The following is a 144,179-nucleotide window of genomic DNA, read 5'->3' as shown; positions in this document are numbered from 1 at the left end:
ATGATGATGTATATTGTACAGCCTGTAGCAACAGCAGTCAGAGCACAGGAGTGACTCAGAGATAGGCCTTTATATAGAACTCTGTCTGTCTGTCAGTACATGCATTACCACTGCTCTCTGCTCTCTCTGCTCTGTCTACTCTCTGCCTTAAGCTTTATTGTGTAAGTTTGACAATTTAACACTGTGGTTATGGTAAGCTCTCTCTTTCCATCCCTCTCTCTCTCGTCATCCCTTTCTCTCTCTCTCTCTCTCTCTCTCTCTCTCTCTCTCTCTCTCTCTCTCTCTTTCCATCCCTCTCTCTCTCTCCCTCTCTCTCTCTCTCTCTCTCTCTCTCTCTCTCTCTCTCTCTCTCTCTCTCTGCTTCTGTCCTTCTCGCCCTCACTCTGTCTCCTACCACTTCCCCTCTCCATCTATCTTCCCCCTCTTCCCTCTTACTTTCTATCTCACTCTCCTTCTCTCTGTCTCCCCTCCCCCATTCGCTTCTCTCTCTCTCAACAGGCGTCAGAGTTGGGGATGACATCAGCGTTTTACAAGTACATCCTCACCACCATGGTAAGAACTCACCAACGCCTCACCAACGCCTCAGCATTCCTGCCATCCTTCCACCTTTCCTCTCCTCTGTGTCCTTCCTTCCGCCTCCTTCCCAATCCCTCTCTTTGTCCCTGGGTGTGTGTGAGGGACGGGGCTCAGGGGCGTGCCAGGTGGGTGAAACACATTACAACACTCAGAGAGAAATACACTACATGACCAAAAGTATGTGGACACCTGCTCCCTGAACATCTCATTCCAAAATCATGGGCATTAATATCGAGTTGGTCCCCCTTTGCTGCTATAACAGCCTCCACTCTTCTGGGAAGGCTTTCCACTAGATGTTGGAACATTGCTGTGGGGATTTGCCTCCATTCAGCCACAAGAGTATTAGTGAAGTCGGGCTCTGATGTTGGACAATTAGGCCTGGCTCGCAGTTGGTGTTCCAATTCATCCCAAAGGTGTTCGATGGGGTTGAGGTCAGGGCTCTTTGCAGGCCAGTCAAGTTCTTCCACACCGATCTCGACAAACCAGTTCTATATGGACCTCGCTTTGTGCACAGAGGCAATGTCAGGCTGAAACAGGAAAGGGCCTTCCCAGACTGTTGCAACAAAGTTGGATGCACAGAATTATCTAGAATGTCATTGAATGCTGTAGCATTAAGATTTCCCTCCACTGGAACTAAGGGGCCTAACCCGAACCATTAAAACTGGGCCAGCTCTAGCAGGGCAGAAAGTTGACGAACTGACTTGTTGGAAAGGTGCCACATTGAAAGTCACTGAAAAAAGCTCTTCAGTAAGGCCGTTCTACTGCCAATGTTTTTCTATGGAGATTGCATGGCTGTGTGCCCGATTTTATACACCTGTCAGCAACGGGTGTGGCTGAAATATATATAGTATATATAATGTATGAAAAAATAGGAGTTTACATGTTTTTATATAATTGAGGTTAAAGGTAACATCTTTTTTTGTTTTACTAAGTCTGTCAATCATATCGAATGTATAATTTAAGTCAGCTGCTAAAATAATAGTTCCTTTCTGGATTTAATCTAATATCGCTTAAATTCTGTCAAAAAACACCCTACTTGCCCCTGGTGGGATATCCAGTACAATGAAATCAATGTGTATTTTTCACCATGTAAGGTACAAGGGAAAATGGTGTATTCTTATTTATCAGGATGCCTACATCCCTGCTGTTACTACAGTAGGTGTCAGCATAAGCTTCTCCAACTCTTCTTTAAATGTTCAATTTCTCCTTTTAACATGTTTTACTCTTTCAAGAAAACCACATCCGCTGACAATATTTTTAGGTGTTCGAGAACCATATGCTTTAACCCTCATCATTCCATGTAATAAGTTGGATTTTGTTGGCCATGTTTAGACTCAAAGTTCACCTTAACTGTTTCGTCTATCATTGATGAACCAAGTAAAACATTTTAGCAGTCATGACATATGATGGCGGTAGGCATTCCATAGAATGGGAGGATCATAGTATAAATACAGTACATAGTTATTGTATACATTACATATATAGAGTGTGTGGGCTGAGCAGACATATAACAAAACACACACAAAAAAACATGAAGCTCAGTACTCATAGTACTTGAGGCTCTATGCCTTTTTACATTTTTCTTTTTAGCTCTGACACCTCTCCTAATGTACCAAAAAAGCTGTGGATAATACATTGTACATACATTTGAAGAAAGACTGACACTTAAGTACTGTGTTTGGTTTGTATTACCTTATAAATTAAATTTAAGTATAGTGGCTAGGGTGAGTTGGTCCTCTGAGAGACTGAAATCGGATGAGTGGAGGCCCCAAGCACAAGTCTGATGCCCTCCCAGTCACCCCTCCCAATCCCCTGGATATAGCCCCTCTCCATTCTCACTAACAACCACCATTACATCTTAAAACAAGGACTAATAATGATTCAATATCCTTTTCGAATCTGTCCAGAACTCATAGAAATTTTACAACGAGTTTACAAGTCAGAAAAAAAGGAATACATTGTATTATAATAAGTCCTTCTTTCTCTCTCCCAAACCAAATCCATCCCTCTCCACTTCCCCCTCCCTGTTCTCAGCCCTTTACCACACCCAAGCCAAGCTTATCGCCACCTCCCATCTTTACTCCTCCTTAAACCCCCCACCTCCCCTCCTTGTCCTCCCTCCCCACCCAGGCCAAGTTTATCCCAACCTCTGTCTTTAGCCCCCCTCCCTTCTTCTCAAACACATTTACACCCCCCATTTACACGTGTAACTATTCATCCATTCTCCTTCATTCACACACAACGTATACCCTATGCTTCCGCACACTCATGCTCTCCCGCCCTCCTACACATATTCATATTCACCCTCCTTCACTCTCCCATTCATATGCATAGACACATACCCACACATACACCCACTCACACCCTCTCGCCCACACAAACACACATCCATTATTATTTACAATTGTTGACTTACATGCTATATTTCCTCTTTTATATTGTATTTTCAGTGTCCATGTTTCTCATTGGCATTGGCTAATTCTATTGTTACTTCCTAGAGAAGAACAGTTACTTGAGGACAATAGAGTCTAGATTGTATTGGGGGGGAGGGGGAAGGAATATTGTCTCAATTTACGATAAGTTGGTCTGGGGCATCACTGTATGTAGCCTAGTGTACTTGTCGTTTTTTCCTGCTTCTGCCTCTCCTCAGGGCACTGGGCTCTCTTTCAACTGGAAAGGTTTCTTGCAGCCTTTTCAGGGCTTCATCCGTGCTTGTGAACTCATTCTCTGTGTTCCCTTCCATAACTACAGTACTGCCTGGAATCAGAGTTGAGACTTGATTCCTTTTATCTCCAGTGACTGTCTGATCAGAATGAATTGCTTGCGTTTGTTTCTCAGTCTAGAAGACAGGTCCTGGACGAATCAAAAGGACTGGCCGTGGACCTTGATCTCTTTATAACCCTGTGCCCTCGGAATGTTGAATTTGGTCTGATAGTTCCACAGATTAAAGATTACCAAGCGAGGGTATTTAGCGTTCTTCTGCTTCACGCCAATCTGATGTCTTCGCCCCCAGATCCTCTGGTAATACATCCACACTAAGATCCTCCAATATCAGCTTGATCACATAGCTGGAAAGGTGTGCTTTTTTCTTGTATTCTGGTAGGGACAATATTCTCGTATTATTTTGTCTCGATTTGTTTTCTAGCTGATCCAGTTCATCTTCTAAAGTTTGCATCTTTGTTTCCAGAAGGCCAATTGTATTGTTTCATCCACGTGCCCGCCCTGTATATGCATAGCTTACATGATAGAATCTACTTTTTTAACAACAGATTGTAACTGTTGTTTGTTTTGGTGAGAACTGGTTGTCCTTCCGCTGTTCGTTGCTCTCATTTGCATCTCCAAGTTGATCTTTGTCTTTTCATCTAAGGGAAGATATGGCTTGTTGGGTTTGAGTCTCAGCTTCGTTTTACTCACAGATTGGTTCGCTGCTCACTCTGCTCACAGATTGGTTTGCTGCTCACTCTGCTCACAGATTGGTTTGCTGCTCACTCTCTCCCGGCTGCTTGGGGATATATTGATCTATTGATTTTAAAGGCTTAATGGAAACTATGTTGTCTGGCCTCTACATATATTCACCGTTTTGAAGGTACAAAACAGAGCTACTATCTCCCCATGCGTTGAAGGGGATACGCGCATGCGCCTCTCTCTCTCTTAATTCAACTCAAATGGGCTTTATTGGCATGGGAAACATATGTTTACATTGCCAAAGCAAGTGAAATACACAGAAATTAACAGTAAACTCTGTCTCGCGCTCTGTTTCTGTTTCTGAGATTTCATAGACATGTCACTCACCCAACATATCATCTCCTCATCTTCTCCCAGGACTTCCCCCTGCTGAGGCTGGATGACATAGTCGATGACCAGTCCAACATCATAGGGTTCTCCATGTTCAACACCACCCATCCGTTCTACCTGGAGTTCATCAGGAGTCTCAACCTGTCCTGGAGGGAGGGCTGTGATCTCATCTACCCCGGGCCTGCGGTATGTTCTACCAGGGTGTTACATTCACACATACCTGTGTCAGCTGGTGCATACCTTGTTTTAACTGAGAAATTGTATGGTAACAAGTGTTACTTCCTGGTGTGTAGGTATCAAATGGTCCATATGGACGCTTGTCTCATTGAATCACCAAATACAGACACCAAAATGGAATAAGGTTATTACTATATTATGAACAATGTTACCCCTTCCTCCCTCCTGCAATTCCTTACCTACCACCCCTCTTCGCCCTCCTGCAACTCTCTTCTCCTCCTTCTGCCCATTTCTCCTTTCTTTCCCTCGTGCACCTCTTCTCCCCCTCCAGTTGTCGTCAGCGTTGATGTTTGACGCGGTGCACGTTGTGGTGGGGGCGGTGAGGGAGCTCAACAGGAGTCAGGAGATTGGAGTCAAACCTCTTAGCTGCACCTCTCCTCAGATCTGGCAACACGGCACCAGCCTCATGAACTACCTACGCATGGTCAGTACACACACACACACACACACACACACACACACACACACACACACACACACACACACACACACACACACACACACACACACACACACATACACACACAGGCACACACGCAGCCACATGAACACACACAAGAACACACACAGTTCACTTTCAATTTGAGTCTTCATTTGACAAAGAAGATAGATAGTTTCTTCTCATACCAATATATCTGCTATTTAGATACCATTGGCAGCCACATTGTTAAACAAGTCACCAGCAACTACAGCATATCAGTCCGTCACACTCCTGTCCTGCCCACCATGTCGTTGTGTTGGGTCACACTCTTGTCCTGCCCACCATGTCATTGTGTTGGGTCACACTCCTGTCCTGCCCACCATGTCGTTGTGTTGGGTCACACTCCTGTCCTGCCCACCATGTCGTTGTGTTGGGTCACACTCTTGTCCTGCCCACCATGTCGTTGTGTTGGGTCACACTCCTGTCCTGCCCACCATGTCGTTGTGTTGGGTCACACTCCTGTCCTGCCCACCATGTCGTTGTGTTGGGTCACACTCCTGTCCTGCCCACCATGTCGTTGTGTTGGGTCACACTCCTGTCCTGCCCACCATGTCGTTGTGTTGGGTCACACTCCTGTCCTGCCCACCATGTCGTTGTGTTGGGTCACACTCCTGTCCTGCCCACCATGTCGTTGTGTTGGGTCACACTCCTGTCCTGCCCACCATGTCGTTGTGTTGGGTCACACTCCTGTCCTGCCCACCATGTCGTTGTGTTGGGTCACACTCCTGTCCTGCCCACCATGTCGTTGTGTTGGGTCACACTCCTGTCCTGCCCACCATGTCGTTGTGTTGGGTCACACTCCTGTCCTGCCCACCATGTCGTTGTGTTGGGTCACACTCCTGTCCTGCCCACCATGTCGTTGTGTTGGGTCACACTCCTGTCCTGCCCACCATGTCGTTGTGTTGGGGTCCAGTGTTGTTGGTAATAGGTGGTTGTGTCACTCTGTCTGTCTGTCTGTCTGTCTTCCATCTGGCACTCCTCCTCCCTTGTTATTCTTTGTTATTTGACATGGCTGGTTGTCTGTGTGTCTCATTGACGAGCTGTCTTCATGGCTGCCTGTGTTCCATCTCTCTTTGTCTCCTCAGTACAGGCCTGTTATCTGTCTCTGTTATCAAACCACTGCCTGTGCTCCATCTCTCTTTGTCTCCTCGGTACAGGCCTGTTATCTGTCTCTGTTATCAAACCACTGCCTGTGCTCCATCTCTCTTTGTCTCCTCGGTAGAGGCCTGTTATCTGTCTCTGTTATCAAACCACTGCCTGTGCTCCATCTCTCTTTGTCTCCTCGGTACAGGCCTGTTATCTGTCTCTGTTATCAAACCACTGCCTGTGCTCCATCTCTCTTTGTCTCCTCAGTACAGGCCTGTTATCTGTCTCTGTTATCAAACCACTGCCTGTGCTCCATCTCTCTTTGTCTCCTCAGTACAGGCCTGTTATCTGTCTCTGTTATCAAACCACTGCCTGTGCTCCATCTCTCTTTGTCTCCTCAGTACAGGCCTGTTATCTGTCTCTGTTATCAAACCACTGGGTGTGTTCCATCTTCACCACCACTCCATTCATCTTAGCTCTATCAAGCTCTGTTAGCTCTGTCACACTGTGTACTAGATATGTGTAGTGTAAGTATAGTGTTCTCTCTCTTTGTCTCTCTCTCTCTCTCTCTCTCTCTCTCTCTCTCTCTCTCTCTCTCTCTCTCTCTCTCTGTGTCTTTCTCTCTCGTACCTCTTTCTTTCTCAATTCATTAAATTCCATTAAATTCAAATTAGCTTTATTGGCATCATAATAATATTTCTCCATCCCTCCATCTCTTTCCCTCCCTCTCTCTCTGTCAGGTGGAGTATGACGGTCTGACAGGCCATGTGGAGTTCAACAGTAAAGGACAGAGGACCAACTACACCCTGAGGATTCTGGAGAAACACCGCAGGGGTCACAGAGAGGTCAGAGGGCACTGGGGATATAGAGAAACAGTGTTTGACACAAAATGGCTTCCGTGTTGACAGTAATCCTCCATAACAGTGACATTCTAGCCATATAATTAGAATTGGTTATGCTATGGAAGTGCTTTGTGATTCGCTACAGTATGGACTTAGCTATAACACCAGCTGAGGACTAAAGGCTAAATAGAACAGCAAAATCAATGGTTGTTTTTGGGTCGACATTTGCGATATGAGACTCCAAGGGGGATCTCCAAAAATGTAGCACTCGTATTCTAATTAGATGGTTTTCCCTCTGAACGTGAAGGTCTTTAACGTTCTACATTTCAAACACAGTGAGGGTGCTGACATACAGTATATCTACAACGCTCCTAGAAACTGTTCTCTTAGAAATGCAGCACGAGAAGAGAAAATATAGGGCTTTAGAAAGAAATGATCATTCTATCTTTAGAGCCATTACCTATCTGACCCATAGAGAGATGTATGTGAACATATAGTTTATTTTCCAAAGTGCCTTTGGGCTTGTACTCTGGATTCTAGCTCCTTCTTGTTTTACACTGTCACATGGATTTACTCTACCTCCTGTATAATCACACACATCCTGCAATTATTATCCTCTCTCTCTCCCTCTTTCTCTCTCTCTCAGATTGGTATCTGGTACTCCAACAACACACTGGCTATGAACGCCACCAGTCTGGACATCAACGTCTCGGAAACACTGGCCAACAAGACCCTCGTCGTCACCACCATACTGGTGAGGTCAAACCCTTTATTATGGCCACCATATTGGTGAGGTCAAACCCTTTATTATGACCACCATATTAGTGAGGTCAAACATTTTATTATAACCACCATACTGGTGAGGTCAAAACCTTTATCATGACCACCATACTGATGTGGTCAAAATCTTTATTATGACCACCATACTGGTGAGGTCAAACCCGTTATCATGACCACCACACTGGTGAGGTCGAAATTGTTATCATGACCACCATACTGGTGAGGTCAAACCTTTATCATGACCACCATACTGGTGAGGTCAAACCTTTATTATGACCATCATACTGGTGAGGTCAAAACCTTTATTATGACCACTATACTGGTGAGGTCAAACCTTTATTATGACCACTATACTGGTGAGGTCAAACCTTTATTATGACCACCATACTGGTGAGGTCAAAACCTTTATTATGACCACCATACTGGTGAGGTCAAAACCTTTATTATGACCACCATACTGGTGAGGTCAAAACCTTTATTATGACCATCATACTGGTGAGGTCAAAACCTTTATTATGACCACCATACTGGTGAGGTCAAAACCTTTATTATGACCACCATACTGGTGAGGTCAAAACCTTTATTATGACCACCACACTGGTGAGGTCAAAACCTTTATTATGACCACCACACTGGTGAGGTCAAAACCTTTATTATGACCACCATACTGGTGAGGTCAAAACCTTTATTATGACCACCATACTGGTGAGGTCAAAACCTTTATTATGACCATCATACTGGTGAGGTCAAAACCTTTATTATGACCACCATACTGGTGAGGTCAAACCTTTATTATGACCACCATACTGGTGAGGTCAAACCTTTATTATGACCACCATACTGGTGAGGTCAAGACCTTTATTATGACCACCATACTGGTGAGGTCAAAACCTTTATTATGACCACCATACTGGTGAGGTCAAACCTTTATTATGACCACCATACTGGTGAGGTCAAACCTTTATTATGCCACCATACTGGTGAGGTCAAAACCTTTATTATGACCACCATACTGGTGAGGTCAAGACCTTTATTATGACCATAATACAGGTGAGGTCAAAACCTTTATTATGACCACTATATACTGAGGTCATCACCATATACACTGAGTGTACAAAACATTATGAATGCTCTTTCCATGACATTGACTGACCAGGTAAATCCACTTCAGTCAGTGTAGATGAAGGGGAGGAGACAAATAATGATTTTTAAGCCTTGAGACAATTGAGAAATGGATTGTGTAAGTGTGCCATTCAGAGGTGAATGGGCAAGACAAACGATTTAAGTGCCTTTGAATGGGGTATGACAGTAGGAGCCAGGCACACCAGTATGAGTTTGTCAAGAACTGCAACGTTGCTGGTTTTTCACGTTCAACAGTTTCCCGTTTGTATCAAGAATGGTCCACCACCCAAAGGACATCAACCCACAGTTGTGTCAAGTTGGCAAGCATTGGAGTCAACATGGCCAGAATCCCTGTGGAACGCTTTCGACACCTTGTAGAGTCCAAGCCCCGACAAATAGAGGCGGTTCGGAAGGCAAAAGGGGGTGTAAGTTAATATTAGAAAGGTGTTCTTAATGTTTTGTTCACTCAGTGTATAACCTAAGGTCATTTTAGTAAATCACATCAGTCTCCTACACATAGTAATGCCAGAGTTGACATGCATCCCTCTGTCCCCTCCCTTTCCCCTTCCTCTCTGTGCAGGAGAGCCCCTATGTGATGCGTAAGGGTAACTACCAGGAGTACCAGGGGAATGACCAGTACGAAGGCTTCTGTGTGGACATGTTGAGAGAGCTGGCAGACATCTTGAAGTGCTCCTTCAGGATTAAACTGGTGGATGATGGGCTGTATGGAGCGCCTGAACCCAACGGGTCCTGGACCGGCATGGTGGGAGAGCTCATCAACAGGGTGAGCACACACACACACACACACACACACACACACACACACACACACACACACACACACACACACACACACACACACACACACACACACACACACACACACACACACACACACACACACGAACACACACACACACACACACGATAATAAGGGACTGTGTGCTTAATTAGATCACAGCATACTTCAATTACCACAGTGTGGTCCCCATGTGCCTCTTGCCATGGTGCTGCCCTGCTCCCCACTCTCTCTTCCCTCTCTGCTCTCCTGACTGATTAAACCAGACTAATCCCATGTTCATCAATTAGGCTTTAATTTGACTGTCTGACAGGAGGTTCCATAGATGGAACAGCCAGCCAACAGTTCTGCTGCAGTAAATCTCTGACTCTATTGTCTCTCTGAAAACACATTTTTTCTCTCCGTGTATGTGTCACTCTGTCTTTCTCCCTCTGAGAGGTGGAGGGAACGCCATTGGCTCATAGGTGCATCTCCAAACCAGGGGTCTCTGACTCTGAGTGACCGGTTTGTTGTCATCTATTTCTGACCCTCCCCCCCCCTCTCTCTCTCTCTCTCTCTCTCTCTCCCACAGAAAGCAGACTTGGCAGTAGCAGGCTTCACCATCACGTCTGAGAGGGAGAAAGTCATAGACTTCTCCAAGCCCTTCATGACGCTAGGAATCAGCATCTTGTACAGAGTCCACCTGGTAAGACAGACAGACAAACCAGAGCAGTTGGGTGTATTGGATTTCCCTAACTGCTGTTTGTGCTATCCTGTTTAATTTATGGGCTGTGACAAAACATTTATTTGAGGCTATCGAGGATATCTGAATCTGATTCGGAAAGATAGAATGGATAGGTCTTATAGAGTTTATGGTTGTACATCGCACACGGTTACCGTTCAACTCTCTGAGGCTTACATTTGTTGCATTATGAACAGCTTCACATTGCGGAGATGATGTGCTCTACAGTTGCAGGGAAGAACACTGCCACTCTGTGGTTGAAAGAGGAACTACATGCCCGCTATCTAATGTAATGTAACAGAGCCACTCCAACCTGTCCTATCTCTCTCTCTGTCTCTGTTTTAGGGGAGGAAGCCGGGGTATTTCTCCTTCCTGGACCCCTTCTCTCCAGCCGTTTGGCTCTTCATGCTGCTCGCCTACCTGGCTGTCAGCTGTGTGCTCTTCCTGGCTGCAAGGTAAGTGCATGAAAGAGCACCACAGTAACCCAGGGCAACAGGAACAGGAAACTAGTGAGGAACTCTGGGATTGTTTGTGCATTTTGGTTGACACAATTGAATAATAATGAGTTACAGTAGCTTATATACACACCAAATTAAAATGCCTTGATTGAGATAGATAGATGTTGTGTACAGAGGTCCTTATGGTCCTTTCTCTCCTCTACACTCTTAGAAAAAAGGTGCTATCTAGAACCTAAAAGGGTTCTTCGGCTGTCCCCGTAGAAGAACCCTTTGAAGAACCCTTTTTGTTTCCAGGTAGAACCCTTTTGGGTTTCAGGCGTAACCCTTTCCACAGAGGGTTCTACATGGAACCCAAAAGGGTTCTACCTGAAACCAAAAAGGGTTCTCCTATAGGGACAGCCAAAGAACCCTTATGGAACCCTTTTTTCTAAGAGTGTTCTCCTCTCCTACTCTCCTACTCCCAGGTTGAGTCCCTATGAGTGGTACAACCCCCACCCGTGTCTGCAGGGGCACAAGGACATGCTGGAGAACCAGTACACCTTAGGGAACAGCCTGTGGTTCCCTGTTGGAGGCTTCATGCAGCAGGGCTCTGAGATCATGCCCCGTGCCCTGTCCACACGCTGCGTCTCAGGGGTCTGGTAAGTCTGTGTGTGTGTGTGTGTGTGTGTGTGTGTGTGTGTGTGTGTGTGTGTGTGTGTGTGTGTGTGTGTGTGTGTAGATGTGTGGGTAAGTATGTTTCAGTCTGTATTTCTGAGTTAATGTCTCTCTGTCACCCTCTCCTCTCTCATTTCTCTCCATGTCTGTGATTCTGTCAAACTCTATTTTCTCGGACTCTCTCTCTCTCTCCGCCCCTGCCTCTGTCTCTGTCTCTCTCTTTCTTTCTCGCTCTCTCTCTGTCTCTCTCTGCGTCTCTCTCTCTCCCTGTCTCTCTCTCTGTCTCTCTCTCTCTGTCTCTTTGTCTCTGTCTCTGTCTCCCTCTCTGTCTCTCTCAGACAGTCTCACTTCTCCCTTTCTTTCCCCTTAGTCCTACCTCCCTTTCCCTCTCTCTATCCCCCCTCTCCTTCTCTTACTCTCTCTAACTCCGTCTCTCTCTTCTCCCAGGTGGATGTTTACGCTGATCATCATCTCCTCCTACACGGCCAACCTGGCAGCCTTCCTGACCGTCCAGAGGATGGAGGTGCCCATCGAGTCTCCTGACGACCTGGCTGACCAGACCAACATCGAGTATGGCACTATCCACGGGGGGAGCACCATGACTTTCTTCATGGTACGGCCCGACACTGGCCCTGGGGGGCGTATGTAGAGCTTTGAATGGAGAACGACTGGTAGGGAGGTGTGTGTGTGGGTGTGTGTGCTGTTGTTCTAGTATTTGCCGACCTGTCTCAGATCGCTCCTATTTGTATGTGTGTGTATGGTGAAGTGTGTATGTGTTTGAGCACAGTGTGTGAGTGTAGTTGTTTCCCTATTTGCTGGCATGTCTCTGAGCTCCTGTTGTGTTCTTTATGGCTGTTAGTGTTAAGTGGCTGAGTGTCAGTGTTTGCTTATGTAAGAGCTGCTGGCATCTGTGTTGGCATCTGTGTTTGTCAGTGTGTTTGGACTGTATGTTTGAGTGTGCATGTGTGTTGGTGAGTAAATCTTTAGGTGTGTGTGTGTTCATTGTGCTTACCCAGACCTCCCTTGATGCTGCATCATCCCTCTCTCCACCTCTTAACTGTACACACTACCAAAGAGTCCTTCACATCCAACCCATTTTACATCTCACCCGTTTTGTTGCATATCCAATACTGTATCTAACTAGTTGCTGTTACCTTGACTCTGTGTCTATGCTGTTCCTTAGCATGACATATTGTATGTACACTACCACCTGGCGTTTGATTCAGCTGCATCTGGATAAAGGATAATGCATCTGTTAATAACGAGGAAATATGAGGAAATGTATATATCTCTCTTTTCCTACCCATCCATCTCTATCCCTTCTCCTCCCTCCCCTTTCTATTTCCCACCCCTCCATCTCTATCCCTTCTCCCCCCTCCCTTCTCCTCCCTCCCCTCCATCTCTATCCCTTCTCCTCCCTCCCCTTTCCCTTTCCCACCCCTCCATCTCTATCCCTTCTCCTCCCTCCCCTTTCTATTTCCCACCCCTCCATCTCTATCCCTTCTCCTCCCACCCCTTTCCCTCCCCTCCATCTCTATCCCTTCTCCTCCCTCCCCTTTCCCACCCCTCCATCTCTATCCCTTCTCCTCCCTCCCCTTTCTATTTCCCACCCTTCCATCTCTATCCCTTCTCCCCCTCCCTTCTCCTCCCTCCCCTTTCCCTTTCCCACCTCCCCATCTCTTTCCTCCACCCCCCCACCTCACTCCCCCCCTCCAGAACTCGCGCTACCAGACATACCAGCGCATGTGGAACTACATGCACTCCAAGCAGCCCAGTGTGTTTGTGAAGAGCACGGAGGAGGGCATTGCCCGCGTGGTCAACTCTAAATATGCCTTCCTCCTGGAGAGCACCATGAATGAGTACTACCGCAAACTCAACTGTAACCTCACCCAGATAGGTGGTCTGCTGGACACCAAGGGTTACGGCATCGGCATGCCACTGGGTGAGAGAGGGATGGAGGTATGGGGGAGAGACGGATGGAGGGAGGTATGGGGAGAGAAAGGGATGGGGGAGGGAGGTATGGGGGAGGGAGGTATGGGGGAGAGAGGAATGGAGGGAGGGAGGTATGGGGTCAGAGGGATGATGGAGGGAGGTATGGGGGAGAGAGGGATGGAGGGAGGTATAGGAGGAGAGAGGGATGGAGGGGGGAGGTATGGGGGAGAGATGGATGGAGGGAGGGATGGAGGGAGGTATGTGGGGAGAAATGGGAGAGAGGGATGGAGGGAGGCAGGTATGGGGGAGAGATGGATGGGAAAGAGGAGAGATGGAGAGATGGGAAAGGGGAGAGATGGGAAAGAGGAGACATGAGAAGAGATGGCAAAGAGAGAAGAAGAGATTGGGTGAGAATGGCGGTGAAATGGAGGGAGGATGGGAGACAGGGAGAGACGGGGGAGTGGTACAACCCACAACATCTGGATGAGAAGGGGAGGAGACCACAAGCCTTTTAATTCCTCTTCCTCACCATCTTTCCCCTCTTTCTCCTCCTCCCTCTTTCCTTTCGTCCTCCCAGGCTCTCCGTTCAGAGAGGAGATCACTATGGCCATCCTGCACCTGCAGGAGAACAACAGGCTGGAGATCCTGAAGAGGAGGTGGTGGGAGGGAGGACAGTGCCCTAAAGAGGAGGACCACAGAGCCAAGGGTCAGTACACTACTCTGTTTCCAGTGTCTTTGCAGCGTTGTATCTCAACTAATGTCTGAATGTTCTGAATGTACGAATGTACTGTAAGATGGGAGATTACCAGGGTCTGTGGTTTTGTCTGTGTAACTGTTCTTGTGTCATATCAGGGGCATATTGGTGGTACTGTATGTGTGTGTGTATTAACCATCATGTCTCTCCTCCACAGGTCTGGGCATGGAGAACATCGGGGGTATCTTCGTGGTGTTGATCTGTGGCCTCATCATCGCTGTGTTCGTGGCCATCATGGAGTTTGTGTGGTCGACGCGCTGCTCTTCAGAGACAGACGAGGTACGCCCTCAATCCTGCCCTCGCCGACACCACAGACCCACCCCAGTAGGTCCCCATGGCAACACACCAACCCTGACTCCCCATCCTCTGTCGTGCAGCGTGTGTGTGTTTGTTGGGCCGCCTCTGGAACTGTGTGTGTTTGAATATGTGTTCGTCGGGCTGCTTCTAGCACCATGTGTGTGTGTATGTTAATCAGTGTGTGTCTAGTCTATGTGTTTCACTGTTGGCTTTGCTATGTATTGTGCATGGGTGATGAGGGTGGCTAGTTTTACAACTGAACCTCAAATGAAGCAGGACAGATTTCTCCTGTAAGCAGATCAGGGTCCAGTCACATGTTGTGATGTTGTGTGAACGTACAGTGGGGCAAAAAAGTATTTAGTCAGCCACCAATTGTGCAAGTTCTCCCACTTAAAAAGATGAGAGAGGCCTGTAATTTTCATCATAGGTACACTTCAACTATGACAGACAAAATTAGATTTTTTTTTCCAGAAAATCACATTGTAGGATTTTTAATGAATTTATTTGCAAATTATGGTGGAAAATAAGTATTTGGTCACCTACAAACAAGCAAGATTTCTGGCTCTCACAGACCTGTAACTTCTTCTTTAAGAGGCTCCTCTGTCCTCCACTCGTTACCTGTATTAATGGCACCTGTTTGAACTGTTATCAGTATAAAAGACACCTGTCCACAACCTCAAACAGTCACACTCCAAACTCCACTATGGCCAAGACCAAAGAGCTGTCAAAGGACACCAGAAACAAAATTGTAGACCTGCACCAGGCTGGGAAGACTGAATCTGCAATAGGTAAGCAGCTTGGTTTGAAGAAATCAACTGTGGGAGCAATTATTAGGAAATGGAAGACATACAAGACCACTGATAATCTCCCTCGATCTGGGGCTCCACGCAAGATCTCACCCCGTGGGGTCAAAATGATCACAAGTGTGATCGCAAAAATCCCAGAACCACACGGGGGGACCTAGTGAATGACCTGCAGAGAGCTGGGACCAAAGTAACAAAGCCTACCATCAGTAACACACTACGCCGCCAGGGACTCAAATCCTGCAGTGCCAGATGTGTCCCCCTGCTTAAGCCAGTACATGTCCAGGCCTGTCTGAAGTTTGCTAGAGAGCATTTGGATGATCCAGAAGAAGATTGGGAGAATGTCATATGGTCAGATGAAACCAAAATAGAACTTTTTGGTAAAAACTCAACTCGTCGTGTTTGGAGGACAAAGAATGCTGAGTTGCATCCAAAGAACACCATACCTACTGTGAAGCATGGGGGTGGAAACATCATGCTTTGGGGCTGTTTTTCTGCAAAGGGACCAGGACGACTGATCCGTGTAAAGGAAAGAATGAATGGGGCCATGTATCGTGAGATTTTGAGTGAAAACCTCCTTCCATCAGCAAGAAGATGAAACGTGGCTGGGTCTTTCAGCATGACAATGATCCCAAACACACCGCCCGGGCAACGAAGGAGTGGCTTCGTAAGAAGCATTTCAAGGTCCTGGAGTGGCCTAGCCAGTCTCCAGATCTCAACCCCATAGAAAATCTTTGGAGGGAGTTGAAAGTCCGTGTTGCCCAGCAACAGTCCCAAAACATCACTGCTCTAGAGGACATCTGCATGGAGGAATGGGCCAAAATACCAGCAACAGTCTGTGAAAACCTTGTGAAGACTTACAGAAAACGTTTGACCTCTGTCATTGCCAACAAAGGGTATATAACAAAGTATTGAGATAAACTTTTGTTATTGACCAAATACTTATTTTCCACCATAATTTGCAAATAAATTCATTAAAAATCCTACAATGTGATTTTCTGGATTTTTTTTCTTTCTCATTTTGTCTGTCATAGTTGAAGTGTACCTATGATGAAAATTACAGGCCTTTCTCATCTTTTTAAGTGGGAGAACTTGCACAATTGGTGGCTGACTAAATACTTTTTTGCCCCACTGTACTTGTGTTGGCATGCTATAGTACTAGCGTTGGTATGTGATCGCGGGAGGGTATTTTGACTGTGATTAGAATGTGTTCATGTTTAGTACAGGGTATGGATAAGCCAATATTGTGATGCCAATATTTGCTTGCTTAAGAAGCAGTGTGTAATGATTTCCCTGGCATTAAATGTCACGATCTATCTTCTTTTACATGCCTCACATGCTGGTACTCTTCCTTTCCATTCTTGGATCACTCCTCGCTCTGTGTGTGTCTGCCACACCTGTCATTCTGTCAATCAGTGTCTGTTTTCTGATAATGAATACTGTTTCTGTTTGTGTAAGAGTATTATTCATCATTGTTATGATTTTGTAGATTAGAATATTCCATAATGTCCACGTCTATGTGTCCTTGTTGGTGCATTTTGTTGGAACTTTTTGTGCAAGTGTGTGATGCTGTTGGAATGTTAAGAGGTGTGTGTGTGTCTGTTTGTGTGTGTGTGTGTTTGTGTTGTTTGTTTACATGCACCTCAGTTTGCGGGCCTGCCTGTTTGTTCATAGTTCATTATGTACCATTATATATTATATATAATGTGTAATGAACACAATTTGTTCTGCTCAGTTGGTAATTTGTATGGATTGTATTAACTCTCTCTGCTCTTTGGATATTCTCCAACCTCTATCCATCTCTACATCTCCCCTCATTATCTCCAAATCATTTCTATTCATTAACACTTTCATTGCCATCCCCCCATTTCTACCTTTCTATACCCTCATTCGGTTCTCGTCTCCTCCTACCATCTCTTTTACTCCTCCTCCGCCATGTTTCTGCTTTCCTTCTCTTTTTTCCACCCTCTCCCCCCTCTATCTCTTTCCCTTTGCCTTCCCTCTTTCCCCCCCTGTCTGTCTACTTTGCTTTTGTGGCCCCCTATCTCTCCCTATGCTCCCCTTCCCGTCGTCCCTCTCTCTCTCCTCTGTCCTCTCAGGTGTCTGTCTGTCAGGAGATGCTCACCGAGTTCCGAAACGCCATATCCTGTAAGAAGAGTTCCCGTTCCCGTCGTCGCCGCCCCCTGGGCAACTCCGCGGCCCTCCGCCACCCCACCCGCATCGCCCTGGGGGCCCTGCGGCCACTCCGCCTCGTACGGGAGATGCGCCTCAGCAACGGCAAGCTCTACAGCGGCTCGGGACCCCTGACTGGGGGAGCAGGGGGGCCAGGAGGGGGTGTAGGGGCTGGGGGAGGTCCCTCAGACATGGGCCCCGGGCCTCAGCGACTCCTGGAGGACACTCTGGGGGCCAACACCACCCCTCCTCACCCGCCCCAGCCGCAGGCCGCCGTGGCACTCCCTCGCAGCTGCACACACGTCAGGATCTGCCACGAGTGCAGGAGGATCCAGAGCCTGAGGTCAGGGATGGGCTCCACGAGGATCCCCCCCTCATCTGCACCCTTGCCCCGCCTGCCCCCTCCTCCTCCCCCCTCCTCCTCCAACACAGACAGCGAGGGAGGAGGTGGGTCCAGCCCCCGGCGGCTCCCCCACAGCACCCCTGCACCCTGCCTACCCATACCACCCCCACAGAGCAGCACCGACACAGACCTTCTGGGGAAGCAGGACTAAGACTGACGAACTAGGAGGGGCTGGAGTGTATATGTGGGGGCAAGTTAACAGTGACTTAACTGATGTTTTGAGCTGCTCAGTGACACACTATTCTGTGACCCTCTGTACATTGGCCTCCAGGAGGGAACTACAGGAAGAGAAGGAGGGAGAGAGAGAGAATTAGAGGGCTCAAAGACGTTGTGAAATGTGTGATGAAGCAATGGAAATTATATATTTGCACAGATACCAAAAGACACACCCATACAGAAGGAGAAATAAGGAGAGACTTCCTTTGCTCTCCAGCGCGCTGCCCAGCTGGTTCTGATGTTAGCCCAGTCTGTTCACAGAACCATGCTCCACTATGTTCTGGCTTTGTGATTTACTTGAAGATGGCTGCTCGGTTCTTATCTTGACTTACCAGTGGATCAATCAGGACTGAGCTACACTTTAAAGCAGTCAGGTAACGCACATAATTTGATGCCAGACATACTGGTTTCTCTGTTGGTCTCTCTCTGTTCTCCCCGCTCTCTCTCTCCATCTCTCTCTCTCTTTCCCTTTCCATGGTACCACAGACTCTCATCTAGAGCGGCCAGCTCTTCCTCTCTGGACGGTGACCACTGGAGGAGGAGCCCACATCGATCCTGGAGGACCTTTAATCTATGTAACATACAACAACAGAAGACTTTAAAACTGACTCAGAGAATTATATGATTTTCTAGATTTTTTTGTTGTTGTCTTTGTCATTTGGTTACCATTGTTCTAAGTGGAAGTTACAGAAAAATAAAGACTATATATGTGACTAATGTGGTGGATCACGACACACTATGAAGAAAGGACTCCCCTGAGGTTTACTGTGAGGAGGAGGTGTTTTGTCCCTCCGGGGACCCCGTAGCTGCTTTTGAAACGACATTGAAGAAAGCAGATTTGGCTGGAAATGAGTTGCAACAAAGTCAGATATGCATAATAGAATTGCTGTGTGTGTGTGTGTGTGTGTGTGTGTGTGTGTGTGTGTGTGTGTGTGTGTGTGTGTGTGTGTGTGTGCCTGCGTGCACGTGTGTGTGTGCGCACACAGAGGTCTGTCCTTACAGTAAGTGAGAGAAACAAATTATCATACCATTTCAGTGTAAGTATATGATAATCAGAGGCTTTGCGATACGAAATGACTTGTTATCCTGGAGAATACTTGCCAAGCCTTTTCTCCTCTTTACCTCTGTTCATAGCACAGAGAGAGAGAAAGAGGAGAGAGCGAAAAAAGGAGAGAGCAATGGAGAGAGAAAGAAGAGAGAGATGAAGAGGAGTGAGAGAAAGAGAAAAAATAGGAACGCAACAGTGAGGAACAGAGAGATAAAGGAGGACTGTATCAGAATGACAAATCCCAAATTGAACTACTTCCATAATGAGATCTCTCCTGATCTGGTAATTCTGAGCAGCATCTTGCTGGGGGCTTGGCTCTGCTGCCGGGAGGCTGGGACTAAAGCTTCCCTGCTCTACATCACGTTGAACTGGCTGTCTGCAGCACAGACGCCTGCCAGAGCTCCACACCACCCTGAGCCCTCTCATTACAGCCTGTGGAGCTTTAGATCTGGTAATTATTCCCCTTTAATAACTAATAGCCACACAATGACTACGGAGGAGACTGAGGTCATGGTTTATTGTTATAAAAGTATGACTGGGAATAATGTTAGGGTTCAAGCCTTTCTGAGGATTTCTGCTGCCTCTCTCACATATACACCACAGATCGTCACACACACACACACACACACACACACACACACACACACACACACACATACACACACACACACACACACACACACACACACACACACACACACACACACACACACACACACACACACACACACACACACACACACACACACACACACACACACACACACACACACACACACACACACACACACACACACACAGACAGACAGACAGACAAAACCATGCAACCTAAGAAATACATAATTATCTCTGTGTTCTTCTATTGAACCAACAGTGCAGCAGTGAGCCAGACACACACAGCTGCATAGGTCGCCACATTGTCTGTGATCTCCCTCTAGTCTCAACTCAATGCTGTGAAACCACTGGATGGCTTTGTTCCAATTCACTTCATTGGCCACCTTTCCTCATCTCCTTTCCTGCACAACAATTGATCTTACAGGGATAGACAGGTGAAAGCACTGGTGCATCTCTAACCGGTCCTTTCACCTATCAGTGGTGAAGAAGGAAAGGAGATAAGAAAATGAAGACCTTTGAGTATTGGGACGCATAACAATGTCAGGGGGAGGGAAGGAGGGGTAGCCAAAGTGAATCAGAGGGGTGTCTGTGAGGGGAGAGAGTTTACTCAACAAAAAAACATTGTTTTTGTTTACTTTTCTGTTCTCTCTGTTATTTTTTCATATTTCTATACTAGTGCTAAATGGATTATTAAAAGAATGACGTTGAATATTATGAATACATTTGTATTATTATTATTGTTCCTATTGAAGAACGGATCTATAGGAGGTTGCTGCTGTTTTGGGGAGATGGGTGGGTGGGGGGAGGGTGTGGGGCAGGGTTGGGTTGATAGAGTTGACGGGTACGTCCTCTCCATAGCAACCACCTGGTGTTAAAGCCTATAGACACTGGAATAAAAAAATATTCAAACTGTCCAAGCTGGCATGATGTATCATCTCTTCCTGCAGCGTTACTTCTTATGGCTGCAATCCCGTTAACGGGATGATATGACAACAGCCAGTGAAAGTGCAGGGCACCAAATTCAAACATCAGAAATCTCATAATTAAAATTCCTCAAACATACATGTATCTTATACTATTTTAAAGGTAATCTTGTTGTTAACCCCACCAAAGTGTCCGATTTCAAATAGGCTTTACAGTGAAAGCACCACAAACAATTATGTTAGGTCACCGCAAAATCACAGAAAAACACAGCTATTTTTCCAGCCAAAGACAGGAGTCACAAAAAGCAGAAATAGAGATAAAATGAATCACTAACCTCAGATGACACTCATAGGACTTCATGTTACACAATACATACAGTGGGGAGAACAAGTATTAGATACACTGCCGATTTTGCAGGTTTTCCTACTTACAAAGTTTTCCTACTTTTCCTACTTACAAATGCAAATTAATTACTTAAAAATCATACAATGTGATTTTCTGGATTTTTGTTTTAGATTCCGTCTCTCACAGTTGAAGTGTACCTATGATAAAAATTACAGACCTCTACATGCTTTGTAAGTAGGAAAACCTGCAAAATCTGCAGTGTATCAAATACTTGTTCTCCCCACTGTATATGTTTTGTTCGATTAAGTTCATATTTATATCCAAAAACCTCAGTTTACATTGGCGCCATGTTCAGAAATGCCTCCAAAATATCTGGAGAAATTGCAGAGCCACTGTAACGAACGTCTACTTCGTCCTCCTCCTCAGACGAGGAGAGGCGAGAAGAATCAGAAGACCAATATGCAGCGTGGTAGTTTGAAGACATAATGATTTATTAACAGAACCGAAAAACACGAAGAACACTTGATAAATTACAAAACAACAAAACGACGTAGACAGACCTGTACTGGAGCACTTACATAAACACGAAGAACGCACGAACAGGAACAGACTACATAAACGAACGACAAAACGAAACAGTCCCGTGTGGTAAAACATACAGACACAGGAGACAACCACCCACAACAAACAATGTGAAACAACCTACCTTAATATGGTTCTCAATCAGAGGAAACGTAAACCACCTGCCTCTAATTGAGAACCATATCAGGTAACCCATTAACCAACATAGATACACATAACATAGAATGCCCACCCCAACTCACGCCCTGACCGACTAAACACATACAAAACAACAGAAAACAGGTCAGGAACGTGACATAACCCCCCCTCAAGGTGCGAACTCCGGACGCACCAGCATAAAGTCTAGGGGAGGGTCTGGGTGGGCATCTGTCCGCGGTGGCGGCTCAGGCTCTGGGCGTGATCCCCACCCCACCATAGTCAATTCCCACTTTTGTAACCCCCTCCCAATGACCACCCTCCAAATACACCCACCTAAAATAAGAGGTATCAGCGGGACAAGGGGCAGCACCAGGACAAGGGGCAGCACCGGGACAAGGGGCAGCACCGGGACAAGGGGCAGCACCGGGATAAGGGGCAGCACCGGGACAAGGGGCAGCACCGGGACAAGGGGCAGCACCGGACTGAGGAACGGCAGCTCCGGACTGAGGGGCAGCTCCGGGATAAGGGGCAGCACCGGACTGAAGGAAGGCAACTCCGGACTGAAGGACGACAGCTCCGGACTGGCTGAAGGCTCTGGCTGCTCATGGCTCGCTGACGGCTCTGTCTGCTCATGGCTCGCTGACAGCTCTGGCTGCTCCTGGCTCGCTGACGGCTCTGGCTGCTCATGGCTCGCTGGCGGCTCTGGCAGATCCTGGCTGACTGGCGGCTCTGGCAGATCCTGGCTGACTGGCGGCTCTGGCAGATCCTGGCTGGCTGGCGGCTCTGGCGGATCCTGGCTGGCTGACGGCTCTGGCGGATCCAGGCTGACTGGCTCTGGCTGATCCTGTCTGGCGGAAAGCTCTGGCTGATCCTGTCTGGCGGAAGGCTCTGGCTGATCCTGTCTGGCGGAAGGCTCTGGCTGATCCTGTCTGGCGGACGGCTCTAGCGGCTCCTGTCTGGCGGACGGCTCTAGCGGCTCCTGTCTGGCGGACGGCTCTAGCGGCTCCTGTCTGGCGGACGGCTCTGAAGGCTCAGTACAGACGGGCGGCTTTGCAGGCTCGGTACAGACGGGCGGCTTTGAAGGCTCGGTACAGACGGGCGGCTTTGAAGGCTCGGGACAGACGGGCGGCTTTGAAGGCTCGGGACAGACGGGCAGCTCTGACGGCTCGGGACAGACGGGCAGCTCTGACGGCGGAGGCGCACATTATGCCTGGTGCGTGGTGCCAGGCATAATGAATAACATAAAATAACATAAACAGCCACGTCAAATAACATAAATACTCATCATAAACTTTGATGAAAAATACATGTTTTACATAGAATTAAAGATACACTTGTTCTTAATGCAACCGCTGTGTCAGATTTCAAAAATCTTTACGGCTAAAGCACAATATTCAATAATCTGAGAACAGCGTTCAGCCACAAAAGGAAGCCATATAGTTACCCGCCAAATTGTGCAGTCAACAAAACTCATAAAAAGCATGATAAATCTTCACTTACCTTTGCTGATCTTCATCGGAATGCACTCCCAGGACTCCCACTTCCACAACAAATGTTTGTTTTGTTCGGTAATGTCCATCATTTATGTCCAAGTAGCTACTTTTGTTAGCGCATTTAGTACCCAAATCCAAACGCTCGTGCAGGTCCAGCCGAACGTCGGACGAAAACTTCAAAAAGTTATATTACAGGTCGAAGAAACTTGTCAAACTAAGTATAGAATCAATCTTTCATGTGGAATGCTATCATGTGGAATGCGCGTGACCAGGACCTGGCTCTCTGCCAGACCACTGACTCATTCCCCTCTCATTCAGCCCCACATCACAGTAGAAGCTTCATTCAAGGTTCTACAGACTTTTGACATCTAGTGGAAGCCGTAGGAAGTGCAAACAGATCCATATCCTACTGTGTTTTCAATAGGCGATGAGTTGAAAATCGACCAACCTCAGATTTCTCACTTCCTGGTTGGATTTCTTCTCAGGTTGTTGCCTGCCATATGAGTTCTGTTATACTCACAGACATAATTCAAACAGTTTTAGAGACGTCAGAGTGTTTTCTATCCAATACTAATATTAATATGCATATATTAGCAATTATGACTGAGGAGCAGGCCGTTTACTCTGGGCACCTCTGTGCACCTTTCATCCAAGCTACTCAATACTGCCCCTGCAGCCATAAGAAGTTAAAGTGTGTGTCTGTGCGCACGTGCATGTGTATGTGGGCACTTGTGTGTTTGTCTGTGTGTGCATGTGTGTGTCTGACAATTTGTCTTTATTGTATGTTTCTCAGTTTCAGGCTGAGCACCTAATTATTTTTGTGGTATCCATCTTAGCTGGGTCTTTCCAGTTATATGCATATCATATCTTCTGGGCCCGAGTAGCAGGCAGTTTAATTTGGGCATGCACCCTAACCCTAACCCTAACCCTAGAGAAGTTAAACAGTATAGTCATTACACAGGTGCACCTTATGCAGTTCTGTCACACAACACCATGACACAGATGTCTCAAGTTTTGAGGGAGCGTGAAATTGGAATGCTGACTGCAGGAATGTCCACCAGAGCTGTTGCCAGATAATTGAATGTTCATTTCTCTACCATAAGCCGCCTCCAATGTCGTTTTATAGAATTTGGCAGTACGTCCAACCGGCCTCACAACAGCAAACCACGTGTAACCACTCCAGCCCAGAACCACCACACCCAGATAAATATTGAATTTACCATTATAGCCCATAGAAACACACATTGAATAACATACAGTATTAATAATTGGCAAAAAGACAGTCAAAATACAAATAATGAGGAATAATGTTTTGAAGTGTCTGTCCTATATTCAGACCCCAGGACTTTTTCCACATTTTGTTACATTACAGCCTTATTCTAAACTCGATAAAATAACTTTTTCCCCTCCTCAATCTACATACGTATATAATGTATATATATATAAAAAAATATTTATATAAGTATTCAGAACCTTTGCTATGAGACTCGAAATTGAGCTAAGGACAGGTGCATCCTGTTTCCATTGATCATCCTTGAGATGTTTCTATAAGTAAATTCAATTGATTGGACTTGATTTGTTAAGGCACACACCTGTCTATATACAGTTGAAGTCTGAAGTTTACATACACTTATGTTGGAGTCATTAAAACTCGTTTTTCAACCACTCCACACATTTCTTGTTAACAAACTATAGTTTTTGCAAGTCGGTTAGGACATCTACTTTGTGAATGACACGTAATTTTTCCAACAATTGTTTACAGACAGATTATTTCACTTATAATTAACTGTATCACAATTCCCGTGGGCCAGAAGTTTACATACACTAAGTTGACTGTGCCTTTAAACAGCTTGGAAACTTCCAGAAAATGATGTCATTTGAGTGAATTGGAGGTGTACCTGTGGATGTATTTCAAGGTCTACCTTCAAACTCAGTGCGTCTTTGCTTGACATCATGGGAAAATCTAAAGAAATAAGTTAAGACCTCAGGAAAAAAAATAGTAGACCTCCAAAGTCTGGTTCATCCTTGGGAGAAATTTCCAAACGCCTGAAAGTACCACGTTCATCTGTACAAACAATAGTACGCAAGTATAAACACCATGGGACCACGCAGCCGTCATACCGCTCAGGAAGGAGACATGTTCTGTCTCCTAGATATGAACGTACTTTGGTGCGAAAAGTGCAAATCAATCCTAGAACAACAGCAAAGGACCTTGTGAAGATGCTGGAGGAAACAGGTACAAAAGTATCTATATCCACAGTAAAACGAGTCCTATATCGACATAACCTGAAAGGCCGCTCAGCAAGGAAGAAGCCACTGCTCCAAAACCGCCATTAAACAGCCAGACTACGGTTTGCAACTGCACATGGGAACAAAGATCGTACTTTTTGGAGAAATGTCCTCTGGTCTGATGAAACAAAAATTGAATTGTTTGGCCATAATGACCATCGTTATGTTTGGAGGAAAAAGCGGGAGGCTTGCAAGCCGAAGAACACCATCCCAACCGTGAAGCACGGTGGTGGCAGCATCATGTTGTGGGGGTGCTTTGCTGCAGGAGGGACTCGTGCACTTCACAAAATAGATGGCATCATGAGGAAGGAAAATTATGTGGATATACTGTATTGAAGCAACATCTAAAGACATCAGTCAGGAAGTTAAAGCTTGGTCGCAAATGGGTCTTCTAAATGGACAATGACCCCAAGCATACTTCCAAAGTTGTGGCAAAATGGCTTAAGGACAACAAAGCCAAGGTATTGGAGTGGCCATCACAAAGCCCTGACCTCAATCCTATAGAACATTTGTGGGCAGAACTGAAAAAGCGTGTGCGAGCAAGGAGGCCTACAAACCTGACTCAGTTACACCAGCTCTGTCAGGAGGAATGGGCCAAAATTCACCCAACTTATCGTGGGAAGCTTGTGGAAGGCTACCCGAAACGTTTGACCCAAGTTAAACAATTTAAAAGGCAATGGTACCAAATACTAGTTGAGTGTATGTAAACTTCTGACCCACTGGAAATGTGATGAAATAAATAAATGCTGAAATAAATCTTTCTCTCTGCTATTATTCTGATGTTTCACATTCTTGAAATAAAGTGGTGATCCTATCTGACCTAAGACAGGGAATTTTTACTAGGATTAAATGTTAGGAATGGTGAAAAACTGAGTTTAAATGTATTTGGCTAAGGTGTATGTAAACTTCCGACTTCAACTGTAAGTCCCCTACAGTTGACAGTGCATGTCAGAGCAAAAACCAAGCAATGAGCTTAAAGGAATTGTCCGTATAGCTCTGAGATAGGAATGTGTTGAGGTACAGATCTGGGGAAGGGTAGCAAAAAATATCTGCAGCATTGAAGGTCACCAAGAACACAGTGGCCTCCATCAATCTTAAATGGAAGAAGTTTGGAACCACCAAGACTCTTCCTAGAGCTGGCTGCCCGGCCAAACTGAGCAATCTGGGAAGAAGGGCCTTGGTCGGGGAGGTGACCAAGAACTCGATGGTCATTCTGACAGAGCTCCAGAGTTCCTCTGTGGAGATGGGAGAACCTTCCAGAAGGACAACCATCTCTGCAGCACTGCACCAATCAGGCCTTTATGGTAGAGGGGCCAGACAGAAGCCACTCCTCAGTAAAAGGCACATGAAAGCCCACTTGGAGTTTGCCAAAAGGCACCTAAAGGACTCTCAGACCATGAGAAACAAGATTCTCTGGTCTGATGAAACCAAGATTGAACTCTTTGGTCTGAATGCCAAGCGTCATGTCTGGAGGAAACCTGGCACCATCACTAAAGTGAAGAATGGCGGTGGCAGCATCATGCTGTGGGGATGTTTTTCAGCGATAGGGACTGGGAGACTAGTCAGAATCGAGGAAAAGATGAACGGAGAAAAGTACAGAGAGATCCTTGATGAAAACCTGCTCCAGAGTGCTCAGAACCTCAGACTGGGGTGAAGGTTCACCTTCCAACAGGACAAAGACCCTAAGCACACAGCCAAGGCAACGCAGGAGTGTCTTCGGGATAAGTCTCTGAATGTCCTTGATTGGCCTAGCCAGAGCTCGGACTTGAACCCGATCTAACATCTTTGGAGAGACCTGAAAATAGCTGTGCAACGACGCTCCCCATCCAACCTGACAGAGCTTAAGAGGATCTGCAGAGAAGAATGGGAGAAATTCCCCAAATACAGGTGTGCCAAGCTTGTAGGTTCATACCATAGAAGTCTAGAGGCTGTCAGCGCTGCCAAAGGTGCTTCAACAAAGTACATAGTAAAGGGTCTGAATACTTTTGCAAATGTGATATTTCCATTTTGCAAACATAAAAAAAACAACTGTTTTTGCTTTCTCATTATGGGGGATTGTGTGTAGATTGATGAGAAAAAACAAAACAATTTAATCAATTTTAGAAAAAGGACTTAACATAAAAGTCAAGGGGTCTGAACATTTTCCAAATGCAATGTATTAGAAAGCTCAGGATTGTTTTGTTTTTGTTGACACCCCTTATTTTTGGGGGGCACAAAACTACCTCCATACTTCCACTCATTCGTATGGGTCCTGTGACACGTGTGCTAGTCGTAGCAAAACAGACAACACCATCGTGTTTGTGAGAGTCTCCCTTTCCATAGAGTGGTCATAATAGTTTGTAAGCCAAACCGTTTGGACGCTACAGATGTTTCGCGAGAAGACCAATTTTCGGGATGTCTCATGGTCTGACAAACACCACTGTAACTCCAAATAACACTGTAACTAAGGCAGCTTCGATCGCAGATGCAGAAAGCCAAAATAGGCGGATGCAGTGGATTGAGACGCAGATGTTTTTATTATGTTACTTGGATTGACACACGGGTGCATCAACAGACTCTTAGGGATGAAGTAGTGAGACTACTTTCTGGAGGACAATGCCATGCTGACTCACATCCGTTTCCAATTTGTGGGTTGGGCTAAGGCTTAAGAGGGTGTGAACTATGCTGAATTGGTGTAAACAAAGAAGAGCTCTCTAGGAGGTGTGAAAATCTCATAAAAATCTTTCAAAGGGAATTTTCTCACACTTGTCTCCAAAGTGGGAGAACAAGTTTATCACCTTTTAAAGCAAAATAACTTTCCCATGTTTCCTCCAACTACAGTGTATGATATACTATTTTGAAGCTCAGTCTGTACTTTTATAAAACATTTAAAATAAGCAGATCACTTCCGTTCGATATACACTGAGTGTACAACACATTAAGGACAACTTCTTAATATTGAGTTGCACCCTCCCCTTTTGCCCTCAGAACAGCCTCAATTCGTCGGGGCATGACCTCTACAAGGTGTCGAAAGCATTCCACAGGGATGCTGGCCCGTGTTGACTCCAATGATTCCCACAGTTGTGTCAAGTTAGCTGGATGGCCTTTGGGTGGTGAACCATTCTTGATACACAAGGGAAACTGTTGAGCGTGCAAAAACCCAGCAGCATTGCAGTTCTTTATACCAACGGTGTGCACCTGGCACCTACAGCCATACTCCATTCAAAGGCACTTAAATCTTGTGTACTTACCATTCATCCTCTGAATGATAGACATACACAATCCATGTCTCAATTGTCTCATGGCTTAAACATCGTTATTTAACCTGTCTCCTCCCCATTATCCACACTGATTGAAGTCGATTTAACAAGTGACATCAATAAGGGATCATAGCTTTAACCTGGATTCACTTGGTCAGTCTATGTCATTGGAGGAGCGGTTGTCTTTAATGTTTTGTACACTCAGTGTAAGCCTCAATAGAGAAATCTGGACACAAACGTTCACAGACAAAATGTGCAGGCATTTTTTTACATTCCCACATTTTGAGAGTAACAATCATCATTCATTGTGATGTGACAACAGTAAAAACACATAATGCACATGTATGGTATGCAGAATTTGGTATTTCTAGGATTTTTTTGAATATTGCACACTGTAGGTGTTGAATGATAGAATTCTGACATAAATCATTCTTAATCTGCTAGCTCTACTCTGGGCAGACATGAGAGAGGATATTGTCTATCATGTTCTTGATGATGATAGGAGGTGGGTGGAGGGCATGGGGGAGGTGGTGGGCAAGGGTCATCTCCCAGGCGTCTATCAGCAAAACATCCAGACCCTTGAACATAGCCCTGAGCACCCCGTCCAGCTGCACTGAGAACCAGTCACTATTGTACAGGCTCACTTTCGGGTCCAGGGCCTGGAGGTTGGCCGAGCGCAACACCACCAGGGTCCCCGAAGCCCGGTCCAGAAGCCGCACCACCGCCCGCCGAATGTGGCGTAGTCGGCGAATGTAGACCTGCACAGGGAAGGTGCTGAAATGGGACCATATGCTGATGAACACCACAGTATTTGACCCACCAGTTAGGCCATCCAGCTCATTAGCTACATAGCGCATCTCACTGGCGATGACAGTGTTGAAGCGGATTGGAGGACCGTGACAACGGTATTTCAGCAGGATGTTGTGGGTGCTGTCCACTGCCATGAAGGGCCCCACATTCTTAGGACTGTAGAGGTTGAACTCCTTCAGGTCTGTCACAAAGAGGAAGGGAGAGTTGGGAGTTGGACAGACAGAAGAGAGCGTTAGAAAGCACAGTAGAGAGTGAAAGATGCCGCAGGACTCACCTGGTACTAAGGTGTTGAGGTACTCAAACCACTGTCTGACAGTAGAGTCTCCGTACATGTACACTACCTTGCCCTTCAGACACTGAGTGGCAGATGAGACGTTAAACTGGCGCATCACACCACCACCCAGCGCTCGCCATGACCCTTGGAAGTAATACCCGGAAGGAGTGATCCCGGTAGACTCTGTCTTCATGCTGCTTCTCTCCACGTCTGCTTTGTTTGAAAGAGAAAAGCAAACATCTTCCACCAGCTATCATCATCACTTTACAGGCAATAGAAGTGCTAGGAGTTTCCCACCTTACATTACTGTAGATGCAGTAGTTGGCTTGAATACTGTCCTGCACACCCAGAAACTCTCCAGGGTTGAAGTAAACAGCCACAAAGCAAAGCAGATCAGTTAGTAGGCTGGCTAGCTAGTGTTAAAAAGATAAACACACAGTTGTACTGTGGTATCTCCTTGCTCGCCTACCTTTTTTCTCAGGCAGCACAATGACACTGTCAGACCCTGAAGGATGAATGGAAACTTTGATGTTCACACCACTGAGAAAAAGTGGAGAAAGAATCATATTTGAATGTTAAATAAACTCAATGCAGCTTGCAATCTGATACATTGGAAACAAAGTCTGTGAATACATTTCACACACTTTCAAACTCATTCACTTGCATACTGTAAAACTCACTAACTTCTGAAAGAGCAATGCCTCCTTGTTCACTAGCAGATGGTTCACATAGGGTCCCCTGGCATGGTTGATCCGTGTGTCACAGCTCAGCAGCTTGGGCTTGTAGCAGTACCAGGGCTCCCCTGTGTGGGGGTCTGTGTAATTGCACAGCGGCCTCTGGTTTGTCGGCAGACACAGGTTACATACAGTTGTCTGGGACAGTTTTCCAGAGCGGAACAGACTCTGAAATGGAATCCGGTCGGGCCGTTCCTCTCGTATCCGTCGTAGAACATGAACTGCCTCACTAGGATGGACCAGTGTCACCTCCACCTGTGCAGACCCCTGCCATAGTAATGGGAAAATGGCAGAGTAGGTCCCATTCCTGTGGTCCAGCACCTGTCCTGCAACGCCTGCCCCCAATGTGGAGGAATGCAGCCGGGCCAGCAAGAAGTCTCCACCATAGCTCTTGGGACGCCCCTGGAAGTCATGTATATGGACCAGAACCTCCAACTGGTCCCCCACGTGCCATTCTCTCCTGCCCCCTGCTGGCAGGATCACAAAAAGGCTGTGTGCAGGGTCACTGGTCTGGTTCAGGGACACATTCACAGAATGGGTCTGAGGCTGTGGCCAGGCGATGGACTCCAGGAGGTCACGCTCCTCCAGAGCCTCCTCCGGTGAGGGCTCCTGGCTACAGTGGCTCTGGTTGCGGTCCAGAGGAGAAGGGCCCTCTGGGAGGAGGATGTTGCTTTGGTGCTGGTAGAACATTGACACTGCTTGGCAGTTGAGCTTCTGCTGAGTAAAGAGGAGAGGTCACTAACAGGCATGCTACACTGGACACTAACTTTTGCAGAGCGTGTGACGCTTCCATTAATTTCAATGAAACCTGGACATAAGCAGCACAGCTCTGTGAGAGGCTTGCGCTGTTCAGTGTAAAATGACTCTCTGGTACTATTTTCAAGAATTTGATGCATGACTCACACCCAAGAAAACTTGATGAAGTGGGTTGCATTCTGCTGATGCTGGCAAAATCTATGCATCAAGTGTAGCATCTAAAAACCTACTGTTTTTGTGACGCCCTAGCTGCTCTTAGCAACGTGGGTGTATTTACATACACTAGCTTTGCTTTCAATTGTATTGGTTTGTACAAAAACAGTCCACGGAAGCCAGAAGTTAAATACATTTCAATTTCAACTTACTGTGCCGATGGGCAGGACTGTTGGTCATTATGAAGGCTGACTTTGAGAAAAAATATCTAAAGGATCGTATTATTAAATAGATTTTCCAAATGTGGGTCTGTTGTCAACCGACTTCCTCTACTTACCTCATGTCAAAATAAAAGTCCTTCACATGTGCCATATGTGGACAGAGAGGAAGTGGGTCTACAACAGACCCACATTTGGAAAGTATGTTTCATAATACGATCCTTCAGATATTTTGTCTCAGATTCCAACCTTCATAATGACCAACATTCCTGCCACCCAGCACAGTAAGTTGAAATGGAATTGTATTTAACTTAAGGCTTCCTGTGGACTGTTTTTGTGCCACCCAATATAATTAAAAGCAACACTAGTGTATGTAAATACACCCACGTTGATAAGAGCAGCTAGTGACGCCCCAGTGTAGCTCCCCTGATGAGGGGGAGAGGGTGATAGAAACAATGTGAGATTGGTTCATATTAGGCCAGTTGGCTTTACCCTACCTCCAGAATGTTTATGTTGCTGAACAGGAAGAAGAGGCCTGACAGGGCCAGCAGGATGAAGATACATATATATTTGGACAGGCTCCTCCACATGGTGGCCATCCTCTGTCAGTCAGCCTGATGTTGACACAAAGAAGCTGGTAAGGGACAGATCACAATTGTATTTAATTCTGTTGAGCCATTTTCTTTGACCAAGTTAAATTGTAAAAATAAGTTAATTTTTTTTACATTTTCTTTCTTATACCTCTCAGATATAGGACAGAAACAAAGACCTTTCTTCTGAAACTCGTCAGTCTATTCTTGTTCTGAAAAATGTGTACTACTCCCTTCACAGAGCAGCGCAAACTGGCTCTAATCAGAATAGAAAGAGGAGTGGGAGGCCCCGGTGCACAACTGAGCAAGAGGACAAGTACATTAGAGTGTCTAGTTGTGTCTCCTCAACTGGCAGCTTCATGAAATAGTACCCGCAAAACACCAGTCTCAACGTCAACAGTGAAGAGGCGACTCCGGGATGCTGGCCTTCTAGGCAGAGTTGCAAAAAAAAGCCATATCTCAGACTGGCCAATAAAAATAAAAGATTAAGATGGGCAAAAGAACACAAACACTGGACAGAGGAACTCTGCCTAGAAGGCCAACTGTCACGCCCTGACCTTAGTTTTCTATGTTTTATGTATTATTTTGGTCAGGGTGTGACGAGGGTGGGTATGCTTGTTTGTCCTGTCTAGGGTTTTTGTATGTCATGGGGTGTTTGTTAGTCTAGGTCTTTTGTAGGTATATGGTGGCCTGAATTGGTTCCCAATCAGAGACAGCTGTTTATCGTTGTCTCTGATTGGGGATCCTATTTAGGTTGCCATTTTCCATTTGTGGGTTATTGTCTATGTATAGTTGCCTGTGTCAGCACTCTGTTTAATAGCTTCACGTTCGTTTTTGTTACTTTGTTTAGTGTTTTTCTTCATTAAAAGAAGAATGTATTCCTATCACGCTGCGCCTTGGTCTCCTCACTACGACGAACGTGACACCAGCATCCCGGAGTCGCCTCTTCACTGTTGACGTTGAGACTGATGTTTTGCGGTTACTAAAACAGTGGCCCATTTTAGTAAACTAAATGCCATTTATTTTTTGTCATATTGTAACGGAGACGCTGGGAGTCGAGGAGCAAGTGCAGGGGGTGAGTTTAATAACACAATAAACATGGACCGATACAAAACAAGCATAGCATCTGGATATGAAAAACAACTAATACTGCCTGGGGAATGAATCAAAGGGAGTGACAGATATAGGGGAGGTAATCAGTGAGGTGATGGAGTCCAGGTGAGTCTCATAATGAGGCGCAGGTGCACGTAACGATAGTGCCAGGTGTGCGTAATGATGGTGTTCAGAGCCAGTGATTAGTGAACCGGCGACGTCGAGCGCCGGAGTCGGTGAAGACGTGACACATATTTTAGTCACATCACATTTGTATTGCCTCATTAACATATAGTGAACATAAATCACTAACTTCCATGTGTACTAATATCATAGTGTCATTTATTTGGGGGCTTATTCACCACATGAGGAAGTAAAAACTCAAAACACATTAGCTAGATCGCTAACACTAAATATAACACCCACTGCTAGTAGTCATGTATTATTCTAACAGTGTAATGTCATAAAAAAACTTTGCAGTTGTAGCCTGCTACCCTATGCATTCGCAATGGCCGATGCACAATTGTGCATTTCGCACTCTTCGTATCTGAAAGCCATATAAAATATCTCAGTTGTAAAATAGTTGCTGTTGATCTCAATATTAAGAGATGACAAATAAAAAGAATACCCACAGAAAGCTGAGAACAACAGTTGCTTCCAAAAGGTATGTATTTCCTGCAATTGGATTTTGAAATGTTATACAATCAGAAGCCTTTTTTCTCTCTCCCGGAGCGCACATCAAGAGGCTCGCTTCTATAGAGGTCTGTAGTATTTTTCCCGTCAACTTATGGGTGCAAACGCTGTCTTCTCCCATGGAAAAGTTGCATCTGGTCTTGTTGGAATCATTCGGTCTCGTTTGAATCACTGGGAGGGAGCCGTGCCTTATTTGCATCAATGATTTGTTGTCACCAGATTGCAAATTACACTGAAAATAACTAAATCTCTCATTCTCTAACACGTAACTCAACACAAGGCATCCATATAAGGTCACGATTGGTTGTGTGCAAGAACGATGGTTAGCTAGCTCAATCACAGTCAAGGTTAGGGTTATGTCTAGGATAAGGCCCTAACCCTAGCTTCATGTCCACTCCGAGCTCGACCCTATTTTTTCTAATCAATTTTAGAATTAGGCTGTAATGTAACAAATGTGGAAAAAGTCAAAAGGGTCTGAATTCTTTCTGAATGCACTGTATATATGGAAGTAGTTTAGTACCAAAAAAAGGGGCTTACATATAATAAAAAATATATAGAATAATTTCCTGATCTTTCTTATATCTCTCAGATATAGCACAGACACCTCAAAACAATTTTAATTTTCATGAATTGTATGATTATTTTTTCTGCAGTGTATAAATGTGTTTCTATGGGCTAATAGCGGTAATGCCAAATGCAATGTTTAATAAAAATACATATAAAATGGTGATACCTACAGGGGTCCTGAAGTTATAAATCAAGTAGCAAAAATGATCCATGGTATGACCATTTTAAAACAATCCCATGTCAGTTTAGGATTAGGTACATGTGAATGTGAGGGCAGTTTCTTTCCTGTAGTTGAATGACAAAAGCGCCCTCTAGTGGCCTCATGAGTAGAACGTTATTAATATTCTTAATTTCAAATCCGGTGTTTCTACGTCAAACGGTTTTGTTATATTTCCGTCTTCTGTGATGTAAATAAAGTGTAATATTGGGATGCAAACTCAAAACGGAATACATTTCAACTCTACAGTATATCTGACATGGTGCAGGTGTCTTATTTCTTTTAAGTCCACAACCCTGTGTGAGGTGTATAATTTTGTTTCAAAGTAGGTTTGTATAAGATGACCAAGAAACCCTCTACATGACCCTGATTTAGCCCAGGTTTTAAGAGGGTCTCGAATAAGAGCCATAGTTTCCCCCTGTACATTAAACACACACACACAATATTGGATCTTTAGTTAGACATATCCTGGCTTTTTTGTAAAAGTTTTCTGGCCAGGCGAAATAATGCATCATCGTCATTATTATGGATCTAAGTAAATGCCAGTAGAAAAAAAGCTAGTGTAGGCCTACTGTCGTTCCATGTGGAATGTTTGACGTGACAGAGTTGAAATCACCAGGTAGGCCAAAACTCCATCCCACCAAAACAGGCTGAATTTTCATGCAGTCTTTTCTAACAGCTCTTACACTATAATGGGCATTATCATTATTTTCACAATTTCACAGTATTGTTACATCGTCATAGTGTGGGAATATATATAAAACACAGAAAAAATCACGTTTTTACTGCACTGGGCCAACCTGTTTTTTTTTACCCAGGTGTTAGGCTTTAAGGTAGTTACATCCCAAGGAATCCGGATAGCACTAACTCCAAAATACTATAATATGTTGGTAAATGCTATATAGTTTGTGAGTGCTTTTGGTGACAAGCCGAATTTCTTCAGCCTCCTGAGGTTGAAGAGGCGCTGCTGCGCCTTCTTCACAACGCTGTCTGTGTGGGTGGACCAATTCAGTTTGTCCGTGATGTGTACACCGAGGAACTTAAAACTTTCCACCTTCTCCACTACTGTCCCGTCGATGTGGATAGGGGGGGTGCTCCCTCTGCTGTTTCCTGAAGTCCACAATCATCTCCTTTGTTTTGCTGACGTTGAGTGTGAGGTTATTTTCCTGACACCACACTCCGAGGGCCCTCACCTCCTCCCTGTAGGCCGTCTCGTCGTTGTTGGTAATCAAGCCTACCACTGTAGTGTCGTCCGCAAACTTGATGATTGAGTTGGAGGCGTGCATGGCCACGCAGTCGTGGGTGAACAGGGAGTATAGGAGAGGGCTCAGAACGCACCCTTGTGGGGCCCCAGTGTTGAGGATCAGCGGGGTGGAGATGTTGTTACCTACCCTCACCACCTGGGGGCGGCCCTTCAGGAAGTCCAGGACCCAGTTGCACAGGGCGGGGTTGAGACCCAGGGTCTCGAGCTTGATGACGAGTTTGGAGGGTACTATGGTGTTAAATGCTGAGCTGTAGTCAATGAACAGCATTCTCACATAGGTATTCCTCTTGTCCAGATGGGTTAGGGCAGTGTGCAGTGTGGTTGCGATTGCGTCGTCTGTGGACCTATTGGGTCGGTAAGCAAATTGGAGTGGGTCTAGGGTGTCAGGTAGGGTGGAGGTGATATGGTCCTTGACTAGTCTCTCAAAGCACTTCATGATGACGGAAGTGAGTGCTACGGGGCGGTAGTCGTTTAGCTCAGTTACCTTAGCTTTCTTGGGAACAGGAACAATGGTGGCCCTCTTGAAGCATGTGGGAACAGCAGACTGGGATAAGGATTGATTGAATATGTCCTTAAACACACCAGCCAGCTGGTCTGCGCATGCTCTGAGGACGCGGCTGGGAATGCCGTCTGGGCCTGCAGCCTTGCGAGGGTTTACACGTTTAAATGTTTTACTCACCTCGGCTGCAGTGAAGGAGAGCCCGCAGGTTTTGGTAGCGGGCCGTGTCAGTGGCACTGTATTGTCCTCAAAGCGAGCAAAAAAGTTATTTAGCCTGTCTGGGAGCAAGACATCCTGGTCTGCGACGGGGCTGGTTTTCCTTTTGTAATCCGTGATTGACTGTAGACCCTGCCACATACCTCTTGTGTCTGAGCTGTTGAATTGCGACTCTACTTTGTCTCTATACTGGGACTTAGCTTGTTTGATTGCCTTGCGGAGAGAATAGCTACACTGTTTGTATTCGGTCATGTTTCCGGTCACCTTGCCCTGGTTAAAAGCAGTGGTTCGCGCTTTCAGTTTCACGCGAATGCTGCCATCAATCCACGGTTTCTGGTTTGGGAATGTTTTAATCGTTGCTGTGGGTACGACATCGTCAATGCACTTTCTAATGAACTCGCTCACCGAATCAGCGTATTCGTCAATGTTGTTGTTGGACGCAATGCGGAACATATCCCAATCCACGTGATCGAAGCAGTCTTGAAGCGTGGAATCAGATTGGTCGGACCAGCGTTGAACAGACCTGAGCGAGGGAGCTTGCTGTTTTAGTTTCTGTTTGTAGGCTGGAAGCAACAAAATGGAGTCGTGGTCAGCTTTTCCGAAAGGAGGGCCTTATATGCGTCGCGGAAGTTAGTATAACAATGATCCAAGGTTTTACCAGCCCTGGTAGCACAATCGATATGCTGATAGAATTTAGGGAGTTTTGTTTTCAGATTAGCCTTGTTAAAATCCCCAGCTACGATGAATGCAGCCTCAGGGTGTGTGGTTTCCAGTTTACAAAGAGTCAGATAAAGTTCGTTCAGGGCCATTGATGTGTCTGCTTGGGGGGGAATATATACGGCTGTGATTATAATCGAAGAGAATTCCCTTGGTAGATAATGCGGTCGACATTTGATTGTGAGGAATTCTAGATCAGGTGAACAGAATGACTTGAGTTCCTGTATGTTGTTATGATCACACCACGTCTCGTTATTCATAAGGCATACACCCCCGCCCCTCTTCTTACCAGAAAGATGTTTGTTTCTGTCGGCGCGATGCGTGAAGAAACCAGCTGGCTGCACCTACTCCGTTAGCGTCTCTCGAGTGAGCCATGTTTCCGTGAAGCAAAGAACGTTACAATCTCTGATGTCTCTCTGGAATGTTACCCTTGCTCGGATTTCATCAACCTTATTGTCAAGAGACTGGACATTGGCGAGTAGTATGCTAGGGAGTGGAGCGCGATGTGCCCGTCTCCGAAGCCTGACCAGGAGACCGCTTCGTTTGCCCCTTTTACGGCGTCGCTTAGGGTCGCCGGCTGGGATCAGATCCATTGTATTGGGTGGAAGGCAAAACACTGGATCCGCTTCGGGAAAGTCATATTCCTGGTTGTAACGATGGTGAGTTGACGTTGCTCTTATATTCAGTAGTTCCTCCCGACTGTATGTAATGAAACCTAAGATTACCTGGGGTACCAATGTAAGGAATAACACATAAAAAAAACTAATACTGCATATTTTCCTAGGAACGCGAAGCGAGGCGGCCATCTCGGTCGGCGCCGGAAGTTGCTGGATTATTATTATTATTATTATTGTTTGTTAGCATCTTTTTCTGTAAGGTTATTTTAAAATGCAAATTCCCTTGGGATCGTAAGGCCTAGGTGGGTGCAACTTGGCATGATGGTAAAGGCTCATGGGCCATACTCTTTCATGCAATGCCATGTGAATTGGCCACATGGTGGCGCTATAACAAGGGATTGAAGATGCAAACTTTGAAAGATCATGCCCCCTGTTTGAGCTAGAGTCCAGAAATTCAGTACAGGGATCCCTCCCCTCACAAGGAAAAAAAATTTCTCAAGGACACAAGGTCCTCCATGATGTATTTTACGTCATTTAAAAATAATAAAACATTTTTAAAAAACTACTCCTCTTAGTCCAGTAGATAAGCTGGAACATTTTTCGTTTTGGTATAGAAGCGTGAAAATAGGCGCGGAACAAAACCTGATAGAGTGCCATTTTAGCTAAGCCTTGGTCAGTGTGCTGAAAATGCATTTGCATTCTTTTACATTTTGTGTTATGGCTTCCCCTGTGTTGGGTCTACACGACCCCTAAATAGCTTAAAATGTTTGTATTGGTTTGGGGAACACATTTAATGAACAACTGAATCCATATTGTCTTTGTTTTTACCTTGATGATTGCAACAATGATAAAAATCTATTTTACAGTGCTGTACAAATTGGTATTTCCTTACTTTGAAAGTGATGTATTAAATACAAAGTTACCTTTTACACTGTAAAAAAGTTATGTTCCCTGAAGTCTACTGATTACAATGATATATAATACATGTAACTGGAGTTTCCAGCTGAACAAAAAGGAGAGCAGTCAGGGATAACTTCAATAAAAATATTTTCAGTTTAATTATCAGTTGCAACAGGGAGATAACTCCTGCATAGAAGCAGAGAAAATGTTGAATAGGCTCTTTTCTGAGAAGGCCCTAAAATATGAATTACACACTACCCGAGTTTTCAGTAAATACCAGCCCGAAAGGCTTGTAGGAAGTCACAACATCAGCGTCTACAGAACCACTCAGTGTCACAGATACATTATCAGTGTGTCCTCTGCGAAATCTGGCAGCAAACTTTAACCATAACATTCAACACTGGCAGACATTTGATACTGGCAGTTAAACAGGACAAAGGTAGGAAGATCAGTACTTAGTTATAACAGTATATACTCAAATGCAAGAAAATAATGAATCTAATAAATTCCCATTACAATATGATATTATAAAATGCCATTTAAGAAATGTGTCAGGAAACCTACCCTGTACACATCACTCTAAGTAAATGATGATCGTGGACTTCAGGAAACAGCATAGGGAGCACCCCCCTATCTATATCGACGGGACCACAGTGGAGAAGATGGAAAGCTTCAAGTTCCTCGGCATACACATCACTGACAAACTGAAATGGTCCACCCACACACACAGTGTCTAACGGCTCGGGACACACACCTCAGGAGGCTGAAGAAATTTGTCTTGGCACCTAAAACCCTCACAAACTATTACAGATGCACAATTGATAGCATCCTATCGGGCTGTATCATCGCTTGGTACGGCAACTGCACCGCCCGCAACAATAGGGCTCTCCAGAGGATGGTGCGGTCTGCCCAACGCATCACCGTGGGCAAACTACCTGCCCTCCAGGACACCTACAGCACCCGATGTCACAGGAAGGCCAAAAAGATAATCAAGGACAACAACCACTGCCTGTTCACCTCACTATCATCCAGAAGGCGAGGTCAGTACAGGTGCATCAAAGCTGGGACCGAGAGACGGAAAAACAGCTTTTAACTCAAGGCCATCAGACTGTTAAATAGCCATCACTAGCACATAGAGGCTGCTGCCTATATACATAGACATGGAATCACTGGCCACTTTAATAAATGGAACACTAGTCACTTTAATAATGTTTACATATCTTGCATTACTCATCTTATATGTATATATTGTATTCTATACTATTCTACTCTCTTAGTTTATGCTGCTCTTACATTGCTTGTCCATATATTTATATATTCTTAATTACATTCCTTTACTTAGATTTGTGTGTATTGGGTATATGTTGTAAAATTGTTAGATATTACTTGTTAGATATTACTGCAATGTCGGAGCTAGAACCACAAGCATTTCGCTAAACCCGCAATATCTGCTAAACACGTGTATGTGACCAATACAATTTTATTTTATTTTATTTGAAACCCATAGGAATGCATTATGTCCAGAAGGGAGATAGGTAACCCATTTTAACAATATGTGTTCATGACACCACAAAACTTGTACAAAAAGCCAGGATATGTCTAACTACAGATGCCCAATATTGTGTGTGTGTCATGTACAGGGGAACACTATGGCTCTTTAAGGGCTATTTGAGGGGAATTAGAGACCCTCGTAATCAGACTGACAGCAGGAACTGCCCTTACGTTCATATTACACATATTACACAGGCTAGGGTGTGTGTGTGTGTGTTTGTGTGTGCAGGCGCATAACTTACAGGTGGGATAAGGGGTCATGACCCCACCCCCCCAATATTAGAGACAGGTCAATTTGACCCCCTCAATAATATACCATGATGAATTTGATTGATTGGAAATAATTTTCCTACCATAAAGTGCCAGGCAGCTACTGGCTTTCTGTGGCTTTACATGAAGTTATACGACTGCTACTTTGATATTACACCATAATACCAAAATAACAGAACAGAAACTCAACCATCCCAAAGCACACTGCCGTCTAACTTCGCACCTTGACGAAAAACAAGTCTGTGTGAGTGTGTGCAATGGTGGTGGAATCCATGTATTCACATGTTGTGTGTGTGTGTCTGTTTTGTGCTTTGAGGATGTCTCTGCCCACATGTGGTCTAAGTACGCCAAGGCTGTTTGATACATTCTTTATATCCCCCCATGTTCCTGCCACTGTTTTTGAGTGTATGTGTGTGTGTGTGTGTGTGCATGTAAACAACAACACTGACCAATAAACATTCAATTGTAACATCAACTATTTAGTTATCTAGGTTTCTTTTTTAAGAGCTGCCATTGCTACTGTAGCCTGCACATCTACATTTCTTCACAGCTGTCACAAATCCTCTTGTGCCCTGGTAGAAACCTTATTTTGTTGTAAAATTCAATTTGCTTCCATTTTGTTTCAATATATTTATGTGTTTTGGTAAGTTATTATTAATACAACAAAATACATTTTGTGAAATATTAGCTTTTGTCTGAAGCTGAAAAAGACAGGAAATTGAAATGCTAATTTGACCTATGCACTAACAAGACTTTTCAGCGTACGAAGGTTTGACACATGCTGGAGTACTGTAGTTTTATTGCAACAAGATCTCATAGTTTCACTTACATATTCAACGTATTATGGAAGCATTAATTCCACATGGTTACAGGGTTAAAACAGAAACAACTCAAAGGGTTAAGTTAGGTGTTAATGCCGAGTGGTTTAGGTTAGGGATATGGTTTGGGATAAGCTTAACAAAATAATTAAAAACAATGCACTGTTTCCATCAAGTATCATCAAGTATTCTCACGGCTTGCAAAAGCATTATGAACTGTCGTAGCGCAGTGGTCAGAGCAGCACGCTTTATTCTGATCAGCGCCCTTTGCCTCTGATCATCATGAGTTTGCATGAGTGCTCGGCAAGAGTTAAAAAATGTGTGAGCGCCGAAGGCGGCATATATCGACATTCTCAGGTCCGTTTCAAATGTCCAAAGTCTATTTCTAGTGATCAGCCTGCTTTATTGGTCTAATGTACTTCAACAACAGAATGACTCACATTGGACAAAATGAACATGTTAACCATAATCAGAGACTAAAAAGTGTTGGTTTACAATTACATTGTTTATGTTCTATTCTTACACTAAAAGTGACTCAAATGACACAATAAATGATTCACAATTCAGTTCCTATTGGGCAAAATATAATCCAAAACACAACCAAAACAAACTGCAAATGCATCCAACAAGTTTGTACAGTCAAAAGCTTGATGTAACTTTGGACTATACTATAAGTGTCAAATTACTTCAAATGGGGGGACTAGATACATGAAGTGTTTTCGTTTCTAAATGGTAAAAGAGATGTATTAAAATACCCTCAAAACACAGGGGGAGGAAACAGAAAGAACAGAATTATCATTATTTTTGGCACAAAGTTCATTAGGCTGATTATGATGCCAGCAGGGTGTAGGCCACTGCAATCAATGAGAAATGGTACTTAATCAATAACCTGTTAAGGAACAGACCAAGCAAAAATTAAAGATTGGCTCTTTGCATGTCATTTCTTTTCTCTAATCCTTGATTCCACATTTACTGTGAAAAGATCAATACAATGCAGCCTGTACCAACAGATTAAATATGCTCATGTGGTTCCTGTTATAATTGATTAAGTTAGTTAGTTGTGCTGTAGTTGCTTACCGTTTATGTATTGTCCCTCTTTGTCTAGAATAAATTATTTACGAAGTTGATGTCCTGTCCACTGTTATTCAAGGCTGTCTGTCTGAAGAGCATTCTTATGTCCTTTACACCCATAGAAGTAGATAGAGGGCGCATTTAGGGCTGTGTCAGTAATACATTTTGTCCGGCAGTTATTGTCATGCAAATGTCTGCTGGTCTCACGGTAATTGACTGTTAATTAACAAACACGTTCAGCATCTCCAGGCCTCCATGCATACAAGCCGCTGATGTGCACCTAAGGAACATCTACATTTAAAAGTCTAATACAAATATACACCATCACAATACATCCATTATTTATTTTAGGCAGGTCTAAAGAAACATTATTATATGAAGAAAATGTATTTCAGAAGAACAGAATATGAGTCAGTCTACTCCTGTATGTTTTCTGTCTATGCATCCATACCATAGGCTGTCGGCTAGTTCAATTAGCAGACAAGATATGCTTATAAGTCCCGTGCCATTATTTTATACTATATGATTTTATAGTAACAATATAATTGAACTTAGCTTGATAAAATAGAAAGGAATTTTTTCCATTTTGGGGCGAGTGTGCATATGATGTGGCTATGTTGAGTGTAAAAGTTATAATTTGAAATATGTCCTATATGCTCGATTTTGTGTTATTTGTCTACTTTAGTTGTGAATGATACAAACCTTAGAATGTCTTAGAAATCAAAACATGTATGGGCTACATGATGCGACTATAGGATATTGATTTTAGAACGTTTCAAAAAAAGCTTGCGCTCTCTTCCTTGCCTCAGGCTGTTCTCTCATCAAGTGATCATATTATCACCCTGTCGTGGAAATTCTTACACAGGGACACTCGAAGTCTATCTTAAATGAATCATTGTTTATTCGTCAGCACGCTGGAGAGGTTCCAACCAACTCAATACACCATAATACACATGTCAATCAGGAGCTCTCTCTTGGCAGACCAGGCAGTTGTCTTATAAATGGCTATACACAGACAAATTATATTTGCATGATTTAGCATAATTAATTAATCATTACCGTTTTGTTTCATTCATGTGACCGACCAATACTGTTTCATAACATGTGACAGACCAACACTTCACGAGGCTTCTCCTCTCTAAACTGAGACCTTGAAACTGAGATATCTTTAGTTTGTTCTCAAAACAAGGTCTGGGTGTACTGCCAATTTGCAGCTACTGATAAGAGGATTTGTTCAGTCAACCAGTTGCATGAACACAGAAATTGGTTTATAGAACAGCACATGATTTGAACACAGCAATTAGTTACAAGAAAAGCACAAACCTTAAAATTCCCATTGTAACACTATTCTCAATTTAATCTTGTCTTTACTAATATGTAAAATTTGTTTAGACTTAGAATGGCTCATTCTCAGGAACAGGGGCAGTGGAAAAAAAGCACTGGAATAGGGAATGGAGGCCACTTTCCCCCGGATAGGCTACTGCGGTTTTATAGTGGATCATGTGTTTAATAGCAGCTGAGAAATAAATATAGTAGCTGTCACGTCCTGACCATAGTGCTTATGTGTTTTGCTTGTTTTAGTGTTGGTCAGGACGTGAGCTGGGTGGGCATTCTATGTTGTGTGTCTAGTTTGTCTGTTTCTGTGTTCAGCCTAATATGGTTCTCAATCAGAGGCAGCTGTCAATCGTTGTCCCTGATTGAGAATCATATATAGGTGGCTTGTTTTGTGTTGGGATTTTGTGGGTGGTTGTTTCCTGTGTCAGTGTTTTTGCCACACGGGACTGTGACGGTTAGTACGTTTGTTGTTTTGTATTTTGTCTAGTTTTCTTGTTATTAAATCATGGAAACTTACCACGCTGTACATTGGTCCTCTGATCCTTCTCGCCTCTCCTCGTCTGAGGAGGAGGACGACTTAGACTGCCGTTACAGTAGCAGCTGGGATCCTCCTCTTTTTAGTGACAACCATCAAAACTCTTTTCACACAGGACTGCATATATAAAAATGTCTGGGCTTATAAAGAAAGCACTTGGCCTACTTCACTCCAGGCATCAACCACTGTTTGAGGAGCATGCAGCCTCTTGCTGCGCAACAGGTGATATTCCACCCAAACTCTGTATGCCTTGGGCTCTCCAACCCTGTTCCTGCAGCTACCCAGTACTCTGTATGCCATGAGCTCTCCAACCCTGTTCCTGTAGCTACCCAGTACTCTGTATGCCTTGGGCTCTCCAACCCTGTTCCTGCAGCTACCCAGTACTCTGTATGCCATGGGTTCTCCAACCCTGTTCCTGCAGCTACCCAGTACTCTGTATGCCATGGGCTCTCCAACCCTGTTACTACAGCTACCCAGTGCTTAATTTGGGAAACCAAGTGAAATCTGTTCGGGAACATTGATACCAACATGGTTTCACAACGAAACATACTGTGTATTATTAAACTGTTGACTACCTCCCTCTCTCTCTCCTTTGTTCTGTTCTCGAGGGCGCAGAGGAGGAGATGAAAACGCTCTGTTGTGAGATTCTCAGATCAAATCAAACTTTATTTGCCACATGCGCTGAATACAACAAGTGTAGACTTTACCGTGAAATGCTTACTTACAAGCTCTTAACCAACAGCGCAGTTCAAGAAGAAGAAAATATTTACCAAGTAGACTAAAATAAAAAGTAATAAAAAGTAACACAATAAGAATAAAGAGGCTCTATACATGGGGCACCGGTACCGAGTCAGTGTGCAGGGGTACAGGCTAGTTGAGGTAATCTGTACATGTACAGTTGAAGGCAGAAGTTTACATACACCTTAGCCAAATACATTTAAACTCAGTTTTTCCCAATTCCTGAAATTTAATCCTAGTAAAAATTCCCTGTCTTAGGTCAGTTAGGATCACCACTTTATTTTAGGAATGTGAAATGTCAGAATAATAGTAGAGAGAATGATTTATTTCAGCTTTTATTTCTTTCATCACATTCCCAGTGGGTCAGAAGTTTACATACACTCAATTAGTATTTGGTAGCACTGCCTTTACATTGTTTAACTTGGGTCAAACGTTTCGGGTAGCCTTCCACAAGCTTCCCACAATAAGTTGGGTGAATTTTGGCCCATTCCTCCTGACAGAGCTGGTGCAACTGAATCAGGTTTGTAGGCCTCCTTGCTCGCATAAGCTTTTTCAGTTCTGCCCTCAAATTTTCTAGAGGATTGAGGTCAGGGCTTTGTGATGGCCACTCCAATACCTTGACTTTGTTGTCCTTAAGTCATTTTGCCACAACTTTGGAAGTATGCTTGGGGTCATTGTCCATTTGGAAGACCCATTTGCAACCAAGCTTTAACTTCCTGACTGATGTCTTGAGATGTTGCTTCAATGTATCCACATTGTCACAAGCCGGCTCATAGCCTGTGACAAAAATGAGGGGACACGAACAACAGGTATAGGCCAATTAAAAGTGTTCTTTATTATAAACAAAACTATTAACTTCAAACTAAGAAAAAGGAATGAGTGTGGAAGTATCATAATGTAAGGTGTATGTAAAGTGCATGGATGCGTGAATATGTGTGTGTGAACATGACTGAGTGAAAACTATGCAAAACTACAAAGGAACAAACAAAACATGATCATACCTGGAGGAGCAGAGAGAGAGAGAGAGGTGATTAGTGAAACAGTTTATAAATACCCTGAGCCCAGGTGACTCCAATCACTAACGACCCTCCTCTGCCTGGAGGAGGAACAGCCCCCTGCACTGCAGAGGAGGAGCCGTGACAACATAATTTTCCTTCCTCGTGAAGCCATCTATTTTGTGAAGTGCACCAGTCCCTCCTGCAGCAAAGCACCCCCACAACATGATGCTGCCACCTCCGTGCTTCATGGTTGGGATGGTGTTCTTCGGTTGCAAACCTCCCCATTTTTCCTCCAAACAAAATTATGGTCATTGAGGCCAAACAGTTCTATTTTTGTTTCATCAGCCCAGAGGACATTTCTCCAAAAAGTACGATCTTTGTCCCCATGTGCAGTTGCAAACCGTAGTCTGGCTTTTTTAATGGTGGTTTTGGAGCAGTGGCTTCTTCCTTGCTGAGCGGCCTTTCAGGTTATGTCGATATAGGACTCGTTTTACTGTGGATATAGATACTTTTGTACCTGTTTCCTCCAGCATCTTCACAAGGTCCTTTGCTGTTGTTCTGGGATTGATTTGCACTTTTCGCACCAAAATACGTTCATCTCTAGGAGACAGAACGCATCTTCTTCGTGAGTGGTGTGACGGCTGCGTGGTCCCATGGTGTTTATACTTGCGCACTATTGTTCATACAGATGAACGTCGTACCATCGGACGTTTGGAAATTGCTCCCAAGGATGAACCAGACTTGTGGAGGTCTACAATTTCTTTCTGAGGTCTTGGCTGATTTCTTTCGAATTTCCCATGATGTCAAGCAAAGAGGCACTGAGTTTGAAGTTAGGCCTTGAAATACATCCACAGGTACACCTCCAATTGACTCAAATGAGGTAAACTAGCCTATCAGAAGCTTCTAAAGCCATGACATTATTTTATGGAATTTTCCAAGCTGTTTCAAGGCACAGTCAACTTAGTGTATATAAACTTCTGACCCACTGAAATTGTGATACAGTGAAATAATCTGTCTGTAAACAATTGTTGGAAAAATTACTTGTGTCATGCACAAAGTAGATGTCCTAACCGACTTGCCAAAACTATAGTTTGTTAACAAGAAATGTGTGGAGTGGTTGAAAAACGAGTTTGAATGACTCCAACCTAAGTGTATGTAAACTTCTGACTTCAACTGTAGGTGGGGGCGAAGTGACTATGCATAGGTAACAAACAAACAGCGAGTAGCAGCAGTGTAAAAGTAGTGGGGGGGGGGGGGGTCAATGTAAATTGCTTGCTGATGATCTTCTCCACTTGTGTCCTTGGCAGTCTCTAGGGCTGGCATGGAGGTCAAAGGGTACACAGTGACAATGTCCTGAACCAGCTGCACGTGCCCTGGTTTCAACGGAAATGGTAATTTTGTGTTTGTGTGTCTGAAAGCATGTCTTGTATCTTATGTTATCTGTTTCAGACTGAGCACCTATTTGTTTATGTGTTATCCCTCTCCTATGGTAATTCTTTGGAGAGTTTAGTGCATATTTTACATGAGTAACATGATGATATAAAACAGAAAGATACTGACCGAGTACTTTCACACTTTCATTTGAGGCTTTTATTGAACAACAATAACCATGAACACAAACTCTTGCTCTAAAACATTAAAGATCCTATCTCTATCTATGTTTTCTAACATGCTAGTCTGCTATCCTTGGTACAATTATTTTTTTTGTGTTTTTTTTGTTTATTTTTTTGTTTGTTGGTATTTTACAAATGTTCCATCCCGAGAATAAATCACTTTTCTCCCTGGTAAAACGGTATTTCCAACCAAAACCGGAAGAATAATTCTAATGCATATAAAACCATCAGACAGAGCCGTGTCAGTTAAAAGGAGCAGGGCCCATAGCTGCGGGAAGTAGTGGTGCTGAGGGCACCACTATTGATTCTTTTCACAATCAATAGTGCATTTTTTTACGTCATCACTGCGAGCCGTGACAGCCGCAGTTGTCAATTCGACACAAACCTTCAAATAGGAATATAATGACACATTATATAAACTCTTTGAAGTGTAATTTAGAGGTGATAAGTTGGACAAAGCAGTTTCCCCACACAACATATCTTCCCTTTTCACGTTCACTCAGTAGCCTTCGCTTCCCCCTCTACCAAATTTTAAAAGACCCGGTTGGAGCTCCATTGCCTTATTCAATCATGGAGAGACGGGCAGCGTGAAGGTCTCGTCATTGATTTTGCTGGAACGGTGAGCAATTGTGCTTTACAATGGTATTAATATTACAGTTGACCTGGAAGTATAAAAAATGTTGGCCGCTAAAATAAGGTAAAATGTACGGAACACTGATATACAGAAGTTCGCTAGCTACCGTTACTTACGGGCCCTTCCCAACAATGCAGAGAGAAGGGAAATAGAGAAATAGCAGAAAAGTAAAACACGTAATAAAAGTCATAATAAATACAAAATGAGCCACGATAACTTGGCTATATACACGGGGTACAACTACCGAGTCGATGTGCAGTTGTACGATGTAGTTGAGGTAGCTACAGTTTGTACATAGAACTAGTATTAAAGTGACAGATAATAAACAGTAGCAGCAGCGTATGAGTCAACAAAGTTAGTGCAAAAAGGGTTAATTTAGATTGTTAATTTGTCTGTGTTGCTATTTGGTTTACTAACTATTTAGCAGTCTTACAGCTTGGGGGTAAAAGCTGTTCATGGTCCCCTTGGTTTCAGACTTGGTGCATCGGTACCGCTTGCCGTGCGGTAGCAGAGAGAACAGTCTATGACTAGGGTGGCTGGAGTCTTTGGCAATTATTAGGGCCTTCCTCTGACACTGCCTGGTATAGATGTCCCGGATGGCAGGAAACTTGGCTCCAGTGATGTACTGGGCTGTACGCACTACCCTCTGTAGCGCCTTGCGGTTGGAGGCCGAGCAGTTGCCATACCAGGCGGTGATGCAACCAGTCAGGATGCTCTAGATGGTGCAGCTGTAGAATTGTGAGGATCTGAGGACCCATACCCATGTCTCTTGAGGGGGAATAGGCGTTGTCGTGCCCTCTTCACGGCTGTCTTGGTGTGTTTGGACCATGATAGTTTGTTGGTGATGTAGAAGCTTGAAGCTCTCAACCTGCTCCACTACAGCCCCATCGATGAGAATGAGGATTGCATAACCTTACCACCTGGATTGGATCCAGTTACAGAGGGAGGTGTTTAGTCCCAGGGTCCTTAGCTTAGTGATGCGCATTGAGGGCACTATTGTGTTGAACGCTGAGCTGTAGTCAATGAATAGCATTCTCACGTAGGTGTTCCTTTTGTCCAGGTGGAAAGGGCAGTGTTGATTGCAACAGAGATTGTGTCATCTGGGAGCAGTAAGCAAAGTGATAAAGTGAAGGGTGCTATGGTAGACGCATCCAAAGGTTTAAGAGTAGTGGCTGCTGCGTTCCGATAAACGGTCACCATGGTTGATTGTACAATCTGCTTCCTTCTGTTTAGGGAGAGGCATGGTCTATAGTATTTCTATAAAATAAGCCTAGTTTAAATCTCAGCTTCTTAACTCGCTCATCCGTATGTTTTTTAAACGTCTAATTATTGTCAATTCAAAAGCCCAGATATTTATAGGCGGGAACCTGCTCGATGAAAGAACCATTCAATGCATAAATGTGTAAGCCATCTGAAATATTTCTACGAGAATTAGACATTAAACTACCAATTTTTAAATCAACAAGAACTTTCTGCAAGATGACAAAATCAGATTGCAGCTCCAACATAGCCTGGTCAGCCATAGGGGCGAAAGCATACATAACTGCAGATTAATGTTACAGGTTTTTAAAATAATTTATATCAGTAGTAACGAGGACAGGTCCCAAAATCGACCCTTTTGGGACACCTTCAGTAATATTAAGGTAACTTGACACCATCAGAAAGCACGTAGTGTCCTGTCTGACAGATGGTTCCCAAACCACTTGCAAGACGAGTAGGGAATGGTTGACAGTGTCAAAGGCCTTGGATAGGTCTATAAATATGGCAGCACAGTGATTCCTATGATCTAAGCAATTGAATATATAATTTAAGACAATAATAGCTGCTGAAACAGTGTTACTGTATGTCCAGGTCTAAAACCAGGCTGGTACACAATAATATCATTTGACGTTTAAAAAGTTCTTAGCTGAGAGTTTGCCAGTTATTCAAATATTTTTGCAACGCAAGATAATTTCTTAACTGTCTGTCCTCGGTTGCAACACTCACTACCGAGTTCCAAACTGCCTCTGGAAGCAACGTCAGCACAAGAACTGTTCGTCGGGAGCTTCATGAAATTAGTTTCCATGGCCGAGCAGCCACACACAAGCCTAAGATCACCATGCACAATGCCAAGTGTCGGCTGGAGTGGTGTAAAGCTTGCCGCCATTGGACTCTGGAGCAGTGGAAACGCGTTTTATGGCGTGATGAATCACGCTTCACCATCTGGCAGTCCGACGGACAAATCTGGGTTTGTCGGATGCCAAAAGAACGCTACCGGACCCAACTGTAAAGTTTGGTGGAGGAGGAATAATGAGCTGAGGCTGTGTTTCATGGTTCGGTCTAGGCTCCTTAGTTCCAGTGAAGGGACATCTTAACACTACAGCATACAGCATGACATTCTAGATGATTATGTGCTTCCAACTTGGGAAGGAATGTTCCAACATCTAGTGGACAGCCTTCCCAGAAGAGTGGAGGCTGGTATAGCAGCAAAGGGCGGGACCAACTCCATATTAATGTCCATGCTCTGGGAATGAGATATTTGACGAGCAGGTGTCCACATACATTTGGGCCATGTATCTCCATGGGGCGGGTTGATATAGGTGAGGGGTGACGGGTACGTCCTCTCCATAGCAACCAGCTAGTGTTAAAGCCTATAGAGTCACACACTCATTTGGAATAAAAAAACATTAAAACTGTCCAAGCTGGCATGATGTATTGTCTGTACCTGTGTTAAAATGTTCCGATGTGTGCGTCTGTGTAGATGCGTGAGCCTGTACGTGTACACTTCTGTTTGTGTCTGTGCGTGTACACTTGTGTATATGAAAGTCTGTCTTTTATTGTATGTTTCTGAGTTTCAGGCAGAGCACCTATTTGTTTGTGCGTTATCCCTCTTAGCTAGGTCGTTCCATAAATAGTGCCTTTTTGGTAGTATAATTTTTTTAAAGAATAAGGGCTCTATTCAATCCGAATCACAGAAGTTCAGCTTTACAGAGTGATTGAAATTTAAAGGAAATGTTCCCACTTTAGTGGAGACTGCATCCAGTGTGAGCGCTGTATATGTTGTCTCAATTGAAAAACTACATTTACATTTCTAGTGCAATATCTTTACAGATTGAATAAAGCCCCTATTTATTTCACCTAATTTTAACATTGTCATAAAAAGCACATTCAATTTTATAATCAAACATCTCCAGAGCTTAAATTAAGAAAAATAACTCTAAAAAGGTGACAATTAAAGTAACAGAGTTGACCGTAACAGGGTATGACAACTTCCTATTACAATCAGCCAAACTTCTCTTGTGAAAGGGGTAATGGAAGCTTGTTGTGTGCAACCGGGAGGGGCATTTGAATGCAAGCTTAACAAAACATTGGAACTTATAACATTTCCAGCCCATCCATCCATCCATGGCTAACAGGGTTGATGTGTTGCTGTATTCTCAACACACTCAGTTTCCCACCACAAAATTGCAACAGAAAAAATAGTAGAACCAGCTCACCTGCTTTTACACTATGATTTGACTATTACACAGAACAAAAATATAAACCCAACATGTAAAGTGTTGGTCCTATCTTTCATGAGCTGAAATAAAAGATCCCAGAAATGTTCAATATGCACAAAAAGCTTGTTTCTCTCAAATTTGGTATACAAATTTGTTTATATCCCTGTTAGTGAGCATTTCTCATTTGCCAAGATAATCCATCCACCTGACAAGTATGGCATATCAAGAAGCTGATTAAACAGCATGATCATAACTCAGGTGCACCTAAAAAGGCCACTAAAAATATGCAGTTTTGTCACAACACAATGTCACAGATGTCTCAAGTTGAGGGTGCGTGCAATTGGCATGCTGACTGCAGGAATTTCCACCTGAGCGGTTGACAGAGAATTTAATGTTAATTTCTCTACCATAAGCAGCCTCCAATGTCGTTTTAGAGAATTTGGCAGTACGTCCAACCAGGCTCAAAACCGCAGACCCAGCACATGGGCGAGCGGTTTGCTTATGTCAACGTTGTGAACAGAATGCCCCATGGTGGCTGTGGGGTTATTGTATGGGCAGGCAATAAGCTATGGTTAACAAACACAACTGCATTTTATTGATGGCAATTTGAAGGCACAGAAATACCGGCCCATTTTTTTTAAGGTACAGTATCTGTGACCAACATATGCATATCTGTTATCTGTATTCCCAGTTATGTGAAATCCATATATTATGGCCTAATGCATTTATTCCAATTGACTTGTTTCCTCATATGAACTGTAAAATATTGGTAATTGTTGCATTTATATTTTTGTTCAGTTTATACTAGATGTGTTACCATATTAACACAAGAGTTCTAGAACCCACAATATTAAAGCTGATATTTAATATATCTTTAATAACTTCCATGTTCAGGGGCAGAACAACAGATTTGTACCTTGTCAGCTCAGGGATTCAATCCACCAACCTTTTAATTACTGGCCAAATGCTCTAACCACTGAGCTACCTGCACAATGGTGAAAACTTGGGGGAAACTTAAAGAGTTTAGTAATAATCCATTTAGTATTAAGGAAAATAAACAAAAAAAGGTGGTCCTCCAACCCTGGAAGCATACATTTTGCAGAAAGTGCTACGCTCAAATTAATTTAAATTATACCTGGACGTAAGCAGCATTACTCCGTGAGAGGCTAGCGCTGTTCATTGTAAAATGACGCTATTTTTCTGTTTTCAAGAATGACACATGGCTCACACCCGAGAACATTTGGTAAAGTGGCTTGCGCTCTGCTCATGCTGGCGTAAAAAAAAAGCAGCTAAAAACCTACAGTTTTCGCTAAGCCCCAGTGTAGCTCCCATGTGAGGGGGAGAGGGTGGTAAAGAAGGTAAATTGTGATTGAAGCCATGTGAGAAATGAATCATGTTTGACCTGTAACTTGTTTTGAGTGCAGATGGATTTACCCTACCTCCACATTTACATTTACATTTAAGTCATTTAGCAGACGCTCTTATCCAGAGCGACTTACAAATTGGTGCATTCACCTTATGATATCCAGTGGAACAACCACTTTACAATAGTGCATCTAACTCTTTTAAGGGGGGGGGGGGTTAGAAGGATTACTTTATCCTATCCTAGGTATTCCTTAAAGAGGTGGGGTTTCAGGTGTCTCCGGAAGGTGGTGATTGACTCCGCTGACCTGGCGTCGTGAGGGAGTTTGTTCCACCATTGGGGTGCCAGAGCAGCGAACAGTTTTGACTGGGCTGAGCGGGAACTGTACTTCCTCAGAGGTAGGGAGGCGAGCAGGCCAGAGGTGGATGAACGCAGTGCCCTTGTTTGGGTGTAGGGCCTGATCAGAGCCTGAAGGTACGGAGGTGCCGTTCCCCTCACAGCTCCGTAGGCAAGCACCATGGTCTTGTAGCGGATGCGAGCTTCAACTGGAAGCCAGTGGAGAGAGCGGAGGAGCGGGGTGACGTGAGAGAACTTGGGAAGGTTGAACACCAGACGGGCTGCGGCGTTCTGGATGAGTTGTAGGGGTTTAATGGCACAGGCAGGGAGCCCAGCCAACAGCGAGTTGCAGTAATCCAGACGGGAGATGACAAGTGCCTGGATTAGGACCTGCGCCGCTTCCTGTGTGAGGCGAATGTTGTAGAGCATGAACCTACAGAAACCTACAGGAACGGGTCACCGCCTTGATGTTAGTTGAGAACGACAGGGTGTTGTCCAGGATCACGCCAAGGTTCTTAGCACTCTGGGAGGAGGACACAATGGAGATCATGGAACGGGCAGTCCTTCCCCGGGAGGAGGAGCAGCTCCGTCTTGCCGAGGTTCAGCTTGAGGTGGTGATCCGTCATCTACACTGATATGTCTGCCAGACATGCAGAGATGCGATTCGCCACCTGGTTATCAGAAGGGGGAAAGGAGAAGATTAATTGTGTGTCGTCTGCATAGCAATGATAGGAGAGACCAGAATGTTGATATTGCTGAACAGGAATAAGATGCATGACAGGGCCAGCAGGAAGAAGATACAGATAAATCTGGTAACTGTTTGCCCTACAAGTGTTTGCACATGTGCATAAATAGAGCAGAACTAGAAAATCTGCATTCATTTAGCATAGCAGGCTTCACAAAGATGGCGCCGAAGAACATGGCTGACGTTTTACATTCTCCCAACCAATTGTGCAATTTTTTTGTGTTTTATGTAACTTGTTTTTTTACTTACTGTGTACATAATGTTGCTGCTGCCGTCTCTTACGACCGAAAATAACTTACCACGAACAGGAAGAAACTTTTTCCTTTAAAAACTTCTTAGGGCTAGGCCCTTTTTTCTCAATTTCCCCTGAATGACATGCCCAAAGTAAACTGCCTGTTGCTCAGGGCCTGAAGCCAGGATATGCATATAATTGGTACCATTGGAAAGAAAACACTTTGAAGTTTGTAGAAATGTTAAAATAATGTAGGAGAATATAACACAATAGATACGGTAGGAGAAAATCCAAAAGAATAACCAACCAGAATTTCTGTTTTGAGAGACCATGCTCTTACAATGGCAAGTATAAGGGCACACTCAATTCTAGCTCCCATGATGCAATTCCTATGGCATCCACAGGGTGCCAGCAGTCTATATTTAAGGTTTCAGGCTTGTAACATCTAAAACGAATAAGAAATATCAGTTTTAGTACAGGGACACAGTCTTGGAAATTTGTGTTTGCATGCGCGATGAAGACAGGACGCACGTGCTAAAAAAACGGTTTCCTATTGAACATACTTCTTTCCATAAGAAATATTATCGTTTGGTTACATTTTAGGGTATCTGAGGAGTACAGAGAAATGTATTTTGACTTGTTGAAACAAAGTTTAAGGGTAGATATTCAGATTATTTCTCTGCATGTTGAACGAGTGGATTACTCAAATCAATGGAGCCAACTAAACTGACTTTTTGGGATATGAAGAAGGATTTTATCTAACAAAACAACACTACATGTTATAGCTGGGACCCTTTGGATGACAAATCAGAGGAAGATTTTCAAAAAGCAAGTGAATATTTAAATCGCTATTTATGAATTTATGAAACCTGTGCCGATGGAAAAATATTTTGATGTGGGGCGCCATCCTCAAACAATCGCATGGCATGTTTTTGCTGTAATAGCTACTGTAATTGGACAGTGCAGTTAGATTAACAATAATTCAAGTTTTCAACCGATATGACAATTGTATGTACCTACATTTAAAAATGTATATATTTCAACTTTATTTAACCAGGTAGGCTAGTTGAGAACAAGTTCTCATTTACAACTGCGACCTGGCCAAGATAAAGCAAAGCAGTGCAACACAAACAACAACACAGAGTTACACATGGAATAAACAAGCGTACAGTCAATAACACAATAGAAAAAAAAGAAAGTCTATATACAGTGTGTGCAAATGGCGTGAGGAGGTAAGGCAATAAATAGGCCATAGTAGCAAGTAATTACAATTTAGCAAATTAACACTGGAGTGATAGATGTGCAGATGATGATGTGCAAGTAGAAATACAAGTGTTTTTTAATTACATTTTTATTTCACCTTTATTTAACCAGGTAGGCTAGTTGAGAACAAGTTCTCATTTGAAACTGCGACCTGGCCAAGATAAAGCAAAGCAGTGTGACACCGACAACAACACAGAGTTACACATGGAGTAAACAATAAACAAGCCAATAACACAATAAACAAGTCAATGACACAGTAGAAAAAAGAAAGTCTATATACAGTGTGTGCAAAAGGCGGTAGGCAATAAATAGGCCATAGGAGTGAATAATTTCAATTTAGCAGATTAACACTGGAGTGATAAATGAGCAGATGATGATGTGCAAGTAGAGATACTGGTGTGCAAAAGAGCAGAAAAGCAAATAAAATAAAACAGTATGGGGATGAGTTAGGTAGATTGGGTGGGCAATTTACAGATGGACTATGTACAGCTGCAGCGATCGGTTAGCTGCTCAGATAGTTGATGTTTAAAGTTGGTGAAGGAAATAAAAGTCTCCAACTTCAGCGATTTTTGCAATTCGTTCCAGTCACTGGCAGCAGAGAACTGGAAGGAAAGGCGGCCAAATGAGGTGTTGGCTTTGGGGATGATCAGTGAGATATATCTGCTGGAACGTGTGCTACGGGTGGGTGTTGTTATCGTGACCAGTGACCTGAGATAAGGTGGAGCTTTACCTAGCATAGACTTATAGATGACCTGGAGCCATTGGGTCTAGCGACGAATATGTAGCGAGGGCCGATTAGAGCCGATTAGAGCATACAGGTCGCAGTGGTGGGTGGTATAAGGGGATTTGGTAACAAAACGGATGGCACTGTGATAGACTGCATCCAGTTTGCTGAGTAGAGTATTGGAAGCTATTTTGTAGATGACATCGCCGAAGTCGAGGATCGGTAGGATAGTCAGTTTTACTAGGGTAAGTTTGCGGAATAGAAAGCCGATTCTAGATTTAATTTTGGATTGGAGATGCTTAATATGAGTCTGGTTTACAGTCTAGCCAGACCTAGGTATTTGTAGTTGTCCACATATTCTAAGTCAGAACCGTCCAAAGTAGTGATGCTAGTCAGGCGGGCGGGTGCGGGCAGCGAACAGTTGAAAAGCATGCATTTAGTTTTACTAGCATTTAAGAGCAGGCCACAGAAGGAGTGTTGTATGGCATTGAATCTCGTTTGGAGGTTTATTAACACAGTGTCCAAAGAAGGGCCAGATGTATACAGAATGGTGTCGTCTGCGTAGAGGTGGATCAGGGAATCACCCGCAGCAAGAGTGACATCGTTGATATATACAGAGAAAAGAGTCGGCCCGAGAATTGAACCCTGTGGCACCACCATAGAGACTGCCAAAGGTCCGGACAACAGGCCCTCCGATTTGACACACTGAACTCTGTCTGAGAAGTAGTTGGTGAACCAGGCGAGGCAGTCATTTGAGAAACCAAGGCTGTTGAGTCTGCCGATAAGAATGTGGTGATTGACAGAGTCGAAAGCCTTGGCCAGGTTGATGAAGACGGCTGCACAGTACAATCTTTTATCAATGGCGGTTATGATATCGTTTAGTACCTTGAGCGTGGCTGAGGTGCACCTGTGACCAGGTCAGAAACCGGATTGCACAGCGGAGAAGGTACGATGGGATTCAAAATGGTCAGTGATCTGTTTATTAACTTGGCTTTCGAAGATTTTAGAAAGGCAGGGCAGAATGGATATAGGTCTGTAACAGTTTGGGTCTAGAGTGTCACCCCCTTTGAAGAGTGGGATGACCGCGGCAGCTTTTCAATCTTTGGGGATCTCAGACGTTACGAAAGAGAGGTTGAACAGACTGGTAATAGGGGTTGAAACAATGACGGCGGATAATTTTAGAAGAGAGGGTCCAGATTGTCTAGCCCAGCTGATTTGTACGGGTCCAGGTTTTGCAGCTCTTTCAGAACATCTGCAATCTGGAAAGCATGGCCAGCCGTAGAGAAATGTTTATTGAAATTCTTGATTATCGTGGATTTGTCCGATGGTGACAGTGTTACCTAGCCTCAGTGCAGTGGGCAGCTGGGAGGAGGTGCTCTTGTTCTCTATGGACTTTACAGCATCCCCAAACCTTTTGAAGTTAGAGCTACAGGATGCAAATTTTTTGTGTCCATGTTTACTTGATTAGGGTGTAAAACTTGATGGGTGAAGTCCAGAGCCATGCTTTCCAGATAGCAGATGTTCTGAAAGAGCTGCAAAACCTGGACCCGTACAAATCAGCAGGGCTAGACAATCTGGACCCTCTCTTCTAAAATTATCCGCCGTCATTGTTTCAACCCCTATTACCAGTCTCTGTGTGTGAGTGTGAGTGTGAGTGTGAGTGTGAGTGTGAGTGTGAGTGTGAGTGTGAGTGTGAGTGTGAGTGTGAGTGTGAGTGTGAGTGTGAGTGTGAGTGTGAGAGTGAGAGTGAGAGTGAGAGTTTCTTTACTGAAACATTCTCATTTCATGTCAAACTCGCCACCCTCCCCCCCCTAAAATAAAAAAACCAAATATAGCCTGTACTGCATACATGTACCATACTCACCTTACCATCTACCACATGATACAAATCACCATACACAAAAAACATACCCTCTCCTACAACCGTATATCCAAAACATCTTCCCCAGCTGTACATACAGCCCCCCCAACACACCATATCTCCTCAAACATCTCCACACATTTTATCATTTTATAGAACTCAAACTCAACCCTAAGGCGCGCAGAGACCATCCCATTAAACAGTAGTAAAGGGTCTGTTATCCCCCCACCTTTGACCCTGTTTCTCCTTGTTAGCCAAATAGCTAACTTCGCCTGAGCAAACAGAAAATTCAACAAAACACATTTTTCTTTCTCCTTACTCGAATACCTGTATCCCATTATAAACATCCCAACAGCAAAAACCACCCCCAACCTCTCACACAGACATTCCAACAGAGACATTAATGGCATTAACCTGGTGCACACAGAAAACACATGAATCACAGTTTCTTTCATTTGACAGAAAGGACACCCCTGCCCAATTCCCGGATCAACCCGCGCCAACCAGCTGTTAGTGGCCAGGGCTCCATGAAGAACCCTCCACTGGAGGTCCCCTGACCTCTTTGGTACTGGGGGTTTATAGAGCGCCCTCCATCTAAAACCCACCATACTCTCCACCCCACATACCCCCTGCCACTGATGTGCCTTCACTCCTGTTAGGCTCCGAATGTTCCTAACCTTAACGCAGAGGTTGTAGAGGGCTTTACCTCCCACCCCCTCAAACTCCCCCAGGCTCGGAGTGTTAAAATCTAACAAGTCCTCCAGACCCCCTTGCCAGTCTCCAGTCTCTGCCGTCACCTGCAGTGGCGGAAACATTGGTGGCCCCTCTCCCTTTGGCCTCTCAAACACCCCCCTTACCTGCTCAGACAGTGCCTCCTGGACCTCCTCCAGGAATCTCTCCAGCAGCCTAAGAGACGTTATTCCTGTTTGTTGAGCCAAGACCTCCGGGGTTATCCACCCCTCCTCTCCCAGCATTCTCAGGTCACCTAGCCTTTGTACACCCCCTGCCATCAGTTGCCTCTGCAGGGTGGCAGACTGAACCGATCTCAAAGGGATGGCTGGGTTGTGGAAAATAGGCTCCTCCCACACCCACTGCCCAGGCTCCACACCCCCTTCTCGTGTGGGTCTTAATAGCTGCCAGGTCCTCAGCACCGCAGAGTAAAACTCTGAGAGACCTGCTGTACTCAGCCTCTCCAGCTTCATGAGGAACAGCTGCCGGTCCAACCCTAATCCACCAGCTCTCCTCAGCAGCGCGCATGCTGGTTCCCTCCAGCCAACATCAGTATGGTACAGCAGTCTCTGCACCGCCTTTAGCCGGAAAGCAGCCATCCTGCTCTCCAGTTCCACCAGGCCCTGTCCTCCTTCGTGGACGGTCATGTACAACACTGCTGCCTTCAGCCAGTGATGTCCCGACCAAAAGAAGTCCACCAGCTTGCGTTGCAGGTCTGCAAGCAGACCGGCGGGGGGGTTGAGGACAGCCAGTTTATGCCACAAGGAAGATGCCACCAGGTTGTTAATTATCAGCACCCTCCCTCTATATGACACTTGAGATAGGAGCCACCTCCACCTGGCCAGTCTTGACACCACTGCCTGTGACAGCCCCTCCCAGTTCTTCCTGACCCACCTCTCCGAGCCCAGGTACACCCCCAACACTTTAAGCCCTTCACAACCCCACTGCAAACCCCCTGGAAGCAGAGGAGGAGCCCTATCCCCCCATGCCCCACATAACAGAGCTTTGCTCTTTCCCCAGTTTACCTTAGCTGATGAAGCTCCCTCGTACACCTTCAGACTGGTCTCTAGTTCCTGCATATCTTGCCCATCCCTGACCATCACAGAAACATCATCTGCATATGCTGAGACTGCTATTCCTGTCACCACATCCATGCCTGTCCAGCACACTCCCTGCAATCTCCTGCATAGCAGTCCTAAAAAAGGCTCAATGGCTAGTGTGTATAGCTGCCCAGATAGAGGGCATCCTTGTCTAATGCCCCGTCTCACCCAGACTGGCCTACTGAGCCCCCCTCCCACCTTAACCATACATGACGCCCCAGCATACAACAGCTTCACACAGGTCACAAAACTCTTCCCAAACCCAAACACAGACATCACATTAAACAGATACTCATGATCCACTCTATCAAAGGCCTTCTCTTGATCTAAAGAGACCAGTCCAAAGTTCACATTAGAACCTCTCGACAAGTCCAACATGTCCCTAATCAAGAACAAGTTGTCCGTGATTGAGCGTCCCGGTACACAATATGTCTGGTCCTTGTGTATTATAGAGTCCAGATGGGACTTCAGTCTGTTAGAGAGGACCTTGGCAAAAATCTTGTAGTCCGCACAGAGTAATGCCACAGGCCTCCAGTTCTTAAGTTCACACAAGTCCCCTTTTTTGGGCAGGAGAGTCAGTGCCGCCCGACGGCAGCTCATCGGCAACTCTCCTACCCCGATGCACTCACGCAAGACGCAAAAGAAGTCCTGTCCAATTATTCCCCAGAATTTTTTGTAAAACTCCACTGGAAGTCCATCGATCCCGGTGCACGACCGGGGGACATCTGGGTTACGGCCTCTGCCAGTTCATGTGACAACAGAGGAATGTCCATTTCATCCCTCTGTGCCCGAGAGAGCTTAGGGAGTCCTGCGAACAAGACCTGAGCACACATAGGATCACACATTTCTGCCCTATACAATTCAGTATAAAACTCCACAGTCCGCTCCCGCATCTCCCCCACCACAGAGGTCACCCGCCCATCAGAGAGCCGTAAACAATGCATACCCTTGGCTTCACTGCTCTGTCTTTCCAAACCAAAGAAGAAGGAGCTGGGAGCATCCATCTCCTTGAGCATGGAGAACCTAGCTCTTACAAGTGCTCCCTTTGCTTTAACCTGGAAAAAACTGCCCAGGTCCCTACGTAATTCGGCTAAATTAGCCTGGAGGCCTACATTGCCTTGCCCCACCATCTCTACCTCCATCTCACTAATACACCGCTCTAGTTCCCCCAATACTCTCCTAGCCTCTGAGGATGAGAGAGCTGTATATTGTTGACAGAAAAGCCGAATTTGGACTTTCCCCACATCACACCATTGACTCAGAGACTCATACTCCTCTCTTCGCTGCCCCCACCTTTCCCAAAAAGTCTGGAAACCTGAGCAAAAAGTGGCATCTTGTAAGAGCTTTACATTGAACTTCCAATAAGATGCCTGCCGGGGCCCTGGTGAAATAGACAGCCGAGCCATGGTTATGTGGTGATCCGAAAACCCCACCGGGAGAATGGTAGCGCCCAGCAGCCTATTGCTCTGATTCCTGGACATGTAAAAACGATCAAGTCGGGCTGCACTCACCCTAGCCCCAAAGACCTTCACCCATGTATACTGTCTTGTGTTTGGATGTTTAGTTCTCCAAACATCCACTAGGTCGAACTGGTTAATGATGTCCCCTAACACTCCCACTGACACTGAATGAGGCTCTTCCCCATTTCTGTCTTTTGTAAAATCCATTGTACAGTTCCAGTCACCTCCGATCACCAGCGTCTCCTCAGGCGCTACTTGTGAGAGTTCCTGTCTAAGACTCCCAAATAGAACCCCTCTTTCTCTCCCTGTGTTAGGCGCATACACATTTATAAAAACAAAGCCCATGCTGTTAATTTCTGCTTTAACAACAAGCAACCTGCCCTTACACACCTCCTTTGAGGAGCAAATTTTTACAGACATACCCGGTGCAAAAAGGACTGCCACCCCTGCACTAAGATTTGTCCCATGGCTCAACACACTTGCCCCTTTCCACCAGAGCCCCCAGTCGACTTCATTCACCACATCACTATGAGTCTCCTGCAGAAACAACACCTGTACTTTTTTTTGTTTTACATATTCACCCAACACACTCCTCTTTCCCGCATCTCTGGCGCCATTTATATTAAGCGAGCCTACCCGAAGAGTCTCCATAAGAAGTGGGAGAAAAGCCAGCAGAGAAATAGACCAATAGAAAAGCTCAAAAAGCCCCAGTGTCAGAAAGAAATTAAACATTTAAACAGTGTCTGAAGGTAAACCTTTACGCACTGTTGTGACCCACTTCATCAACCTAAACCGTTTCCTGGGTGAGAGGACACCATGCCCCTCATTTCTCATTGCATGTTTTACTGATCTTACAAACTTTCTAGGATCAGGAAAAAAAGCCTCAAGATTAACTTTTTTCCCCTTAGTCTCATTCAGGAACCTTGTCAGTTCTCTCAACGTGTACTTAGACCCCTCTGGTTGACTGGCTGTCAGCTCCGGGCCAATTGAAGAAGAGTCTGAAAAAAATAACTCCTCATCCTCTTCCTCAGACTCACTTTCCTCCTCTTCTCTATCTCCCACCCTGACCACCTGCTCTTTCTCTCTGGTTAGGGCCTCACCCACAGCAACAGGCAACATTTCCATGGTGCCTTTGCCCACACCCTTTTCCTTTTCCGCTTGACACCCTCCTCCTCCCCCCCTAATCTCTTACACTTCCCCACTATACTCTCCTCATCCTCTAGAATAACCTGACTAGACCCAGTATCATCTACACCACCCTCCATAGCATGACTAGGCCCAGCATCATCTACACCACCCTCCATAGCATGACTAGGGCCAGCCTCAGCTTCCCCACCATCTCTAGCCTGACTAGACTCAGCCTCTTCTATACCACCATCCATATCCTGCCTAGACCCAGCACCCTCTACACCACCCTCCATAGCATAACTAGGCCCAGCCTCAGCTACCCCACCATCTCTAGCCTGACTAGACCCGGCCTCTGCTTCCCCACCATCTCTAGCCTGACTAGACCCAGCCTCCACTACCCCACCATCTCTAGCCTGACTAAACTCAGCTACAGCTACCCCACCATCTCTAGCCTGACTAGGCCCAACCTCATCTACACCACCATCTCTAGCCTGACTAGGCCCAGCCTCTGCTGTCTGCATCTCCTTACCCCCTGCACTTTGACCTCGATTTCCCCCACTGGCGCCTGTACCCTCACCTTGTCTACGGCCTTTGTGTGGGCACGCAAAACTCTTGTGCCCCAAATCCCCACATTCAAAACACCGTAGACTATCTGTGCTGGCAAAACCTGCATAGAGCCCCTCCCCATGTCTCACTTTAAAGTGCACATTTAGCTGTTGCTCATTGTTGTTCAGAAACATAAACACTTGCCTCCGGAACGAAACAACGTGCTTAACGGCATCTGCCTGAAAACCTGCTGATAGTACACGGAAACCGCTAGCAAACTTACCAAAACGACTCAGCTCTTTCCTAATTTGATCATCCGTAATAAACGGAGGCAAATTGGCCACTACAACTCTTGTTGAAGGGGTAGAGAGAGGTGAAATTGACACCAACACATCCCTTACAAATATTCCGCTAGCAATTAGCCTACCAACCAAATTAGCCCTTTTCATGAACACAACCACAGCTTTGTTCATTCTAGAAGCAGAATGTATAAACTCAGCTCCTACCTGTTCACCGACCGCGAGCAGAACCTCCTCCACCTTAACTCCGTTCTCAGGAACACACCTGAATCCATGCTGTATCGACAGCGTCTCCTCCGCGCTAGGCTGAGAAGCCATCGCGCACACCGCACCTTCCAAACCCCAGGAAAATTACTCTGTCCTCTTCCACCCTAACTTTGAAAAAAAACTTTGGATACCGCTAAAACAAATACTGCATTAACCCTCCACCATAGAAAATAACATGTAAAGAAAAGAATCAAGAAAGTTAGTTAGGATAGAGCTTTCCACACCAAACTCCAAAAACACCCAGCATGCACACACACACACACACACACACACACACACACAACAGACAGACAGACAGACAGACAGACAGACAGACAGACAGACAGACAGACAGACAGACAGACAGACAGACAGACAGAGAGAGAGAGAGAGAGAGAGAGAGAGAGAGAGAGAGAGAGAGAGAGAGAGAGAGAGAGAGAGAGAGAGAGAGAGAGAGAGAGAGAGAGAGAGAGAGAGAGAGAGAGAGAGAGAGAGAGAGAGAGAGAGAGAGAGAGAGAGAGAGAGAGAGAGAGAGAGAGAGAGAGAGAGAGAGAGAGAGAGAGAGAGAGAGAGAGAGAGAGAGAGAGAGAGAGAGAGAGAGAGAGAGAGAGAGAGAGAGAGAGAGAGAGAGAGAGAGAGAGAGAGAGAGAGAGAGAGAGAGAGAGAGAGAGAGAGAGAGAGAGAGAGAGAGAGAGAGAGAGAGAGAGAGAGAGAGAGAGAGAGAGAGAGAGAGAGAGAGAGAGAGAGAGAGAGAGAGAGAGAGAGAGAGAGAGAGAGAGAGAGAGAGAGAGAGAGAGAGAGAGAGAGAGAGAGAGAGAGATCAGTCACTACAGTATACTAACAGACCCACAGTCTGTCACAATGCTGCTATCGCTGTAACTAACTCATACAGGACATGGTGGGAACCACAGGTATACAATATCATAAGTGTTTAATTTAACTTTGTGGTGGAAACTCACTCTTGGAGGTGGTGTTGGAGCTCCAGTTTTCTTATTTCCTATGTCCTCATACTCGTGTACACCTGCAGAAGCTGTATGGGCATGTGGTGGGTGGAGAGAGAGAAAAACAAAATAGCAGCTGATGAAGTTGATAACGAGACACATTGTTGTCAGGTTGCAAATGTTTGCTAAACTGTATACGCAAACCTCTCTCTGACCTTTAGTTCCTGGTGCATCGCTGGTGGCTATAGTATGGATGGAGCCTGGTTGTGGTTGCTTGTGATCATGGGTTCTGTCCAGGATTTGGGTAGTCAGTTCGTGCCCCTCACATCCTTTGTCAGGGCTGGACATGGACATATCTTCTGTCTGGGACGATCTGCTCAGTGCGTCTGTATCTGATGGACATCATGGATGATAAAGGACAACTGTGGTCATCAGCTGCAGCACAGAAAGGCTCTCTACTCATCTCAGTGCATGTATGAATGATATCTCCATACAGTAAACGTGTACTAGACTACAATTACAATGTTTTATTTTACCTTTCTCTTCGTTGGTCCCCTTCTTGTTCCTAAACAACATACAGAAAACATGTACATTTACTGCCAAAATGGTCTGCAAAATATTATAAGTATTGTTATTTCCCCACAACAGATGGAAGAAATGTCTTCTATTGAAATCGATGGTTTGCAGTTTTTGTTACACCAGAAGAAAAATGACTTATTGGCGTAACCAACCACATTGGTTTCATAGACTCACCGATGATGAGTTATGCCGAAATAGAGACCAAGAGTCACAGCAACCACTACCGACATCACAGCGACCGCTATATCTGCTGCTCCCGCTGGGCTCAGGGGTGGAGGGGTTTTATCTGCAGTGCACCAACACAGGAACTCAATCAATAAACAAAACACAACCTATAGAACTGATGCTGATGTGATGTTGATCGTTTTTGCCATTAGTTAGCTTTGATGGTCTACATCTAACGGTGAATGTATCAGAGACCAGTACCTTTAACTAACAGACTGTGGCCCATAGAGACAACGTTATAAGTGAGATCATTCCTAGCATCACATCTGTAGTCCCCGCTGTTGTTGTAGCTGACGCTCCTTATGATGTATCCAGCTTCATGTACACCTGTCCTTTGCCCATTGAACAACCAGGTGAACGTAGCAGGCGGTACAGACTGAACAGAGCAGGAAATGAGGGTGAATGACTCCCCCCTCAGCGATGTGTTGGCACAGGATGGTATTGGAATCTGGTATTGGGTCTTCTGCTCATGTAAGCCCATGAGCAGAAGACCCTCAGACTGTATTAGTAAACACAACATGTACCGATGTAGGATCTTAATTTGAGCCAGTATGCTACAGCAGGAAAATTATCAATTATTTATTGTTTTATAATTCAATCAAATTTCAATCAATCAATCAAATGAATTTATAAAACCCTTCTTACATCAGCTGATGTCACAAAGTGCTGTGCAGAAACCCAGCCTAAAACCCCAAACAACAAGCAATGCAGGTGTAGAAGCACGGTGGCTAGGAAAAACTCCCTAGAAAGGCCAGAACCTAGGATGAAACCTAGAGAGGAACCAGGCTATGAGGGGTGGCCAGTCCGGCTGTGCCGGGTGGATATTATAACAGAACATGGTCAAGATGTTCAAATGTTCATAGATGACCAGCAGGGTCAAATAATAATAATCACAGTAGTTGTAGGGTGCAACAGGTCAGCACCTCAGGAGTAAATGTCAGTTGGCTTTTCATAGCCGATCATTCAGAGTATCTCTACCGAATGGACATCTTCGTAGGAGTTGCTAAATTCTTCGTAAGGAAAAACAAGTCTGGATTTTCAAAATAGAAACTACAAACTTCAGAAACCTTTTAAAACCTCAATACACTACACAGTAGTCAAATTACGATCCTATGATGATGGCCAAGAATTCTTCCTGACCACATGACCTGACCAGGAAAAAAGTGGGCTCTAAGAACTGGGCATTATGAGTGTAATATCTCATAGGGCAGTTTTCCCAGACACAGATTAAAGGTACACTATGCAGAAATCGCTCCGCCATTTCCTGGTTGCTAAAATTCAAATAGTTTCAGTTTATGTGACAAAACAAGCAAGTATTGTGTAGACAATCATTGAACCTTCTAAATCACTTTTAAATATCTTTTCCACAACCAAAAATATAGTATTTTCAGCAGTTTTAAACTGGTGTACAAAACCGAAAGTAAAAGATGCAAAAATGGAATTTAAAAACTGGAAACATAGAAATAGCGCACATAGAACAGATCTACTGCTTCTTAGACTTGTTTTTAATGAGAATGACAGATCTATAACTCACGGTTCTATGTGAATTTGGTCGATTCGCCCAAGAAGTTACATATTGCAGCTTTAAGCCTAGTCCTGGATTTAAAATAGTTGGAAGCGTGCTTGTTAGTTCAGGACTAGGCTTAATCTGTGTCTGAGAATCCAACCCATAGAGTATTATATTAGTTGTAGACCTTTACTCACAGTTCACTATTACATTATAGGAGGCAGTAGCAGAGCTGGCAGGGTTGGTGAGTTTACACACATATTCTCCGCTGTCATGTCTTTTCACAGGACTGATGGATACTTTCCTGTTTTCCAATGAGAATAATTTGTTGCCACCAGCAGACGGAGGCTGACCTTCCTTCATCCATTGTATAGTAGTGATGTTACCAGCAGCCTCACAGGTTAAGGTGGCGGATCTCCAATCTGCAAACAGATGGTTTGGTGGTCCTGTGATGTTGGCATCAGATACATTCTCTGTAAAACAAGACGATATAGCCAAAGACTGAGGAATATCAAATACACCACAATGATGATGATTTTTATGGTTTTGATGTTGATAAGGTCAAGTGAATATCTATTTCAAACTTTCCTCATTGTAACTAAACTCTTAAAGCTAGAATCCTTATTGCCACATACATTTTCTGACTTCTAAATTGATGACATAAACCCATTGATTATTGAATGTAACTTCCCACTGGGCACACTGGTTGAATTAATGTTGTTAGCACCTGAAATTACGTTGAATTGATGTATGTGCCTCATAATCTTAGTTCAACAGTTATATCCCATCATAACCCAAAAATATAAGCTTGTTTTACTCCAATGTTTGTATATATATAAATGTAAACTATAATGTTGATATCATGGATGGTTAGTCCTTGAATCCATGGCTCTGTCTATGAATTTGAGAATTGTTCCATTTCACCAGGCCCATATCTCAGCTTTTTACCAAAACTGAAGCAAGACAACCACTTTGTTATTGTTTCATTTAAGGATTTGAGCTTTAACTCTCTTTGTCGTGGCACTTGGACTTACCATACACAACCAGTTCAGTTGATTGTTTCTGCTGTAGCTGTTGTTATAGCCACTCTGTATTCTCCTCTGTCAGCCAGGGTCAGATTCCTGAGTTCCAGAGATCCAGTAGTTTTGTTCAGAGTGATCCTGTCTCCGTATCCAGACCCTATAGAGTCATCCCCGGTAGAGGTTATAATACTGACTCCACCAACCCTCCAGGATATTGTTTTGAACGACTGGGCTGGTGGATTTAGATTTGTGATGAACATCACTGTCCCTCCTTCTGCTCCATTCACAGGGCCTTATTGTAACACACCCACAGAGACCTGGAGGGAATACAGGGCGGCAGAGAGCATGGGCTCAGACAACATACTGTACATGTAGGTACACACTGTACACTAAAACGTTCCATCATCCAGGACCGTTCTAAATGACTGACTCAGAGAACAGGCCCAGTAACAATCACACAGCACTAATAGTCAGACATAGCTAGCTATACGTACACACAACACAGACAGACTGTCTTGCACAAAAAGGGTGTAGCCAACATTTGTAGTTCAAACACAGGAGAATAGGACGTGGAATCAACATTTTACTAATTTCACGTGGTGTCTGACAAATACATTAATAAATCAACTGAATAAGGCATGATCAGTGACAGAGAGTTTTCTCCCCTACTTTGGTAATCAGAGTGTAATTACTGTACTCTACTGTACACAGTAATCTATAGTACAATAATTTTATTTCAATGAAAGGAAACTGTAGCTGTATGAAATGAGCAACGAGTGTAGTTATTGTGCAGTTAGGGCTACGTGCAATTACAAGGAGGGAAGGAAAACCATTGAATGTAACTAGACTGTAAATGTACAACTCAAAGAGCTGTAAAGCATGGTCTAGGTAACAACGAGGTTTAAAGAGATAAAGAATATATCTGCTTTACCTAATATATCTGCTTTTCACAGAGTGAGAGAGATGGCTACTGCAGTTTCCATTGCTGTTGGAATACTTTGTTCTGTTCCAGATTTAGAGAGTACGTCTAGTACACTCACAGTATGATGCTATAGAATAGGCTGAGGTGACAAGGAAGTTCCGGTGACAAGGTGACAAGGAAGTTCCCCATTTAGCATAAGCCACATTGCAGTGACCTTTGTATTGGTTCAGGTAATGGCCCTGTAATGTTATTTTGATACAGATATTTATGGTTTACTGTACATGAAGGACAGGAGTTCGGTAAACTGGATAATGATCTGCATGGCAGATAAACACACACCGTTTCCTAACATCGTCATTCATTAATGTGATTCGCCATTCAGGATTGGGCCTTGCTGTGGACCATGATCGGGAATGAAGTTAGGGCACAAGGATGAGGACCAAAACTACAGCTTTTAATGAATCCAATAAACAAGCTCTAGTTTAGTCGTCAACCCAAACATGAACTTGAACTACAAACAAGTTGTGGCTCTTATAACTTTATTCAGTCTTTACCTGGACAGCCACACCCTCAATTAGCCAATTACTCACATTTGTTAGACAATGTTATGTTTTTGGTAACATTTCCCTTTATTATAAATACACTGAACAAAAATAGAAATATAACATGCAACAAACAAAGATTTTACTGAGTTTCAGTTCATATAAGGAAATCAGTCAATTTAAATAAATAAATTAGGCTGTAATCTATAGATTTAACATGATTGGGAATACAGATATGCATCTGTTGGTCACAGAAACCTTTAAAAAGAAAAGTAGGGGCGTGGATCAGAAAATCAGTCAGTATCTGGTGTGACCACCATTTGCCTCATGCAGCGTGATGTAAGGTTGCTTCCAACTCACACCCTCAAACACATAGATCCCCTGAACGCAGCTCACATTCCAGATCCTAATCACCTGAATTCTGATCACCTGTTCACACACCTGTATGTCATTATCACACACTATTTAGTTCAGTTCTTTGCACCCTGTCATTGTGAGGTATTGTTTGTTTTGTGACACCATTTTAGTTGAAGTGCTGGGTGTCCTGTAATGGAATCCTCCTATGTATGATAGTTTTTGCCTGCCTCACTAACGATGCCTTTTTGCCTATTCCCTGTCTGTATTTTAGCAGATCGGATTTCCTGTTATCAACCTATTGCCTGATCTTCCGGACAACGTTACTAGCCTCTTCCCTGCCTGTACTGTTGCCTTTTTGGACCCTCTGTGTATGATCTTCTGCCTGCCCCTGGACCCAGCTACCTGCCTACCCCTGTGGTCCTTTACAAATAAATACCCTGCGTTCGAAACCAACTCGGTCTCCCATTGCGTTCATTACATGTAGAGTTGATCAGGCTGTTTATTGTGGCCTGTGGAATGTTTTCCCACTTCTCTTCAATCGCTGTATGAATTTGCTGGGCATTGGCGGGAACTGGAACATGCGGTGGATGAATGACACGACAATGGGCCTCTGGATCTTGTCACGGTATCTCTATGCATTCAAATTACTATCGATAAAATGCAATTGTGTTTGTCTGTATCTTATGCCTGCCCATACCATAACCCCACTGCCACCATGGGGCACTCTGTTCACAACGTTGACATCAGTAAACCGCTCGCCCACACGACGCCATACACGCTGTCTGCCATCTGCCCGGAACAGTTGAAACCAGGATTCATCTGTGAAGGGCGCACTTCGCCAGTGGCCATCGACGGTGAGCATTTGCCCACTGAAGCAGGTTACAATGCCAAACTGCAGTCTTGTCATGGTACCCTGGTGAGGACAACGAACACGCAGATGAGACAGTTTGGTCCTGGGCTGGCATGGTTGTACATGGTCTGCGGTTGTGAGGCCTCTTGGACATACTGCCAAATTCTCTAAACCGGCTTATGGTAGAGAAATTAATATTAGGTTCTCTGGCAACAGCTCTGGTGGATGTTACTGCAGTCAGCATGCCAATTGCACGCTCCCTCAACTTGAGACATGTATGGCCAGGAGTACGAGTACGGGACATCATAAGGCTGCTTCCGACTGCTCTACAACAGATGCCGGGAGCTGACACTGTCGTAGTTCACGTGGGGTCAAACGACATCAGGAGGGCTAGCTCGGAACATCTGAAAATAGATTTTTAAAGAACTAATAGCTTCAGCAGGCTCCTGGCATTACACATCTGGCTAAAAGATTACTGTTGCTCTGCTGGAGTCACTTTTATAGATAACGTTGACACCTTCTGGAAACAGAAGATTCTCTACAGGAGTCCATCCAAACCATCTTGGCTCCTGGACTCTGTCCTTGCATTTCAAGGCTGCGTTGAAACAATGACTTATCAATGACCCAAAAAAAGCCAACTCGGCTCCTTCATTCATTGAATCAGATGGTTCATCACAAAACCCACTGATATTGCCAACTACGTTAATACATTTTCATTGGCAAGATAAGTAAGTAGTTAAATAAAGGTTAAAAAAAAATTTGTGGGAAAAATTGCTCGGCCTCTGACCGCAAGGCACTACAGAGGGTAGTGCGTACGGCCCAGTACATCACTGGGGCTAAGCTGCCTGCCATCCAGGACCTCTACACCAAGCAGTGTCAGAGGAACGCCCTAAAAATTGTCAAAGACCCCAGCCACCCCAGTCATAGACTGTTCTCTCTACTATCGCATGGCAAGCGGTACCGGAGTGCCACGTCTAGGACTAAAAGGCTTCTCAACAGTTTTTACCCCCAAGCCATAAGACTCCTGAACAGGTAATCAAATGGCTACCCAGACTATTTACATTGTGTGCCCCCCCAACCCCTCTTTTTACGCTGCTGTGTTTATCATATATGCATATATGCTTTAACTATACATTCATGTACATACTACCTCAATTGGGCCGACCAACCAGTGCTCCCGCGCATTGGTTAACCGGGCTATCAGCATTGTGTCCCACCACCCTCCACCCGCCAACCCCTCTTTTACGCTACTGCTACTCTCTGTTCATCATATATGCATAGTCACTTTAACCATATCTACATGTACATACGACCTCAATCAGCCTGATTAACCGGTGTCTGTATGTAGCCTCGCTACTTTTATAGCCTCGCTACTGTATATAGCCTGTCTTTTTAATGTTGTTTTTATTTCTTTACTTACCTATTGTTCACCTAACACCTTTTTTGCACTATTGGTTAGAGCCTGTAAGTAAGCATTTCACTGTAAGTTCTAAACCTGTTGTATTCGGCGCACGTAACAAACTTTGATTTTATTTGATTAACAACACTATCAACAAGGCAGGTCCTACAGGCCCTGGATTTGTTGCACCTGGACTACTGTTCAGTCGTGTGGTCAGGTGCCACAAAGAGGGACTTGGGATAATTGCAGTTGGCTCAGAACAGGGCAGCACGGCTGGCCCTCTAAAAGTACATGGCGAGCTATCATTAACTACATGCATGTCAATCTCTCATGGCTCGAAGTGGAAGAGAGATTGACTTCATCATTACTTGTTTTTGTAAGAGATGTTGACATGCTGAAGGTACTGAGCTGTCTCTTTAAAATACTAGCACACAGCTCGAACACCCATGCATACCCCACAAGACATGCCACCAGAGGTCTCTTTACAGTCCCCAAGTCCAGAACAGACTATGGGAGGCACACAGTACTACATAGAGCAATGACCACATGGAACTCTATTCCACATCAGGTAACTGACGCAAGCAGTAGAATCAGATTTAAAAAGCAGGTAAAAATACACCTTATGGAACAGCTGGGACTGTGAAGTAACACAAACATAGGCACAGACACATGCATACACGCACATGATAACATAAGCACTATAAACATGTACACATGGGTTTTTGTATTGTAGATATGTGATAGTAGAGTAGTGGCCTGAGGGAACACAATGTGTTGCAAAAAGTGTTATGAAATGTAATATTTGTAATTGTTTATAACTGCTTTAATTTTGTCGGACCCCAGTAGCAGCAGCAGCTAATGGGGATCCATAATAACTACAATTACAAATGGCATTGTGTTGTGTGAAAAAACTGCACATTAGAGTGGCCTTTTATTGTCCCCAGCACAAGCTGCATTCATGCACCCGGAGCGCCAAGACTAGGACCAAAAGGCTCCTTAACAGCTTCTACCCCCAAGCCATAAGACTGCTGAACAGCTAATCAAGTGGCCACCTGGACTATTTACATTGACCCCCCACCCTTTTTGTACACTGCTGCTACTCGCTGTTTATTATCTATGCATATTCACTTTACCCCTACCTACTTGTACAAATGACCTCGACTAACCTGTATCCCCGCACATTGAATCGGTACCGGTAACCCCTGCATATAGCCTCGTCATTGTGACTTACTTGTGTTACTTTTAATTTTTTACTTTAGTTTATTTGGTAAATATTTTCTTAACTCTTTCTTGAACTGCTTTGTTGATTAAGGGCTTGTAAGTAATCATTTCAAGGTAAGTGTTACGTGTTGTATTTGACACGTGACAAATATAGTTTGATTTGATTTGTAATGGTCGTGCTGTTAAATCAGCTTCTTGATATGCCACACCTGCCAGGTGGATGGATTATCTTGGCAAACGAGAAATGCTCACTAACAGGGATGTAAACAAATGTGCAAAAAAAATAGAGAAATAAGCTTTTTGTGCATCTGGAAAATTGCTGGGATGTTTTATTTCAGCTCATGAAACATGGCACCAACACTTAACATGTTGCATTTATGTTTTTGCTCTGTGTACAGGAATCTTTCATGACATGTACCATGGATTGCTTTGATTCATTTATATATACTGTATATATATAATCATAATATTTGATATAAAGCCCAGGTAATATTGCAGTTTGACAGGCTAAAGTACATCTCTACATATTAAAACTAACGACAGGTTTGATTCTATACAATATCCTCTTGCCCAGAAGATTCCAAATCAAGACCCTTCACCAGCCCCTTCTTGTCCCTCTCTCTCCTTTCAGACATCTACAGTTGCAGCAGTCCCACCGCCAGGACACTGGTCACCATCAAAGCAAACGACCCAATGGGGGCAGCAGAGGAGGCTGTAGAGGGGAATAAGTCATATCACCTGCTCTGGTATGAAGCTACGTCAGGTCAGTTCAGTGATCTCAGGGATAAACCTTATCCAGCAATTCGAATGAAATTCCAGAGCAGTGTAAGGCACGAATTAACCCTTTGTATTTACACAAATTAGAGTGACTAAAATATCAGGTTTGCAACTTATTATCCAGGCTCAGAATATGGATACAAAGTAAAGGTACAATGCCAAGTCACAAAGTTCTAGATGTCTTACTTTACACAATACATTTATTTTGTTAACTTATACTGTATGTGTTATGTACTTAATCTTGGATACACTTATTTTTTTCATGAATCCTAACTGCAACATCAAGCTGTAACTAACCTCTCAGCTTGTGGACCACGGAGTCTTTCAGTCCGGTGATGTTATTGGTGGCAGTGCAGGTGTAGTTCCCAATGTGTAGCGCCTCCATCCTCTCTATGACGTACAGGGTGTTGTTAACACCCGTCTCTGTCCTGTTGAACATCCAGGTGAATGTAGCAGTAGGGATACAGTCAGCCGAACAGCTCAGAGTTACCCTGTATCCTGTTGATGCTGCTGATGGTCCATCTATTGATATGTTCTGAGGTCCAACTGCAACATGGTCAAATAAAATAATGATCAATGCTAAATAAACAAAATACTTATTCCGTGGGTCTATACACTACTGAAAAGCAAAGGCAAGCATTTTTTTTCCCAACAGCAACATCCAGTGAGTTGGTAATTGACACAAGGTTGCCAAGCACAATCACAATCACTCCTGGAATTAGGATCTAGTAAGCAGTACTCACAGTTGACAGTCAGGTTGTGGGATGCTGTCCGGTTGCTGACAGGGTTGCTGACTAAACAGTCATACTCTCCGTTGTCAATGTGCTGAACAGGACTGAGATGGACTGTTCTGTTGTCTACAGAGAAGGTGATATTGTTGCTGGGACACAGAGGGAGGCCATCTTTGATCCACTGTATGCAGCTGATGTTGCCAGCAGCCTCACAAGTCAGGTTGGTGGAGCTTATGCCAGCTATCAGGGTGGCTGGGGGGTTATTGATGGTGGCAGCAGATAGCAACACTGTAAAGAGGTTAACAGTATGGGGAGAGTAAGAGGTACAGTACATTTGAATAATCTGTCTTAATGTATACAACTTTCATATTCATTGCTGAAAAAAATGCCTTGGTGAGTCTAAGATACGGTGATGTGACTGCCAAGAATAGAACTGTGGCCCACCATAGACATCCAGAGTGGTAGCTCCTGCTAGCTCCAGAGCCCCATCTGGTATGATGCTGACTCTGTATTCCCCTTGGTCCCTCAGGCCCAGGTTCCACAGCTCCAGAGAGCCAGTGGTTCTGTCCAGACTGATCCGGTCTTTGTGGTCAGCATTAGTTATGTTGACCGTAGTGGAGGTGATGATGTTGACCCTGTTGAAGGTCCAGCTCACTGAGACAAAAGGTTTGGCTGGTGGACTGAGGGTTGTGGTGAACTTCACTCTCCCTCCTATGGCTCCAGTCAATGGTCCTGGCGGTAACACACTCTGACCTACACACAGACCTGGGGAAGGAAATGTATTAATGTACACATAAGACGTAACAATACATGAAAATAAAAACAACACATTGAAATATTAAATTAAATTAAATTAAGGAAATGGGCTTATGTAAAAACCTTGCTTGTGAAATACACAAAATAATGTTTTTATTTCTAAGTCCAGTATAGATATGGCTAGTTAAATAGTTTCAGCAGGTAACATATTTGAATAACACCCTTCAAAACCCATTATGTTCTGCATGTTAATTGTAGCAATAGGCATACCTGATGTTAGAAACACAATGGCTGCTGTGAAAAGTGTATAGTCCATGGTGAAGGATGGCTCTGTCTAATGGAAGTACCTGTAGTGTTGACCAGACCATGTCCCTACTCCTTTTATATTCTTATACCCCTCCGCTTGTCCCCTCTGAAGACAAGGCCCGGCCCCCCACTCAGTGATACAGAACAGAAACTAGCTTTATGATATAGCTGTGTACACACATTACAATGCCCTCAGGGCATTTCCACTCTAAGAGGTTATTGGAGGTCATGTTGATGAGTGGAAAATAACAACCAATAGTTTTGTAGAGACTTCCTCTTTAGGTCTTTATCTGTACCATTTACCATTGAGACAGTAGCCTATCCCATTGATGATTCATTCTGCTTCCTATTGGCTATGGTCTATCTAAATGATCAATGGAGGCTTCAACAATTGAATTAACTCAATAAAGCCTAAAACGGAACTAGATGAAATGAACCCTGCTGTTTCTTATTGCAGTGCACTGTCTACTAACTATTGATATAATGATCAAAGAGTAGAGGTGTTGAATATCAAGAAGATACTTGATAGAATCCTAAAATGGGATATTTGGTACATAATGGAAATAGTATACTTTATTTAGATACAGGTTAAAGGTCCAATGCAGTCATTTTTATCTCAATATCAAATCATTTCTGGCTAACAATTAGGTACCTTACTCTAATGGTTTCAACTAAAATGATCGAAAATAAATAAAATAATTCCTTCTTAGCAAAGAGTACTTTCTCAAGTAAGAATTTTGCCAGGACTGTCTGGGAGTGGTCTGAGAGGGGAGGGGAAAACTGAAAACTTGCTGTTATTGGCAGAGAGATATGGAACTCTCTTTTTTATTGGTCTATTAACTAATTTACCACCTAGTGATGTCACCAGGCAGGCCAAAACTTGATCCCACCAAAACAGGCTGACATTTCAGGCGATCTTTTCAAACAGCTCTTACACTAAAAGGGCATTATCATAATTTTCACAACTTCACAGTATTATTCCAAACTCATAGTGTGGCAATATACACTGAGTGTACTAAATATTTGGAACACCTTCCTAATAATGAGTTGCACCCCCTTTTGTCCTCAGAACAGCCTCAATTCGTTGGGGTGTAACAGTATAACTTTAAACCGTCCCCTCGCCCCGACACGGGCGCGAACCAGGGACCCTCTGCACACATCAACAACGGTCACCCACGAAGCATCGTTACCCATCGCTCCACAAAGGCCGCGGCCCTTGCAGAGCAAGGTGCAACACTACTTCTAGGTTTCAGAGCAAGTGACGTAACTGATTGAAACGCTAGTAGCGCGTACCCGCTAACTAGCTAGCAATTTCACATCCGTTACAGGGGCATGGACTCTACAAGTTATCGAAAGCGTTCCACAGGGATGCTTGCCCATGTTGACTTCAATGCTTCCCACAGCTGTGTCAAGTTGGCTGGATGTCCTTTGGGTGGTGGACCATTCTTGAAACACACAAACTGTTGAGTGTGAAAAACCCAGCAGCATTGCAGTTCACACTCAAACCGGTGCGCCTGCCACCTACTACCATACCCAGTTCAAAGGCACGTAAGTATTTTGTCTTGCCCATTCACCCTCTGAATGGCACACATACACAATCCATGTCTCAGTTGTCTCAAGGCCTAAAAATCCTCCCCTTCATTTACCCTGATTGAAGTGGATTTAGCAAGTGACATCACTAAGGTGTCATAGCTTTCACCTGGATTCACCTGGTTAGTCTATGTCATGTTTTGGACACTTTGTGTATATAAAGCACATAAAAATCTAATTTTTGACTGCACTGGGCCTTTAAACACATTTCAGTCAAGATTTACCTACATCAGTGAATCATACAACAGAAGTAGTCTGTTTACCAGGTTTACAAGGTTTTGTTTGGGAGTTGTGTTTGAGCAGGGTCAGTCAGGTGATGCATTCCAACGCAAGGAAGATCAAAGACACTAGACTAGTGGTAATGCACAGGGTCAGAGGTCAGGTGACACAATACGGAGCAAATGAAAACCTTCATCAAACAACCAAGAAAACCTCCACTGATTTATTTAGGAGACACATGTCTCTCTCTATAGGACAACCATGAAAACCAGCTAGGTTTGGGCAAAATTTGTCAGTATGTCCGAAAACCAGGAAACAATGTTGATGGTAGGATCCCTTGAAAGAGTATTGAAACTGATTAAGAATTGTTTACACAATAAACAAAACTTAGATACTGTATGACAAAGTTAACCTTAAATGCTTAACTCCTTTCTTGTGGTCACTCAAAAGGAACATGCACGATTGTACATACTGTAAGTATCCTTTATAACACGTGTGATTGTACATACAGTGCATTCGGGAAGTATTCAGACCCATTGACTTTTTCCACATTTTGTTACATTAGTCTTATTCTAAAATGTATAAAATATTTATTTCCCTCATAAATCTACACACAATACCCCATAATGACAAAGCAAAGTTTTTAGACATTTTTGCAAATTGACTAAAAGTAAAAAACTGGCTAGGCCACTCAAGGACATTCAGAAACTTGTCTCGAAGCCAATCCTGCATTGTCTTGGCTGTGTGCTTAGGGTCATTGTCCTGATGGAAGGTGAATCTTCGCCCCAGTCTGAGGTCGTGAGCTCTCTGGAGCAGGTTTTCATTAAGTATCTCTATGTACTTTGCTCCGTTCATCTTCCCCTCAATCCTGACTAGTCTCCCAATCCCTGACGCTGAAAAACATCCCTACAGCATGATGCTGCCACCACCATGCTTCACCATAGGGATGGTGCCAGGTTTCCTCCAGATGTGACGCTTGGCATTCAGGCCAAAGAGTTCAATCTTGGTTTCACCAGACCAGAGAACCTTGTTTCTCATGGTCTGAGAGTCCTTTAGGTGCCTTTTGGCAAACTCCAAGCGGGCTGTCATGTTCCTTTTACTGAGGAGTGGTTTCCGTCCGACCATTCTACCATAAAGGCCTGATTGGTGAAGTGCTGCAGAGATGGTTGTCCTTCTGGAAGGTTCCCCCCTCTCCACAGTGTAACTCTGGAGCTCTGTCAGAGTGACCATCGGGTTCTTGGTCACCTCTTTGATGAAGGCCCTTCTCCCCCGATTGCTCAGTTTGGCCAGGCGGCCAGCTCTAGGAAGAGTCTTGGTGGTTCCAAACTTCTTCCATTTTAAGAGTGATGGAGGCCACTGTCTTCTTGGGACCTTCAATAATGCAGACATTTTTTGGTACCCTTCCTCAGATCTGTGCCTCAACACAATCCTGTTTCGGAGTTCTACAGACAATTCCTTTATTCTCATTGCTTGGTTTTTGCTCTGACGTGCATTGTCAACTGTGGGACCTTATATAGACAGGTATGTTCCTTTCCAAATCATGTCCAATCAATTGAATTTACCACTGGATGATCAATGGAAACAGGATGCACCTGAGCTCAATTTCGAGTCTCATAGCAAAGGGTCTGAATGCTTATGTAAATAAGGTATTTCAGTTTATTTTTAATACCTTTACCAAAATTTCTAAAAACCTGTTTTCACTTTGTCATTATGGGGTATTGTGTGTAGACTGAGGAGGACATTTTTTATTTAATACATTTTAGAATAAGGCTGTAATGTAACACAATGTGGAAAAAGTCAAGTGGTCTGAATAATTTCCGAATGCAATGTAGGTACAAAACATGTGTGATTGTATATAAATGCACAATTCCACATTGTCTAAATTGTCCAGGTAAACTGTGTCAGCTGGTTCTCTAATTCCTGACATGGGTTTATGTGGGAGCTTGGCGCCACCCTGATGTCGCTATACATACACACCTCAGAGTATCTGTACTGAAACTGGCCACACTAAGTCAACACACATAGCTTTATAGACAGTAAGCATGGGGCCAGAGAACTCTATGTCTAATGGGACTGACCAACAAAATCTTTCTTTTAGTGCCCATTCCTTAAACACAAACACACGCACACACACAACTTGCCAACTTCAGACAGTGAGTTCAATGTGGCTGAATCCTTTGTATGGAAGTATGTTTGTGTAAAGGCAATACTGGTGGCAGGTAGCCTAGCGGTTAAGAGCATGGGGCCAGTAACTGAAAGGTTGCTGGGTTGAATCCCCAAGCAGACTAGGTTAAAAGTCTGTCGATGTGCCCTTGAGCAAGGCACTTAACCCTAATTTCTCCTGTAAGTCACTCTGGTTAAGAGTGTCTGTTTTTTGTTTTTACTGTAATAGCAAGAGAAAGCTTGTGGAGCTATGTCCATTTACAGTCTATTCATTCTCATCATTATGAGGTTTGAATTTAATATGTGGCTGTTTTTCAACCTCATTCATTTGATAAGTGTAGATAATGGAACTGAATAAGATATAATGCTTGAAACGTCAATACAAGGTTTACTACACATCTTGGTGCGTTCCATCAGGGCAGATCCCCCTGTCTTACTCCCTCCTGGCAAGTGGAGGAGGCATTGTCTGCTGCCTGATTAAAGTGAATCATCTACAGTAAAGTTTATCTGGTTTATTAGGGTCAATATGTCATAATGTTAGTGTATCTATGCTGTTGCTTCTGTCTATGTATGACTGTTTTGTGTTGTGTTTTGGGTGGACTCCAGGGATACGAGGTCGAAACACATAGCTTATAAATTACGTATACTCCCTTTAAATACTTTTCAAGTATGCCTGAAAGTAAAATGTTATTGTTTATTTCTCTTCTTAAACTGTGAACCCAGTTAGCGACTGCGAACAGAGCCCCAGACTAAGTCCTGAGTGCAGAGGAGATGTGAAGCCACTAGAGGGTGATCTGCTCCTAGTCCATCATGGAGGGACCAAAGGTCCTCTATCTGTCTCGAAGTGCAGATCAGTGACGTGTGAAAATCTAGACTGTTAGGAGGTCATAACACCTACATTAATGTTGATGAAGGGGATAGTATGTAGCGTCTGGGGAAAGGCCAAACGTTGAGTTGTATATGGGTCTGACAACTAAAGTTTCTGTGACAGGCAGGTCATACCTCAGTCTTCTATTGATAAAGGGAGAGTTGGGATGTGCAAAAACAACATTTTCAATTCACATTATGCCTATCAATGCACACTTGAAATAGGACAAATATAAGCACCCACCAAATGATGCATTATTATTCATTGCTGGTCTGACACAAAAGACACAGTTGATCATTAAACCGAAGGCAAACTTTATGAATTCTCATTTAGTTGTAACAACATTATTAACAGAATTAGAGTACTCTAACTGCTGTCCCCTTTCTGCTCCCTTACAGCTTCCTTTCCACTTTCCTTCTCTTGCTGTTACAGTAGATTTAAGTGGAGGTAGAAAATAAAACAATCTTCACTTTCATACTTGAGCAATGATACAGTATAAAGACCATATTTATAAGGCAACACCTACAACAGTTGTAAAAACAAAATATAACAAAGATAAACCTTTGTGTATTACATTTAAAAAACATACATACACATACAGTACATTTATATGAAATATAGATAAGATAAAGATAGAAGACATAGATTAATCATAATGACTTTCATCTCCCTGTCGGGTAGATGTGGAGATTGTGCCATGTCTCTGGCCTGTTCTCATACAGGTCTACTGGAGAGTTCATACAGCTGAAAGGAGGTTCAGGATGGAAACTTGATTTTACACAATACGATTTTATAAGATGCAAGTATTAACATATGAAAAGTTCTAGGTTCCATACTTTTACTCAATGATGAAGACTGCCCCACCAATTGCCCCTCCCCCAACCACCAACCCTCCAATCACAATCCCAGCAATGGCACCAGCAGACAGTTCACCTGGTGGTACATACCCCTCCGCTGCAGATACCATGTAGAGAACCAGAGATGACAGAAAGACTACACATACTAACCAGGAAATGTTGAAGTGTTGCCAGATTGTTCATTCATAATCACTCATACTATTTATTCTATGCTTGTTTGATTTGAATGCAAAAGGAGTGAAAACATTGTATGGACAACATAACATGCTTATAGAAGACTATTTACGGTGTACAGTCAGACTGTATTCAACCTCAGCAGAGCTGACTGGGTTGGTGAGTTTACATAGGTATTTTCCAGCGTCACCTTTATTCACAGGATTGATAGATGCTGTCTTCTTATCCTCAGAGATGGTTATGTTGACACCAGCAGACAGATGCTGACCATCCTTCATCCAGTCTCTGGTGACGTTGAAGCCAGAAGCGTCACATGTTAAGGTGACAAAACTACCCTCGATGATTGGAGGGTTTGGGGAAGTATTGAAGGTATCATCAGATATTGATTCTGTGAAAGGAGTTCAAAGGAAGCTTACTGTACACGGACCAGAGACCCAACATCCCAGTTCAGCTGGGACATCCCCTTAAGATCTGTGAAACCTTAAGAACCACTCTTTCTCCTCCCATGACTGTCTCCATTTCCTGTCTACCACTTACCCAGCACAGTGATGTCAGACGGCTCAGATGTCTGGTACCTCAGGGTTCTGGTATTATGGGCCCAGCAGCTGTAGCTACCACTCTGATTGGCCTGGATGTTCTCCAGCCTGAATTCTGGTCCCATATTGGACAGCAGTGTCCTATTCATAGCCCACTGAAATTGGGCAGGAGGACTGGACTCAGCTGAGCAGGACAGAGTGAGGTCTGACCCTGATCCATACAGTACATCTAGAGGGGTCACTTTCATTGCTGTGTTTTCTGGACCATCTGCAACATATTTGAAAACCATTGTAAGCCCAGTAAAACATTGTACAATCAATGTCATGGTCAAGACCAAGAGGCAAAAGTCAACCAGCTAGAGTGGTCAACAAGGGGAGGTCATAGAGCCAGTAGAATATACTTGAGGATTATCTGCAAAGCCAAAAATCATTGGATAAAACATAGATGCATACATTTTTTTAATGAAAATGGATTCACAGCTGATGGTGAGGGTTAGAGGCTGGCTGGTTCCATTACTGATGGGGTTGAGCACATTACAGCTAAACGACCCCCCGCGTCATGTTGACTATGGTGAGAGTGCTTTTCCCATCACCAAACTGAACTCAATCACTGGTTGTGATTTCAGAGCTGCATTTCAGCCAACGGTAGAAGGGGGAGGAGCCAGAGGAGGAGCAGAACAGACTGACAGAGCTGTTGAATTCCACTAAGTCTGTGTTGTTGGGAGTTATCACTACATTGGATACTGGCTCTGTGGGTTAAAACAGAATAACTTTTTATTTTGTTTAGATGACAATTTCTGAAGAATGTACCACTTCTGAAAACCTTGTTTCATCATACACTACTAACAAAAATGAACGAGATCATTAGAAGAAATGTAGTGGAGAAATGGCACTGTGCCCAGACAACTGACTGCATTTGTGAAACAGCTATCTATTTTTATTTGCTAAATGTCTTACTTTTTAACTCTGCATTGATGGGTAAGGGCTCGTAAGTAAGCATTTGACAGTAAAGTCTACACCTGTTGTATTAGGAGCATGTGACAAATAAACATTTATTTGATTTGAAAATATACCATCTACTCTATAGATATTTCTGATTTCACCACAGAGGGAAAAGTTAACTTGATGGTAAAACCATTTAACCTGTTGAGGACAGAGGGCGCTGTTTTCACTTTGGGGGAAAATCGTGCCCAATTTAAACGGCCTCGTACTCAATTCTTGCTCGTACAATATGCATATTATTATTACTATTGGATAGAAAACACTCTCTAGTTTCTAAAACCGTTTGAATTATATCTGTGAGTAAAACAGAACTCATTTTGTAGCAAAATTCCTGATCAGGAAGTGGAAAATCTGAAAACGATGCTCTGTTCTAGGGCATGCCTATAAATAGGCTTGATACGTATTAGTATACATGCACGTCATACACCTTCCACTAGATGTCAATAGGCAGTGAGAGAAGAAATGGAGTGTTTATCTTGGTCTGAGGTGGAATAAAAGCTCTTGGCATGACGTGTCACCCATTTCCTGTTTTCTGGAAAGCGCGAGAAGGAGCCTGGGATTGCCTTCTGGAAAGCTGTCGTTATAGACCACTAATATCTCCGGCTTTGATTTTATTTGATAAATGTGACAATATCATCGTAAAGTATGTTTTTTCAATATAGTTTTATTAGATTATTGAAATTTTTTCGGGACGTTAGGCGTGTTGCGTTGTGTGCCTTTGTTCAGGAAGGAGAGCTTCGCGCTACTTTGCTAGCTTTCCGTGCTAATTGACTGGAGAAGAGGACGTTCTAAAACCAAACAACGATTGTTCACGACAAAGGACCCCTTGTACAACATTCTGATGGAAGATCATCAAAAGTAGGACCCATTTTATGATGTTATTTCATATATCTGTCGAACGTGTACTATTAGGTAGCGCCCAGATTTTGGGCACGCTCTCGCTATAACATAAGCTGGATGTCGTAATGAAGTTATTTTTAGAATTCTAACACGGCGATTGCATTAAGAACTAGTGTATCTATCATTTCCTATACAACATGTATTTTTTAGTCATGTTTATGAATAGTTATTTGGTCAGAATAGGTGAGTTTTAGAAAAATATCTGCACATTCTGGGAAAAATCTGTTACGTTAGCACAATGTATAACCACTGATTTCAGCTCTAAATATGCACATTTTCGAACAAAACATAAATGTATGTATAACCTGATGTTATAGGACTGTCATCTGATGAAGGTTTATGAAGGTTAGTGAAAATTAATATCTTTTGCTGGTTTATTCGCTATCGCTAACGTGCCTATTGCTATCGCTAACGTGCCTTGATGAATGAATGCGGTAGTGTGGTAGGCTATTGTAGTAAGCTAATATAATGCTATATTGTGTTTTCGCTGTAAAACACTTAAAAAATCGGAAATATTGGCTGGATTCACAAGATGCCTGTCTTTAATTTGCTGTACACCATCGATTTTTCAGAAATGTTTCATGACGAGTATTTAGGTATTTCACGTTGGTCTCTATAATTACTCTGGCTGCTTTGGTGCTATTTTTGAAGGTAGCTGTGATGGTAGCTGCAATGTAAAACTGATTTATACCTCAAATATGCACATTTTTCGAACAAAACATAGATTTATTGTGTAACATGTTATAGGACTGTCATCTGATGAAGTTGTTTCTTGGTTAGTTTGGTTGGATCTTGGTTAGTTATGTTGGTTTTGTGCATGCTACCTGTGCTGTGAAAAATGTCTGTCCTTTTTTGTATTTGGTGGGGGGCTAACATAAATATAAGTGGTGTTTTTGCTGTAAAACATTTAAAAAATCAGACATGTTGGCTGGATTCACAAGATGTGTATCTTTCATTTGCTGTATTGGACTTGTTAATGTGTGAAAGTTAAATATTTCAAAAAAATATTTTTTGAATTTCGTGCTCTGCCTTTTCAGTGGAATGTGGGAGGAGTTCCGCTAGCGGAACCCCGGAGCCAGACAGGCTAATAGATCTGGATCAGAAGTGCTGCAACAACAGTACTCACCATACACCTCCAGCCTTGTTTCCCCACCCAGCGGTGATCCTTCTTTAAGAAAAAGGGATACTTTGTATTTTGCACCGTCCCACTGGGCCAGGTCCCTGATCTCCAGGGAACCAGTGGTTCTGTCCAGAGTGATCCTGTCTTCATATCCAGGCCGGATGCTGTCACGAGTGATGGTAGCGTTGATTATATGGAGGCCATTCGCACTCCAGAATATTGTGGACATGTTGACCGCTGGATCAATCATTGTAATAATTTCTAAGAATATATACAAAGCAATCTTTCACTGAACAGTTTTAATCACTGTGATCACTAGCATTAATAGTCATATCCCTACAAGAATTGCGCCAACGGTGCCAGAAAACACACTTGCAAAGAGTAACCAAATGATTCTGGTGTTTGAAAGAACAAATATATTTAATGTGAATAAAAATATATTTTTACTCACCCTTTTCTCTTGACGAAGTAGACTGCAACAGCAATTGCCCCGCCTACAACCACCAATTGTCGAGTTCGTCGTCTGTAGAAAGAGAGGAGGACCAATGCGCAGCGTGATATGAATACATCGTTACTTTTATTAACGAATAACACTGAATAAACTTACAAACTAATAAAACGAACGTGAAGCTATATATAATAAGTGCAGACACAAGCAACTAATACATAGACAATCACCCACGAAATACTCAAGAAATATGGCTGCCTAAATATGGTTCCCAATCAGAGACAACGAAAAACAGCTGCCTCTAATTGAGAACCAATCTAGGCAACCATAGACATATAACTACCTAGACTAGTCAAAAACCTATAGACATACAAAACCCCTAGACAAGACAAAACTAAACAAACCACCCCTTGTCACACCCTGACCTAACCAAAATAATAAAGAAAACAAAGAATACTAAGGTCAGGGCGTGACAGTCCCCCCCCCGCCCCCCCAAAGATGCGGACTCCCGGCCGCACACCTAAGCCTATATGGGAGGGTCTGGGTGGGTATAACTCCGCGGTGGCGGTTCTGGTGAGGGACGTGGACCCCACTCCACCTCTGACTCCGCCCACTTACATAATGTCTCTGGAGCGGGAAACCTCACCACCGACCTTGGACTGGAGACCCTAATAAAGGGCCCCACTGGACTGAGGGGCGCCTCTGGACTGAGGGGCGCCTCTGGACTGAGGGGCGCCTCTGGACTGAGGGGCGCCTCTGGACTGAGGGGCGCCTCTGGACTGAGGGGCGCCTCTGGACTGAGGGGCGCCTCTGGACTGAGGGGCGCCTCCGGACTGAGGGGCGCCTCCGGACTGAGGGGCGCCTCTGGACTGGCGGGCGGCTCCGGCCGCTCCGGACTGGCGGGCGGCTCCGGCCGCTCCGGACTGGCGGGCGGCTCCGGCCGCTCCGGACTGGCGGGCGGCTCCGGCCGCTCCGGACTGGCGGGCGGCTCCGGCCGCTCCGGACTGGCGGGCCGCTCCGGACTGGCGGGCCGCTCCGGACTGGCGGGCGGCTCTGGCCGCTCCGGACTGGCGGGCGGCTCTGGCGGCTCCGGACTGGCGGGCGGCTCTGGCGGCTCCGGACTGGCGGGCGGCTCTGGCGGCTCCGGACTGGCGGGCGGCTCCGGACTGGCGGGCGGCTCTGGCGGCTCCGGACTGGCGGGCGGCTCTGGCGGCTCCGGACTGGCGGGCGGCTCTGGCCGCTCCGGACTGGCGGGCGGCTCTGGCGGCTCCGGACTGGCGGGCGGCTCTGGCGGCTCCGGACTGGCGGGCGGCTCTGGCGGCTCCGGACTGGCGGGCGGCTCTGGCGGCTCCGGACTGGCGGGCGGCTCCGGACTGGCGGGCGGCTCTGGCGGCTCCGGACTGGCGGGCGGCTCTGGCGGCTCCGGACTGGCGGGCGGCTCTGGCGGCTCCGGACTGGCGGGCGGCTCAGGCGGCGCTGGACAGACGGGTGGCTCAGGCGGCGCTGGACAGATGGGCGGCTCAGGCGGCGCTGGACAGGAGAGAGACTCAGGCGGCGCTGGACAGGAGGAAGACTCTGGCGGCACTGAGCAGGCGGGAGCACCTGTAGTGAGGAGACGGAGAGACAGCCTGGTGCGGGGGGCTGCCACCGGAGGGCTGGTGCGTGGAGGTAGCACCGGATAGACCGGACCGTGAAGGCGCACTACAGGTCTCGAGCACCGAGCCTGCCCAACCCTACCTGGTTTAATGCTCCCCGTAGCCAGGCCAGTGCGGTGAGGTGGAATAGCCCGCACTGGGCTGTGCTGGCGAACCGGGGACACCATGCGTAGGGCTGGTGCCATGTACCCCGGCCCGAGGAGACGCACTGGAGACCAGATGCGTTGAGCCGGCCTCATGGCACCTGGCTCGATGTCCACTCTAGCCCGGCCGATACGAAGTGCTGCTATGTACCGCACCGGGCTATGCCTGCTCACCGGGGACACCGTGCGCCTCACGGCATACATGGTGCCTGCCCGGTCCCTCTCTCTCCACGGTAAGCACGGGGAGCTGGCTCAGGTCTGCTACCTGACTTAACCACACTCCCCGTGTGCCTCCCCCCAAGAAATGTTTTGGGGTGCTTCCAGCCGCTCTTTCGTGCTGCCTCTTCATACCACTGCCTCTCGGCTTTGGCTGCCTCCAGCTCTTCCCGGGGGCGGCGATATTCTCCAGCCTGTGCCCAGGGTCCCTTGCCGTCCAGAATCTCCTCCCAGGTCCAGGAGTCCTGCGATCGCTGCTGCTGCTGCTGCCCGCTGCTGCTGCCCGCTGCTTGGTCCGGTTGTTGTGGGTGATTCTGTCACGTTCGTTGTAGTGAGGAGACCAAAGCGCAGCGTGATATGAATACATCGTTACTTTTATTAACGAATAACACTGAATAAACTTACAAACTAATAAAACGAACGTGAAGATATATATAATAAGTGCAGACACAAGCAACTAATACATAGACAATCACCCACGAAATACTCAAGAAATATGGCTGCCTAAATATGGTTCCCAATCAGAGACAACGATAAACAGCTGCCTCTAATTGAGAACCAATCTAGGCAACCATAGACATATAACTACCTAGACTAGTCAAAAACCCATAGACATACAAAAACCCCTAGACAAGACAAAACTAAACAAACCACCCCTTGTCACACCCTGACCTAACCAAAATAATAAAGAAAACAAAGAATACTAAGGTCAGGGCGTGACACCAATACAGCAATCACAATTCTAGCGATGGCCCCCGCAGACAGTCCTGGTGTTATATGCCAGAGATGAGAGAAAGCCTACACATACTGAACATGAAATGTTGACATTTTGTCACGCCCTGACCTTAGAGAGCCTTTTTTATGTCTCTTTTTGGTTTGGTCAGGGTGTGATTTGGGTGGGCATTCTATGTCCTTTACTTCTAGGATTTTGTGTTTCTATGTTTTGGCCGGGTATGGTTCTCAATCAGGGACAGCTGTCTATCGTTGTCTCTGATTGGGAACCATACTTAGGTAGCCCTTTTTCCATCCTTTCAAAGTGGGTAGTTAACTTTGTTTGTAGTACTAATGCCCTGTAAGCTTTACGGTTGTTTCTTTCATTTGTTGTTTTGTTGGCGACATTTCTAAAATAAAAGGAAAATGTACGCTTACCACGCTGCACCTTGGTCCACTTCTTACGACGGCCGTGACACATTTATATGTGTTCATTCATAAACTATAAAATACAAGTGTGAATCCTACTATTCGTGAACATTATCCACATATTACTAATAGAGTGCATTCACACAATTACTCTCAGCAATATTTAGCAAAAAAATTCTGTGATTTTAAAGCAAAAGGAGTGAAAACACAGTACTAACATGCTTATAGCAGACTACTTACGGTGTACAGTCAAACTGTATTCAGCCTCAGCGGAGCCGAGGGGGTTGGTGAGTTTACATCGGTATTTATTCATAGGACTGATAACCCATTTTTATACCCCAGAGAACAAAATATTGTCACCATCAGACTGAAGCTGATCATCCTTCATCCACTCTCTGGTGATGATTGTCACACCAGCCTTCACTTTGGCTCCCCTTCCTGTCTAGCTCAGGCGTTCGGCGTCGCCGGCCTTCTAGCTGCTGCCTAACCTGCTGCTTGCAAACGCCCTTCACTCATCAACCCCGGACGTCTCATCATCATTTCACAGACCTGGTTCCAATCCCCACTCTATCACAGTATATACAGTTGAAGTCGGAAGTTTACATACATTTAGGTTGGAGTCATTAAGACTCGTTTTTCAACCACTCCACAAATGTATTGTTAACAAACTGTAGTTTAGGCATGTTGGTTAGGACATCTACTTTGTGCATGACACAAGTCATTTTTCCAACAATTGTTTACAGACAGATTATTTCACTTATAATTCAGTGTATCACAATTCCAGTGGGTCAGAAGTTTACTACACTAAGATGACTGTGCCTTTAAACAGCTTGGAAAATTCCAGAAAATGATTTCATGGCTTTAGAAGCTTCTGATAGGCTAATTGACATAATTTGAGTCAATTGGAGGTGTACCTATTGATGTATTTCAAGGCCTACCTTTAAACTCGGTGTGTCTTTGCTTGACATCATGGGAAAATCAAAAGAAATCAGCCAATACCGCAGAAATAAAAGTGTAGACCTCCCCAAGTCTGGTTCATCATTGGGAGCAATTTCCAAACGCCTGAAGGTACCACGTTCATCTGTACAAACAATAGTACGCAAGTATTAACACCATGGGTCCACCCAGCCGTCATACCGATCAGGAAGGAGACGCGTTCTGTCTCCTAGAGATGAACGTACTTTGGTGCAAAATGTGCAAATCAATCTCAGAACAACAGCAAAGGACCTTGTGAAGATGTTGGAGGAAACAGGTACAAAGGTATCTATATCCACAGTAAAACGAGTCCTATATCGACATAACGTGAAAGGCCGCTAAGCAAGGAAGAAGCCACTGTTCCAAAACTGCCATAAAAAAGACAGACTACGCTTTGCAACTGCACATAGGGACAAAGATCATACTTTTTGGAGAAATGTCCTCTGGTCTGATGAAACAAAAATAGAACTGTTTGGCCATAATGACCATCGTTATGTTTGAAGGAAAAAGGGGGAGGATTGCAAGCCGAAGAACACCATCCCAACCGTGAAGCACGGGGATGGCAGCATCATGTTGTGGGGGTCCTTTGCTGCAGGAGGGACTGGTGTACTTCACAAAATAGATGGCATCATGAGGGGGGAAATTATGTGGATATATTAAAGCAACATCTCAAGACATTAGTCAGGAAGTTAAAGCTTGGTCGCGAATGGGTCTTCCAAATGGACAATGTCCCCAAGCATACTGCCAAAGTTGTGGCAAAATGGCTTAAGGACAACAAAGTTAAGGTATTGGAGTGGCCATCACAAAGCCCTGACCTCAATCCCATAGAAAATTTGTGGGCAGAACTGAAAAAAAGCATGTGCGAGCAAGGAGGCCTACAAACCTGACTCAGTTACACCAGCTCTGTCAGGAGGAATGGGCCAGAATTCACCCAACTTATTGTGGGAAGCTTGTAGAAGGCTACCCGAAACGTTTGACCCAAGTTAAACAATTTAAAAGCAATGCTACCAAATACTAATTGAGTGTATGTAGACTTCTGACCCACTGGGAATGTGATGAAAGAAATAAAAGCTGAAATAAATCTTTCTCTCTACTACTATTCTGACATTTCACATTCTTAAAATGAAGTGGTGATCCTAATTGACCTAAGACAGGGAATGTCACCAGGATTAAATGTCAGGAATTGTGAAAATCTGAGTTTAAATGTATTTTGCTAAGGTGTATGTAAACTTCTGACTTCAACTGTACGTGTGCCACCTCTGAATGAGCATTTTCCTGTTTACTTATGGCCGTGTAAATCTCATTGAGTGCGGTCTTAGTGCCAGCATCGGTTTGTGGTGGTATGCAGACAGCTACGAAAAATACAGATGACAACTCTTGGTAAATAGTGTGGTCTACAGCTTATCATGAGATACTCTACCTCAGTCGAGCAAAACCTTGAGACTTCCTTAGATTTCATGCGCCAGTTACTGTTTACAAATATACATAGACCGCCACCCCATGTCTTACCAGAGGCTGCTGTTCTATCCTGCCGAAAAAGCTTAAAACCCGTCAGCTGTATGTTGTTCATGTCGTCGTTCAGCCACGACTCGGTGAAACATAAGATATTACAGTTTTAATGTCCCGTTGGTAAGATATACGTGATCGTAGTTTGTGTATTTTATTATCGATTGATTGTACGTTGGCTAATAGGACCGATGGTAAAGGTAGATTACCCTCTCGGCATTGGATCCTAACAAGGCACCCGGATCTTCGTCCACGATACCTCCGTCTCGTTCTCCTGCGAATGACGGGGATCAGGTCCTTGTCGGGCGTCTGAAGTAAATCCTTCCCGTCCGACTCGTTGAAGAAAAAGTATTCCTCCAGTATGGGGTGAGTAATCCATCTCCTGATATCTAGAAGCTCTTTTCGGTTATAAGATACGGTTGCAGAAACATTATGTTCAAAATAACTTACAAATAACATGAAAAAACAAACACAATAGCACAATTGGTTACGGGATTGTAAAACGGCAGCCTTCTCCTTCGGCGCCATTCTCATACTCCAATATTTGTTAAAAAAAAGTACATGTAAACAAACACTATGTAGCCTCAAAACATGGTTACAACTATAATTTTGTTATCATGGATGGTCAATCGTTGAATCCATAGCTCTGTTTATAAATGTACTGCTCTATTTACGTTGGTAACCAGTTTATAATAGCAATAAGGCACCTCGGGGGTTTGTGGTATATGGTCAATATACCACGGCTAAGGCCTGTATCCAGGCACTCCGCGTTGCGCATAAGAACAGCTCTTAGCCGTGGTATATTTGCCATATACCACACCCCCTCGGGCCTTATTGCTTAAAAATACACATGTGTTTTATACTCCTTCTCTAACACTAACATAATTGTAGGATAATTTAGAACCAATGCCCAGCGTTGTGGGAATGAAGTAACTGAATGTCATAACACAATACTGATCAAAGAACAATAGTTGATAAAAAAATGGATGGCGATCTTTATTAATAATAATTTTTTTACATCATGAAAAGCAATAAAGTACTCCAGCTTTTTTCCCCTTTTGCCATCACACTTCACAATAGTGTTCTATATACAGGAAAAAAATATTAACGCAACATATAAAGTGTCGGTCTCGTGTTTGATAAGCTGCAATAAAAATCCCAGAAATGTTCATTACGCACAAAAATCTTATTTCTCTCTAATTTTATGCTCAAATTTGTTTACATCTCTGTTAGTAAACATTTCTCCTTTGCCAAGATAATCGATCCACCTGACAGGTGTGGCATATCAAGAAGCTGAATAAACAATATGATCATTACACAGGTGCACCTTGTGTTGGGGACAATAAAAGGCCACTCCAAAATTTGTCAAACAGCACAATGACACAGATGTCTCAAGTTTTGAGGGAGCATGCAATTGGCATTCTGACTGCAGGAATGTCCACCAGAGTTGTTGCCACATAATTGAATGTACATTTCTCTACCATAAGCCACCTCAAACGTAATTTTTGAGAATTTGCAGTATGTCCAACTGGCCTCACAACCGCAGACCACGTGAGGCCGCGTGAGGAGTATATCTGTCTGTAATAAAGTCCTTTTGGGGGAAAAGCGTATTCTGATTGGCTGGGCCTGGCTCCCAAGTGGGTGGGCCTGGCTCCCAAGAGGGTGGGCCTGGCTCCCAAGTGGGTGGTCCTTACATTGTTAACATTGCATCCCCCACATTATTCTTCATTTAGCTAAGTTACAGTATAAATTTTGTCATATACTTTCATTAAAAAGGTTATTGTTGTCAAATAATAAAGTACACAATCAAGCAGACAAACATGAGATAAATGTATTGATTATGTACATTATATTACAGATCCACACTGGGTGTTATCATGGCAGGTTTTATGTGTTGATGGGGAAACTGGAGAACGGTGGTTGAATGGAGATATTTTCCACTGACTTCTCTTACTGTTAGATTGAAGGGAGGGAGAAAAGAAAAGGTACATTAACATCTATTTATCAGCAATGACACAGAATGAAGATCATTTTACAAAATAAGACATAAATCAATTGTTTTGATCGTATTGCAGTCACTTGGTGCCCTGTTGTCTTAACACAAACTTACCATTATCCTAGTATCATAGGTATTATTTAAATCCTTCATTTCATAATTTGGGATAAAAGCAGAAATAATAAATGCCATTAGATAGAAGGCAACAGCCACACCAACAGTTGCATGACAAAAAAAAACAGCTATCATATGTTAATGAATAACCTAAATAGGCCAGAAACTGATAACTGCCTTTGAGTTAAACAGAAACGTCCTGGAATACACTATCATAGGCAAACAGTCTTTGCATAGTATTTTTACACTGTACATCCTGTTAAGCAAAGTCATCTTGTTCATGAATAGTAAGATTGTTGTAGAATACAGACATGCACAGACACATCCTAGGTGACCAGGGCTTACTTACTGTCAGGGGTAGAGGTGGAGATTGATTTTGTCTTGTGTTCTCATACACAGGTGATGGGTTGTCATGTACAGGTTGTTGAGAGCCTGTTAGAGATGCACAAGTAGAGGGGGTTGTATAAATGCTGCTATCTTGTCTGTATAAGCATTGTTACAGTGTTAAAGGGACAATCAGCAGTTACTACATCCATTCTTGGATTTGTAAATGAATGTGTAAGATGAAAGAGAAAGGAAACTGCACACTGATCTTGATAGTATCACCGATATTTAATAAGCTTACGTATCGGCCACACGGCCTTCGTCAGAGCTTTTGTGATTTTTTGAAAGTTGCACCCTTATGTAGACCTGGCCCCACCCACATCCGTTCTACACATCGAAGGGGGTTGGAGGCAAAGGAAAAACAAATAAGTGCTACCAAATATAACAATATGCATTTCATAAATATTACAAAAGTGTATAAATAAGGCGTATTGAACACGTCTGTAAAATCTCAATGAGGACATAGCAAGTTTTCATTAGTCATTGGGTACATCATACGAAAAACGTCAGAATAATCTACAAGAGACACATATTTCATGTTCAAATTCACAACATAACATACATAGGCATTTCATCATTAAGTCCTTTAGGAAATAATGTCTGGAGGGTGAAAATCCCAAAACATTCTCTTTTACTCAGAGTATTATTAATATCTCCTCCCCTGTCTGATATCTTAACTTTCTCTATGCCACAAAATCTAAAGGTGGAAATGTCATGCTTCAGGTCATTGAAATGTACAGCGACTGGATAATCCCTGTCGTTTCTCCTGATTGAACTTTTATGTTCACTAATTCTCTGTTTGAGAATGGGCAGTCCATTGGGAAATACAGAGACTCTCTACAAGCAACAAAGATCAAGAAATACCAGCGAGACACAGAGGACTACCAGCTCAACCAGGTGTACGAATGGGAAGGCCCAAGGACAGGAGCACGGAGAGGCCGACGGAGGGACGCACCGCTGATCGGGGGACGCAGATACGCAGCAGCGGGAGGACATGGAGACTTGGACACAGAGGCATCCACCGAGAGCGAATTCCCTACAGACAGTGACTCCAGCTACCATGGCACACAGTCCGTTTTTTTAGCCCGGAAGCAACAGAGGGCTCCACGAAAGAAAAGAAACGATGCAGGAGAGGCAAGCGGTTGAAGAGGAGACCAGAAACACAGGCCGTGGACACGGAGCTACAGCGGGACGCAGTAATTAACCTCTCCAAAAAATACCTTACTGACGCTCAAGTCTCAGTCTTATCTAAGGGCCTCTCTTTTGTACCTACATGTACAGATAAACCATTCGATACGAAAGTAGATCTGTTTAAATTCGTTCGCAAGATTAAACTTAAGCATGTGTTTTCGCAAAACACTGATTCGGGCCTAGTAACACATCAAAGAACTGGTACCCATTTTAAGCCCAAAAGCAAATTCTGTCCCATGGTTAACAACTCCTCGATTAATACCTATTGTAGGTTAGTCGAACAAGAAGCCATGTCAGTATATACGAGACAAACAAACCATATTCAGAAGAGTCTCACTAGAACAGAAGAACTGGCACTCAATGAATTAATGAAAGATTCATCTTTGGTTATAAAACCTGCAGAAAAGGGGGGGGTGCTGTGGTTGTTTTAGACTTTGAAAAATATAAAGAAGAAATTCAGAGACAACTCAGCAATGAACGTTTCTATAGAAAACTGAGTGTTGATCCCACACAGGTGTTCCAAAGGGATATATGCTCGAATCTGGAGCAAGCCCTATTAAACCACCTTATCTCAAAACCTGAATATGAATATATTTGCTGCAAATGTGCCATACGTCCATGCTTATACATTTTACTGAAATTACACAAACCTAAAACACAACAAGGCAACTATCCAGGCAGACCAGTGGTTGCAGGAATAGGCTCAATGCTAAAGCCATTGTCGAACTTTGTAGACTCTTTTATTAAATCTCATATGCAATCATTGCCATCATATGTAAAAAACTCTATAGACTTCATAAACAAGATCTCACCAATAACGGGTTTAAAAGAAGACTGTATTTTGGTCACATTAGATGTCGAGAGTCTATATACCAGCATTCCCCATGTGTGGGGGGGGGGGGCTGGCAGCACTAGCACACTATTTGGGAGACAGAGATACTAATGAATATCCACCAACAAACATCATTCTAGAGTTGGCTGAATATGTTTTGACGTATAACTATTTCAGGATTGATGATGAATACTACTTCCAAACGAATGGAACATCGATGGGCTCTACATTTGCGCCGAGCTATGCTAACCTCTATATGGGTCTTTTTGAAGAACGTTTTGTTACTAATGAAAACGAGAATCCATTTTTGAATAAGGTCCTGAAGTGGTATCGATATATTGACGACATTTTTTGTATATGGGAAGGAACTGAAGAAGAACTGTCAGATTTTATGGCACTACTCAATGACATTGACCCTAATCTCAAATTCACTATTGAACGTGACACTCAACGTGTTCATTATCTCGATATGTGGATTGAGAAATCAAATGGAACCCTGTTTACAACTCTGTATAGAAAAGAAACGGACAGAAATACTCTATTACAGGGTGACAGCTTCCACCCTGAGCCATTTTAAAGAGGACTTCCAAGAAGCCAATTTTTTAGACTGCGCGGTATGCGGTATATGCCACTCCACAGAGGATTATCTAGAAAAAGCAGCGGAGATGCGCATGAGGTTTCTAAGAAGAGGCTATTTGTCACAATGTGTGGATGGAGCTCATAATTTGGCATTGGAAAAAACACGAGATGAACTGCTACAAAAAAGACCCGCTAAAGCCAAAGAACACTCAGTAATGTTCACAACTACATATACTTTGAATTCGTGAAAAGTGGGATTTAATATTTGCATATTTTATCATTGGACCCAGCTTTGCCGGCTGAATTTAAATATCCACCACATATTGTGTATAGGAGAGGTCGCAATTTACGCGATAAATTGGTTCATGCCAACTGCCAGCCACAAAAGAAAATCAGCTAAACTCTTTTACGCCCTCTACCAAATGGTAGCTATAAATGCAGAGTATGCGCACAGTGCAACAATATGATGAAGTGTAAATATTTCTGCCACCCACACACAGGAAAACGGTTCCAAATAAATGACATTATTACGTGTTCCACCACCCATGTTATTTACATTATTAAATGTCCATGTGGGCTCTGTTATGTCGGTAAAACCACCCGCTCTCTCAAACAGAGAATTAGTGAACATAAAAGTTCAATCAGGAGAAAGACAGGGATTATCCAGTCGCTGTACATTTCAATGACCCGAAGCATGACATTTCCAACTTTAGATTTTGTGGCATAGAGAAAGTTAAGATATCAGACAGGGGAGGAGATATTAATAATACTCTGAGTAAAAGAGAATGTTTTGGGATTTTCACCCTCCAGACATTATTTCCTAAAGGACTTAATGATGAAATGCCTATGTATGTTATGTTGTGAATTTGAACATGAAATATGTGTCTCTTGTAGATTATTCTGATGTTTTTCGTATGATGTACCCAATGACTAATGAAAACTTGCTATGTCCTCATTGAGATTTTACAGACGTGTTCAATACGCCTTATTTATACACTTTTGTAATATTTATGAAATGCATATTGTTATATTTGGTAGCACTTATTTGTTTTTTCTTTGCCTCCAACCCCCTTCGATGTGTAGAACGGATGTGGGTGGGGCCAGGTCTACATAAGGGTGCAACTTTCGAAAAAATCACAAAAACTCTGACGAAGGCCGTGTGGCGGATACGTAAGCTTATTAAATATCGGTGATACTATGAAGAGCAGTGTGCAGTTTCCTTTTTCCTTCATCTTGTTCAATTGTTTCCATGCACCTGCAAATAAGATTGCTCAGATGTGCGAGTGCCTTTTGAATTTTGTATAAATGAATGTGTACCCATTGATTCTTGAGGAATATTACTTATAAATGTCTCATGAGCTTAGTTCAACTGTCCTACCCCATCATAACCCAAAATATAAGCTTGCTTTACTCCAATGTTTCTAAACAAAGTAAATGTAAACAAACACAATGTAGCCTCATAACATGGTTAAAACTATAATGTTGATATGATGGATGGTCAGCCCTTGCATCCATAGCTCGGTCTATGAATCTGAGAGTGGTTACATTTGTCCAGTCCCATCCCTTAGCTTTTTACCGAAACGGGGTGGGTGATTGCCGGCTGATTGGCGCTTTAAGCTTTGTCATATACAATGGTGTTTTTCTGCTGTCTGAATGCATTTAATTTCTTTGTGGAAACTGTAAGTCACTCTGGATATGAGCGTTTGCTAAATTACTAAATTATAAATGTAAATGTGGAGTAAGCAAAAATTTGAAAGACATTATTAATTATGACGACTTTTAAGATAGAGTATATGCTTACCTCTTCGATGCATTGGGTCAGCATTGGTTTTATATACAACAAAAACACAAATTGAAAGGTTGCTGTTTAGAAAGTCATTAGAACATTATGCTTTTATTAACAGCTTTTGAAATACACCAAGGCCCTCTTAGTGACCAATTTGGATCAATGTGAAAATAGAGCCTGTTTTCCACTACCTGCAGTGATAGAAAATCAACTTTTGAAATTAAATGAAAAAAAAATATTTTTTTAAGTTTACAAACATTAACAATATTAACATCTTTGACACTTTTTTTTTTAACTCACCCATTTTTATTGATGAACACTGTAACACCAACTCCCACTCCCACAACCAGCAATACTCCAATCACAATCCCAGCGATGGCACCAGCAGACAGACCTGGAGTTAGAGAGCCCTTCGCTGCAGAGACCAGAGATAGAACAATACACAGATTAGAGAAAGGCTTCACACAATGAACAAGCAGTACTGCACATTACAGTGCATCTGAGTGACAGTTACAACACAATAAAGACACCTACTATGTTCATACTGTCTTAAAAGCTTCTGCTAACTTTACCTTTTACTGACAGTTTATGGACCACAGATGTTTTGTTTCCAGTGACATAATTTGTTGCTGTACAGGTGTAATCCCCACTGTCAGAGTATTCACTCTTCTCTTTAGTGAACTCAGGTGAATGTCCAGGTATCTCTGTCCCGTTAAGCACCCAGGTGTAACTAGAAGTCGGTATGGAGTCAGCAGAGCAGGTCAATGTAAACTTCTGTCCTACTTCTATTTCAGATGGACCCATTATTTCCATACCATCAGGTCCATCTGTAACACAGATCACCAGTTCCAATTAGAGGTAGCCATGTGTTCGTTAGTTGGTAATCAGTGTGATCTAACACACTCAAACATATATACACATATATATATGTATATATATACATACATATAATACATGCATACATACACAGTACCAGTAAAAAGTTAGAACACACCTAACCATTCATGGGTTTTTCTTTATTTTTTTATTTTTTTTGTAGAATAGTGAAAACATCAAAACTATGAAATAACACATATGGAATCATGTAGTATATATTCTTCAAAGTAGCCATCCTTTGCCTTGATGACAGCTTGCACACGCTTGGCATTTTCTCAACCAGCTTCACCTGGAATGGTTTTCCAACAGTTTTCAAATATTTTTTTAAACCTGCATATTTTGTTAAAATAAATGCATGTTAGCAGGGAATATTAACTAGAGAAATTGTGTCACTTCTCTTGCAATCAGTGCAAGCAAAGTCCGAGTATATGCAACAGTTTGGGCCGCCTGGCTCGTTGCGAACTGTGTTTCTTCCTAACAAAGACCGTAATTAATTTGCCAGAATTTTACATAATTATGACATAACATTGAAGGCTGTGCAATGTAACAGCAATATTTAGACTTAGGGTTGCCACCCGTTCGACAAAATACAGAATGGTTCCGTATTTCACTTAAAGAATAAACATGTTTTCGAAATTATAGTTTCCGGATTTTACCATATTAATGACCAAAAGGCTCGTATTTCTGTGTGTTTATTATAATTAAGTCTATGATTTGATAGAGCAGTCTGACTGAGCGGTGGTAGGCAGCAGCAGGCTCGTAAGCATTCTTTCAAACAGCACTTTACTGCGTTTGCGAGCAGCTCTTAGCAATGCTTAAGGCACAGCACTGTTTATGACTTCAAGCCTATCAACTCCCGATATTAGGCTGGCAATACTATAGTGCCTATTAGAACATCCAATAGTCAAAGGTATATGAAATACAAATGGTATAGAGAGAAATTGTCGACACATCATAATTCCTATAATAACTACAACCTAAAACTTCTTAATTGGGGATATTGAAGAACTGGGAATATTGAACCACCATCAAATGTTCTCATGTTCTGAGCAAGTGAAACGCTTGTCGTCTGGAGGAGAAGAAGAGGACCAAGGTGCAGCGTGGTAAATTCATATAATTTAATAAAATATGCAACACTAAACAAAACAACAAACACGACAAACGAACAGTCCTGAAAGGTGACACAAACACTAAACCGGAAACAACCACCCACCAACACAGGTGGGAACATGCTACCTAAATATGATTCTCAATCAGAGACAATGAATGACAGCTGCCTCTGATTGAGAACCATACCAGGCCAAACACACAGAAATACAACACAAGGACAACATAGAACACCAGACATAGAATGCCCACCCAAACTCACGCCCTGACCAACCAAAACAGAGACATAAAAAGGATCTCTAAGGTCAGGACGTGACAATACCCCCCCCCCCCCCCCCCCAAAGGTGCGGACTCCCACCGCAAAACCTGAACCTATAGGGGAGGGTCTGGGTGGGCTTTCACCTCGGTGGCGGCTCTGGTGCGGGACGTGGACCCCGCTCCACCTTAGTCTTGGCCCACTTAGGTGGCGCCTCTGGAGCGGGGACCCTTACCGCCGAACCCGAACTGGGGACCCTTGCAGCGGGCCCCGAATAGACAGGAGATTCCGGCAGCGCCAGACAGGCGGGAGACTCCGGCAGCGCCGGAGTGAAGGGCGGCTCCGGCGGCTCCTGACCGACGGGCGGCTCCGGCGGCTCCTGACCGACGGGCGGCTCCGGCGGCTCCTGACCGACGGGCGGCTCCGGCGGCTCCTGACCGACGGGCGGCTCCGGCGGCTCCTGACCGACGGGCGGCTCCGGCGGCTCCTGACCGACGGGCGGCTCCGGCAGCTCAGGACAGACGGACGGCTCCGGCAGCTCCGGACAGGAGGGAGACTCTGGCTGCTCCAGACAGGAGGGAGACTCTGGAGGCTCCGTACTAGAGGGCGTCGCTGGAGGCTCCGTACTAGAGGGCGTCGCTGGAGGCTCCGGACTAGAGGGCGACGCTGGAGGCTCCGTTCTGACGTCCTTCGTTGGAGGCCTCATGCCATGGATCCTCACCGGAGGCTTCGTGCCATGGATCCTCACTGGAGGCTTCGTGCCATGGATCCTCACTGGAGGCTTCGTGCCATGGATCATCACAGGAGGCTTCGTGCAATGGATCATCACAGGAGGCCTCATGCCATGGATCATCACTGGAGGCTTCTTGCCATGGATCATCACTGGAGGCTTCGTGCCATGGATTATCACTGGAGGCTTCTTGCCATGGATCATCACTGGAGGCTTCGTGCCATGGATTATCACTGGAGGCTTCTTGCCATGAATTATCACTGGAGGCTTCGTGCCATGGATTATCACTGGAGGCTTCTTGCCATGGATTATCACTGGAGGCTTCATGCCATGGATTATCACTGGAGGCTTCGTGCCATGGATTATCACTGGAGGCTTCTTGCCATGAATTATCACTGGAGGGTTCTTGCCATGGATTATCACTGGAGTGGAGAGACACACAGGAGGCCTGGCTTTGGGAGAAGGCACAGGACTCACCAGGCTGGGGAGACATGCAGGAGGGTTAGTGCTTAGCACAGACACAGAACTCACCAGGCTGGGGAGACATGCAGGAGGCCTTGTCCTTGGCCGAGGCACCGGATGCACTGGACCGTGGAGGCGCAGTGGCGGTCTCGAGCGCAGAGCTAGCACCACTCGTCCTGGCTGGATCCCCCCTGTAGCCCGGCAAGTGCGGGGAGTTGGAATAGGCCGCACTGGGCTGTGCTGTCGAACTAAAGACACCATGCATAGGGCTGGTGCAGTATACCCCGGGCCGAGGAGACGCACAGGAGACCAGATGCGCTGAGCCGGCATCATCCCTCCTGGCTCGATGACCAGTCTAGTCCGGCCGATTCGAGGAGCTGCGATGTAACGCACCGGGCTATGCGTGCGCACTGGGGACACCGTGCGCTTCACCGCATAACGGTGCCTGCCTTGTCATTCTCTCACCACGGTAAGCACGGGGATTTGGCTCAGCTCTCCTACCTAAGTCCGCCAATTCTCCCCGTGTGCTCCCCCTAAAACAATTCTGGGGCTGCCTCTCGTGCCCGTTACCTCGAGCCAATTCCTCATAGCGTCACCGCTCCGCTTTAGCTGCCTCCAGCTCCTCTTTAGGACGGCGATACTCTCCCGGTTGTGCCCAGGGTCCCTTTCCGTCCAAGATTTCCTCCCATGTCCAAGAGTCCATTCAACCAAGCTGCTTGGTCCTTTGGTGGTGGGTGGTTCTGTAACGCTTGTCGTCTGGAGGAGAAGAAGAGGACCAAGGTGCAGCGTGGTAAATTCATATAATTTAATAAAATATGCAACACTAAACAAAACAACAAACACGACAAACGAACAGTCCTGAAAGGTGACACAAACACTAAACCGGAAACAACCACCCACAAACACAGGTGGGAACATGCTACCTAAATATGATTCTCAATCAGAGACAATGAATGACAGCTGCCTCTGATTGAGAACCATACCAGGCCAAACACACAGAAATACAACACACGGACAACATAGAACACCAGACATAGAATGCCCACCCAAACTCACGCCCTGACCAACCAAAACAGAGACATATAAATGATCTCTAAGGTCAGGACGTGACAGCAAGGAACTTAAAACTTCTTAGGGATAGGGGGCGACATTTTCACTTTCGGATGAATTGATGCCCAAATTAAACGGCCTCATACTCTGTCCTACATCATATGATATGCATATTATTATTACTATTGGATAGAAAACACTCTTAAGTTTCTAAAACTGTTTGAATTATATCTGTGAGTTAAACAGAACTCATATGGCAGGCAAACTTCCAAACAGGAAGTGAAAATTCTGAAATGGGTCGCTGTGAAAGGCATCGCCTATTCAATTGCATTATATTTATGGATCTGTATGCACTTCATACACCTTCCACTAGATGTCAACAGGCAGTAGAACGTGGAATGAAGCGTCTAGCATAATGTGGGACCGAATGAGAGCCTTTGGAGTGACAGGTCAGGCAGATTGCCAGTACTTGGCCGCGCACATTGGGAATGTCATTTCTTTGTCTGCAATGCGTTAGATAGAAATGAAGAAATTCTCAGTCTGGGACGTTATTGGATATATATGAGAAAAACATCCTGAAGATTGATTCTCAACTGAGTTTGACCAGTTTATTCGACTTTTAATATCACTTTTTGAAGTTTTCGTTCATTGCGCAAATGTGTATGGACACGTGAGCTACACATGCTAGCCAAAGTTGCTAATTCGACAGACGTAATGGACATTATAAAACAAAACAACGATTTATTGTGGAACTAGGATTCCTGGCACTGCATTCTGATGAAAGTTCATCAAAAGTAAGGGAATATTTATGATGTTATTTCGTATTTCTGTTGACTCTGTTGACTCCAACATGGCGGAGAATGGCTGAGCGCTGTCTCAGATTATTGCATGCTGTGCTTTTTACTAAAGTTATTTTTTAAATCTAACACAGCGGTTGCATTAAGAACCAGTGTATCTTTAATTATATGTTAAACATGTATCTTTCATCAAAGTTTATGATGAGTATTTCTGTATTTCACGTTGCTATCTGTAATTACTTTCTCTATTTTGGAGCCATTTCTGAACATGGCGCCAATGTAAAACCACGATTTCTGGTTATAAATATGCACATTTCCGAACAAAACATAAATGTATTGTATAACATGATGTCATAAGACTGTCATCTGATGAAGTTGTTCAAAGGTTAGTGATTAATTTTATCTCTATTTGTGGGTTTTGTGAAAGCTATCTTTCCGGTGAAAAAATTACTGTGTTTTTTGGGATATGGTGTTGAGCTAACATAAATATATGTTGTGTTTTTGCTGTAAAACATTTTAAAAATCGGACATGTTGGCTGGATTCACAAGATGTTTATCTTTCATTTGCTGTATTGGACTTGTGATTTCATTAAATTATATTTTATGATATCCCTGTGGCGCTAGGCTAGGCTATTCTAGTCAGCGTTTCTGATGAGAATGATCCCGGATCCGGGATGGGGGGTCCGTAGAGGTTATTAATTAAACGTTAGCTTTTTTACATGGCGCATATTGCACTTTTACTTTCTTCTCCAACACTGTTTTTGCATTATTTAAACCAAATTGAACATGTTTCATTATTTATTTGAGACTAAATTGATTTATTTATGTGTTACATTAAGTTAAAATAAAAGGGTTTATTTGTTCATTCAGTATTGTTGTAATTGTCATTATTACAAATATATATATATAAATCAACCGATTAATCTGTATCGGCTTTTTTGGTCCTCCAATAATCTGTATCGGCGTTGAAAAATCATAATCAGTCGACCTCTAATATACACACACATCAAAAGTTTGGGGTCACTTAGGAATGTCCTTGTTTTTGAAAGAAAAGCACATTTTTGGGACATTAAAATACCATCAAATTGATCAGAAACACAGTATAGACATTGTTAATGTTGTAAAATTAAATAGTACATGCAAAACACCAGTCTCAACGTCAACAGTGAAGAGGCAACTCCGGGATGTTCGCCTTCTAGGCAGTTGCAAAAAAATAAAAAAATAAAAAAGCCATATCTCAGACTGGCCAATAAAAAGAAAATATTAAGACGGGCAAAAGAACACAGACACTGGGCAGAGGAACTCTGCCTAGAAGGCCAGCATCCCGGAGTCGCCTCTTCACTGTTGATGTTGAGACTGGTGTTTTGCGGGTACTATTTAATGAAGCTACCAGTTGAGTGAGGCGACTTGTGAGGCGTCTGTTTCTCAAACTAGACACTCTAATGTACTTGTCCTCTTGCTCAGTTGTGCACCGGGGCCTCCCACTCCTCTTCCTATTCTGGTTAGAGCCAGTTTGCTCTGTTCTGTGAAAGGAGTAGTACACAGCATTGTACAAGATCTTCAGTTTTTTGGCAATTTCTCACATGGAATAGCCTTAATTTCTCAGAAGAATAGACTGACGAGTTTCAGGAGAAAGGTATTTGTTTCTGGCCATTTTGAGCCTGTAATCGAACCCAAATGCTGATGCGCCAGATACTCAACTAGTCTAAAGAAGGCCAGTTTTATTGCTTCTTTAATTCAGAACAACAGTTTTCAGCTGTGCTAACATAATTGCAAAAGGGTTTTCTAATGATCAATTAGCCTTTTAAAATGAGAAACTTGGATTAGCTAACACAACGTGCCATTGGAACACAGGAGTGATGGTTGCTGACAATGGGCCTCTGTACGCCTATGTAGATATTCCATTACAAATCAGCTGTTTCCAGCTACAAAAGTCATTTACAACACAAAATGTCTACACCGTATTTCACTTATTTTAAATGGACCAAAAAAATGGCTTTTCTTTCAAAAATAAGGACATTTCTATATTTTAGAATGATAGTGAAGACATCAAAAAGATGAAATATCACATATAGAAACAAATATATATAAACTAAACTTTCAAAGATAATTAGTAAAAATCCAAAAAATCCAAACTTCACAGATCTTCATTGTAAATGGTTTAAACACTGTTTCCCATGCTTGTTCAATGAACCATAAACAATTAATGAACAGGCACCTGTGGAACGGTCATTGAGACACTAACAGCTTACAGACGGTAGGCAATTAATGTCACAGTTATGAAAACTTAGGACACTAGAGAGGCCTTTCTACTGACTAATAAATGTCAATGTCCGTACTGTGAGACGCCCAAGACAGCACTACAGGGAGACAGGACACACAGCTGATCGTCCTCGCAGTGGCAGGCCACGTGTAGCACCACCTGCACAGGATCGGTACATCCGAACATCACACCTGTGGGACAGGTACAGGACGGCAACAACAACTGCCCGAGTTACACCAGGAATGCACAATCCCTCCATAAGTGCTCAGATTGTCCACAATAGGCAGGACTGAGGGCTTGTAGGCCTGCTGTAAGGCAGGACCTCACCAGACATCACCGGCAACAACGTCGCCTATGGGCACAAACCCACCGTCGCTACACCAGACAGGACTGGCAAAAAAGTGCTCTTCACTGACGAGTCGTGGTTGTGTCTCACCAGGGGTGATGGTCAGATTCGCGTTTATCGTCGAAGGAATGAGCATTACACCGAGGCCTGTACTCTGGAACGGGATCGATTTGGAGGTGGAGGATCCATCATGGTCTAGGGCGGTGTGTCACAGCATCATCAGACTGAGCTTGTTGTCATTGCAGGCAATCTCAACGCTTTGCATTACAGGGAAGACATCCTCCTTCCTCACATCCTGACATGACCCTCCAGCATGACAATGCCACAAGCCATACTGCTCGTTCTATGAGTGATTTCCTGCAAGACAGGAATGTCGGTGTTCTGCCATGGCCAGCGAAGTGCCCGGATCAATCCCATTGAGCACGTCTGAGACCTGTTGGATTGGAGGGTGAGGGCTAGGGCCATTCCCCCCAGAAATGTCCAGGAACTTGCAGGTGCCTTGGTGGAAGAGTGGGGTAACATCTCACAGCAAGAAATGGCAAATCTGGTGCAGTCCATGAGGAGGCGTACTTAATTCAGCTGGTGGCCACACCAGATACTGACGGTTACTTTTGATTTTGACCCCCCCTTCCTTTGTTCAGGAACACATTATTCCATTTCCGTTAGTCACATGTCTGTGGAACTTGTTCAGTTTATGTCTGTTGTTGAATCTTGTTATGTTCATACAAATATTTACACATGTTAAGTTTGCTGAAAATAAACGCAGTTGACAGTGAGCGGACGTTTATTTATTAAATAAAGAATATATTAAAAAAATTATATCTTGCATATCCAGCATTTACACTGACTGTCAGATATTAAATGCAACAAAAAAAGGTTAAAAAACAGTAATTGTAACCCCAGGCTTATAGCAGAGTAGGCCTACTTACAGTTTACAATGAGACCGTGTTTAGCATTGGCGGTGCTGATGGGGTTGCTGACTCTACACCCGTATTCTCCAGTGTCTGTTCTCTTCACAGGGTTTATGGACAGCATGCTCTTATCCTCAGAGATGATTATGTTGCCACCAGCAGACAGAGGGTTACCATCTTTCATCCACTCTCTGGTGATGACGGCGCCAGAAGCATCACAGGTTAAGTTCACAGAGCCTCCCTCGATGATTGAAGAGTTTGGGGTAGTAGTGATGTTAGCACCAGATATTGGTTCTGTGAAGGAAAATGGTTATATAAATTATATGAATTGATAATACAGATTGTAGCCTAGATTACAATTAAGCAATATACCACGGCTAAGGACTGTTCTTAGGCCACATACCACAAACCCCCGAGGTGCACTATTGTTACTATAAACTGCATACCAACGTAATTAGAGTAGTAAAAATACATCAGCCAATCAGCATTTAGGGCTCAAACCACCCAGTTTATAATGTAGATTGTTTTATTTTGTCAAACAGTAACACTTGCCTGTAAACACAAAGCACAAGTGAAATGAAAACGCATTTGCATAAACATTTGCATAAATATGAATTATTAAGTTTAGAAGTGTAATAGGTGCAGAAGAGCTCTCAAAGCTATGACAACATCTTGATTCATCCTCACTGAGCTAAAGGCTAGAGCTGCCACTTTGAAGGAAAACATGCTACGCGCTCCGAAAAACCATCAAACAGTCAAAGCGTCAACACAGGACTAAAATCTACACCGGCTCTGACGTTCGGAGGTGGCAGGTCTTGCAAACTATCACGGATTACAAAGGGAAACCCAACCGAGAACTGGCCATTGACGCGAGCCTAGCAGACGAGCTAAATGCCTTCTATGTTCTCTTTGAGGCAAGAAACACTGAACTGTGTGTGATGCACCAGCTGTTTCGGGTAACTGTATGATCATGCTCTCCATAGCTGATGTGAGTAAGACCTTTAAAACAGGTTAACATTCACAAGGCTGCAAGGCCAGACGGATTACCAGGACACATACTCAGAGCATGCTCTGATCAGCTGACAAGAGTCTTCATTGACATTTTCAACCTGACCCAGTCTGTAATACCTAAATGTTTCAAGCAGACCACCATAGTCCCTGTGCCCAACAACACTAAGGTCATGGCTCACATCAACATTCAAGAAACCCTACACCCATTCCAATTCGCATACCGCCCCAACAGATCCAAAGATGACACAAATCTATATTGCACGCCACAGTGCCCTTTCCCAACTGGACAAAAATAACACCTACATGAGAATGTTGTTCATTGACTTCAGCTCAGCGTTGAACACCATAGTGCCCTCCAAGTTCAACACTAAGCTAAGGATCCTGGAAGTGAACACCTCCCTCTGCAACTGGATCCTGGACTTCCCCCATATGGCAAGGTGTGCCATCCTGGAGGTAGCAGTCCTGCTGCTGGGTTGTTGCCCTCCTACGGCCTCCTCCACGTCTCCTGATGTACTGGCCTGTCTCCTGGTAGGAGACATCATGCTCTGGACACTACGCTGACAGACACAGCAAACCTTCTTGCCACAGCTCGCATTGATGTGCCATCCTGGATGAGCTGCACTACCTGAGCCACTTGTGTGGGTTGTAGACTCCGTCTCATGCTACCACTAGAGTGAAAGCACCGCCAGCATTCAAAAGTGACCAAAACATCAGCCAGGAAGCATAGGAACTGAGAAATGGTCTGTGGTCACCACCTGCAGAACCACTCCTTTATTGGGGGTGTCTTGCTAATTTCCTATAATCTCCACCTGTTGTCTATTCCATTTGCACAACAGCATGTGAAATGTATTGTCAATCAGTGTTGCTTCCTAAGTGGACAGTTTGATTTCACAGAAGTGTGATTGACTTGGAGTTACATTGTGTTGTTTAAGTGTTCCCTTTATTTTTTTGAGCAGTGTATATATACAGTGGGGAGAACAAGTATTTGATAACCTGCAAAATTGGCAGTGTTTCCTACTTACAAAGCATGTAGAGGTCTGTAATTTTTATCATAGGTACACTTCAACTGTGAGAGACGGAATCTAAAACAAAAATCCAGAAAATCACATTGTATGATTTTTAAGTAATTAATTTGCATTTTATTGCATGATATAAGTATTTGATCACCTACCAACCAGTAAGAATTCCGGCTCTCACAGACCTATTAGTTTTTCTTTAAGAAGCCCTCCTGTTCTCCACTCATTACCTGTATTAACTGCACCTGTTTGAACTCGTTACCTGTATAAAAGACACCTGTCCACACAATCAAACAGACTCCAACCTCTCCACAATGGTCAAGACCAGAGAGCTGTGTAAGGACATCAGGGATAAAATTGTAGACCTGCACAAGGCTGGGATGGGCTACAGGACAATAGGCAAGCAGCTTGGTGAGAAGGCAACAACTGTTGGCGCAATTATTAGAAAATGGAAGAAGTTCAAGATGACGGTCAATCACCATCGGTCTGGGGCTCCATGCAAGATCTCACCTCGTGGGGCATCAATGATCATGAGGAAGGTGAGGGATCAGCCCAGAACTACACAGCAGGACCTGGTCAATGACCTGAAGAGAGCTGGGACCACAGTCTCAAAGAAAACCATTAGTAACACACTACGCCGTCATGGATTAAAATCCTGCAGCGCACGCAAGGTCCCCCTGCTCAAGCCAGCGCATGTCCAGGCCCGTCTGAAGTTTGCCAATGACCATCTGGATGATCCAGAGGAGGAATGGGAGAAGGTCATGTGGTCTGATGAGACAAAAATACAGCTTTTTGGTCTAAACTCCACTCGCCGTGTTTGGATGAAGAAGAAGGATGAGTACAACCCCAAGAACACCATCCCAACCGTGAAGCATGGAGGTGGAAACATCATTCTTTGGGGATGCTTTTCTGCTAAGGGGACAGGACGACTGCACCGTATTGAGGGGAGGATGTATGGGGCCATGTATCGCGAGATCTTGGCCAACAACCTCCTTCCCTCAGTAAGAGAATTGAAGATGGGTCATGGCTGGGTCTTCCAGCATGACAACGACCCGAAATACACAGCCAGGGCAACTAAGGAGTGGCTCCGTAAGAAGCATCTCAAGGTCCTGGAGTGGCCTAGCCAGTCTCCAGACCTGAACCCAATAGAAAATCTTTGGAGGGAGCTGAAAGTCCGTATTGCCCAGCGACAGCCCCGAAACCTGAAGGATCTGGAGAAGGTCTGTATGGAGGAGTGGGCCAACATCCCTGCTGCAGTGTGTTCAAACCTGGTCAAGAACTACAGGAAACGTATGATCTCTGCAAATAAAGGTTTCTGTACCAAATATTAAGTTCTGCTTTTCTGATGTATCAAATACTTATGTCATGCAATAAAATGCTAATTAATTACTTAAAAATCATACAATGTGATTTTCTGGCTTTTTGTTTTAGATTCCGTCTCTCACAGTTGAAGTGTACCTATGATAAAAATGACAGACCTCTACATGCTTTGTAAGTAGGAAAACCTGCAAAATCGGCAGTGTTTCAAATACTTGTTCTCCCCATTGTATATATATATCACCTGAGGTGGGTATCAAATGATATATTCAGAAGTGTATGGCTGTTTGTTCGGTTTCTGTCTTGCTTTAATATAAATCTCACCAGATTGGGTCTGCTGGATGGTTGAGATTTCTCCCTAAGAATTAGCCGTCTAACTCCTTGACCCTGTAACTCTGCAGTGAAGTTGTCGATATCATGGGGGTGTGTCTTAGTGTCTTAGAAATTTGTATTAAGAATATTGGTAGACGTAATAATTTGTCATACAGTAAATAATTTGTCTGGATTTCTTGAGTCAGAAATGCCCTAAACTAAACTGTTGTTCTGGTCTGCCCTCTCTCAAGGTTTACATTTACATTTAAGTCATTTAGCAGACGCTCTTATCCAGAGCGACTTACAAATTGGAAAGTTCATACATATTCATCCTGGTCCCCCCGTGGGAATTGAACCCACAACCCTGGCGTTGCAAGCGCCATGCTCTACCAACTGAGCCACACGGGACCACAAGGTTATGGCGAAGGTGATCACAGATGGTATCTAGATGCATGAAAGGGACAATTTGACCGAGAACAGTGTGAACCTAAACCCCCTCTAACCGGCTGAAGTAATGGCGTTCAGTATGGCCCTTCACCACTTCGACTGTGACCTGAGTCTGAGCCAGCAACCTGTACACAGTATACAGTCGATGCTATCAACTGCCTGTTCTCTCAGGAGTGCGACAGGAGTCCACGTGGAGTGAGCATGGAGAGAGATCCATTCCAAACTTCTCTCATGTTGATGGTATACTGGTTGACAAGACATAATGGACTGTAAAGGACAGTGGCAGCTCAGGTGAGAGACATTATCAATGGCCATCCACTTTGAACATGTGTGCCATTGGGAATACAAAACTGTAAAGCTATCTGAAGAAGAAAATGAAGACGCCAAAGGTTGAGTGCCGGGGAGGGAGGGGGTTGGTCAACTGCCCATATTGGGGTATCACGTTGACTGTAGAGGTCTACACACTGCAAAATGTATAGTAATTTATACTACGAATGCATTGAAATAATGACCTGTAATTATCACCGTGATGAGAAAGTTAATGCTAGAATTATGGATAATTATACTGAATGTTAAATGTACACACTGCTAGTGCCAATGTGTGCTAAGTTGAGGGTTTTAACTTTGAGTGATAGAACCAACGTGAATCACTGAGCAATGCCATTCTAAATTTGGGTTGGATAATTAATTGGGTTATTATTCTCCCTCTCTCCCTCTCCCACTTGGTCTGATGACTCCTTACTGTCCCCGGTCATGCTGCTGCTCCAGTTTCAACTGTTCTGCCTGTGGCTATGAAACCCTGACCTGTTCACCGGACGTGCTACCTTGTCCCAGACCTGCTGTTGTCAACTCTCTAGAGACAGCAGGAGTGGTAGAGCTACTCTGAATGATTGGCTATGAAAAGCCAACTGACATTTACTCCTGAGGTGCTGACCTGTTGCACCCTTTACAACCACTGTGATTATTATTATTTGACCCTGCTGGTCATCTATGAACATTTGAACATCTTGGCCATGTTCTGTTATAATCTCCACCCGGCACAGCCAGAAGAGGTCTAGCCACCCCTCATAGCCTGGTTCCTCTCTAGGTTTCTTCCTAGGTTCTGGCCTTTCTAGGGAGTTTTTCCTAGCCACCGTGCTTCTACACCTGCATTGCTTGCTGTTTGGGGTTTTAGGCTGGGTGTCTGTACAGCACTTTGTGACATCAGCTGATGTAAGAAGGGCTTTATAAATACATTTGATTGATTTGGAAACTGAATGATTTCCCTGACTACTTCTCTGATGAGGACACCAATCCTGAGCATAAAGACCCAGATATAGAGCTCATGTTCCACTCTGTGTGTAAGAAGTGACCAAAGAGGGGACTCTGTCACTGGTGTAGGAAGGGCTCTAGGGGAGACAGACATTTTCATCATGCTGACCCCTATCACGGTGCTCTTTGTCAGTGTGATGATTGTCTATTTGCTGTAATGAAGCTTGTGTGTGATTTTATTTTTATGTTCCATTTTCTGATCCAGATTGAATGCGTTTTGAAAAGGAAGGCTGTTTACCATGGATGAAATGTCAGGCACCAGAAGGATGTATTTTGTTTGTTTAAATGTATGTTTAACAATAATTATGTAATCTTTGTACCCTTACATAATTTTTTTTATTTTTAAATTGTTAAAATTTTTACCCCCTTTTCTCCCCAATTTCGTGGTATCCAATTGTTAGTAATTACTATCTTATCTCATCGCTACAACTCCCGTACGGGCTCGGGAGAGACGAAGGTCGAAAGCCATGCGTCCTCCGAAACACAACCCAACCAAGCCGCACTGCTTCTTAACACAGAGCGCCTCCAACCCGGAAGCCAGCCGCACCAATGTGTCGGAGGAAACACCGTGCACCTGGCTACCTTGGTTAGCGCTCACTGCGCCCGGCCCCCCACAGGAGTCGCTGGTGCGCGATGAGACAAGGATATCCCTACCAGCCAAACCCTCCCTAACCCGGACGACGCTAGGCCAATTGTGCGTCGCCCCACGGACCTCCCGGTCGCGGCCGGCTGCGACAGAGCCTGGGCGCGAACCCAGAGTCTCTGGTGGCGCAGCTGGCGCTGCGATGCAGTGCCTTAGACCACTGCGCCACCCGGGAGGCCGTACCCTTCCATTTTTAAAGAGGAAACGGAGTCTCTTGAGGGGAATGTGAAAAAAACATTTGTATTAGCATTACTTCAAGGTTTATATAAATTATAGGTGTGTACAATCCTGTTACTCTGGTTGTGTAAATTGCTGTTTTCACATAACTCTGTACCTAATCCACATCTCGTGTTCTTACCCCACTCTCTGTACTCTGAAACATGCATGTTTGTAACGAGGTGTCTCTGTTCCAATCATAGTCTCTCCTTATCCTTTATTCTAAGAACAAATAGTTCTTAGTACTCACAGGAAAACACAGAGGACTCCGAATATTTGGCCACCTCATCCAGTAGATATCGGTTGGTTCGACACATTGAGACAGTTGTGGTTGATTAAGGAAATGTAACAAGGTTGGGCTATATAAGGCAAGACCCAACCCCGGATCATTGGGCTCTCAATGAATCACCTACATGGGTTCTTTGACCAGCTCCATTATTGCAATAATTATATCGATATCAAATAAAGATTGATTGGTTAAAGAAATTACAGTCTCTCTCACTTGATTAGAATTTCCACTACACAAGATATACCAGAGATAAGGGACTGTTGATACTGCAACCACACAACTCAAACGGTGGATTACCAGTTTGCAAAAAAAATGGCAAACTACCTTTTTTTTTAAGCCCTCAAGAACTGTTGTCCGCTAAATATGATAATCTGTTTGCATCAGTCCAGTATCCAGATGACCTGTCCCAAGAGCTTCCTATACAGTTAATCTCTTTCCGTAACATTTTGAGGTTGGCAATTAAGGAGAATGAGAGGGTCAATTAACTTCTCTGCGCTACGGATCCCTTTAGCGGGATCATTTTCCTAAACAACCGCTGAATTGCAGGGCGCAAAATATTACTAAAAATATTTATAATCATGCAATCACAAGTGAAATATACCAAAAGACAGCTTAGCTTGTTGTTAATCCACCTATCGTGTCAGATTTTGAAAATATGCTTTGCAGCGAAAGCAATCCAAGCTTTTGTGAGTGTATCAATCAATGCTAGAACAGCTACCCCCAAATTAGCATGGTCACGAAAGTCAGAAAAGCAATAAAATTAATAGCTTACCTTTGATAATCTTCGGATGTTTGCACTCACGAGACTCCCAGTTACACAATAAATGTTATTTTTGTTTGATAAATATTACTTTTATAACAAAAAAAACGCCATTTGGGTTGCGCGTTATGTTCAGAAAACCAAAGCCTCGTTCCGTTTCGACAAATTCCAAAAAGTATCCGTAATGTTCGTAGAAACATGTCAAATGTTTTTTATAATCAATCCTCAGGTTGTTTTTAACAAACATAATCGATAATATTTCAACCGGACCGTAACCTATTCAATAAAAGAGAGAAAGAAAATGGAGAGCTAATTAAAGGACACCTGACTAGTTTTGAAAAATCACGGTCATTTTTCAAAATAAAAGCCTGAAACTATGTCTAAAGCCTGGTCACAGCCTGAGGAAGCCATTGGAAAAGGAATCTGGTTGATACCCCTTTAAATGGAAGAAAGACGGGCAAGGAAACACAGATGAAAAAAAATATTAAAAATCACTTCTGGGTTAGATTTCCTCAGGTTTTCGCAGAATCAGTTTTGTTATACTCACAGACAATATTTTGACAGTTTTGGAAACTTTGGAGTGTTTTCTATCCTAATCTCTAAATGATATGCATATTCTACGATCTGGACCTGAGAAATAGTCTGTTTACCTTGGGAACGTTATTTAAAAAAAAAAAATCTGACCTCTAGCGTCAAGAGGTTAAAGATGTTGTATAACTGTTGTATTTGAAGCACTCCTCCCTTCTGCCCAGTTTTCATGATGTTGCTACGGCAATCAAACTGTTGCTTCTGCCAAGAGATCATTATCTAAACTAAAACTCATGTTGAACTTAAGTACAGTATATAAAAAGCATTGGGCTCTGTCTGATATGAGCTTTTGAACAGGAGTAAGCTCCTCTCATTGCACTGGCGCCATCGTAGCCTTGACCATGGCATTTGTTTGCTCCTTACACTTTCAATCAGTTATTATTTTTATTTTTCAAGACCCAAAGCACTGTGTCACATTCCTGAAGTCCAAGAAACAAACATTTAGCTTCCTAGTACATATGGAAATTGAAACAGTTTATTAATTACATTTTGGAGGTTTACTGTCAAAATCATTTATGAGGATTACATTTTAATGATATCGATGACAGGCGCAAGGGTTCCCAGAGCTCGTGACACAACCCCCCCTCCCACCTTGCAGGGGCTGCGGGGGTGTCCAGTACACCAGGGCTCGTACCCCTGCACATCGAGGAAGGTGTACTTAAAGACCTTGCAAAGGTCTTGAGAACAAAACTTAAACATTTAAGTCAGTTCAGCCATGGCACCCCAGAGCCAGTCTCTCTTTCCTCTCATAACTGTCTCCATCTCCTCTCTGCCACTTATCCAGCACAGTGATGTCAGAGGGCTCAGATGTCTGGTACCTCAGGGTTCTGGTGTTATGGGCCCAGCAGCTGTAGCTACCACTCTGATTGGCCTGGATGTTCTCCAGCCTGAGTTCTGGTCTGTTATTGGACAGCAGTGTTCCATTCAGAAGCCACTGAAACTGGGCAGACGGACTGGACTCAGCTGAGCAGGACAGGGTGAGGTTTGACCCTGATCCATACAGTACATCTAGAGGGGTCACCTTCATTGTGGTGTTTTCTGGACCATCTGTAATGAATGGTCCATGTTCAACACCAGCATTAAAGAGGGGAGGTTGACCGTGATGTAATTATACTTTTTAGAACATGTTCAAGAGACCCATTTAAGACGCGTCATGTTATCCTTAGTGTATCTAGCTAGCTTCAAAATGTCCCATCACCAGCAATTAGCCACCCAACACATAGAGTAGGCAGGCTGGATTCAATAGAAATATAAGCAACAGCTTAGGGCCAAAATGAAGAAGTGATAAAACATTAAGACATGCCACAGGACTGCTTTCATAAGCAAGTGTTAGTGATAGAGAACAGGCAATAATGTTGTAACCTAAGAATCTGATTTAATTAGCAATATGTGTAGTTATTCTTAAGCAGACAAGTACTGCAGGAAACAAAATCAAGATATAACTACAGCACTGTAAGCGAAGTACATGGTGAAAGGTAAATAACGTTTACATAAATTACTTTCTCTGCATACAGATATATTAGACATGCAGGTTAGCGACTCACAGCTGATGATGAGGGTTAGATTCTGGCTGGGTTTACTGCTGACGGGGTTGGACACAATACACCTGTATGGCCCCTGGTCATACCGGGTCACATTGGCTATGGTGAGAGTACGGCCTCCATCACCAAGCTGAATTCTATATCTGGCTGTGACCTCAGAGCTGCCATTCAGCCAGCGGTAAGAGAAGGGGAAGGAGCCAGAGGACACAGAGCAGGAGAAAATGGCAGTGTCATTCAGTTCCATTAGATCAATGACGTTGGCCCTCAGGGTCACATTTGAAATGGTCTCTGTGGATGAGAGAGTAGATGACATCTATCAACGTGTTTGTGTCAGTACAAATGCCTGTGTCTAAAGCAAGGTGTTCCAAGGTGTCTAAAGCCATGATTGTGACATTGTAACAGTAACCTGAAAACAGCACTGCTACCCTCACAATACTGTTGGCTGTCATATAAAATATGGCTAGGATGTTGCCAGTCATTTGTTTGAATAAGGAAATGCCAAGCACCCCCAAACACACATTGCTGGTGATTCACCCAAAATTCAACACCGAACCAAAAGGGGGCAGAGGTAAACATGGTTGTGGTGAAAAGAGTGCTTTGATGGACTGACCTTCCATTATTTTACTGTGCTTTCTAAAATGGCCGGATTTTCAGCCCGCCTCTTCCCCAGAGATAAAGATCCACATCACGCTCTGTGCAGGTTTCTTTTCCTCTACTTTACACAGAAATGTTTGTGGTCACCCTCCCTTCACATTTCTCACTGTCAATTGTGAATGATAATTCTTCAAGTTTTACCGGTGAAACATCCATGCAGAATCTGCATGCCAACCATTTGACCTTGATTAGTTTCATGGGAATATAAGCATTTTGATCTTCCTGAGTTAAGTACAGCGTAGTTTTGAATTAGGCGTCTTTCTATATAAACTAGGGTACCAGAGTGGATTTCCTACACTGGACAACTTGTTACAGCTGTTGATACATTATTGATAATAATCACTAATTTGTTTGTCATTACATTAAGATATAAGGTAGGATCATAGCTACTGTATATTAAATTAAATTCACGGGTTGATCACGGCTGGTGTCTTGACAGATTTGTCAAAAATCATGTGAAAAAACATGAATTTTCTGTCCTTGCATTTTTGGCAGTGTAAGCTGACGTTATATCGTATAAACTCAGCAAAAAAAGAAACATCCCTTTTTCAGGACCCTGTCTTTCAAAGATAGTTTATAAAAATCCAAATAACTTCACAGATCTTCATTGTAAAGGGTTTAAACACTGTTTCCCATGCCTGTTTAGTGAACCATAAACAATTAATGAACATGCACCTGTGGAACGGTCGTTAACACACTGTAGGCAATTAAGGTCACAGTTATGAAAACTCAGGACACTAAAGAGGCCTTTCTACGGACTCTGAAAAACACCAAAAGAAAGATGCCCAGGGTCCCTGCTCATCTGCATGAATGTGCATTATACATGCTGCAAGGAGGCATGAGGACTGCAGATGTGTCCAGGCTTTGTAAATAAGAATTTGTTCTTAACTGACTTGCCTAGTTAAATAAAAGGTTACTTTAAAAATAAAAAAAATAAAAAGATTGTGGAGGCAAGGTCATCTGATGCAGCACTCCATCACGCTCCTTTTTGGTCAAATAGCCCTTACACAGCCTGGAGGTGTGTTTTGTGTCATTGTTCCCTTGAAAAACAAATGATAGTGGGACATAGTACAAACCAGATGGGATCGCTGCAGAATGCTGTGGTAGCCATGCTGGTTAAGTGTGCCTTGAATTCTAAATAAATCACTGACAGTGTCACCAGCAATGCACCCCCACACCATCACACCTCCTCCATGCTTCACGGTGGGAACCACACATGCGGAGATCATCTGTTCAGCTACTCAGCGTCTCACAAAGACACAGCGGTTGGAACCAAAAATCGCATATTTGGACTCATCAGACCAAAGGACAGATTTCGAATGTCCATTGCTCGTGTTTCTTGGCCCAAACAAGTCTCTCCTTATTGGTGTCCTTTAGTAGTAGTGTCTTTGTAGCAATTCGACCATGAAGGCCTGATTTACACAGTCTCCTCTGACCAGTTGATTTTGATATGTGTCCGTTACTTGAACTCAGTAGCATTTATTTGGGCTGCAATTTCTGAGGCGGGTAAATCTAATGAACTTATTCTCTGCAGCAGAGTTAACTCTGGGTCTTCCATTCCTGTGGCGGATCTCATGAGAGCCAGTTTCATCACAGCGCTTGATGGTTTTTGCAACTGCACTTTAAGAAACGTTCAAAGTTCTTGAAATTTTCCAGATTGACTGACCTTCAGGTCTTAAAGTAATGGACTGTTGTTTCTCTTTATTTGAGGTGTTCTTGCCATAATATGGACTTGGTTTTTTACCAAATAGGGCAATCTTCTGTATACCACCCCTATCTTGTCACAACAACTTTTTCCACATTGATACATTAGACTTATTCTAAAATGGATTAAATAAAACATGTTCCTCAATCTACACACAATACCCCTTAATGACAAAGTGAAGAGAGGTTTTTAAACAATTTGCATTTCTGCTGCCAAGGCAGCAGCTACTCTTCATGCCAAGGCAGCAGCTACTCTTCATGTCCAACAAGATTAAGGCAGTTTATAAATTTTTTAAAACATTACATTCACAGATTTCACAACACACTGTGTGCCCTCAGGCCCCTACTCCACCACTAGTACTAAATCCATGTGTGTGTATAGTGCGTATGTTATCGTGTGTGTGTGTGTTTGTATATATATATATGTATGGGACTCAGTTTTGCTCAGGTGCATCATTTCCATTGATCATCCTTGGGATGTTTCTACAACCTGTGGTAAATTAAATTATTTGGACATGCCTTATAAAGGCACACATCTGTCTATATAAAAAGGTCCCACAGTTGACAGTGCATTTCCACGCTACAAGGTCGAAGGAATTGTCCGTTGAGCTCCGAGACAGGATTGTGTTGATGTACAGATCTGGGAATGGGTACCAAAAACATGTATGCAGCATTGAAGGTCCCCAAGAACACAGTGGCCTCAATCATTTTGGCCACACAGCCAAACTGAGCAATCGGGGGAGAAGGGCCATGGTCAGGGAGTTGACCAAGAACCCGATGGTCACTCTGACAGAGCTCCAGAGTTCCTCTGTGGAGATGGGAGAACCTTCCAAAAAGAGAAGCATCTTTACAGCACTCTACCAAATCAGGCCTTTATGGTAAAGTGGCCAGACGGAAGCCACTCCTCAGTAAAAGGCACATGACAGTCCGCTTGGAGTTTGACAAAAGGCACCTAAAGACTCTCAGACCATGAGAAACAAGATTCTCTGGTCTGATGAAACCAAGATTGAACTCTTTGGCCTGAATGCCAAGCATCAAGTCTGGAGGAAACCTGGTACCATCCCTACTGTGAAGCATGGTGGTGGTAGCATCTTGCTGTGGTGATGTTTTTCAGCCGCAGGAACTGGAAAACTTGTCAGCATCGAGGAAAAGATTAATGGAGCAAAGTACAGAGATCCTTGATGGAAAAACTGCATCAAAGCACTCAGGACCTCAGACTGGGGCAAAGGTTCACATTCCAACAGGACAACGACCCTAAGCACACAGCCAAGACAATAATATATATATATTTTTTTCTATCTCTTTTCGATTTTTAATTAGATTGTACCTTCCGGTAACCTACCTCACCCAATGTGATACGGAATCGCTATTATTTTTAACTTTGGAACACATTCAAGAACCCCCAGTAGCTAACCAGCTAATCAGCTACAAGCTACTTAGCCATTTTTAGCCACTGCTAGCAGCTTTTACCTTCTGCACAGACACCAGCCCTGTTATTAGCCTGGATATTACTCACCAATTTACCAGCATCGGACTGTCTCTCGACAACAACGCCGGATTCCTGCAGTAATCCCTGAGCCACTACTTATGATCCTCACAGCTAGCGCAGCTAGCGCCACTGCCACGAAGCTAGCACCAGTTAGCAAACACAATTCTACAATCACAACCTCTCTTTCGCCATCGCCATCCGGCTTGGATTCTCTGTCGACACGACCACGTCTGGTCTGCAGACGAATACCCCATCCGCTGTGCCCTCAACCGGCCTCCGTCTGAGCAGACCCCCTCCGTCTGAGCAGACCACCCCCCGGGCTACTAACTTTAAACGTCGCGTGCTAGCTTAGTGGCGGCTTCCCTGCTCCATCTACGGCTGCCCCCTGGACACTATGATCACTTGGCTACATAGCTGATGCCTGCCGGACTGTCCATTAATTCACGGTACTCCATTCTGTTTATTTGTGTTTTATCTGTCGGCTCTGTGTTTTAACTCAGGCTCTGTGTGTAGTCAATCCGACCCTCTCTGCCTAGTCGTCGCCATTTTTACCTGCTGTTGCTGTGTTAGCTGACTAGCTGCTGTTATCTCACCTGTTGTTTTAGCTAGCTCTCCCAATCAAGACCTGCAATCACTTTATGCCTTACTGTATGTCTCTCTCAAATATCAATATGCCTTGTATACTGTTGTTCAGGCTAGTTATCATTGTTTTGGTTTGCAATGGACCCCGTAGTTCCACTCTCCGTACCTCTGATACCTCCTTTGTCCCACCTCCCACACATGCGGTGACCTCACCCATTGAGACCAGCATGTCCAGAGATACAACCTCTCTTATCATCACCCAGTGCCTGGGCTTGCCTCTGCTGTACCCGTGCCCCACCATACCCCTGTCTGCACATTATGCCCAGAATCTATTCTACCACGGCCATAAATCTGCTCCTTTTATTCCTTGTCCCCAACGCTCTAGGCGACCAGTTTTGATAGCCTTTAGCCGCACCCTCATCTTACTACTCCTCTGTTCCTCGGGTGATGTGGAGGCAAACCCAGGCCCTGCATGTCCCCAGGCACCCTCATTTGTTGACTTCTGTGATCGAAAAAGCCTTGGCCTCATGCATGGCAACATCAGAAGCCTCCTCCCTAAGTTTGTCTTACTCACCGCTTTAGCACACTCTGCCAACCCTGATGTCCTTGCCGTGTCTGAATCCTGGCTTAGGAAGGCCACCAAAAATTCTGAGATTTCCATACCCAACTATAACACTTTCCGTCAAGATAGAACTGCCAAAGGGGGAGGAGTTGCAATCTACTGCAGAGATAGCCTGCAAAGTTCTGTCATACTTTCCAGGTCTATGCCCAAACAGTTCGAACTTCTAATTTTAAAAATTAATCTCTCCAGAAATAAGTCTCTCACTGTTGCCGCCTGCTACCGACCCCCCTCAGCTTCCAGCTGTGCCCTGGACACCATCTGTGAATTGATCGCTCCCCATCTAGCTTCAGAGTTTGTTCTGTTAGGTGACCTAAACTGGGATATGCTTAACACCCCGGCAGTCCTACAATCTAAGCTAGATGCCCTCAATCTCACACAAATCATCAAGGAACCCACCAGGTACAACCCTAAATCCATAAACATGGGCACCCTAATAGACATTATCCTGACCAACTTGCCCTCCAAATACACCTCTGCTGTCTTCAATCAAGATCTCAGCAATCACTGCCTCATTGCCTGTATCCGCTACGGGTCCGCGGTCAAACGACCACCCCTCATCACTGTCAAACGCTAATCTAATCGATCTGGCCCGGGTACCCTGGAAGGATATTGACCTCATCCCGTCAGTTGAGGATGCCTGGTCATTCTTTAAAAGTTACTTCCTCACAATATTAGACAAGCATGCTCCGTTCGAAAAATGCAGAACTAAGAACAGATATAGCCCTTGGTTCACTCCAGACCTGACTGCCCTCGACCAGCACAAAAACATCCTGTGGCGAACTGCAATAGCATCGAAGAGCCCCCGCGATATGCAACTGTTCAGGGAAATCAGGAACCAATACACGCAGTCAGTCAGGAAAGCAAAGGCCAGCTTTTTCAAGCAGAAATTTGCATCCTGTAGCTCTAACTCCAAAAAGTTCTGGGATTACTGTAAAGTCCATGGAGAACAAGAGCACCTCCTCCCAGCTGCCCACTGCACTGAGGCTAGGTAACACGGTCACCACCGATAAATCCGTGATAATCGAAAACTTCAACAAGCATTTCTCAATGGCTGGCCATGCCTTCCTCCTGGCGACTCCAACCTTGGCCAACAGCCCCGCCCCCCCCCCCCCGCTGCTACTCGCCCAAGCCTCCCCAGCTTCTCCTTTACCCAAATCCAGATAGCAGATGTTCTGAAAGAGCTGGAAAACCTGGACCCATACAAATCAGCTGGGCTTGACAATCTGGACCCCCTATTTCTGAAACTGTCCGCCGCCATTGTCGCACCCCCTATTACCAGCCTGTTCAACCTCTCCTTCGTATCATCTGAGATCCCCAAGGATTGGAAAGCTGCCGCGGTCATCCCCCTCTTCAAAGGGGGAGACACCCTGGACCCAAACTGTTACAGACCTATATCCATCCTGCCCTGCCTATCTAAGGTCTTCGAAAGCCAAGTCAACAAACAGATCACTGACCATCTCGAATCCCACCGTACCTTCTCCGCTGTGCAATCCGGTTTCCGAGCTGGTCACGGGTGCACCTCAGCCACGCTCAAGGTACTAAACGATATCATAACCGGCATCGATAAAGGACAGTACTGTGCAGCCGTCTTCATCGACCTGGCCAAGGCTTTCGACTCTGTCAATCACCATATTCTTATCGGCAGACTCAGTAGCCTCGGTTTTTCTAATGACTGCCTTGCCTGGTTCACCAACTACTTTGCAGACAGAGTTCAGTGTGTCAAATCGGAGGGCATGTTGTCCGGTCCTCTGGCAGTCTCTATGGGGGTACCACAGGGTTCAATTCTCGGGCCGACTCTTTTCTCTGTATATATCAATGATGTTGCTCTTGCTGCGGGCGATTCCCTGATCCACCTCTACGCAGACGACACCATTCTGTATACTTCTGGCCCTTCCTTGGACACTGTGCTATCTAACCTCCAAACGAGCTTCAATGCCATACAACACTCCTTCCGTGGCCTCCAACTGCTCTTAAACGCTAGTAAAACCAAATGCATGCTTTTCAACCGTTCGCTGCCTGCACCCGCACGCCCGACTTGCATCACCACCCTGGACGGTTCCGACCTAGAATATGTGGACATCTATAAGTACCTAGGTGTCTGGCTAGACTGCAAACTCTCCTTCCAGACTCATATCAAACATCTCCAATCCAAAATCAAATCTAGAGTCGGCTTTCTATTTCGCAACAAAGCCTCCTTCACTCACGCCGCCAAACTTACCCTAGTAAAACTGACTATCCTACCGATCCTCGACTTCGGCAATGTCATCTACAAAATAGCTTCCAATACTCTACTCAGCAAACTGGATGCAGTTTATCACAGTGCCATCCATTTTGTTACTAAAGCACCTTATATGACCCACCACTGCGACCTGTATGCCCTAGTCGGCTGGCCCTCGCTACATGTTCATCGTCAGACCCACTGGCTCCAGGTCATCTACAAGGCTATGCTAGGTAAAGTGCCGCCTTATCTCAGTTCACTGGTCACGATGGCTACACCCACCCGTAGCACGCGCTCCAGCAGGTGTATCTCACTGATCATCCCTAAAGCCAAAACCTCATTTGGACGCCTTTCCTTCCAGTTCTCTGCTGCCTGCGACTGGAACGAATTGCAAAAATCTCTGAAGTTGGAGACTTTTATCTCCCTCAACAACTTTAAACATCTGCTATCCGAGCAGCTAACCGATCGCTGCTCTTTTGCACACCAGTATCTCTACTTGCACATGATCATCTGATGATTTATCACTCCAGTGTTAATCTGCTAAATTGTAATTATTCGATTTATTGCCTACCTCCTCATGCCTTTTGCACACATTGTATATAGATTCTCTTTTTTTCTACCATGTTATTGACTTGTTTATTGTTTACTCCATGTGTAACTCTGTGTTGTTGTCTGTTCACACTGCTATGCTTTATCTTGGCCAGGTCGCAGTTGCAAATGAGAACTTGTTCTCAACTAGCCTACCTGGTTAAATAAAGGTGAAATAAAAAATAAAAAAATAAAAAATGCAGGAATGGCTTCGGGACAAGTCTCAATGTTTGAGTGGCCAACATCTCTGGAAAATAGCTGAGCAGCGATACTCCCCATCCAACCTGACAGAGCTTGAGAGGATCTGCAGAGAAGAATGGGAGAAACTCTCCAAATACAGGTGTGCGAAGCTTGTAGCGTCATACCCAAGAAGATTTGAGGCTGAAACCGCTGCCAAAAGGTGCTTCAAAGTACTGAGTAAAGAACACTTACTTAAATGTGATTTCAGTTATTATTTTTAATACATTTGCACAAACTGTTTTTGCTTCGTCATTATGGAGTATTGTGTGTAGATTGTTTTCTCATCAATTTCATCCATTTTAGAATAAGGCTGTAATGTAACAAACTGTGGAAAAAGTCAAAGGGTCTGAATACTTTCCAAATGAATCGTAATTGTTTTAAGATGGTCATAGTATGAATCTTTTAGCTATCTGATTTGGAATTTTAGGACCCCTTTATGTAAAAAAAATAAAGTGCATTCAGAAAGTTTTTATTTAACCGGTACTGGTTACCTAGTCCTGTGACACTTGTGGGGGACAGAGCAAAACGAGAACACCATCGTCTTTGTGAGAACCTCCCCTCACACATTAGTAGGCCAAACTTTTTGGATGCTACAGCCGTTTTTTGTGAGAAGACCAATTTTCAGCATGTCTCATGGTCTGACAAACACCACTGTAGCTCGGCCACCTTCCACCACAGATGTGGCGGATTGAGACGCAGCCCATTTCTCTAGCCTAAACTGACGGATGATGGGGATTCTTTTATTAGGTTACTTCCATTGACACACCGGTGTGTCAATGAACTTGTTTTTCAAACAATACAAGGATCTTGAAGTAGCATAATTTAAATTTAATTTGAAATTCAAGTACTGGAATAGGCCTACCTTGAAAGTCTGACATTCTTAATTTGGTGATTGAAAAGTGTGGCAGCAGGATTACAAGCTTATATTTATGCACCAAATGGTTGTTTTATGAACTATAGTTAGTACGAGTTTGTCTCTCTCACACACACACACTTCAGAGTGTGGGATCGACGGTTTCATTATTGCAATAATAAAATCAATATTAAATAAAGATGATTGCTGGAAGAAATGAGAAAGTCTCTCTTAGTACTACATTTCCACAACAAAAGTCATTTTAATTATTGAAGCCAATTTATAAGTTCTCCTGCTCCCTTATAATTATCTGTGATTTCATTTTTGGTCCGTTTTTGTGAGAGATGTGGCCACTTCTGTTTTTTCTACTGTTTTCATTGAAGGGTGTTCCCTACTCTGTTGCGGTAAAACCTTGTGCAGTTATTATGAGGATGTCTAATGTTGGCTTCAACTTGGTTTTCCATACAAATCCTTCATAAAAAATAAAAAAAAAGAACCTGGTTTTTGGTCACTTTCTCGTAAAAATAGCGATGGTGAAATTCAAATGGTGAGATTAATGCTACCGCTATTAATGGATTTATTATGTGTGCCTGTGTCAGCCACACAGGCTACAGAAAAATCTCCATGCATGCATCCAACAGGGATGCAAACTGGTGAGGGTCCAAAAAGGTGTCACTTTTTTTGTTGCAATGAAACATGCAAAAAACTCCCTGCCAGGGGGGATAATAATAAAAGAAAAATAAATATCAGTTAAAAAATACTAATTTCAGGGCCTCCCGGGTGGCGCAAATTGGGGAGAAAAGGGGATAAAATTTAAAATAAAATAAAAATAAATACAAAAAATGCAAATTTCTAGTGACTGAGGCTAAATCCATCCTTGAAATGCAGATTAACTAATTAAACAAAGAATATGATCTATGTGACTGTGTGTAAAATAATGTGTGTGTAAAAGTGGTTAGAAAATGTAAGGAAAGCAATCGAATGTTATTTGTTGCCTAGACTTTACTGCAAACGACAGTCAAGTCCAGAGAAAAAAAACAATACATTAATATTGCATTAGCCATAGAACGCTTGTGACCACACACCATATAAATATTGCACTTGGGGAAAAACATTTCTTAAAGTAGAAATAGAACGAAATACATTTTTTTTCTCTATTATAGTGGCCGCTATAGATCAAACTTTTCCTGAATACAAATGTGAATACAAATGTGGACCTTACCATGAAATGCTTACTTACAGGCCTCTAACCAACAGTGCAGTTCAAGAAGAGCTAAGAAAATATTTACCAAATAAAAATAACGAGGCTATATACAGTGGGGAGAACAAGTATTTGATACACTGCCGATTTTGCAGGTTTTCCTACTTACAAAGCATGTAGAGGTCTGTAATTTTTTATCATAGGGACACTTCAACTGTGAGAGGCGGAATCTAAAAAATCCAGAAAATCACATTGTATTGATTTTTAAGTAATTAATTTGCATTTTATTGCATGACATAAGTATTTGATCACCTACCAACCAGTAAGAATTCCGGCTCTCACAGACCTGTTAGTTTTTCTTTAAGAAGCCCTCCTGTTCTCCACTCATTACCTCTATTAACTGCACCTGTTTGAACTCGTTACCTGTATAAAAGACACCTGTCCACACACTCAATCAAACAGACTCCAACCTCTCCACAATGGCCAAGACCAGAGAGCTGTGTAAGGACATCAGGGATAAAATTGTAGTCCTGCACAAGCCTGGGATGGGCTACAGGACAATAGGCAAGCAGCTTGGTAAGAAGGCAACTGTAACGGCTGTCTATCTCTTCCTCCTCATCTGACGAGGAGAGGCGAGAAGGATCGGAGGACCAATACGCAGTGGTAAGTGTCCATGTTTTAATAATAATAAACTGAACACTACACAAATAACAAAATAACAAATGTGAACGAACCGAAACAGTACCGTGTGGCGACAAACACTGACAAGGAAAACAAACACCCACAAACCAACAGTGAAAACAGGCAACCTAAATATGGCTCCCAATCAGAGACAATGCAAAACACCTGCCTCTGATTGAGAACCATATCAGGCTAAATGAACAAACCTAAACATAGAAACAAATAACATAGACTGCCCACCCCAACTCACGCCCTGACCATACTAAATAAAGACAAAACAAGGGAAAATAAAGGTTAGAACGTGACAGTACCCCCCCCCCCCCCAAAGGTGCGGACTCCGGCCGCAAAACCTAAACCTATAGGGGAGGGTCTGGGTGGGCGTCTGTCCGCGGTGGCGGCTCTGGCGCGGGACGTGGACCCCACTTCACCATTGTTTTTGTCCGCCTCCTTAATCGCCCCCGTGGTCTTTTATGAGCGGCGATCCTCGCCGCCGACCTTGGCCTGGGAACCCTAGCCATGGGTCCCGAATGGACGGGAGATTCCGGCAGCACCGGAGTGAAGGACAACTCCGGCAGCTCCGGACAGGCGGGGGACTCCGGCAGCTCCGGAATGAAGGACGACTCTGTCAGATCCTGGCTGGCTGACGGCTCTGGCAGGTCCTGGCTGACTGACGACTCTGGCAGGTCCTGGCTGACTGACGACTCTGGCAGGTCCTGGCTGACTGACGGCTCTGGCAGGTCCTGGCTGACTGACGGCTCTGGCAGGTCCTGGCTGACTGACGGCTCTGGCAGGTCCTGGCTGACTGACGGCTCTGGCAGGTCCTGGCTGGCTAGCGGCTCTGGCAGGTCCTGGCTGACTGACGGCTCTGGCGGCTCCTGACTGACGGGCAGCTCAGATGGTGCTGGACAGACGGGAGACTCTGGCGGCTCAGGACAGACGGGAGACTCTGGCGGCGCTGGAGAAGAGGAAGGCTCTGGCAGCGCTGGACAGGCGGGAGCAACTGTAGAGAGAAACCGGAGAGACAGCCTGGTGCGGGGGGCTGCCATTGGAGGACTGGTACGTGGAGGTGGCACCGGATATACCGGACCGTGAAGGAGTACAGGAGCTCATGAGCACCGAGCCTGCCCAACCTTACCTGGTTGAATGTTCCCCGTAGCCCTGCCAGTGCGGCGAGGTGGAATAGCCCGCACTGGGCTATGCTGGCGAACCGGGGACACCATGCGTAAGGCTGGTGCCATGTACGCCGGCCCGAGGAGACGCACTGGAGACCAGATGCGTTGAGCCGGCTTCATGGCACCCGGCTCGATGCCCAACCTAGCCCGGCCAGTGCGGCGAGGTGGAATAGCCCGCACTGGGCTAAGCACGCGTACTGGGGACACCGTGCGCTCCACCGCATAACACGGTGCCTGACCAGTACGACGCCCTCTCACTCCACGGTAAGCACGGGGAGTTGGCTCAGGTCTCCTACCTGGCTTAGCCACACTCCCTGTGTGTCCCCCCCAAGACATTTTTGGGGCTGACTCTCGGGCTTCCAACCTCGTCGCCGCGTTGCCTCCTCATACCGGCGCCTCTCTGCCTTCGCTGCCTCCAACTCTGCTTTGGGACGGCGATATTCCCCTGGCTGAGCCCAGGGTCCCTTGCCGTCCAGAATCTCCTCCCAAGTCCATGAGTCCTGTGTCTTCTGCTGCTGCTGCTGCTGTCCTTTACCACTCTGCTTGGTCCTTGGTTGGTGGGTGTTTCTGCAACAGCTGTCTATCTCTTCCTCCTCATCTGACGAGGAGAGGCGAGAAGGATCGGAGGACCAATACGCAGAGTGGTAAGTGTCCATGTTTTAATAATAATAAACTGAACACTACACAAATAACAAAATAACAAATGTGAACGAACCGAAACAGCACCGTGTGGCGACAAACACTGACACGGAAGACAAACACCCACAAACCAACAGTGAAAACAGGCAACCTAAATATGGCTCCCAATCAGAGACAATGCAAAACACCTGCCTCTGATTGAGAACCATATCAGGCTAAATGAACAAACCTAAACATAGAAACAAATAACATAGACTGCCCACCCCAACTCACACCCTGACCATACTAAATAAAGACAAAACAAGGGAAAATAAAGGTCAGAACGTGACAGCAACAACTGTTGCCGCAATTATTAGAAAATGGAAGAAGTTCAAGATGACGGTCAATCACCCTCGGTCTGGGGCTCCATGCAAGATCTCACCTCGTGGGGCATCAATGATCTTGAGGAAGGTGAGGGATCAGCCCAGAACTACACGGCAGGACCTGGTCAATGACCTGAAGAGAGCTGGGACCACAGTCTCAAAGAAAACCATTAGTAACACACTACACCGTCATGGATTAAAATCCTGCAGCGCACGCAAGGTCCCCCTGCTCAAGCCAGCGCATGTCCAGGCCCGTCTGAAGTTTGCCAATGACCATCTGGATGATCCAGAGGAGGAATGGGAGAAGGTCATGTGGTCTGATAGACCAAAAAGCTCTATTTTTGTCTCAAACTCCACTCGCCGTGTTTGGAGGAAGAAGAAGGATGAGTACAACCCCAAGAACACCATCCCAACCGTGAAGCATGGAGGTGGAAACATCATTCTTTGGGGATGCTTTTCTGCAAAGGGGACAGGACGACTGCACCGCATTGAGGGGAGGATGGATGGGGCCATGTATCACGAGATCTTGGCCAACAACCTCCTTCCCTCAGTAAGAGCATTGAAGATGGGTCGTGGCTGGGTCTTCCAGCATGACAACGAAACACACAGCCAGGGCAACTAAGGAGTGGCTTCGTTAGAAGCATCTCAAGGTCCTGGAGTGGCCTAGCCAGTCTCCAGACCTGAACCCAATAGAAAATCTTTGGAAGGAGCTGAAAGTCAGTATTGCCCAGCGACAGCCCCGAAACCTGAAGGATCTGGAGAAAGTCTGTATGGAGGAGTGGGCCAAAATCCCTGCTGCAGTGTGTGCAAACCTGGTCAAGAACTACAGGAAACGTATGATCTCTGTAATTGCAAACAAAGGTTTCTGTACCAAATATTAAGTTCTGCTTTTCTGATGTATCAAATACTTATATCATGCAATAAAATGCAAATTAATTATTTAAAAATCATACAATGATTCCGTCTCTCACAGTTGAAGTGTACCTATGATAAAAATTACAGACCTCTACATGCTTTGTAAGTAGGAAAACCTGCAGTGTATCAAATACTTGTTCTTCCCACTGTATATATACAAAACCAGTCAAAAGTTTTGACACATCTACTCATTCCAGGGTTAATCTTTATTTTTAATATTTTCTACATTGTAGAATAATAGTGAAGACAGTCTGTCCTGCTCCTCCTCTGGCTCCTCCCCCTTCTTTTACCGCTGGCTGAATGGAAATCACAGTCAGTGATGGAGTTCAGCTTATTGATGGGAACAGCACTCTCACCATAGTCAGTAATATGTTCAAACCAATGATGTGTATACACGCTGGATTGCTGTTGCTATGTAATGGCCAATGAGAGGCTTTGAAGCCACCATATTGGTAGTCCACAGAAGGAGCAATCATCCATAGGAATAAATGGAATTCTACAGTATTTCAATCAAATGTTTCAAGAACAATTTTAAATGTATCTAAGTATGTATTTGTTGTACTGGGGACAGTAATATTATCATTTTACTTTAAGTTAAATGTTTTTATACATTTCAAAATGTTTTACGTTCAGTTCACATACAGTACCAGTAAAAAGTTTGGACACACCTATTCATTCAATTCATTCAAGGGTTTTTCTTTATTTTGTACTATTTTCTACATTTAATAGTGAAGACAACGAAAATATGAAATAACACATATGGAATCATGTAGTAACCAAAAAAGTGTTAAATCTAAATCTATTTTATATTTCAGATTCTTCAAAGTAGCCACCCTTTGCCTCGATGACAGCTATACACACTTTTGGCATTCTCTCAACCAGCTTCATGAGGAATGCTTTTCCAACAGTCTTGAATGAGTTCCCACATATGCTGAGCACTTGTTGGCTGCTTTTCTTTCACTCTGTGTACCAACTCATCCCAAACCATCTCAATTGGGTTGAGGTCGGGTGATTGCGGAGGCCAGGTCATCTGATGCAGCACTCCATCACTCTCCTTCTTGGTCAAATAGCCCTTACACAGCCTGGAGGTGTGCTTTGAGTCATTGTCCTGTTTGAAAAACAAATGATAGTGCCACTAAGCGCTAACCAGATGGGATGGCGTATCGCTGCAGAATGCTGTAGTAGCCATGCTGGTTAAGTGTGCCTTGAATTCTAAATAAATCACAGACAGTGTCACCAGCAAAGCATTCCCACACCATCACACGTCCTCCTCCATGCTTCATGGTGGGAACCACACATGCAGAGATTGTCCGTTCACCTACTCTGCGTCTCACAAAGACACGGCGGTTGGAACCAAAAATCTCACATTTGGACTCATCAGACCAAAGGACAGATTTCCACCGGTCTAATGTTCATTGTTCGTGTTTCTTGGCCAAAGCAAGTCTCTTCTTCTTATTGGTGTCCTTTAGTAGTTGTTTCTTTGCAGAAATTTGACCATGAAGGCCTGATTCACGCAGTCTCCTCTGAACAGTTGATGTTGAGATGTGTCTGTTACTTCAATTCTGTGAAGCATTTATTTGGGCTGCAATTTCTGAGGCTGGTAACTCTAATGAACTTATCCTCTGCAGCAGAGGAAACTCTGGGTCTTCCTTTCCTGTGCCGGTCCTCATGAGAGCCAGTTTCATCATAGCGCTTGATGGTTTTTGCGACTCCACTTGAAGAAACTTTCTTTGACTGACCTTCATGTCTTAGAGTAATAATGGAATGTCGTTTCCGTTCACTTATTTGAGCTGTTCTTGCCATAATATGGACTTGGTATTTTACCAAATAGGGTTATCTTGTGTATACCACCACTACTTTCTTACAACACAACAGATTGGCTGAAATGCATTAAAGTGGAAAGAAATTAGACAAATTAACATTTAACAAGGTATACCTGTTAATTGAAATGCATTCCAGGTGACTACCTCATGAAGTTGGTTGAGAGAATGCCAAGAGTGTGCAAAGCTGTCATCAAGACAAAGGGTGGCTACTTTGAAGAATTTCAAATATAACAGATTTTGATTTGTTTAACACCTTTTTGGTTACTACATGATTCCATACGTGTTCTTTCATAGTTTTGATGTCTTCACTATTCTACAATGTAGAAAATAGTAAAAATAAAGAAAAACTCTTGAATGAGTTGGTGTGTCCAAACTTCTGACTGGTACTGTATATATATATATTTTTTTACAGATATTAAACCACTTTTTTTTGGGGGGGGGTAAGCACAAAACTACTGTACCTTTATACTTTCATTTGTTTTTTAAAACCGGTACTGGTTACCTTCAGATGAGTCTCGTGACACTTGTGGGGGACATAGATTAAAACGGTGAACACCATCGGGAGAGTCTACCCTTTCCATAGAGTGGTCATAATAGTTTGTAGGCCAAACCGTCAGATGCTACATGCGTTTACGTGAGTAGACCGATTTTCGGGATGTGTCATGGTCTGACAAACACCACTCTGCCACCTTTCACCGCAGATGCGGAAGTGCAACATCGGCGGATGCGGTGGACTGAGACGTGTCTCTAGCTTAAATTGAGAGATTTTGTTAGGGATTTTTGTATTATGTTAATTATATTGACGCACCGGTTCAATAAATCAACTCTAGGTTATAATCCAAAAGGTTGTTTAAATGCTATTTTGTGACATTTGAACAGTAACCTGAAAACAGCACCGCTAGCCACACAATACCGCTCATAAAACGTGGCTAGATGTTGCTAGTCATTTGTATGAACAAGGAAGTACCAAGCACCGCCAAACACACTGCTGGTGATTCACCTAAGTTCAACACCAACCATGAGGGGGCAGAGTTAAACATAGCATTTTTTGCCAGATTGCCACAGTAAAGTTCTCATGGTGGTAAAAAGCCTGCCGTGGCTTCTATTGGTTTACTGTGCGTTCTAAAATGGCACAGTCTGTGGATTCGAAGGTAACCGCTCCGTGGAAGCCTCTTCCCCAGCTGAAGATCCAAATCACATTCTGTCATTGTAGGCTCCTCAGAGGAGGACTAACCTCCTCAGTGAATTTCATAAAAAGAACATTTTTAAAAGTCATCGTTTTTAGACAAAACTATACTAAATATTTTCATGTCAGCAAATAATTTATTAAAACACACTGTTTTGCAATGAAGGTCTACAGTAGCCTCAACAACACTCTGTAAAGTAGCACCATGGTGTAGCTGGAGGACAGCAAGCTTCCGTCTTCCACTTGGTACATTGACTTCAATGCAAAACCTAGGAGGCTCTTGGTTCTCACCCCCTTCCATAGACTTACACAGTAATTATGACAACTTCAGGAGGATCAGAGAATAAATCTAGTACTGAAAGCATAAACTACAGCTAGCTAGCACTGCAGTGCATAAAATATGCAGAGTAGCTGACTCATAGAGAGAGAAAGACAATAGTTGAACAGTTTTCAACAAATTCATTTCTTCAAAAATGGAGGAGAAGCAAGAGAAAGAGAGAGAGTGTCATTTTTTTCACATTCAGTTTCACCGACTTGCTAGCAAATGCAGCTGGCTAGTTTAGTTACCCAAACACCTGGCTTAAACAGAGGAATGCTATGTTAGCTAGCTGGCTATGACTATCCAACACAACACTGGAACTCTTCTAAGTCAAGGTAAGCCACCGAGGCCCGCCGGTCTAACTGCTTACTAACTATACACTGTAATGATACTGCATGATTGTAGCGGGTTTACTAACGTATTAGTTATATTAGCTAATGTTGACTAGGACGTTACTTTAGCTAATATGGGCACAACGATGTAGGCTGTGTGTAGCGGTTATTTGATTTGATTTATTTCACCTTTATTTAACCAGGTAAGCCAGTTGAGAACAAGTTCTCATTTACAACTGCGACCTGGCCAAGATTTTTTTTAAGCAGTGCGACAAAAACACAGAGTTACACAAGGGATAAACAAACGTACAGTCAATAACACAATAGAAAAATCTGTATACAGTGTGTGCAAATGAAGTAAGGAGGTAAGGCAATAAATAGGCCAATAGTGGCAAAGTACTTACAATTTAGCAATTTACATTGAAGGGATATATGTGCAGATGAGGAAGTGCAAGTAGAAATACTGGTGTGCAAAAGAGCAGAAAAACAAAAACAAATATAGGGATGAGGTAGGTAGTTGGTTGGATGGGCTATTTAGAGATAGGCTGTGTACAGCTGCAGCGATCGGTAAGCTGCTCTGACAGCTGACACTTAAAGTTAGTGAGGGAAATACAAGTCTCCAACTTCAGTGATTTTTGCAATTTGTTCCAGTCATTGGCAGCAGACAACTGGAAGGAAAGGCGACCAAAGTAGGTGTTGGCTTCGGGGATGACCAGTGAAATATACCTACTGGAGCGCTTGCCACAGGTGGGTGTTGCTATGGTGACAAGTGAGCTGAGATAAGGCAGAGCTTTACCTAGCAAAGACTTATAGATGACCTGGAGCCAGTGGGTTTGGTGACGAATATGTAGCGAGGACCAGCCAACGAGAGCATACAGGTCACAGTGGTGGGTAGTATATGGGGCTTTGGTGGAAAAACGGATTGCACTGTGATAGGCTGCATCCAATTTGCTGAGTAAAGTGTTGGAGGCTATTTTGTAAATGACATCGCCGAAGTCAAGGATCGGTAGGATAGTCAATTTTACGAGGGTATGTTTGGCAGCATGAGTGAAGGAGGCTTTGTTGCGAAAAAGGAAGCCGATTGAAGATTTAACTTTGGATTGGAGATGCTTAATATGAGTCTGGAAGGAGAGTTTACAGTCTAGCCAGACACCTAGGTATTTATAGTTTATAGTCCACATATTCTAAGTCAGAACCGTCCAGAGTAGTGACGCTAGTCGGGCAGGCTGGTGCGGGCAGCAATCGGTTGAAGAGCATGCATTTCGTTTTACTAGCATTTAAGAGCAGTTGGAGGCCACGGAAGGAGTGTTGTATGGCATTGAAGCTTGTTTGGAGGTTTGTTAACACAGTGTCCATAGAAGGGCCAGATGTATACAGAATGGTGTCGTCTGCGTAGAGGTGGATCAAGAGTCACCCGCAGCAAGAGCGACATCATTGATATATACAGAGAAAAGAGTCGGCCCGAGAATTGAACCCTGTGGCACCCCCATAGAGACTGCCAGAGGTCCGGACAACAGGCCCTCCGATTTGACACACTGAACTCTATCTGAGCAGGAGTTAGTGAACTAGGGGAGGCATTAGAGAATCCAAGGCTGTTGAGTCTGCCGATAAGAATACGGTTATTGACAGAGTCGAAAGCCTTGGCCAGGTCGATGAAAATGGCTGCACAGTATTGTCTGTTATCGATGGCGGTTATGATATCATTTAAGACCTTGAGCGTGGCTGAGGTGCACCCGTGACCATCTCGGAAACCAGATTGCATAGCGAAGAAGGTACGGTGGGATTCAAAATGGTCGGTGATCTGTTTGTCACTTGGCTTTCAAAGACTTTAGAAAGGCAGGGCAGGATGGCTATAGGTCTGTAACATTTTGGGTCTAGAGTGTCTCCCCCTTTGAAGAGGGGGATGACCGCGGCCACTTTTCAATCTTTAGGAATCTCAGACGATAGGAAAGAGAGGTTGAATAGACTAGTAATTTGCAACAATGTTTGCAACAATGGCAGCGGATAATTTTAGGAAGAGAGGGTCCAGATTGTCTAGCCCAGCTGATTTGTAGGGATCCAGATTTTGCAGCTCTTTCAGGACATCAGCTGTATGGATTTGGGTGAAGGAGAAGTGGGGGTGGGGGTTTGGGCCACTTGCTGTTTGGGGTGAGGAGCTGTTAGCCAGGGTTGGGGTAGCCAGGTGGAAAGCATGGCCAGCCGTAGAGAAATGCTTATTGATATTCTCGATTATCGTGGATTTATCAGTGGTGACAGTGTTTCCTAGTCTCAGTGCAGTGGGCAGGAGGAGGAGGTACTCTTATTCTCCATGGACTTTACGGTGTACCAAAACTTTTTGGAATTAGTGCTGCAGGATGCAAATTTCTGTTCAAAAAAGCTAGCCTTTGCTTTCCTAACTGACTGTGTGTAACGGTTCCTGACTTCCCTGAAAAGTTGCATATCGCAGGGACTATTCGAAGCTAGTGCAATACGCCACAGGGTGTTTTTGTGCTGGTCAAGGGCAGTCAAGTCTGGAGTGAACCAAGGGCTATATCTGTTCTTAGTTCTACATTTTTTGAAAGGGGGATGCTTATTTAAGATGGTGAGGAAAGCACTTTTAAAGAACAACCAGGCATCCTCTACTGATGGGTCGATTAGAAAGGCCTGCTCGCAGAAGTGTTTTAGAAAGCATTTGACAGTGATGGGGGTGGTCGTTTGACCGCGGACCCATAACGGACGCAAACAATGAGACAGTGAGGTGTTTTTAGAGGGAAAGTTGGTCAGGATGATATCTATGAGGGTGCCCATGTTTACGGACTTGGGGTTGTACCTGATAGGTTCCTTGATAATTTGTGTGAGATTGAGGACATCTAGTTTAGATTGTAGGACGACCGGGGTGTTAAGTATATCCCAATTTAGGTCACCTAGCAGTATGAACTCTGACGATAGATGGGGGGCAATCAATTCACAAGGTTTGTCTTGGAAAAGTTTTTTCGCCTGGCCACATACAGCTGATGTGTTGTTCATTGAAGTCCACAAACGAAGGGAAAAAGTGAGAGGTGGAAAGTGCATAGAGGCTAGAAAGAATACAACGTGGCTGCTATGAAAGTGAACCCTGTTTATGTGTGAAAAACGTTTCTTAAATGGAAGCAAATGAAACTGTGATAAAAATACCTGAATTCGTCCTATAGAAACTCTCGTTTGCAACTGTTGGACTAATGATTACACACTAGATAAGTTAAATGCAGACGAAACTGTGCAAGGCAGTATTGAATATGTCACTGTCTGTCATCTCAAATTTTTCTCTCAACCTGTGTGCATCTACATTGTAAACTTTCATTCATAGGCTAGGTTGTAGCAACCTCATGATGGATATAGGGAACATTTGAGTATCATATAGTAGCGTAAACCTATCGATGTTACTTTTAACTGGGCGAATGAAATATGAATGACAGTCATCCAACATGCTGTAATAGAAATAAGGCCATGCTCCTGAAAGAAAAAATTGTGCTCCTTCATCATAAACAGCCCTGACCACCACTGCATTCAGTGTATGCATATCATTACCTCTAGTTTATGCAGAAATGTTTGTGGTCACTCTTCCTTCACATTTCTCACTGTCAATCGTTTTACAAGTGAAACGTCCATGCAGCATCTGCATGCCAACCACTTGATCTTGATTAGTTTAATGGGAATATAAGCATTTAAATATTTTTGAGTTATGTACTGTGTTGTTTTAAAGTACAGTGTTGTTTTGAATTATGTGATCTAAATTTAGAGCCGATGGTATTAAAGTGGAGTATACCTGTGTTGTGTTTCAATCAAAGCACATACTGTATTTTGCCTAGTGGGGCTCGCTGTTGAGTTTTGTCTAAATGACAGAAAAATGTGACCATTCGCTAAAATCATCCTCAAATATTTTAAAGGCCCAGAAGTGTAAATTGCCTTTTTTTTCAACTGAAAGGCGAAGCCCAGAGCTTACCCTTGATTTTGCACAAGGATTAAAGTCAATACGTCAAATTATGATATACTTGGGCTTGACATGGTAAATCCGAAGTGGGGAATTTTCCGTGTCAATGCCATGTGTTTCCTCTGTTGTATGACGTACTATTACTTTCAGTGTACGTTTATTTTACAGGGCCAGGTTTTATAAGAATGTTACCACCCACCAGCATGGCATTGTTAACTATTCAGAAACATCTGCAAAGTTCTTCCACTTCGTGCATTGCTACTGAGCAAAACAGCATTCTGCCTAGCCTATATGCCTGAGACATGGAGCAAGTATGTTTTTGCACCTCTACTTTTTTAGCCCAAAATTAACAATCCATTGGATCATTTGTGATTTTCACTTATTGAGATTGTCTCCATTAAAATATACACTGAACAAAAATATAAAACGCAACCTCCTATCGGATCCTATCGACATGGGGCCGTACATTATCATGCTGAAAAAAAATAGGTGATGGAGGCGGATGAATGGCACGACAATGGGCCTTAGGATCTCATCACTGTATCACTGTGCATTCACATTGCCATTGATAAAATAAAATTGTGTTTGTTGTCTGTAGCTTATGCCTGTCCATATCATAACCCTACCGCCAACATGGGGCACTCTGTTCACAGCATTGACCTCAGCAAACTGCTCGCCCACACGACGCCATATATTCTGTCTGCCATCTGCCCGGTACAGTTGAAACCGCGATTCATCCATGAAGAGCACCGTGTGCCAGCAGACCATCGAAGGTAAGCATTTGCCCACTGAAGTCGGTTATGACACGGAACTGCAGTCAGGTCAAGACCCTGGAGAGGACTAAGAGCACGCAGATGAGCTCCCCTGAGATGGTTTCTGACAGTTTCTTCAGTTGTGCAAACCCACAGTTTCATCAGCTGCCCTGGTGGCTGGTCTCAGACAATCCCGCAGGTGAAGAAGCCGAATGTGGAGGTCCTGGGCTGGCGTGGCTACAGGTAGTCTGCGGTTGTGAGGTCAGTTGGACACACTGCCAAATTCTCTAAAACGATGTTGGAGGCTGCTTATGGTAGAGAAATTAACATTCAATGATCTTTCAACAGCTGTGGTGGACATTCCTAAAATCAGCATGCCAATTGCACACTCCCTCAACTTGAGACATCTGTGGCGTTGTGTTGTGTGACAAAATTGCACATTTTAGAGTGGCATTTCATAGTCCCCAGCACAAGGTGCACCTGTGTAATGAGCATGCTGCTTAATCATCTTCTTGATACGCCACACCTGTCAGGTGGATTTATTATCTTGGCTAAGGAGAAATGCTCACTAACAGGGAAGTCATCAAATTAGTGCACAACATTTGAGAGAAATAATCGTTTTGTGTGTATGGAACATTTCTGGGATCTTTTATTTCAGCTCATTAAATACGGGACCAACACTTTACATGTTGCGTTTATATTTTGGTTCAGTATATATTCAGTTCTGTTATGTAGAATAATATCATTATGTGATCTTGCAGACATTGATTCTGCTTTGATCTAACTTCATTTAAAGAGCACCATTCATCTCTGACATTTACCATGAGTAGTCTGTTCTCTGGGCAGCCAAATGAGTAGAGCAGAGTGTGCAAAAAGTAGAGAATTCCAAACATGGGCAGAAGCCACGGACATTTAGCTGTCAGAAGAGGGTTCAAGAGAATTCGGATCTGCAGCCACTTCATTTTAAAATTACTCAGAACACCATGGTCTTTATTTACAAAACACTATTGCTCACTACAAAAGAACAGGCACATAATAATAACGATTCGAGCATAGATAAATAATTCCTTGCAGACTCACTGTGTATTTGCACATGTGTTTTTGCACACATTTAGTTTAGGCATGCTAGCAAGTGGTTAAGGTTAAGGTTAGGGTAAATTTAGGTTAAGACATTGTCAGGTTTAGGCATGCTAGTAATTACCTCAACCAGGTACCTGGCTCACCATTTGCAATATTGACTCTTTCCACTCTCCGCCACATGAGGTAGCAGCATCCACATTGTTGGCACACTGCATACATTATAAGCAAATACACTCATCTGTCAATGTCTTCTAGATTGGGGGACAAGATACTGTAGTGATCTTTGCTAATAAGCCACATTACAATTCCCACTGAGGACACCCTATTGGCACAAATGTGTAGGGTGTTTTCCTATCCTGCCAGTGATCTGGGTTCACATCCCTGTCTATTCGTCTGCTACAATACCTTGTTCACAACAGCCCCACCTAACCAGTGATGACAAGCCAGCTATCGAAAGACCTCTTATTGCACCACACTATTGCAAAATTGTTTAGGTTTACCAATTGATACAAAATTATACTTTGGCCTGTCACATTCTATGTTTCAGTGCTGAAAACACCTTGACATTTAAAAAAAATAATTAATTGCAATTCAAGTAAATAAAAATGTATTCTCAAAGTAGATAACCCAGGTACAACCTAAGAACAATCCTCTCATAAAAGGGGAAAACCGAGAACATACCATTTAAAAATGTAAATGGTCAAATTATAGAGCATTGTGTTCAGCCTATATTGCAACAATGCTCAAAACCATTTCAAAACGCCAGGTGTTGACACTGAACTGGTAGTTGACCTAAATGAGTGAGCGGTTGTTTTCATACGCTGTCTAAACCTTAGGGACCTCAGACAGCCTTTTATTTTATTTATTTTATTTCACCTTTATTTAACCAGGTAGGCCAGTTGAGAACAAGTTCTAAGCCTTGCTTAGATCGTCTTAACTAGTTTGACACTTGATCAAAGAAAACACTGACGGTGCCGTTACCCACGCATTGTGACAATTGTTCTCCCAGTATCACTCTTCGTGAACGTAACGTTTGTGAATGTAACTTTATGTACATACCTTACCCTGCAACATTTGGAACTCACCATAGACAATCAGTGAAGTAGATCCCACCTGAATAACAGCAGCCGTTCTTAGGCTCACTCTGTATGTCCCACTGTCAATCAGGGTCAGTTTCCTGAGCTCCAGAGATCCAGTGCTATTGTCCAGACTGATCCTACCAACATATCCCACTCCGATCACAGGACCTGCAGAACTGACAAAGTCAACAACGGGGACAGGGGGTTCACCAAAAGTCCAGCTGATTGCAAAAAGTGTGTTTGGATTGATGGTGGTTTTGAAAATCACATTTCCTCCCAATGTTCCATTCACAGGTCCAGGTGGAAACACATCTTGACCAGCACAATATCCTGGTGAAACAACAACTGGGCTTGATTATAATGTTTCCAAAATAAACACAAAATTCAGCAGACAAAAGATATTAGTGGAAAGTTTCCAAATTCTTTTTTTATAGTTCTTACAGAATAATTATTTTACCAAGACAATTTTGGAAGTCACTGTAGAAGCCACTGTGCCTAGTAGAATAACTATATTGTATGCAAGCAAACATTAAGATGGACTAATGGGAATATGTGTCACCTATACCTTAAAGGGATAGTTTACCCAAATTACAAAATTAAATTTGGTTTCTTTACCATGTAAGTGGTCTATGGACAAGGTGTGACAGCAATTGTTCTTAGAGATAGGTATTAACATAATTGAAAACATGTCTATGACTATTGACAAAGAACCTGCTATTGATTGAAGAACAATTCCTACTGTCATGGGAGCAGAGAAGAATATATTACATTAACACAGAAATCATGGTCCTAAAATTTCAGAAGGATCCAAAGAGCTTAGAAATGGAAATGTTTTTCTCCTTGGTGTCAAAATTGACCCCAGTTAGTGCTTTTAGGGTTAACCTACAGCATGTGTGCCTGTATTTTATTGAGAGCATAAGGTCTCACCTGAGAGTATTCCCATGGTAAGAAAGACGACTGCAGCTGCCACCATCTCTTCTGATGTAACAAATGTCTGTGATTCAGACTAGTTCTGTCTCTACAAATAAGTATTAAGTAGGAGACAGGGCTTCAATAAAAACGATCTACAGTAACACCAAAATCTGATATGAGGAAGAAATAGAGAGGAACTATTTTCATGAGGTAAATCGCTGCATGAAGGAACAAATTACCATATTGCACTACTTCCACTAAAACTAACTGTGTGGGGTTTTCCCTTTAATGAGCCTGTTAACAATTTTGCACTCTACTGCTTTGCAGGCTTTGACTGATTAACATAGTGGACTTTGGTCTTGCAACCTGGTCACAGAGCATTTCGTATTATTCTGTACGTAAATCCGAGACACTCCATATAGTATGATATGTTATGTTTTGAATGGTATGTATTAATTTGTGGATGTCCATCACCCATTTCATATGTTATGTTACAAAATACAATTCAAACTCTTTGTCCTAAATGTCCTTGAGGGGCCCAGCCAGAGTACGGACTTGAACCCTATTGAACATCTCTGGAGACATCTGAAAATAGTTGTGCAGCGACGCTCCCCATCCAACATGACAGAGCTTGAGAGGATCTGCAGAGAATGGGAGAAACTCCCCAAATACAGGTGTGCCAAGCTTGTAGCGTCATACCCAAGAAGACTCAAGGCTGTAATCGCTGCCAAAGGTGCTTCAACAACATACTGAATAAAGAGTCTGAATAGTTATGTAAGTTATGTTGAATATTTCATTATTATTTTTTACCTGTTTTTGCTTTGGCATTATGGGGTATTGGTTGAAGATTGATGAGGAAAACAACAACAATTGAATCAATTTTAGAATAAGGCTGTAACGTAACAAAATGTGGAAAAGGTCAAGGGGTCTGAATAATTTCCGAATGCAATGTATGTCTGTATCTTTCTCAAAGGCTTTTCAATTATGTTGTTCACACCATAAGAAACTTCCGATCCCTTATTGCGATCCTTCCAGCTGATTCAATTCATCAAAGCTCGACGATGAGCTGGTTATTTGAATCAGCTGTGTAGTGGTAGGGGGAAGAAAAGAAAAAACGTGCACCCAGGTTGGTCAGGACCGAGTTTGGGAAACCCTGCCTTATTGAACGGTAGCGTTCCATTCAGAGCCCAATGAAACTGAGCAGGAGGACTGAACTCAGCTGAGCAGGACAGAGTGAGGTCTGACCAGAGATGTTAGAGAAAGCGAGACACCCCACTTCCTCTTTTTTACCAGGTTGGGCCACTCTGGTCTACTTATACCTCCGCCATACGGTTTGACGCGGGAAATCATGCTCAAGCAAAAGAGGGAATGACCAATTACACAGACAGGAACTTTGACTATTTTTTTCAATGGTAAACTGCTTGAGTAAGACATCTTCATTAATCCACCATGTTTGGTGTGATGCTGATTCATACAGTACATCTACATTTTAGTCATTTAGCAGAGGCTCTGATCCAGAGCGACTTACAGGAGCAATTAAGGTTGAGTGCCTTGCTCAAGGGCGCATCGACAGATTTAAACCAGCAAACTTTCGGTTACTGGCTCAATGCTCTTAACTGCTAGGCTACCTGCTGCCCTAGAGGGGTCTAGAGTGGTTATCTAGAGGGGTAACCTTCATTGTGGTGTTTTCTGGACCATCTACAACAACCATATTCTTCAAATATGTCCCAGTAAAACATTAATCTCATAGTCAAGAACAAGAGGAAAAATTAAACCAGCTATAGTGGTCAACAAGTGTAGGTCATATGAGCATGTAGGATAACTTGAAACATAAAAAATACAATGCATACAGTTTGT

At 43.9% G+C, this 144,179-nt stretch overlaps 5 protein-coding genes across 10 annotated transcripts in view; 1 reads left to right on the top strand and 4 right to left on the bottom strand.

Moving 5' to 3' along the window:
* Positions 1-18,841, top strand: part of LOC120048675 (glutamate receptor ionotropic, kainate 5-like) — a 27,317-nt gene extending 8,476 nt beyond the window's left edge. Inside the window, exons 6-19 of the mRNA XM_038994810.1 lie at positions 499-552; positions 4,399-4,557; positions 4,880-5,032; positions 6,916-7,020; positions 7,664-7,771; positions 9,500-9,703; positions 10,290-10,403; positions 10,785-10,894; positions 11,362-11,535; positions 11,999-12,164; positions 13,268-13,493; positions 14,061-14,189; positions 14,395-14,516; positions 17,437-18,841. Of these exons, the coding sequence (XP_038850738.1) occupies positions 499-552; positions 4,399-4,557; positions 4,880-5,032; positions 6,916-7,020; positions 7,664-7,771; positions 9,500-9,703; positions 10,290-10,403; positions 10,785-10,894; positions 11,362-11,535; positions 11,999-12,164; positions 13,268-13,493; positions 14,061-14,189; positions 14,395-14,516; positions 17,437-18,063 (2,451 nt within the window). The 3' untranslated portion in view covers positions 18,064-18,841. The remainder of the gene's footprint in view (positions 1-498; positions 553-4,398; positions 4,558-4,879; positions 5,033-6,915; positions 7,021-7,663; positions 7,772-9,499; positions 9,704-10,289; positions 10,404-10,784; positions 10,895-11,361; positions 11,536-11,998; positions 12,165-13,267; positions 13,494-14,060; positions 14,190-14,394; positions 14,517-17,436) is intronic.
* A 10,127-nt stretch (positions 18,842-28,968) lies between these two features.
* Positions 28,969-42,965, bottom strand: LOC120048674 (NXPE family member 3-like). 4 transcript variants are annotated; one of them, XM_038994806.1, is made up of 6 exons: positions 42,835-42,965; positions 32,244-32,360; positions 30,570-31,336; positions 30,355-30,425; positions 29,886-30,098; positions 28,969-29,792 (listed from the first exon to the last, which is right to left on the bottom strand). In XM_038994806.1, the coding sequence occupies exons 2-6, from the start codon at positions 32,343-32,345 to the stop codon at positions 29,248-29,250; spliced, it is 1,698 nt and encodes a 565-aa protein (XP_038850734.1). In that variant the 5' UTR covers positions 32,346-32,360; positions 42,835-42,965; the 3' UTR covers positions 28,969-29,247. The 4 variants fall into 4 exon arrangements, with proteins under 4 accessions (XP_038850734.1, XP_038850733.1, XP_038850735.1 ...); XM_038994805.1 differs by having other exon boundaries at positions 32,244-32,380; positions 42,835-42,962; XM_038994807.1 differs by having other exon boundaries at positions 29,886-30,095; positions 32,244-32,380; positions 42,835-42,962.
* A 31,106-nt stretch (positions 42,966-74,071) lies between these two features.
* LOC120047706 (HEPACAM family member 2-like) lies at positions 74,072-76,456 on the bottom strand. 2 transcript variants are annotated; one of them, XM_038993260.1, is made up of 5 exons: positions 76,292-76,456; positions 75,710-76,030; positions 75,278-75,553; positions 74,832-75,080; positions 74,072-74,469 (listed from the first exon to the last, which is right to left on the bottom strand). In XM_038993260.1, exons 1-5 carry the CDS (start codon positions 76,335-76,337, stop codon positions 74,393-74,395), a joined length of 969 nt encoding a protein of 322 aa, XP_038849188.1. In that variant the 5' UTR covers positions 76,338-76,456; the 3' UTR covers positions 74,072-74,392. The 2 variants fall into 2 exon arrangements, with proteins under 2 accessions (XP_038849188.1, XP_038849189.1); XM_038993261.1 differs by having other exon boundaries at positions 74,444-74,553.
* A 5,832-nt stretch (positions 76,457-82,288) lies between these two features.
* Positions 82,289-82,990, bottom strand: LOC120047705 (carcinoembryonic antigen-related cell adhesion molecule 1-like). The gene is made up of 2 exons (XM_038993258.1): positions 82,736-82,990; positions 82,289-82,586 (listed from the first exon to the last, which is right to left on the bottom strand). Exons 1-2 carry the CDS (start codon positions 82,980-82,982, stop codon positions 82,303-82,305), a joined length of 531 nt encoding a protein of 176 aa, XP_038849186.1. The 5' UTR covers positions 82,983-82,990; the 3' UTR covers positions 82,289-82,302.
* A 10,443-nt stretch (positions 82,991-93,433) lies between these two features.
* LOC120048672 (carcinoembryonic antigen-related cell adhesion molecule 5-like) lies at positions 93,434-142,593 on the bottom strand. 2 transcript variants are annotated; one of them, XM_038994803.1, is made up of 9 exons: positions 142,338-142,593; positions 141,417-141,740; positions 116,974-117,258; positions 116,210-116,476; positions 107,538-107,813; positions 99,294-99,548; positions 99,022-99,136; positions 94,299-94,383; positions 93,434-93,792 (listed from the first exon to the last, which is right to left on the bottom strand). In XM_038994803.1, the coding sequence occupies exons 1-9, from the start codon at positions 142,381-142,383 to the stop codon at positions 93,790-93,792; spliced, it is 1,656 nt and encodes a 551-aa protein (XP_038850731.1). In that variant the 5' UTR covers positions 142,384-142,593; the 3' UTR covers positions 93,434-93,789. The 2 variants fall into 2 exon arrangements, with proteins under 2 accessions (XP_038850731.1, XP_038850732.1); XM_038994804.1 differs by lacking the exon at positions 99,294-99,548.
* Between the last annotated feature and the right edge of the window lie 1,586 nt (positions 142,594-144,179).

Source organism: Salvelinus namaycush, chromosome 5 (genome assembly GCF_016432855.1).
Source record: "Salvelinus namaycush isolate Seneca chromosome 5, SaNama_1.0, whole genome shotgun sequence".
Lineage (NCBI taxonomy): Eukaryota > Metazoa > Chordata > Actinopteri > Salmoniformes > Salmonidae > Salvelinus > Salvelinus namaycush.
The sequence above is the reverse complement of the archived record's forward strand: the minus strand, read 5'-3'. Positions and strand labels throughout refer to the sequence as shown.

Bases quoted from the DNA above. Each gene is read 5' to 3' on its own strand.
- LOC120048674 (XM_038994806.1), bottom strand. From the start codon at position 32,345: ATGGCCACCATGTGGAGGAGCCTGTCCAAATATATATGTATCTTCATC. The intron at 30,426-30,569 runs GTTAGTGAGTTT...ACTTTTTCTCAG, and splicing joins GAGGCATTGCTCTTTCAGAA to TGGTGTGAACATCAAAGTTT. The intron at 29,793-29,885 runs GTGAGTCCTGCG...TCTTTGTGACAG, and splicing joins CCTCAACACCTTAGTACCAG to ACCTGAAGGAGTTCAACCTC.
- LOC120047706 (XM_038993260.1), bottom strand. From the start codon at position 76,337: ATGGACTATACACTTTTCACAGCAGCCATTGTGTTTCTAACATCAG. The intron at 75,081-75,277 runs GTGAGTACTGCT...ACCATGTTGCAG, and splicing joins CCACAACCTGACTGTCAACT to TTGGACCTCAGAACATATCA. The intron at 74,470-74,831 runs GTTAGTTACAGC...TCCCCTCTACAG, and splicing joins CGTGGTCCACAAGCTGAGAG to CCTCCTCTGCTGCCCCCATT.
- LOC120047705 (XM_038993258.1), bottom strand. From the start codon at position 82,982: ATGAAAGTGACCCCTCTAGATGTACTGTATGGATCAGGGTCAGACCTC. The intron at 82,587-82,735 runs GTAAGTGGTAGA...CTCCTTTCACAG, and splicing joins GTCTGACATCACTGTGCTGG to AATCAATATCTGATGATACC.
- LOC120048672 (XM_038994803.1), bottom strand. From the start codon at position 142,383: ATGGTGGCAGCTGCAGTCGTCTTTCTTACCATGGGAATACTCTCAG. The intron at 117,259-141,416 runs GTGAGTTCCAAA...TCTCATCCACAG, and splicing joins TACTTCACTGATTGTCTATG to AGACCATTTCAAATGTGACC. The intron at 99,137-99,293 runs GTAAAGTTAGCA...TGGTCTCTGCAG, and splicing joins CCATAAACTGTCAGTAAAAG to CGAAGGGCTCTCTAACTCCA.